This window comes from Dipodomys merriami, unplaced genomic scaffold (assembly GCF_024711535.1).
Source record: "Dipodomys merriami isolate MVZ:Mamm:240054 unplaced genomic scaffold, mDipMer1.0.p SCAF_18, whole genome shotgun sequence".
In the NCBI taxonomy this organism is placed as follows: domain Eukaryota; kingdom Metazoa; phylum Chordata; class Mammalia; order Rodentia; family Heteromyidae; genus Dipodomys; species Dipodomys merriami.
Window position 1 is genome coordinate 9,764,656 of NW_027203159.1, and position 144,179 is coordinate 9,908,834.

Here is a 144,179-nt window from a genome sequence, read left to right on the forward strand (position 1 = left end):
TTTTGCTTATGTGGTGCTGAGGAATCAAAGGCTGGAGGCAGCCTTACAGGCTCCAGAAATAAAAGCGGCTGCCCTGTTTGGCAGGCTTCAGATCTCCTTCTATCTCAGGGTTGGGCTTCGGTCTTGCTCTTGAGTGATAGGGATTCTCCGGTAAAGATCAACCTGATTCCACTTTGGTGACCTGGAAAGGGTGAAGAAGGAAGAGGCAAAGTTCAGAGGGAGGCTGGTGCAGTCTGTGACTGTCAGTGAGACCCCTGGTATCTCTGCTCTGACTTCAAAACCCCAACTTACATTTAGACTCAGTTATCCTTAACTCTCCTTGACATTCCATGTGGTGAAAGGCAAGACTGGGGCACACTGTCCAGTGAGGGAGATTCTTCCCTGACCAAGTATCTAGTGATTATAACTGAGACATAAACTACGTAGGAAAGGAGATGACTCTGCAGCACACCTCATCCCCACGCTGAAGGTGGGAGGCCTGGACTATTTTCTAAGAGCTAACACTTGGCTTAACCTTGAAGGAAGTGGTCACAGAGAATGCACAGAGAATTCAATGTTTCTGAATTTGGACAAGTTTGCTTTGTGACCTAAAATGTCTATTTTGGAAAATGTTCCATGTGGTGCTGAGTAAAACATGTATTCTGATGATGCTGGGTGAAATTTTCAGTAGATATCTGTTAAATGTAGTTGTTTTATGCACTTGTTTAGATCTGCGGTTTGTGTGTTGAATTTTTGCTGAGTTATTCTATCTAATGGGGATAGTGGTGTGTTAAAGTCCACAGCAATTAATGTCTTTGGATCTATGTGAGATTTGAGGGAAAGTAGTGTTTGTTTCTAGGATAAATTTGGATGCTCTGTTGTTAGGCGAATAGATATGTATAATTGTATTATCCTCCTGGAGGAGAGATCCCTTAATTAGTATATAGTGATCTTCTTTATCTATTCTAACTAATTTTAATTTGAAGTCTAGTTTATCTGATATTAGGTTTGCAACTCCTTCCTGTTTATAGGTGCCATTCCCTTGGTGGATGTTGTTCCAGCCTTTAACTTTCAAAATGTGCATATGTGTTTGTGTTTTTGTATGTGTGTGTGTGTGTGTGTGTGTGTGTGTGTGTGTGTGTGTGTGTGTGTGTGTGTGTGTTTTATGGGCAAGGTGTGACTCCTGAAGGCAGCAGATAGAAGGCTTTTGCATTTTAATCCAACTCGACAGTCTACATCGCTTAATTGGAGAGATAAGTCCGTTAATGTTGAGAGATAGGACTGAGAGTTATTTGGGAGTTCCTGCCATTTTATCCACCTTCTTTGGAGCTGTGCAACTGGGTTCTTCCTATGGTTGTTGGATTCTCAGTTTGGGTGGGGTTTCTTGGCTTTTTTTTATGGTCTCGTTTGTTTTCTGTGTGTAGGACATCTTTAAGTATCTTTTGTAGGTCTGGTTTGGTGGATATACATTGTTTCAGTTTTTCTTTGCTATGGAAGGTTTTTATTTGACCTTCAGATATGAAGGAGATTTTAGCTGGCTACAGTATTCTTGGTTGATAATTGTTCGACATTAGGGCATGGCATATATCATGCCAGGATCTTCTTGCTTTAATTGTTCTGCTGAGAAATCTGAGGTGTTTCTAATTGATTTTCCTTTATAGGTGATTGATTTTTCTCCTTGATAGCTTCAAGGATCTTTTCCTTGGTCTACATTGATCCTGGCCAGATTATAATGTGGCCGTGTGATGTCCTATTCTGGTCTGGTCTACTTGGGATTCTAAAAGCTTCTTGTGTCTGAATAGGTCTATCTTTTTGCATGTTTGGGAAGTTCTCTGCTAAGATCCTGTTAAACATAATTCCTAGACTATTAACTTCAGTCTGTAGGTGCTCTAATACACCCATTATCCTCAGATGGAGCCATCTGATATGTCTTCCAGATGTTGAATGGATCTATCATATTTCTTGGATTTGTCTTAGATAGTTGTTTACTCTTTCTCTTATAATATCTAGGCTGTCTTCAATCACCGTGATTTAAACTTCTGCATGGCCTAACCTACTGTCAAGACTTTCTAATTTGTTTATTATTTCTTTTTCTTCTAGTTGGCCGGCTTTAATGGCTTCAAATTCTTTTGGAGCTTTGTTTTAGATCTTGTATGAACTTCTCTACTTCCTTAATTTGGAGTTCCATGTTTATTCTCAAATCACTTAGTTTAATGGTTATGGTTTCCTTGAACTCCCATTCCTTCAGTTGGTCTCCTTTCACTATTCCCTTTCTTTCAGCAATTTATGGATTCCTTGAATGCCTCTATTCATCTTTGTCTATTCTCATCCCATTCTTGCAAATCCTTTATTACTCTTTGATTAGCTTCCTCATGTTCATCCAATTCCTGTATTTTTTTGAGTGTTCTTAGGCTGTTTATGCCATTCCTGAGTTTTTTTGTCTGTTCTCAGCCTGCTCAATCAATTCCTGTCTATATCTTTGACTGTTCTCAGCCTTCTCATGCAATTCCTTTATTTATCTTTGAGTATTCTCAACCTGCTCATGCAATTAATGTATTAATCTTTGATTACTTTTCTCAAGCTCTTGATATTCTTTATATTAATCTTTGGTTTGCTGCTCTCTCTCCCTATCCCAGTCACACTGAGTCCTTTGCAGGTTTTCAGTCTTTTTTTTTTCCACCATGTTTACCAGTAGTATTTGTAGAGCTTTTTGGGAACTCTCCTCTGCATTATTCATTATCTGTTCTGTCCCTTGATTATCATGAGATATCTGGACTTGCCATTTTTCTTGTGTTTTTCAGGCTTTTTCTGGCCATTTAGTATGAAAGTAACACAAGTTTTGTGGTAGAACACTATTTTAAGGCAAGCATAAAGCAAAGTCCCGTAGTTGCACAGTCAAAAGTCTGCCGATACAATCTAGTTCTACAGATGCAATCTATTCAACACCAAACAACAATAGATTAATGGGCTACAAACAGCAAAAAGGAATTTGGCAAACCAGAAATTATTAGGTTTAGGGAGAAATGTGGTGATAAATAGCATTAGAGGGAATTGGGAAAGTAAAAGGAGAGTGAAATTAACCAAGTCCTAATCTCAAAGAAGGAAATGGTTTGGGCAGAATGGTAAGAGAGAGACAAGAGAAAAAAAGAGAGACAAGAAAAAAGGGAAGAACAAAAATTTAAATTTAAATAATGAAACACTTAAAAATTATGCAAGTTTAAAGAAGTAATATTGAGAGAAGAACGTGGAAAGGGTGAGAGGAGGGGAAATATGAAAAACTAAAAAATAAAAATATTTAAAGTATTATATAGGTATAAAGAGATAATTCTCGGATTAAGGAATTTAAACCTAAGAGTTTATTTTTTTACTTGAGTAATAAATTTCTGGATTAAGTGTGTACACAATGGGTGATAAGATCTAATATTTGATGACGGTATATCTGAGGATGAGCAGACGTGCAATTAAGTCACACAAAAAAGAAGGAAAGAGAAGAAAAAGTAAAAAAAATGAAGAATGAGAAAGAAAGAAGAAAAGAGGACCAAAAGTTCAGTAGAGATAAAAAATAGCACCCACATGCGAGTTTTTTGATTTTTACTTTTGGAGGGGAGGGTGGATGGGAAGATCCTCTATCTCCCTTTTGTTTGTAACCAGTCTCTTGGTGGAGTCTCTGGTCTGCTTGTGGTGTTTGGTTTTCCTGTGGCTTGATTGGTTCCTTAAGTCAGTTTGTTTGGGCAGGCAGAAAAATGCTCTGTTTTACCCAGGATTTTGTGATTCTCCTCCCAGGCTAGTTCAGTGGGAGGAGAAATGCTTTGAGTTTCACAAAGGAGGGAGAGGGCTGTTTCCTCTAGTTTGGAGATGCTGTGATGAAGCTAGGTTCTAGGTAGAACTGAAGCCTTTCAGCAAACAGTAGCTTTTCCCTGTGGAGCTAGCTTCTGAGACAATCTCAGAGCCAATCCTGGAGCAATTCTTAGGGTTTAATATTTACTGAACTTCAATTAATTGTCTAGGCTGCTACAGGGAGGGGCAGTCTCTGGCTCTGTTTACCCAGTGAAGAAAGCCATTCCTCCGGGGTCTGAGCTTTCTCTGCCTCTGCTGGGTGACTTTCCCCTGGATGGAGCTGAGCCTGGCAGATCAGGTCAGATTCTACTAACCTGCTGAATGACTCTTTTGTTTTCTACCTTGGCCTGAGTTGGAGATAGCTCCTCATCTGGGCTTTTTTCAGAAACAAATATGGAGATCTCAAGAAGTGGGTGGGGAGGAGGAATGGTCTTCCCCCCTCTGCTCCATGAGAAGTAGTGAGGATGTCAGGGTCTACTCACACTGGAGTGTGGGTAACTGGATCATCTCTGGTCTGCGATCTCCAGGAAGAAGATATTGGCTCCTTGTCAGTTCTTGCTCTTGTTGAGTAGAATCTCCTCACCAGCTGCATCTGGTGCCTTTGTCCCAGACACTTCATGTTATAAGTACGGTGGCTACATTCTCTGCCGCTGCCTTTGCCACTGCTGCCCCAGTCACTGCTGCTGGCAAGTGCTCAGAACTTTCTCCTTGGCTGGATTTTCCCTCTTTGGCCAAACTCGCTGTACTGTGATGGCACACTTGATGTAACTCTCTGGCCTAGGACTGTTCAATGGAACACTAAAAGTGCTTTGTATGCGAGAACTCGTTTAGCTTTCAGCTTCTCCTCCGCCATCTACCCAGAATTCTTCTTGTTTCATACTTTCCTATTTTCCTTCCTTCCTTTCTTTCTTCCCTTCCTTTCCTTCCTTCACTGTTTATCTCTTCCACATTTTCTTCCTTCATTCCTCCTTCCTTCCTTCGTTCCTCTTTCCTTCAATCATACCTTCCCTCTTCCTCCCTTCCTCCCTCCCTCACTACCTCCATCCCTCTCTACCTTCCTTCTTTCCTTCCTTCCTTCCTTCCTTCCTTCCTTCCTTCTTTCCTTCCTGTCGTCCTTCTTGCCTTCCTTCCTTCTCCTTCCTTGTCTCTACACTCCTTTCATTCCCTTTCTTCTTTCTTGTCTTCCATCCTTCTCACTACCTTCTTTTCTTCTTTCTTGCTTCCTCCATCTTCATTCCCTCCATCCTCCCCCTAACACTTCCATCTTCCTTCATCTTCCCTTCCTCCCCTCCTTCCTTCTTCCGACCTTCCCTTCTTAGAGCTTTCCCTATTTCCCTCATTTCCTCTTTTCTTTCTTCCTACTTTCCTTCCTTCTTCTCCCTTCCTTACTTCTGTCCTTTCTCATCCTCCCTTCCTTCTTTGTCCTTTATATTTCCCTTTGTATTTTTTCCTTCTTTCCTTCTTTTCCTTCCTTTTTGCACCCTCCTCCTTCCTGGCCCATTCTCTCCTTCATTTGTCTTCCATCTTTGCCTCAACCTTCCCTTTCTTCCTACCTTCTCTCCCTCCTTGCTCTTCCTTTTCTTTCTCGCATCCTTTCTCCCCAGCCTCCTTGCTCCCTTCCTACCTTCCCTCCCATTTCCACCTTCCTTCCTCCTTCCCTGTCCTTCATCTTTTTTTTCCTTCATCTTCCTGACCCCCTTTGCTATGGCTTTTCTTCTCTGCTTCTCATTCCTTCTGTTACTTTCTTCTTCCTGACTGGGTTTTTAATCCCCTCTCCCTGAGGCTTCATTTCTGCTAGGCAAGAGACAACCTGTCTGGGCCTGGATGGGCCATGCAAAGGAACATACAAGAATAAATCTGCCCTGCAGCCATTGGACTACTCTATGCACTCACATTCCACAAGTGAGGAACTTGTACATTTCATGCAAGAAGGAAATCGTTAGGAAAACTGTTCCAAACACACAAACCAACAAAAAACATGTTGATGCTTTCCCACATAGACAGCCGGAGGACAGACTCATGGAGAAGGGTGGGAAAGTAGAGGAGGAGAACAACGAGGAAAAAGCAACAAAAAGGAAGAGATTCTTCTACTTCAAAACGCTTATTACAAGAATGTATGGTCTTTCTTGAGAAAGAACAAAAAGGTAAACCAAAAGAACAACAGAACAAATCTTGTGGTGTATTTTTGTTTGATCTTCCCACAGCAGAGCAGTCTGGCGTCTCAACATGAGGAACGAGGTTCATGAGGTTCACATGGACAAGGTCTGATGTCAATTTGAATACCCCAACAACAACATGGAGGAAAAAGAAATTGGAATGTTAGCGAACAACTTGTGTAAAGCTGGGATTGGTTCTAGAAACTTCTCTCGGCCCTGTGTGTGTGCACAAATATGGACTTCTATGCAGTGTATGGGTCATATTTTGGCCCTCCCTCTTTTTTTTGTGCACACCTGCCTCTGTACGTGTCCTCCTACTTATCCCCTACGTGGCTGGAAATCCTGAAAATTCACTCTTCTGCCTTTACATAGAAAGCATATCAATTTATACAGCCTCCACACACACACACACACACACACACACACACACACACACACACACACACACACACACACACACACATTACACCTTCCCTATTCTTTTGCCTATCCCTCCACTTTCAAATAAATGGAAATACTAACATGTAAAGTGGAAACAAACAAACCAACAAAATGCAAGAAACATGAAACCAGGTGGAATTTCTTCTCTTGGAGAAAAAGTAGATTCATGATTCAAAAAACAAAGTAAAAATAAAAATCCTTCCCCAACGTGAAAGAAACACATAAAAGCAGCCTTGTCTGGAGTGGTTGAGCATGAACCTTAAGCACAGAGTAGCTCATGAAAATTGTCGAGTGTCCAAATTCAAGGCCTGGGAGTCCTTTTCAAGGCCTAGCCACTGAATTCAAGGTCCTGAACTGGTTTCAAGCCCCAAGCTCCTTGTTCAAGGCCAAGACTGTGAGTTCAATTCCCAGGCCCCACCGTCATGGCCCAGGGCATGTATTCAAGGCACAGAAATTAGTGAACGGCAGTGTCACCATGTTCAAGGCATAGACAATTAGTTCAAAGACCCAGGTTGGAGTTAAAAGTACAAGGCTGTGAGTTCAAGAACCAGAATCAAATTCAAGGCCCAGTCTGTGAATTCAAGTCCCAGGCCTTGCATGCAAAGCAAACACTCCAGTTGAAGTCACAGGCTCCTAGTTCAATCCCAGGTCAGAAGCTGAAGTGTGAGGTTGTGAATTCAAGGCCCAGGCTTGAGCTTAAGGCTTAAGGCTTGAGCTGACTTCAACAGCTGGCTGTTGATCCTAAATGCCTAGAATGAGAGATCTGGTCCTAAGCACTAGTTCTAGGAACAGGCTGGCTGTGAATTCTAATCACAGACCCTGAAATCAAGTGCAGACATTGAGTTCAAATCCCAGGTTGTGGGTTCAAGACTTAGGCCCAGAATTTCAAGCCCACGATATAAGTTCAAATTCCAGCTCCAGAGTTCAAGTCCCATCACTTGAATTAAAGATCCAGGCTATTAGTTCCAACCCATCCCAATTTTTATTCCCAGGCCATAAGTTGAAGTTCAAATCTTCATGCTGGGGTGTGGCAGGAAGGGGCAGGGTAAATAAAATTAGGAAATCATATGTTCATGGATGCTAGGGGATAGGTGTTATATAAGAGTAGGAAAAAAAGAAGGAAATATAAGGGGCTGGGAAGGTGGCTCAGTGGTAGAGCGCTTGCCTTGAATGCCTGAGGCCCTGGGTTCGATTCCTCAGCACCATATAAGCAAAAAGAAAAAAGCCAGAAGTGGCAAAGTGGCTCAAGTGGTAGAGCGCTAGCCTTGAGCTGAAGAGCTGAGGAACAACACGCAGGCCCAGTGTTCAGGCCCCACGACCGGACCCCCCTCCAAAAAAAGGAAGGAAATATGAAAGGAGAGAAAGGCAAAAGGAAGGAAGGAGGGAAGGAAGGCAAGAAGGAAGGAAGGAAGGAAGGAAGGAAGGAAGGAAGGAAGGAAGGAAGGAAGGAAGGAAGGAAAGAAGGAAGGAAGGGAGGCAGGAAAGAAGAAGGAAATGAAGGAAGGGACGGAATGATGGAGGAAGGCACTGGATAAGGAAAGAAGGTAGATCGGGATGGAAGGAATGAAAAAGAATGGGAAGAAGGGCAGAAGGGAAAATGGAAGGATGGGAACAATAAGGAATGAAAGAGGAAAGTAGGAGGAGGAACAAGAGGAGGAGGAACAGGAAGAGGAGGAAGAAGAAGAGCAGGACAATGTGTGGAAGAGGAAAGATGTGTGGGGACCTATTATGAGGAGGAGAGGGATCTCTTCCTGGATTTCATATATTAGTGTTGAATCAATTCCAAAACATTTATTCAAGTTCAAAGATTGCATCAAATCTTGTTGCAAATGTTTGGTATTATACAATAGGGCTGTCTAAATATGCATTCCACAGAAAATCTTATTTTCAAAACCACTATCTCTGCTGATAATCTTCTTAATTCAAATATCTAATCTCTATGCTAACTATACTGTTCTAACTTTCTCTCACAAGGTAGATCTATAGCAAATATTCTTGCAGAACCAATTCAATTAGCAACCAGATTGTGTTCACTGTATCATTTATTAATGTGAAATACTGTCTGAAAACAACTTATATTTTCAGAAAGAAAGGTAAGTATAACATAGGTTTTAATGAACAATGAAAGACGCTATGTGAAAAATATGTATTAGTGATTGAACTCATGTGTGAAATTGTTAAAACTGATAGGATCTTGGGTAGCTTGTGCCTTTTTCACATCAGTAGTTTTACAAAGCACTGCTATTAGATTTCTCAGCATTATTGTTCACAAGAAGATTGTAAATTTTCTTAACTCAAATAAGTACAAAATGAACAATGATTGTAAAATGAAAATTACATTGATCTGAAGGAAAATGATACTGGATGTGTATTTTTTCTGTGGCACTTTGAAAGAGATAGAAAGATACAGAGCCGTCTGTGATTCCCTATCTTCTTCCTAGCTCATGCATTTTGTTCGTAGCCAATTTTTTTAATATTCAATAATTAATCTCAGTCTCTTCGTCATGCTTTACTTACTATGGGAGTAGATATCCCAAACTATTGGCTCCGATGATTATAAAAAAGATTAGCTGAAATAAGAATTTAAACTTTTATTATAGATTGTCAAATTCAGTATCACATAATACAATCAATCAAGGTTTGTTTCCCTTTAGTCAACTGGTTTTGAGCAAGTGTTCAGATCTCCAATTTTAATCCTCCCCAAAGAACAGTAGACAGATGATATAAAAATGCATGAAAATGTATTGGAATGTATGATATTACAATCTTCAGCCAAATTATAAGATGGTTGTAATTGAGCAGGTAATAATTTTATATCACTAAACTTCAGCAGTATCTACAGAATGTATTTCTTGAAATAATTTTAATCCCTTCTTAGTGGGATTTTTATGGTAAGTTTTAAAATCTTGTTTATTTCCTTTGCCTTCAGAATAATTTAGATTGAACACTTCCATATGATCAACACAAAACTGGTGATGTATTTGGTATAATTAGCTTATGTCTATGGTAATTTTATCAGAGTAGTAGAAAAGGTCAAAATTATATATATTTCTATGGATAGGTAGTAGATAGCTCGAAAGATAGATATATAGAGATAGAGATAGTATATTATTATATAAACTGATACTAGAGTTTATATAATCTTTTCCAAGTTTTCCAATTTTCTAATAAATGTGACAATACCATGCTTTCTGATCAAGGAATAGAATTCCATTGTGTGTGAGTCTGTGTGTGTGTCTGTTTGTGTGTGTGTGGTTTCAAAACTAAAATACCCAAAGACAAAAAAACCTAATAACAACATGATAACACTTTTATTATAGTGTAATTTCCATCCAAAATAAGGTATACTTTATCAACTTTAATATAAGCAGTAATTCATTCAAGATAAAAGTAAATGAAAGGAAGTAAAATAAAAAGAATTAGAGCTAAACTTGTGACTTGTACTTCCTTAGTGAAATTCACAGACACTTTTGTTGTATAGCTTGTTTTTTTGGGGGGAAGGGGTAGTGATGTGTATGTGTGCAAGTGTCTTGCACATGGTTGTAATAGACTGTGGAATATTTTCTAAAATTAATATATTTCACCACATAATATAATTATATATATTGCTAGGTTCAATAGAGTTTTTGACAAATCAAATTCTTAAAATATTCGGCATGTGGTCTCCCTCTTTGTAGCTCTTTCTTCTTTAGTCAGTACCAGTAACTTCTACAATCTAAAGCCTTCTTAGTACAGCAATCAATTTACTCGGTGATCATCTGTGATAGAATGGTCCTCTCAAATCTCTGGTAGTAGTGTATTCATGTCTGAAACTTGTGTTGAAAGTTCCTGTACCATTGTCAGTGTGAATCCCTGTGTGTGGGGCATATATATGCATGTGAAATTTTTGTAGAATAATAAATTTTGCAATGATTTACTTGGTACTAAAATATAATATATAAATGGAAGAACACTATTAACTGCTAACAATACCATATTTATGTTTTTTTCTGTTCAAAAGACCTTAATATACATTCTGTAATCTCTATATAACTGTATTCATAGAGTATTCAAGCGTATTCATAGAGATTGCTATAGATACCAGAATTATAAAAAATTGCACTTGTCTAATTAGCCTAAAATTCTTTTCTGCTCTTTATGTCTTGTATATAAAAAAAAAAAGAGCTAACTGCAAAAACGGGATTCAAAGTATTAATAGGCATTGTCATTATCATGTTTCAAAGTTAGTTGAATATGATATGTGTAACCCTAGTCATTCCATCATTTCTATCATTTAGGTCTACCTTTCCTTTTTTATTTAAATTTTATTGTCATAGGGATCTAGAGCAGGTGTATAATTACACAAGCAGTGAGTACAATCCTTATTGAAATTGTTGCCCACTTCCTCATTTTTTTCTCTTTCCTAATCTCACTCAACTCCAATAATTTACAGACCATATCCAACATATTTTCTTTTGAGTGCTGTTGTTACGTATGATCCCCGGTTGTCATTTGTGATATCATTTTAGTGTAAAAGTAGTCATTGCATAATTTCTAGGGTTGAGGTCTAACTTTTCAAATATTGTGTCAAGGTGAACACACAGCCTTCCCAATTTTTAATGGAAGTTTTGTTAATACATCATATTGATAAACATGAGTGTACTATGAGGAAATACAGACATTCAAAAATTATGTCAGACTGTGATAAAGAAATAAAAGAGAGGAGTTCTGGGAAAATGGCGGAGGAGAAGCTGGAATCTGAACAAGCTCTCGCATAGAAAGCAGTTTTAGAGTTCCAGTGAACAGTCCTAAGCCAGAGAATCACACCAAGTGTGCCATCACAGGACAGAGACTTAGACAAGAGAGGGGAAGCCAAGGAAACACATCAGCTGCCGCTGCGGCGTCAGGGTCGCGGCGGCGACCACCGACGCGGGGTCATACCTGAGACACAGAGAGTCCGGGACGAAGGAGCCAGACGCAGCGGACGAGCGGATTCTACTCAACACCAACAAGAACCGACAAGGAGCGGACATCTTCATACTGCTGTTTGCAGACCAGAGACGACCCAGGATCCAAGACTCGGCGTGAGTACAAGCCCGACGTCCTCACTCCTTGTCAGGGAGCAGAGGAGGGAAGGCCACCCCTCTCCCCCCAGCACCGGTGACCTCCATCTTGGATACTGACAAAGCTCGGAGGAGCTGCTAGCTCCAGCTCAGGCCTTGGAATAAAACGAGTCATTTAGCAGGTCACAAGAACTTAACGGCGAAGTGACCTGCCAGACTCAGCTCCATCCAGGGAAAAGTCACCCAGCTCAGGCGCCAGCCATTGGAGTGCCTTGTCTCACTGGGTAACCAGAGCCAGAGGCTGCCCCTCCCTCTAGCAGCCACCACAATCAAGTAAAAAACAGAAACCCTGAGAATGGCTCCAGGCTGGGCGCTGTGATCTTTATCACAAAATAGCCCCAGGGAAAAGCTACTGTTTGTTGAAAGGCCTCAACTCTACCCAGAACCTAGCCTCATCACCGCATCCCCCTCTTTTGTGACTCTCAAAGCAGATCACCCTCCCAGAAAACTAAACTGGGAGGGGGATCTCAAAATCTTGGGTAAAGCAGAGCATTTTTCTGCCTCTTCCAACCAGCCGACTTAAGAAACCAATCAAGCCACAGGACCTCAAGCTGACCAGAGACTCCAACAAGAGACTGGTTACAGACAAAAGGGAGATACAGGATTCTTCCCACTCGTCCCCCCCCCAAAAATAAAATCAAAAGACTTTTTCTTTCTTTCTTTTTTTTTCTTCTTCTTCTTTTCTTTTTTTGCTTGTTTTTTGTTTTTTCTTACCTTATATATATATTTTTTCCCTTCTAAAACTTTTATTAATCTTTAATTTTTGCCTCTTCTGAAAAAATAATTGTTTTCCAGTAACTTTTTTTTTTCTCATCTTATAATTTTTATTTTAGGAATATGTCAATGAGCGTTTTCCTTTCTTTTCTTGTCTTCTTTCTCTTTTTCATTCTTTCTTAATTATCTTTTTGTTTTTTGTCTAGCTCTACTGAACTTCTGATCTTTTCTTCTCCCTTTCCCATCCTTAAAGTTTTTCACATCCCCTCTATGTCCCTCCCCTTCTCTGAACATATTCACATTCCTCTCTAAATAGACGGTCTTTTAACCTCTATAATAACATTAATTTTTACGTTTCTATTTTTTTTCTGGTCTCAATTCATTCCCCTTTCCGTCTCTTCTTTTTCTCTCTCTCTCTCTACTTGCATCCTACCCAACCCATTTCCTGCATTGTGATTAGGACATAGTTAACTCACCCTGTGCCTCCCCACACCAATCTATTCCTATTTTTTACCCACATCTCTCCCTAATCCTAATAATTTCTGGTTTTCCAAATTCTTTTCTGCGGTTTGAAGTCCTTTAACATATAGTTGTTTGATGTTGAATAGATGTATCTGTTGAACTAGATTGTATCTGTAGACTATTGACTGTACAAACGCAAACTTTGGTTGATGGTTGCCTTAAGATAGTGTTCTAGCACAAAACTGGTGCAATCTTCATCTCAAATGGGCCGAGTAAGCTGGAAAAACACAAGAAAAATGGCAAATTCGGTATCTCAATTCCCAATCTTGATAATCAGGGATTAGAACAGATAAAGAATAATCCAAAGGAGAGTTCCCAAATAGCTCTACAAACACTAATACCAAACATGATAAATGAGAAGTTTGACAATGTACAAAAGACTCTGTATGAGCGTGATAGGGAGAGAGAGGAGGCATCCCAGAAGTTTATACAGGAATATCAGGAGCGTGAGGAAGCTACTCAAAAACTGATACAGGATTTGCATGAAAAACTTGAGAATTCTCAAAGAGAAAGGGAGGAATGGCGTGAGCAGGCAGAGAACACTCAAAGAGAACTGCAGGAATCCCACGAACGGGAAGAAAGAGAACTGCAGGAATCCCACAGACGGGAGGAAGCTAATCAAAAATAATTCAGGAATTGAGAGACCAGGTAGAGAATACACAAAGATCACTAAAGGCATTCATGGAATCCATTAACAAAGAGCTGAAGGCAGTCAGGGAGACCACAAAGGGAATGCTGAATGGAACCCAAAGAAGGAATGGGAGTCCAAAGAAACCATAACCAATCAACTAAGTGATTTGAGAACAAACACTGAACACCAAATTAAGGAAGTAAAGAAATTCATACAAGACCTAAAACAGAGCTTCAACAAAGAACTTGAATCCATCAAAGCTGACCAATTAGAAGGAAAAGAGATAAAAAACAAAGTAGAGAGTCTTGACAGCAGGTTAGACCATGCAGAAGATCGAATCTCAGGGATTGAAGACAGCCTAGATATTATAGAGAAAGAACATACAACCATCCAAGACAAGTCCAAGAAATATGATAGGTCTATCCAACACCTGAAAGACACCATCAGAAGGCCCAATCTAAGGATAATGGGTGTAGAGGAGCACCTAGAAACAGAAGTTAAAGGTCTAGGAAATTTGTTTAACAGGATCCTAGCAGACAACTTCCCACACATACAAAAAGATAGGCCTATTCAGATACAAGAAGCTTTTAGAACCCCAAATAGACCACACCAGAATAGGACATCCCACAGTCACATTATAATCCACACAGGATCAACCAAGACCAAGGAAAAGATGGTTAAAGCTGTCAAGGAGAAAAGGGTAATCACCTATAAAGGGTAACCAATTAGAATTACCTCAGATTTCTAAGCAGAGACAATCAAAGCAAGAAGAGCCTGGAATGACGTATGCCATGCCCTAAAAACAAACAACTATCAACCAAGAATACTGTAGCCAGCTAAACTCTCCTTCATAACTGAAGGCCAAATAAAAACCTTCCATAGCAAAGAAAAATTGAAACAATACATCTCCACCAAACCAGCCCTACAAAAGATTCTTAAAGATGTCCTACACATAGAAAACCAACAAGACCGCAACGAAGGCCAAGAAACTGCACCCAAACTGAGAATCCAAGAACCTTAGGAAGAACCCAGTTTTCGCAGCCCCAAAGAAGGTGGATAACATGGCAGGAACTCCCAAATACCTCTCAGTTTTATCTCTTAACGTTAACGGACGGAACTCTCCAATTAAGCGACATAGACTGTCTAGTTGGATTAAAAAACAAGACCCTTCTATCTGCTGCCTGCAGGAGTCACATCTTGCCCGTAAAAACAAACACATATTCAATGTTAAAGGCTGGAATAAAATCTACCATGCAAACGGCCCTCATAAACAGGCGGGAGTTGCAATCCTAATATCAGATAAAATAGACTTCAAATTAAAATTCGTGAGAAGAGATAAAGAAGGTCGCTCCATACAAATTAAAGGATCTCTCCTTAAGGAGGATATTACAATTCTAAATATCTATTCCCCAAACAATGGAGCACCCAAATTTATCCAAGAAACACTACTTTCCCTCAAATCCCATCTAGATCCAAAGACATTAATTGTTGGGGATTTTAACACACCACTCTCCCCACTAGATAGATCAACTCGGCAAAAACTCAACAGAGAAACGACAGATCTAAACAGCTGCATAGATCAACTAGACTTAACAGACATTTACTGAACATTTCACCCAGCAGCATCAGAATACACGTTCTTCTCACCAGCACATGGAACGTTTTCTAAAATAGACCCAATTTTAGGCCACAAAGCAAACTTGTCTAAATTCAAAAACATTGAAGTTATACCTTGCATTCTCTCTGACCACAAGGCAATAAAATTAGAACTCAACACCAAAAGCCACCAAAGAAAGTCCCGTATCATATGGAGGCTGAACAACACACTGCTGAATCATGAGTGGGTCATGGAAGAGATTATAACCGAAATTCAAATGTTCATGCTATTCAACAAAAATGAACACACAAATTACCAGCTCCTCTGGGACACAGCAAATGCAGTACTCAGAGGCAAGTTTATAGCTCTGAGCTCCTACATCAACAAATTGGAGAGATCGGAAACTAACAATTTAATGACACATCTAAACCTCCTTGAAAAAGAGCAGCAAGATGAACCCCAATCCATTAGATGGAAAGAAATAATCAAAATTAAATCAGAATTAAATGAATTAGAATCGAAAAAAAATTATAGAAAGAATCAACAAAACAAAGAGTTGGTTCTTCGAAAAACTTAACAAAATTGACAGACCCTTAGCAAACCTTATCAGAAAAAGGAGAGAACACACCCAAATTAATAAACTCAGAGATGAGAATGGAAATATCACCACGGAAACAACCAAGATTCAGAACATTATACGGGAATACTTATCAAAACTTTATGCTAATAAGTTTGAGAACTTGACAGAAATGGACCTTTTCCTAGCAAATATTGACATGCCAAAACTAAACCAAGATGAGTTAAACCCTCTTAACAGCTCCATATCAAGCATTGAAATAGAAACAGCAATAAGAGACCTCCCAGCTAAGAAAAGTCCAGGACCCGATGGTTTTACAGCGAAATTCTACAAGGCCTTCAAAGGAGACCTCATACCAATACTCCTCCAACTCTTCAATGAAATTGAAAGAGAAAGCTCACTACCGAACACATTCTATGAAGCCATCATAACCCTCATCCCAAAACCAGGCAGGGACTCATCAAAGAAAGAGAACTATAGACCCATTTCTTTGATGAACATTGATGCAAAACTTCTCAACAAAATTTTGGCCAATCGACTTCAACAATTCATCCAAAAAATCATACACCATGATCAAACAGGATTCATTTCAGGGATGCAAAGCTGGTTCAATATACGCAAATCAATTAATATTATTCATCACATCAACAGGAGCAAGAATAAGAACCACATGGTTATCTCAATAGATGCAGAAAAAGCATTTGACAAGATCCAACACCCCTTTATGATGAAGGTTCTGGAAAAATTAGGAATCCATGGAACATTCCGCAATACAATAAAGGCTGTATATGACAAACCTACAGCCAGCATTATACTCAATGGTGAAAAACTAAAGCCATTTCCTCTTAACTCAGGAACAAGACAAGGATGCCCACTCTCACCACTTCTCTTCAATCTAGTATGAGAATGCCTAGCTACAGCAATAAGACAAGATGCAGACATAAAGGGGATCCAAATAGAGAAAGAAGAAATAAAACTCTCCATCTTTGCAGATGATATGATCTTGTATTTAAAGAATCCCATAGACTCCACTCCCAAATTACTCAAGCTGATTCAAAAGTTTGGCAAAGTAGCAGGTTATAAAATTAACCCCCAAAAATCAATGGCTTTTCTATATGCCAACAATGAGAAAAGTGTGGCTGAAATTAGGAAAGCAACTCCATTTGTAATAGCCCCACAAAATATAAAATACCTAGGAATTAACTTAACCAAAGAAGTGAAGGACCTCCATGATGAAAACTTTAAAATCTTGAAAAAGGAAATCAACACAGAACTTAAAAAATGGCAATCTGGATTGGCAAGATTAACATCGTGAAAATGGCAATACTTCCCAAGGCTATCTACAAATTCAACGCGATACCTATCAAAATTCCAACCTCATTCTTCAAGGAAATAGAAGAGGCAATCCAAAAATTCATATGGAACATTAAAAGACCCCGAATAGCAAAAACGCTCCTCAACGGAAAGAACACTGCTGGAGGAATATCAATACCAAATTTCAAACTCTACTATAAAGCCATAGTAATCAAAACAGCTTGGTATTGGCATAAGAACAGACATCAGGACCAATGGAATATAATTGAAAACACAGAAATGAACCTACAGACCTATAGCCATCTAATCTTCAATAAGGAAGCTAAAACAATAGAATGGAAGAAAGACAGCCTCTTCAGTAAATGGTGCTGGCAAAATTGGTTAACTACATGTAGAAAACTAAAGCTAGATCCTTATATATCACCCTGCACCAGAATCAACTCCAAATGGATCAAAGACCTTGAACTCAAAGCAGACACTCTGCAAACATTACAGGATGGAATAGGAGAAACCCTAGGTCTCCTTGGCTCAGGACAAAATTTTCTGAATAGAGACCCGGAAGCACAACAAATCAAAGAAAGGTTGGACAAATGGGATTGCATAAGATTGCAGAGCTTCTGCAGGGCAAATCACATAGCTAGCAAGATCAATAGAAAGCCCACCGACTGGGAGAAGATCTTTACGAGCCATACAACGGACAAGGGTCTCATATCTAAAATATACATGGAACTCAAAAAATTAAACCACCCAACAACAAATCCTCAAAGAAACAACTGCCCAATAAATAAGTGGGTGAAATACTTAAAGAGAAGCTTCTCTGAAGAAGAAAGAAGGATGGCCAATAGACACATGAAGAAATGTTCAACATCACTAGCCATAAAAGAAATGCAAATCAAAACAACATTGAGATATCACCTCACTCCAGTTAGAACAGCAAAATTCAAGAACTCTAACAACAACAGATGCTGGAGGGGATGTGGACAGAAAGGAACCTTACTTCATTGTTGGTGGGAATGTAAACTTGTCCAACCACTTTGGAAAGCAGTATGGAGGTTCCTCAAAAGACTTCACATAGATCTCCCCTATGATCCAGCAATCCCACTTTTGGGCATTTACCCAAATGTTTACAAACAAGACCACACTAAAGCTACCAGCACAACTATGTTTATTGCAGCATTATTTACCATAGCTAAGATATGGAACCAACCCAGATGCCCCTCAGTAGATGAATGGATCAAGAAAATGTGGTATATATACACAATGGAATTCTATGCCTCCATCAGAAAGAATGACATTTCCCCATTTGTTAGGAAATGGAAAGGTTTGGAAAAAATTATATTAAGTGCAGTAAGCCAGGCCCAAAGAAGCATAGGTCCCATGGTTTCCCTTATTTGCAATATCTAGTATAGGTATGAGTCAAGCGGAAAAGGTCAGATAATGTGATGTTAGGAAAATGAACCCTCAAATATGTATTTTAATGTTTTCGTTTCTTTCATGCATGTGTTTCTAACGCATTTATAAGATTATTTCTTTGTTGCTTTGAATGTCCCTCCCCTACAGTGTAACCCCCGCTTTCACTATATTTGATGTCAGTATAACAAACAAATCGTTTAAGGATTCAGGTGGACCTGTTGCAACAATGAGAAGTACAAAATGTCATGTCAAAACCAGCTTTACAATGTCGGTGTGGTGGGGGGAGGGGGGTATAATTGGTTGGGGGGAGGGGGGAGGCTGGGAAGGGAGGTGAATTGTAAACAAAGGAGGAGGCTTCAATGCTTGGTAAGAAATGTATGTATTATCCTGCCCATGTAATTTTAGCCCCTCTGTACAGTATGTTCTCAAATAAAATAAAATAAAATTAAAAAAATATATAAAAAAAGAAATAAAAGAGAACTCTACTAACTTTAGAAGTATCTTTATGTTTTTATGTAATTTTAGTACTCCTTTGCTCATTTTCTAATCTCCTTCTTATCACTCTGTGACAGGATGTATATTCTTTCATGAGAAGCCTAAGATGAGTTCATTGAAGAATTATATCAACAGTTGAAAATTTTCAAGTGCTATGTTAAAAAATATTCAACATAATTACAAAGTGTCATATATAACACTGCCCCAATATTTAGAGAATCACTGTTTCCATGAAGATTTGTGAAATATCCAAATATTTGTAAAGTAATAATCATAGTATGTATTGATCATGGGGCAAGATATAGAAAGATATAGAATCAGATATTTCATTAAAATAAATATCACCTGTTTACGTGAATATTGCAGCAATTGAATAGCGCAATAGTAGTTTGTATATACTAACTCCAGTTAAAAATCATTTTTATCTTGTATCTTCAGAACTGTAGTCAAGGGGAACATCCAAATGTGTGCAACCTCTTAGTGTTAGAGAAATTAGTGTTTACTCTAATTGCATGATACAAAGAGAGTAGTTTAGGTAGGTGTCAGATAAAAAATAATTATTCTAAATAATAGTGCAAGGTCCCATACTACATATAAATATGAATGTTTGGATTAACCATTTTACAGTAATGGGAACATCGATGCTTCCCTAGGTAATGTAAGAAACATATTGTTTATGCAACCGAGCTGGCAGAACTTGAAACAATTTCACATTGTCAAGCCAAATACTTCAGAAACATGCATAAAAGAGAATTACGTGAAGAAAATGACAAAACATAGAAAGGGTTAATATACATACATTAACACAGAAACAAGTTAGTGATTTTAAAAAATTTGATAAAAAAGGAAAGTATTAATTTGGCAAGTATATTTTTACACAATCTCTCAACACATCTATCTAGAGTATTGTTATTCTTCCCTCCTAAAAGAATTATAATTTAAGCTGCCAATTATATTTTTTATGAGATAAAAATATTTGAATATTGTTGGAATCACATGAAAGGGTCGTGTCTATGTTTACAACTGGGAAATTATAGAAATTATATATTTTCATATAGAAATATATAAATATATTTTAAATGTAAATAAATATATAGATATATAAATTTACATATCTATCAATTATATATATATTTATATATAATTATATGGATATGTCTATATCCCCAAGCAAACTGCCGAGAAAATGGAGAGTATTTTATGTGCACTCATATAGTGTTGTTCTTATTAAGACAGAAGACATAACACGACAACCAAAGATAGAATATTTGAGTATAATGTCTATTTACTGCAGGAAATATAGATTCTATGGAATGTGATGTCAATAGTGTGTGTGTTCTCCCTGTCACTTACATTGTAGGACATCCTGTTAGTCATTACCCCCTCCCATGCAATATATTAATTAAATGAATAATTAAAACAATTTAAAAATAGTACTGATTTTCCAGTATTTCATTTACACTAAATTATTTTGAGAGTTGTTTCTCAAACGGTATTTATTCATGAAATATGTTTCCTTTTTTAGATTGTCAATGACAGCATGTTTATTGATAATTAAATGTTTTCACAAAATAAGTGATTATTAATCCTTAGTCAGTATCAACCCTGAATGATTTTTTCTTCATCACTGTTCCTCATGTGCTACTTTTTTATTTGCCATTTTTTTCACACAACTCTCAGAAAATGTGCTTGCCTCCTGTATTTCTATCCCCATAGTTGTTACAAGCTTGGTAGGACTGATTATTGTAGAAGCAGTTTAAATGCTTTCCTATTTTCTTCAAATCAATGGCATTGCTATGTCTCCATTGGTCCATGTGGAGAAACTCTGTTGACATGAAGAAAATAGAAATACTCTCTCAGGGCATAGTAACTATATGTGAGTACTAATTTTTTTTTGAAATCCTGTTTGAGATATGAAGATTTCCCAATATTAAGCCAATATAAATTTTTACTGTAAAATATAATAATGTTTGCTCAATTACTCCAGTGGTATTAATTGGTGCATAGCATATGAAGGATAAGGAGCCAATTTCACAGATATAGTCTAATGATTTTTACAAACAAATTTCTAATAAAATATTTTTCAAATTGTGTATTTTTAGTGAATTTCATTAAGCACTTCTACATTGTAGTTCACAGTCCAAATTATACCTGAAGATTCTCAGGAAATGTACTGAAAATGTATAGTTAAAGGAAAGTTCATATGTTTGGATAATATAATTTTTCCAATGCATGATTTGATAATTATCTTCTGCTAGGAATTATTTCTAAAGAGCTTCCCAGCAAAGATTAATATTTAAATTTGGGTGGTTGACAGAAAATCAGCTTACATATACAGGCATTATTGATATAATTCCATGATAGAATCAATACTACCCTTCAGTGAGTAGTGGCTTGGTATTTCAATCAAGTGTAGAAAATTGGATTTGAAAATGACCTTGTAGGAAGACAACAGCTGATATTCAGAAAAGCTATGTATATAAGTAATGTGTAGATCCAAGATTAAAATGAATAACATAATCAGGTATACATGGTACGATTGATAATTGATATGAGCACATTAAATTTTGTGTTAAAGATAAGTAGACTCACTAATGGAATCAGGGATCCCTTCCCTCAAATACATATTTTATTTTTAGTGATCATATCCAGTGTCTCCTATATGTGTGATGCCAAATATTGTTGTACTCACATAGTCATTTTTCCCTTTAATGATCTCAGGTCCTTCTTCAGCAAGCCAGTCTATATCAGGTGAAATAGCCGCTTCTGGCCCAGAGAGAGAAGGAGAGATTTGATTGTTGAGTGTAATAATTTTCATCAGAAAATTCACTGGAATTTGGCTAGGCTTCAATAGAAGGATGCTGCTAGTGTTTTCTTCCAACTTATTGCAACTAGAATCATAGTGTTTATACCTACATAAAAATGCCTTATATTACTCTTATTTACATAGTTTGTTCTAGGGAATTGATTTTTCTCTTCCCTAACAATATTCCCAGCAAAACAATAACAACAACAACAACAACAGCAACAAACTGAATTGTTATATTTCAGACCCTGAAATAGGGTGAATGGTGCAAAGTATACTTTTCTAGTTAATGAAATTTATCCAGTAAGGAATTATGTATGGAACCAACCTAGATAGCCCTCAGTAGATGAATGGATCAAGAAAATGTGGTAAATATACACAATGGAATTCTATGACTCTATCAGAAAGAACGACATTGCCCCATTTGTTAGGAAATGGAAATACTTGTATTAACTGAAAATTTATATTAACTGAAGTAAGCCCGGCCCAAAGAAACACAAGTCCTATGGTTTTCATTATTTGCAATTCCTAGTATATGTCTGAGAAAATCAGAAACGGTCAGGTAAGTGAAATGAACCCCACGAAAAGGACTCAAATAGTTTTACTTTCTTCCTCTTGTTTCTAACATATTTATAAGATATTTCTTTGTTGCATTGTATGTCTCTTTCCCACGGTATAATCACTGTTTTCTCTGTATTTTATGTTGGCATAATTTGTGGAAGGGTAGGAAAAAAATAATCCATTGAAATAGGGACACAGTTGAACCCATTTTTACAATGAGATGTACAAGACGTTATGTCGAAAAACGGACTTTAAAACTGGTGCGGGTGTGTGTGTGTGTGTGTGTGGAGTGGATTGGGGTTTGGGGAAGTTGGGAACGGTTGGTAAGGGGCAACAAGGGAGGAGGCAAAAATGTATGATAAGAAATGTATTCATTACCTTGCCCATGTAATTGTTACCCTTCTGTACATTATTTTCACATAATACAAAAGCAAAAAATACATAAACATCTTAATAAACATATCTTTAGTTAGGAAATATTTTACATATTTTGACATATAAAAAAGTATGTAAAATCTGTGTCATAATATATGTCATCCAGTATAAGATATCATACCTGTTCATGTGAAACTCTTCTCAGATATTTAAGTCTGTCTTAAGAGAGTGACTCCACGATAATTCAACTATCTTAACTTCCTACGGAAGATCATTGGCTGTTTAAATTATAATTCTTCTAGGAAGGAAGAATAAAATTATTCTACAGATTTGTGTTAAGAGAACTTGTGAACATGTGGAAACCAAACTGATACTTTCCGTTTTGTCTCAAATATTGTTTAAATCAATGTTTAATTCTTTGTGATAAACTCTCTTAATATTTGTTTTTTTGTTTTTGTTTTTGTTTTTGTTTTTGTTTTTGGTTGGCCGTGGAGCTTGAACTCTGGGCCTGGGCGCTGTCCCTCAGCTCTTCATCTCAAGGCCAGCGCTCTACCACTTGAGCTATAGCGCCACTTCCGGTTTTCTGGTGGTTTATTGGAGATAGGAGTCTCATGGTCTCTCCTACCCGGGCTGGCTTTGAACCGCGATCCTCAGATCTGAGCCTCCTGAGTAGCTAGGATTACAGGCGTGAGCCACCAGCGCCCGGCAACTCTCTTAATATTTGTATATGTCTATATTTTTAAGTATTTGATTGGACATCAGGCACTCTTTTTCCAACTTATGACTCCTTGATTTCAAAAACAAACTTTTGCTTACATTAATTACAGAAGCATCAATGTTCTCCTTATTGTAATAGAAATAACCTAAGCATACATATGTGAAGTATGGTACCTTCAAAAATATTTAAAATAAATCATATTTTTGCCTAACTGCTCCCTTAATTACTATCTTCCTTCATACATTTAGGATGACCACTATGTCCTCAAACATCTGAAGTTTTTTGCGAATATTGGTGTCCCCTTTCAAAAATCAGTCTTCAGAAACTCCTCAGAATGACAAGTAAAGTTGCAATATTCCCATTGATAGGTGACATTCATATATTTATGAAAATATAGCTAATTTTACACCAGTGTACATCTTTCCTATTATAATTAGTATTGTGACTGCGACTACAAATATTTGCATTTTCACACATCCTAAAGAAAAAAAAGTGAATCTGTGATTAATCATAGGGAGCCTTATGCATGGCATATGTTTTGTAAATATATTGAATATTATTGTATTATATCACTTCAAAATTTTGGGTATGTTGTATAATTTTTGAGTCAATTCATGTCACTCTTCTCATCAAAAAAAAATCTATATCTGTCCACACTTTTATTTACAAGAGTTTATGAAATGTTTAAAAGAATAGGCATAAAATAGTGAATAAAGACTTCCAAATTTAGTAATGTTCTATTTTGTTTTTATATCAGGTCCTGACATAATTTTCCAAAGTCTGTGATTACTGATACTGCACTTGGGCATATGAATGAGATGTATTTGAAAAGTGCTATGAACTTTTGAGGAGGCTTTTGTGTTCACCATAGCACTAACTTTGAAAAGTACACCTAAACAATATAACTCCTGCAAAACGTAGTGTTACAACAATATGGAAATAGCATATGTAAAAGCAATACTCAAAAGACAATATGTTGGGTATGATCCTTACAACTTGGGAGGTGGGATATTGGGGATGGAAATAGAGATAAAAATGTGGAAGGTGTAACAGATATCACAAGAATGTCACTCCGTCCCTTACTGATTTAATAATACCCGCTCTCTTCCTCTCCTTGATAATAACAATTAAAATTCAACCAAAAGTAGACCTAACTCATAAGACTGATGGGAAGCCTAGTATTACATATCACATACACAACTCACTTTGAAAGCAATGAGAATGTCAGTATCTATGAATAATTCTTTTAATTCTAAATAGCTACTTATTTGATAAACAAGGCTAAGAAAGTGCAAAAGAATTTTAGGCAATTTATCCGAGTACTATTTTTAAAATTCACTTTTCTATATCAATCCCTATGAATATCCTTGCTAGGTATCAAAATAAAATAGAGGGACAACAGGGATCTGCAATAGAAGGAAAACAATAAAATATAAACAATATTTACCTAATACAATAAACAAAAAAACAATAAATATATAAAAAAATAAACCCCTTGTAGAAATATATTTGGGTTAGTTTTGCTTACCATCATATTTTATAGTTTTATATATATATATACATATATGTGAATTTATATATGGACAGATGTGTATAAATATGAACATGTATACGTATATATGTATATATGTGTATGTATATATATGTATATATATATATGTATATACGTATATATGTATATATATACATATATACAGAGAGAAAGAGATAGCTTTTGAGCTTTTCTGTTCATCTCAAGAGGATATCCTAAACACATACAAATTTATGCAAATATACGTTCACTATTCTCTTGATGGTTTAGAAGTGATGGTCCAAATATGCCTGAACAAAAGAGTCACAAAGAGGGTTCTGACACTTACTACACAAATCAACTAATAAGACTTAAATTTTGCCTTAAAATTCATTCAATATATACCTCAGGAATAAGTACCTCACATAAAATTATTGCCTGCCCAATTACAACTATGGGTAAGTTAGGTGAAGATTACAAGATCTGTCATTTTATGTATTTTTATGTAGTTTGATATCCTTTGTTTCCTGTACTTTGGTGATGATTAAAATTGAAGATGTAAACCTTTGTTCCAATCTGTTTGGTTCAAAACTAGTTCATTAAATGGACATGAAAATGTTTGATTGATTCATTGTAGTATGATATAAGGAATCCAACAATGTAATACTAGTCACGACTTCAAAATTAAAGATCTATATTTATAGACCAAATTCTCTTTCAAATATAATTTATCATGTTAAATTTTAGGTGAAAATTATCCTGGCCAGATGCTTTCAGATTTCCAGTACCCTCATAATAAAATGATGAGGAAGATATTGAAATTGTTTTGAATATTAACAAAATGAGCCAACAAAAATGCTTGAAATATCAGAAGAAAATAAGTCGAGCAAGGTCCTCTATCCTTCTACCTCTTTGTCAGAGTGATGGGAAGCACAAATATCCAATATCATTTTATTTAAGATCAATGAAATGCTGGGTTTTCAGAAATACATCTTCAGGAGAATTGTAGCATACTGATTCTGTCCATTTTTCTTACTTGAGTCAAAGTTAAGTTGCAATCTTCTATTATACAATTAGGATAAATGCTAAAATCTCTAGTTCCTGCACATTTTGAAAGTGCTGATGTGCCATAAGCAAATGCTATCCATGGTCTTACCGATTTCTGAAATCCGTTTTACAAATGAGTGCAATCATTACATGCTACTTGTGTTGCACATAAAGTCTTTCATTGTTCATGTAAACTAGTGTTATACAGATTTTTCTTCCTAAAAGTACAACTTATATTTAAACATTATTACACATGAATAAATAATACACTAAAAACAAAATCCTGTTGCTAACTGGACTGGTTCTTTAGGTATATTTCATGAAGATCTACATTGTGAAAGAAAGTTGGTAAATTGAAATATAGGTTATATATGTGAGTTCAGATGATCACCAGATATTGTCGTTTTGAAACAGGTTGTTTCTGGTGATGTACATATTCAGGCAGTGTTATTCTTCTTATTGAATAATAGAAAATACTGGATGTACACTTTGCAGAAACCTTTGAAAATGAGTACAAATTCTTGTGACTGATTCAATCCTAATACTTAATGAATTCCTGAAAAATGAGTTTGCAAGTGAACCTGAACATTTTCTATTCATATTGGATTGTGTAGTGAAGGCCCTTGGTTCCATTCCTCAGCACCATATAAGCAGAAAAAAAATAGCTGGAAGTTGTGCTGTGGCTCAATTGGGAGAGTGCTAGCCTTGAGCTGAAGAGCTGAGGGACAGAGCCCAGGCCCAGAGTTCAGGCCCCAAGACCAGACCCAACCCTTCCCATCCCCCAAACAAAAAATAAAAAGAATTTCACGGACTTTCCTGCCTGGGCTGGCTTTCAATGGGATCTCAGCCTCCTGGGTTGCTAGGATCACATGCATGAGCCACCGGTGCCTGGCCAGAGAGATTTTTAAACCACATAATTTTGCAACGATTTCTCAAGACAAAAGATTCTAAAGCATTTCACTGTTTTTTTTAGTAACATCTTATCTGTAGAAAAATGCTGTGACTTCTTCCCAATGCCAGTGGCAGGGAGAAAACGTATAGTTGCAGGTGTCCATAAAATATAAGGCAACTTTTATTAGTTTTGGGAGACAATGTTCACTTTATGAAAATACCATAATTTTGTACAGAGAATGTGACATTTATCAGATAAGAATACAGGCATCATTCGAGAATTTCTCTGTATATTGCTAAAATATTCACAGAAGATTATTCTGTATCTCTGGACTGTAATTCAAGGCTGCTTCACAAAACCATATCAGACGAATCTTAGTTTGTTTTCAACATGTGTATCACCAGCGGCTCATATTTATGCACCCCACCACCAAAATTTTATAGTTGATTTGGAATTTCTGGTCCACCATATTGCTATTGCTTAATGGAATAGTTTTTGAAGTATATATTACAAAGATTTCTCTTGCAAAAAATTCTTATTAGTGGTTAGGACTGAATCCTATGCAATCAATAGAGTTGAAGTATTTTACTATAGAAGGCAGAGTTTCACATGTGAAATTTTTTCTCACATTATGAAATGTGTTAAAATGTGAGGGTTTCTGATTTGGGACATAGTTCTTCACCAGGATTTCTCCTGGTTTGCAATTACAAATGAGTATTGAAATTTGTAGAGAAATATTGGCACAAAAATTATTTCAACATTAATTTGTTAATGTTGGCTTAGATCTTGTTGACTTAGAGAAAGCTGTATCTTTTCTATGTTTTTAGGACCGTAAAGAGACGATAACCATTTCCACGTCTGTACAAGTACTACAAACCTATCACCATAAATACCTATGTGCTAATTCATGAAAATTGAGAATACTCATATTTAATTGAATCCTATTGTCAACATAATGTTCAGAACGATTACATTTACATATGTAATCTGTGAGTGAACACTTTTTGGCCCATACTTTTCTTCCTCCATCCCCTCCCAACAGTTGTAAAGTTTATTTTCCAACATGTAGTTTTGTGGGGTTGTTCTTCTTGGTTCGCTTGTCTTTTTCTCAGGTGCTTAAATCTCATTAATTTACATGTAATAAAAAGGATACCAAAATGCAATGCCACTAAAAAGAAATACCTTCACAGAGTACATTACAAACACATAGAAAGAGAAACCTGTTGATTTTTTAATCTCAGATTTGTTTAATAAGCCTATTCTTCTATTGTCATATGTATATTAATATGGAGCTATTTGGATCTACTTCTAGGACTAAAATGGACATATAACAACTCTTAGAAATAAGAGAAACCATGGATCTTATTTTTGTTTGGGTCTGTCCTACTTAACTTCAAAAGATTGTTTCCAAGACTTTCCATTCCTTACAATTGGGACAATTTCATTTCATTTTTTTTACCTCCTTAGTTATTAGTCTTTTACCTCCTTAGTTATTGATTTCTTTTGACACTATTGTTTATAGAATTTTCTCATGGTTTAGATTCAGCCTGTTCATTATTGGTATAAAAAATGTGGGTTTTTTTGTTTGTTTTGTTTTGTTTTATTTTATTGTGAGAATACCGTACAGAGGAGTTACAATTACATGGGCCAGATTACAAGTAACTTTCTTATCAAGTATTATTGCCTCCTCGTTGTTTCCTTTTCCCATTCCTTCCCATACTCCTCCCCTTTCTCCACCCGATCCTCTGCCCACCCCCACCGAAGATGTTAAGTTCCTTTTTGAACATAACGACTTGTACATCTCATTGTTGCAATGGGTCCACCTGTATATCTAATTAAACGATGTGTTTTTATCCCTTGCCCTCCAGAAATTATACCTGCATCAAAAACATTGTGTATATACTCCACATTTTCTTGATGCATTAATCTCTCAAGCATCTGGGGTGGTACCTTTTTTCCCCTAACGTAAATAATGTTACAATAAACATAAATTTTCCATTCTGATTGCATGCGGTAAAATCTCAACGTTGAATTGATTTGCCTTGATTTTATTGAGAGAGATGTTCAGCATTTCTTCATATGTCCTTTGGTCATTCTCATATACTCCTCAGTGAAATCTCCCTTTAAATATTTAGCCTTCTTTTCATGGGGTGGCTTTATTGTTTGGAATGTTGAGGGGGGATTTAAATTTTTGAATTTTCAATATACTTCAGGTATAAAAACCTTTGCTGTTTCTTGGCCAGTTTCATGGCTATCCCAGTCTTGGCATTCTATTTATCTTCTTAACTATATCATGTGCCAAGAAGAACCTGCCCTGCAGGTTGAAGCAATGCCATTTTCCAACTTTTCTTTTACTTGATTTTTTATATGTGTATAATAAGAAAGTTTCAACCTGTTCTAACGAGCCCAAGTACTTCTATTCTTTCCATTCAGAGCATTTTCTTTAACCTTGAGGTCTTTGATTCATTTGAAATAGATTATGACACAGCATATTACTTAAAGATGTAACTGTAATTTTTATAATAGTTAACCAATTTTGCCTGCATTGTGTGTTGAATATTGCTTGTTTATTTTCCTGCATTTTTCACGCTTAGTTTGAACTTACCCAATGAAAACATATATTTTCCTTGACGTGACACTTAAAATATAAGTATCATTGTTTCCCTTATTATAATATTTTATAAATGTTTCATCCTGGAAGATGATTGCAATAGTTTAATAGCTAGGTACATAAGAATATACAAGATTATGATAAGCAAAATGAACCCCAATATGGAAAAAGTGGCTGTTGATGTTTTTCTTGAAATAACATGAACAATTTTTTTTCTTGCTTTTCAAATTTATTTTTCCTGTTTCTTCCTTGTAGTTATGCTATTTGATTTTGGTAGTCTGTGGCTGCATTGGCATGTCTCCTGTAGGTCAATGTTGAGAAAATATGTTGACATGAAAAAATAGAAATACTGTCACAGGACATAATACATTTGAATAAGTAATAAAATCATTTGAAGTCCTGTTTGAGATATGAAGATTTCTCAATAGGTATTCAAATGGACCTTAAATTTAAATTTTAGTAATGTTTGTAGAATTCATCCTCTGCTATTAATTGGTGCATAGACTATGAAGGATAAGCATCCATATTCATAGAAATATGCAGATGATATTAACAAAAATTTAATAAATTTACATTTTAAAATATATAGTTTGTTTAGTAAATATTGTACAGCATTTCTATATTGTGGATCATAGTTTAAATTATGCTGGAAAATTCTCGGGAAGTGACTAAAAATGTATGGTCAAAAAAGTTCATGTGACTGGATGGTAATTTTCAAAGGTATACTTTGATATTTATCTGCATGGTATTAATAACTGTTAGCAAATTAATGCTAAAAAGCTTCCCATCATAGATGTAGGTTTAAATTTGGAGTTGATAGAAAATTGGCCAGAAATTTAGACAGTTTTGCTATAATTATTTGATACAAGCAATACTGCCATTGGAATGTAGTGTCCTGGCATTTCAATCAATCCTAGATAATATGACATGAGAATCAACCTGTATGAAGACAACAGCTGATATTCAGAACAGCTCTGAAAATGAGTAATGTTGAGAAGGGAGAATAAAAGGAAGAATGAAAACAGTTAAGTGGGGTGATTGATAACTGATGGGGCACATTAAGGGGTTTGCTACTTATCTAAAGTTAAATAGCCTGGCCAAAGACAACAAGAACTCTTCCATCACATGCACATTTCATTTGCAGTGATCAATTCCAATGTCTCCTCTGTTTGGGACCCAAATTACTGCTCTACTCACATAATTTATTTTCCAGTTCATTATCTCGTATCTTACATCACCAAGCTAGCCTATTCTGGCCCAAAGACTGAAGGAAAGATATCTATTTCTGAGTGCTATGATATGCCTATAAAATTCACTGAAATTCTGCTAGGTTTCTTAATCTCTAATGCATCTGAACTATGATCATACTGTTTATACCTACATAGAAGGGCTTTCCCATTGCTCTTGTTTTAATAGTCTTTTTGTTCTAGAGAAATATTTATTCTCTTCCTTAAGTGTATTCCCAGAAAAACTATAACTGGATTGTTATATTTCAGGCGCTGAAACAGGATGATTGATGTGAAGTATACTCTTCTCCTTAGTGAAATTTATCCAGCAAGGAATAAATTAATTGTGTGCAAATATAAATGTTAATAAAGCTATCTTAGAAAATATCTTATGCCATGTAACATATAAAAATTATGGAAAATCTGTGCCTTAAAATATGGCTTGGAGCCGGGTGCTGTTTCATGAATTTAATCTTATCTACATAGGAGCCTGAGATCGGTGTATCAAAGTTCAAAACCAGCCCTGGAAGGACAGTCCATTAGACTCTCATCTCCAATGTACCACTTGAAAACCACAAGGGGCACTGTTGCTGGAGCAATAGAGCATTTATCTTCAGCTGAAGAGATAGGCACAGACCGGAGTTCAAAAAAAAAATATGACATGGAGCTAAATGATATAACAAATGTTGATGTAAAACTGTTCTCAAAAATTTAACGAAATATGTAAACCCTCTGTACGGTATTCTTACAATTAAAAAAGAAAAAGAAAAAATGTGAAGGGAAAATATTGTCAAGTTCTAATGGAAAGCTAAACCCCTGGGATTTTCCCAAAGGTACTGCTGAATAAGAGCAAGAACATTGAACATAATGTAGGTGTCAAATAAAAACATGAAGTGGCAGTTACTCCTTATGACTTTGCTGGCCTACAATGTGTGACCGATATTTTGTGGATTTTTCCGTTATAACACATGACAGAAGAAAACAATTCACAGTCACATTTTTAATTGAAGTCCTTGTGAAATGCTTACTAATGTATAATCGCCCTTAGCAAAAAAGGTCATTAAGAAATTCTTTTTCTGGAACTTGTCTCTTCTGATACATGACAGACAGGCTTTTGTATAGTTCATTGTGCTTGATCTCAGGGCCTTTGTAATTTCTCTAAGATCTTTTTGTACACGTCCAACACTATTACTTTGAACCAATGTGATTCTTCCTATGTGCTGGTGGTTCATTTGAAATGAGATTCTGATATGCTTGCCTTACTATGCTGGCTGTGACCCATCAATCATATTCTCAGTCTCCTGAGTAGATATGGAGGTGCGAACCATTAGGTTTCAGCTACAAAATTTTACACAAGAATAATTTAATGAAGATTCTTAAATGAAGGAAAAGGAAATTTTGGGAATATTAAACTTAAAAGTTCTTTTTTGAACCTTCTTTAAATTGTAGCAATCTTTCTGATACCACATGTGCAGTGACTCTGAACTGCACAAGATAAGAAATATGAATACCTTCTTGTTTTCAAAACAGTAACATGAATATCAATGAGTTTTGCATTTATAGGGGTTTGTCTTAAACACTGTGTCTTACTATAACGTTAACTGCTGTGTGCCATGATGAAGGTCATAATGTACTTTGTGATTTGTGATGCTGTCAGAAATTTTTGGGTGGCTCTAATTGCTAACATCCCGTGTCCTATACTCTGACCTTTAATATGTTTTTTAATATTAGCTTGGGTTTGGATTTTGTCATCTTCTTTAGATGAAACTATACATTATCAAAACGTCTTTCTTCACATGTACATCTTTTGCTATTTACTTCCTGTTAGGAATTACAATACAGCAAAAGGACTATATTGTTGTTTTCACCTTCTTTGGTTTGATTAAATTTTTAGAGTGCTTCATTTGTCTATTGGTTGTTCAAAGTTAGTTGGTTAATTGGCCTATAATTTGCTATTAGTTTACTACACTCTGGACATTAAATATACTTGGTATGGCCAAACACCAGTGGCTCTCAAATCTTTGATCCTAGTTACTTTTCTTGTGAAAGTTCTTCACAGAAAGATTACAGTTACATGAGTAAGGTAATGAGTACATTTTCTACCAAGCGTTGTTGCCTCCTCCTTTTTATTCTTCCTATCATCCCTTCCATCCCACCTCCCTAACTACTGCCCCCTACAAAGTTGTACAGTTTGTAACCACTGTTTTCACTCTATTTTCTGCTAGTGTCCTGCATCTTATATATACACTTTTCTAATATGGAGAGGGGAAGGGAAATATAAAATGCTTAAATAGGGATACAAGTTTATCCATTGTAACAATGAGATGTACAAGACACTTTGTTGCAAAGGATGCTGAGAGGTAATAAACATGTTTTGAAGTTCACTAGGCAAAAGGCCAAGAGAATGTTATCTCCAATGAAATATGAAAAGCTGGAAGTGGAACTGTGGTTCATTTGGTAGACTGGTTGCCTTGAGTGTAAAAACTCAACAACAGCATTCAGGCCCAGATTTTAATCTCCCAGACTGGCAAAATAAATATAAATAAATAAATAAGTAAATAAATAAAGAGAAGTTACAAATGTAGTTGTTTGTAGAGACATGAGCAAAATTAATACACCCAGTAGAATAGCATGTACCTTGTAGTTTTAAAATGTATTTTCTTAATATTGGATAAAATTTCCTATAGTTTTCTGAAAGATCTATTTGTTTTTATATATCAGTATAATTCTGCTATTTGTTGTTGATATTAAATTTCTTGATTATACCCATTTTAACGGGGGTGAGGTGGAATCTCAGTGTTGTGAATTGTATTTCTTTCATGGCTAGAGAGATTGAGCATTTCTTCCTGTGTTTATTGGCCATTCTTATTTAATCTTCAAAGAAGTATCTCTATAAGTTTTTAGAAGCTCACTTGTTTATCATGCAGTCGTTTATTTGAGAATTTGTTCTTGGGGGATTTACTTTTTGGAGTTCCAAGTATATGTTTAGATATAAAACTCTTGTCCATTGTATGGCTACTAAAGATCTCCCAGTCCTTGGGCTTTCTATTGATCTTGCTAGCTATGTCCTTTGCCATACAGAATCTCTGAAGCTTCATGCAATCTCATTTGTACAAACTCTCTTTAATTTGTTGTGTTTCTGGGTCTCTATTAAGAACATTGTGCTTGTTTCAAGGAGCCCTAGAGTGTCTGCTTTGACTCTGAGGTCTTTGATCCATTTGGAGTTGATTCTGTTGCAGGGTGATATATCAGGATCTAGATTTAATTTTGTATAGATGTTTAATCAACTTTGCCAGCACCATTTACAGAAGAGGCTATCTTTCTTCCATTATTATTTTTTATTTTTTTGCTCCCTTATCGAAGATTAGCTGGCTTTTGGTCTTCATGTTCATTTCTGGTCCTCAAATGGTCCTGATATCTGTTCTTGAGCAAGTATCGAGCTGTTTTTATTATATGGCTTTATATTAGAGTTTGAAATTTGGTATTGATATGCCTCCAGCTTTGTTCTTTCTGTTAATGATAATTTTTGCTATTTGTAGTCTTTTATTGTTCCATATGAATTTTTGGATTGCCTCCTCTATTTCATTGAAGAATGAGGTTGGAATATTGATAGGTATCACATTGAATATGTAGATAGCCTGCGGAAGTATTGCCATTTTCACAATGTTGATCCTTCCTATGCAGGAGCATGGGAGGTTTTCCAATTCCTAAATGTTGCATTGATTTCCTTTTTGGGATTTTATTTTATTTTACTTTTTAATCTTAGAGGGCCTTCATTTATTTAGTGAACTCTTAGTCATTTTAATTTGTGTGTGGTTATTAGAAAAGGAGTTGCTTTAGTGATTTTAGGAGCACTCTTTCATTGTAGGCATACAGGAAATCCATTGATTTTGAGTGTTAATTTTATAGCCTTCTTTTGCCAAAATTTCAGATCAACTCAAGAATTTGGTAGTGGAGTCCTGAGATGCTTTTAAAACAAGATCATGTCATCTGTAAGAGGGAGAGTTTTACTTTCTTTTTCCCGATTTGGATTCTTGTTCATGTTTGAATGTTGCCTTATTACTATACCTAGTCATTATAATGCAAATTGAAGAGAAATGGGGAGTGGACATCCTTGTTTCATTCCTGAGTTTAGAGGAAATTGCTTCAACTTTTCACCATTAATTATAATGGTGGCTCTAGGTTTGTCATATACACACTTTATTATTATGAGGAATGTTCCAAAGATTCCTAATTTTTTCCAGAGCCTTAATCATAAAAGGGTGTTGGATCTTATCAAATGCTATTTGCTGCATCTCTTGAGATAATCATGCGGTTCTTTTCCTTGATCTTCATAAAATGATGTATTATATTATTTAATTTGGGCATATTCAACCAAGTTTTCATTCCTGGAATGAATCTTGTTTGATTGTGATGTATAATTGATACTTTCTAGGATATGTCTATATCTTCTCAGGTTCTCAAAAATGTTTGAGAAGTACTCCCTTATATGTTCTGAATCTTGATTTTTCTGGGGTGATGTTTCCATTCTCATCTCTGAGTTTGTTTACTTGGGTGTGTTCTCTTCTTTTCTGGATAAGATTTGCTAAGCATCTTTTAATTTGTTATTTTTTCACAGAATCAACTCTTTTGTTGATTTTTTCTATAGTTTTTTTAGACTATAATTCATTCGATAATGGTTCTATTTTAATTATTTCTTTCTGTCCAATGGAATGGGGTTTAGCTTGCTGTTCTTTTTGAAGGAGCTTCAGATATCTGGATATATTGTTTTTTCAGATCTCTCCAATTTTTTTCATGTAGGACCGCAGAAATATAAACTTGTCTCTGAGTACTGCCTTTGTTGTGTCCCAGAGGAGCTGGTAATTTTTGTGTTCATTATTGCTGAATATCATAACCATTTCAATTTCCTTTCTAAACTCTTCCATGACCCAATGGTGGTTCAACAGTGAGTGATTCAGCCTCATGTGTTACAGGATTTTCTTTGCAGGTATTTTGTGCTGAGTTCTAATTTTATTCCCTTGAGGTCTGAGAGTATGCAGGGCATAATTTCAATATTTCTGAATTTGGACGTTTGCTTTGTGACATAAAATATGGTTTATTTTGGAAAATGTTCCATGTGCTGCTGAGAAGAACATGTATTCTGATGCTGCTCGGTGAAATATTTGGTACAAGTCTGTTGAATCTAGTTGATCTATGCAGTTTTTTAGATCTGTTGTTTTTCTCTTGAATTTGTCAGGTTGATGGATCTAGTGTTGATAATGGTGTGTTAAAGTTCCTAATAATTTTTTTGATTTATAAGATTTCAGGGACAGTAGTCTTACTTGGATCTATTTGGTTGCTCCGTTGTTTGGTGAATAATTAGAGTGATAATGTCCTGTTGAAGGAGAGATCCCTAAATTAGTAAGTAGTGACCTTCTTTATCTCTTCTCACTATTTTTTAATTTGAAGTCTATCTGATATTAGGATTGGAACTTCCAGCTGTTTATGGGGTCTGTTTGCTTGGTAGGTTTTATATTAGCCATTCACTTTCAAAATATGTTTGTTCTTATGGGCAAAGTGTGAGTCTTGAAAGCAGAAAATGGAAGGATTTTGCTTTTTAATCCTACTAGATGCTCTAGGTCGCTTATTTGGAGACATAAGACTATTAATATTGAGGGGAAGAATGAAAGGGGTTTGGTAGTCACAAAAAAAGGAGTAAAATGTTAAAAGTGATTATTTACAAAGCAAAAAATAAAACCAAAATTATGCACACAGACTCCTAAAGTAAAATTTGTGAAAGAAAAAAAATAGAAAACAATTTTTTAAATAACTTAACCAATTATATGGAAAAAAGTGTTCTTTGAATTTGTTTTTGTATTTGTTTTTGTTTTTTTGCATGTTGGGGGAGAAGATCTTGTATCTCTCTTTGGTCTTTAACCAGTGTCTTGGTGGAGTATCTGGTTTGCTTGTGGTGTTTGGATTTCCTATCAGTTCGTTTGAGCAGGTAGACAGCTCTGACTTACCCAGGACTTTGTGATACTTATTCCAGGCTAGTTCAAAGGAAGCGAGATGTTTTGAATATCACAAAGTAAGGAGATGGTGGTTTCTTCTAACTTGGAGTAGCTGTGATGAGGCGAAGTTGTGAATAAGGTTGAAGACTCTCAGCAATCAGTAGCTTTTCCTGAGAGACTAGCTCCAGAGACACACATATGGCCTAGCCTGGAGACATTCTTAGGAATTGTGTGAACTGATTTTAATTTGTTTTTCTTTTACCCCTCCTGCTGCTGAGCCTGTGGCTATAGGCTGCAGTGTGCAGAGACAGCCTCTACCATTATTTACCATAGGAAGAAAGTCACTTCTCTGTGAGTGGAGCTTACCCTGCTTGGGAAGGGCAACTTTTCCCTAAGTAGAGCAAATTAGGTTCCTGTGATCTGTTGAATGGCCCCTATTATTTTCTTCAAAGGCCTGAATCAGACCAGGCCTTTATCACTATCAAAGATGGAGTTCTTTGTTTGTTGGGGAGGGTTACCTTCCCACAGCTGCTCCTTTAGAAGGAGTAAGGATGTATTGTTTTTACACACTCCAGTCACTTGGTTCCTGAGCCACCCATGGTCTTTGATCATCAGAATGAAGTTTTCTTCTCCTTCCCAGTTCTTGCTGGCAGTGAGTAGAATCTGCTTGCACTCCAGGTCTGTGGCCTTTGTCCCGGGCTCTCTCTGTTGATATGGTGGCCACAGCACTGTTCCTGCTGCTGCTGTAGCATGGACACTCAAAAGTGCTCAGATCTGTTTCCACAACCAAGTTGTCTGAATTTCTCTCTTTGCCAAACTCTCTATACAGTGATGGCCCACCACCCTAATGATTTTGAGATGATTCTGCTTGCTATCTGGGATAACCAAATATCATACTTAATAGGCTTCCTTTTGTTGCTGGGATGACAGGCACAGGTCTTCAATTCCAGTTTCCCTTGGGCAAGATAGTTTTTCATGCACATTTGTGTCTGGGCTGGCATTGTACTTTTATTCTTTCATTCTAAAACTGCCAAGAAACTTGTATTATACTTGCCAGTCAGTGGTATTCAAGAATAATTTGGGAGTAACAAGGTCTTCATTACATAGTCAAGTTTCATCTTGAACTTTTTAAGTAGCCCAAATTTTCTTAAACTCAATATTCTCCTGCCTATTTATCAAGTGCTTGTATTATAGGAGCCACTATCCCTGGGTTTTTAATTTTCTTTTGTTTTTGTTTTTGTTGTTGTTGTTACCTTCACATAACATATATGTGAGCCATAGCATCTGGATCATGCTTTGGTTTCTCTTCCTTCTTTCCTTCCTTCTATCTTTTATTCTTCTTTTCTCCCTACCTTCCTTCCTTCCTTCCTTGCTACCTTCCTTCCTTCCTTCTTTCCTTCCTTCCTTCTTTCCTTCCTTCCATCCTTCTTTTTGATATATTCCTCCACTCTGTCTTTGAACATGCAAGCCGATGTTTCAGCTACTGTCAAGTTAACCTTCCAGATACACACACACACAAACACACACACACACACACACACACACACACACACACACACACACCACTCAAAAAATCTGATGTACAAACATATTTACTGAAAAGTATGATTAGCAATGTACAAATCCCTATTCCACACACACACACACACACACACACACACACACACACACACACACACACACACATATATTTGTATTTTCTTTTTTATGTATGTCATAAAAATACTGCACACAGGAATTAGAGTTCCATGAATAAGGCAATGAGTACATCTCCTAATGAACATTGTTACGTCCTGTGTTTTTTTTTTTCCTCTACCATCCCATCCTTCCACACCTGATCTGTAGAATGGCTTCTATTGTCTTCTTCAAAGGGTGAGTTTTTAAGGGCAAGCCGCTCTTTCCATGACGTTGTCAGGATCAAACATAGAGCTCTTCTCTACTGGTTTGCGAGGGGTTACTTTGCCACCACTGTTGGTGAAAAGGAGTGAGGATGTCTTGGGCACAATCACATCTTTCCCTTGGTATCCGGAATGTACTGTGGTGAGTAGGGTGAAGATTTCCCCTATTTATTGTTTTAATCTGGTGCTGAGTGGAATCCACTTCCAGAATTTCTGTCCCATTTGTTCCTGGCTCTTTCTGTTGATATCGTGGCCATGGTAGCAGCTGCCACCACTTTAACAGACACTGGCAAGTGCTGAAATTGGAATTTGTCCTCTCTGGCCAAACTCTCAGTACTATGAAGGAACATTTGGTGTGAATTTTTATAATTGGTATTTTCATTAGAACACTAAGACTGGTTTCTATGTAAGAGTTTGTTTAGCTCCCACCTGACCTTCCACCATCTTCCACTGGAAATCTAATTTCATTTTTTTCCTCAGCTTTCAACCCAAAAGTTATTTGACAGAATTTTTTTTTTTTGCGATTTTAAGTCATGTCATCTTGACATCAATAAACATTAGGGACACTCTTTACCTTTTTTGGTGCATCAATGGAATTCCAGCCTTGATGCAGGAGAAAAGAGTGAAAATACTTTAAATGTGTTTGATTTAGCATTTAGGAAATAGTACAGTCTAATATCCAACAACATATATTTCTCAACTCTTACATCCTGCTTATATTTGCAGTACATTTATTCACCTTTGAGAACTTAAAATAACAAATAACTCTCAATGCAACAATTGTTATATATGATAAAGCTACCTTTACCACATACAGAGTAATCACACATTTGGGTGCAATGATCAATTTTGTGTTGATTGTGTGGAAGGGACAATCTGAATAGGGCTTAACACAAGAGACTCGAACAGGATTTTTGAAAGTTACTATATGAGTTATACTACAAGGATTAAAACTTGCCTCAAGAAATACTTTCAATAGATCCTGCGTAGACATGGTTACTTCACATAAAATTACTATGTGCACAAATACAACCAACAAGCAATTTTCTGGAAGATTGTAAGATCATTCATTTTTTACCTATTTTCATGTTTTTTGATATCATTTCTTTCTTGAATTTTGGATGAATAATATTGAAGACATGAAATTGCATTCAAATATATTTGGTTCAAAGTGATTAAAAGGACACAAACATTGTTTGACTGATTGATTGTAGTTTGAGATAGTGAATTATACAATATGAAAAGAGGCATGAATTTGAATCTAAGCACCTATAGTAATAATTCAAATTCTTCCTTCAAACAGTTTTGTTGTGCTTAATTTCAGGTCAGAGTTTTCTGAGCCAATATTTTGAGATTTCCACTTCCTTAGTAATGAAATGATGAAGAAGGAATGAAAATTTCTTATTGAATAATAACAAATATGCCAACATACAAATACATGAAATATGAAGAAAGAGAGTCAAGGAATGCTCTCTAACTTTCTAATTCTTTCACACAGCGATGGGAATCAAAAGTATTTGACATTGTTTTGTTGAAGAAAAAGGAAAAGACAGATTTTCAAATATGCTTCTTTATGATAATTTTAGAATTATTGTTTTGCACATTCTTTCTATTTTGAGTCAAAGATAAATTACAATCTTTTAATACAACATTAGGATAAATGCTAAGACTCTATTAGCTACCATTTTAAATTACGCATGGGGCATTAACATATCCTTCCCAAGGTCATACTAATTTAATCAATTGACTTTAAAAATTAGTGTTATAATTCATTGAAACTTGTTTTCTCCTCAAAGTCTTTTATTGTTATGTATATCTTTCTTTCTGAAACTATAGTTCTTTTTAGCCGGTATGGCACATGAATAAATAATGCACTGTGTTCCTTCTACCTGCTAATTGTACTATTATTTCAAGTATATTATATGAAGATTTATTTTTTGTAAACAAGTAGGAGAACTGTATTTTGTATATAAATTAGACATCTGAATTCAGAAAGTGATCACCAGATATGGTGGTTTTGATATTAGATTATTTCTGTTTATGTGCATATTAGACAGCAGTATTTTTGCTTCTGAGTTCTATAATATATTGGGTGCAATTTTTGCAGAAATATTTGAAAATGATTATGATTTTTTGATTAAATCAACACTAATAATTACATGAAATCTTAGACAAGAAGAGACTAGGGATAAACATAAGTGATTTCTATGCATTCTGGATTATGTAAAGAGTATAGAAGCCACAAGGAATCAATGTAAGGAGAAACTTATCGTATAGTATATTTAATTGGAAATATGTGACAATATAAAGAGATAGAATATTTCTGCCATTTCAGACAATGACCAACACCAATAAATTAACATAGCCATGGTCTGGGAAAGTGGCTCAGTGACAGAGTGCTTGTCTTGCATGCATGAGGCTCTGGGTTCCATTCCTCAGCACCACATAAGCAGAAAAGGCCAGAAGTGGTGCTGTGGCTCAAGTGGTACAGCACTAACTTTGACCTGAAGAACTGACATCGCCCGGGTCCAGAGTTCAGGCCCCACACCAGCAAAAAAAAAAAAGGAACATAGCCTTAAAAAATTTCCATAAGTGTTCATGCCTGGAAAATTGAAGCCTTTATGTGGTGAGTAGAGCAAGTATGAATGACTATATTTTATGACTCGGTGCTAGGCTGTTCTCCATGCACGAAACAAATGGACGAGAAATTGAAATTTGAGGATACTTGTTGAGAAACATCTGAACTCCTAGATTTTTGAGCAAGGATAATTTTCTGTCACCAATTAGTTCATGGATATCTACTTCAGAAAACTGCGAGTGGTGAGAATCCATTTTGGGACAGAGATTCAAATAGTTCCCTATCATTCTGACACTAGTACTACCACAAAAGAAAGTATCATCAACTAATTTTCCATCACTAACCCTGTGTGCCCATTTTGGCAGAATGTTCTTAGTACAAATTACAAATATTCATAAATACTTCAATGTCACTTTCTAGAATACAACTTCAGTGATTTTTTCCAATTTCTTCATGAGTCACACTGTAATATCAAGTTCTATTTCCCCTATACATACATTGTGTACTATTTGTAATTGTCACTTTCATTAGGCAACAAGTATGAAGAAAAGCAGTCAAAGTATTCTCCATGTGGACAACTTGCTTAATTCCTTCAAACCTAGTTTCTAAACTTATCTCTATTATTTGCATTGAAAACTGTTGTTCACAAAAATTAATTTGTGTGAAGTAGCCAATGGAAACAATGAAAAAAGAGAAAATATCCTGGCTTATCAGTAAAAATGAGAATGAGGATCAGATTACATGCTGGGTCTGTAACAGGGAGAATTCCATCTAGAGAAAAAATGTACTCAATTTATTACTATTAAAATGAGATGTAGTTCATTTAAGTATAGGAAGAAGTCAGATATTGTCTTATATTTTGACTCAATTGAGGAAAGCAAAAGTTGGACTGGAAGTCCTAATTTCCTGATTCTTACATGAGCTGTATTTGATATATCAAAGAGAGGATGATCACACCCACAATAGACACATACAAAACCTGGTCATTTCTTCTAAGAAGGCTTATGATGGGAACCGTTTCTATCTACTTCACAAAGAGTTCCTAAAGTACTTTTGTGTGTCTGATCCATTTCTTGAGACATCAAGCCTCCCATAGCATCCTCTCTTTTTTTCAGTACCTAAGTGGACATGTTCCTGGTATCACTGAGATGTTGTATGATTTTCCATTTGTAAGTAAATCAGGGCCTTCTAATACTTCTTTTCCATGTTGGTTAGGATAAAATTGTCTCAAATGACGTTCTCTAGTTCTATAAAATTATATATATTCTATTATATAATTATATAATAGAATAATAGGTTATATATAATTCTATATATATTATATTATATGTACAATATATGTTATATATATTGTATTGTGCATTATATTATATTATACATATCATATATTATGTATCATATATTATGTATTATAGTATACATATTATATGTTCTGTATATATATTATACATAATATATATACAATTATATATCAGATATGTAATTATATAATTATATATAATTAATATTATCTATAAATATATACAATTATAAACCCAGACATTCACAGATGTTTGTCTCTATAATCTATATTTATATTTCATATTATAATGTAACAATATTTGTATAAATAATAGTATATTTTTTATGAAGGAAAAAATGTTCTGAGAACTTTCTTTCTTGCTGTTTTTATTTGACATATGCAACTAGTTGCTTTGAAAAATCCTAGTCCATTTATTGCTAATTTCTCTGAATATAAATCTATGATGCTAATTGAAAAGATAATTACAAAGATCAAGTTTACCTACACGGAAGGCAAAGTAATGTTTTACAGAAAGTATATAAGTTCTAAAGTATCTTGATTTACAACTATCCTTTAATAAACTTATTTATACTTGACATTCTCATCTATGAAAACAAACACTGCCATTCTGAGGCAAACTCTCCAACCCCAATATCAACATTGTGGCAGATGGAGAAAGAGGATATACAGGAAAATTTTATGTAGCAGCAGCCTACTTACATAACCTGGTTGTATTTGCATTAGTAAATTTACACTAGTAAGATTTATTTTTGAGATGTGCTTGTATCATTATTCAAGGCATCATTCATTACCATGGAATTTTTCTAATGCCCAAATTATTCAGCCTGTTTCTTTCCCCAAAATAGCATTTTCAACTTTTTCTTAGTTTTCAAGAAATTATAAATAGTAAAGTAATATAGAAAATAATAATAATTAAAGATTAATTTAGAGAATGTGAAGGTGACTCAGCAGTACAGTGCATGCCTTATATGCATGACGCCCTGAGTTGGATTCCTTAGCACCACATAAGCAGGAAAAGACGGAGAAGTTGTGCTGTGGCTCAAGAGGTAGAGCAGTAGCCTTGAGCTGAAGATCTGAGGAACAGCACCCAGGCCCAGGGTTCAGGCACCATGACCACCAAAATAAAAGACTGATTTATTACATAGACCAGAGAAAGTGTGCTGATGTCTAGGAAGAATAACATGAATTATTGCATCTGCTTAGAATCTAGGAAAAATACTTACGTCTAGGCAGAAGAATTTACAAAGAATCAGTATTAGATGTCTATAGCAATACTATGGGAAATGTATTCAAAGTATTCCTTCCCTGAATATTCAAACTTATCTAATGGATTGAATTGTGGGCCAAAAAGGTTAGTATGAGAAAGTCGAAAATTGTCCTACAGTTTCATTCTGACCATGAGCATTTGCCTTGTCATATGCAGAAGTGGGGCTGAGTGACTTCAGGTAAAAAGAAGTAAGGATTATTGACTACTTTACAAAAATGGTGCCCCCAAACCCTGAGAGGACATTACATAGCAATAGCTGTTCCTCTAAAAAATGTATAGGTGGGATATCTTTCAACGTAGGGAAAGAAGTGATCATTTGTTTGGTGAATCCAGATAAGTGTAGGAGACAGTCTCTTTTCATCTTTTCCTTCTTCTAACTTTTATATATGCAGATTTTCTATTTGGCTCTTGGATATGAATAGGGCCTTTCTCTCCTAATTTTTTTTTTGTTTTGTTTGTTTGTTTGTTTTTGCTTTGTATCACTGACATCCCAGGGAGTAGTTCCTAAAGTGTTCTCCAAGTTGGACTATTGTTCAATGGATAAAATAATTAAAACACTTAATTCCACATTCTTTTCATTCTGGTGAACTTGGAATTCTCATCCCTTTGATGTGTGCCAAAGCAATCATATGTTTAAAGTATTCTTTTCTCTCGGCCAACCAGTGGAGTTTCTTTTGGATCACAGGCAGAATACAAGAAATATCTTGTCAGATCACATCCCCCAAAATTTTATTTGCCAGAATCATTCAGGGGACACAACATGAGTTCAAAGCATTTGTCCTTTTTGTTTTACATATATCTGACATTAATAAATATATTGTGAAACTAACTCACTCATAGAAATGCATTTTAATTTCTACTGCCAAATTACCTGATCTCATATTATTAGAATGTAGATATTTGTCCTTGAATATAGAAATAAACACATGTTTTTGTATCTTCTTTGGAATTCACCATGTCAACTTCTACGTACAGATGGTGAATTCATAGTAAGGAATTGTCAATCATTATATCCACATGTACATATACTTCCCTATGGAGAACAAATCACACTTCATATTTCCCTGTAGTTGCTTTCCTGTGAATATTTCCTTTTCTTTTTCTCTTATATTTGTAGAGCCTAATAAATGTATATAACAAAACTGCAATGAATTTGATCGGTAATACAAATTTCACATCAACTTCTCTATTCCCTAGAAATGGCCCTGAAACCTTCAATGAGTTTTTTCAACGAAAAAATCTGAAATATATTTCGTACTCTGTAAGATTCTCTTACATCTCAACGATTTCCTTGTTTAATATTATCTTCAGAAGTAGTACGCTGTGACTTCTTTCCTAAACTCCTGGTGGGGAAAAACCAGGTTTTAGTATGCAGACACAAAATAACATCCAAAAGAAAGTATTTGGAAAACATGAACTTTGTGAAGTTATCATATATTTTTGCCTAGATTCTGATATTTATAGGGCATATATTTATATGCATCATTTGATTAGTTCCTAACATATTTCTATAAATTTGAAAGAAGAGTAGAACGCAACTCTCAAGTGTAACACAAGATATTTTCAAGAAACAATATTTGATGACTCCATCTTCATTAACACTTGTGTGAAATTTCCTCCCCCCACACCATGTAATGGCCCCACATACTTGTAGTTGATTTGGGACTGTAGTCCACAATACTCTTTGAAGCATATTTTAAAATATTCCAATATGTCAACATTATTGGTAAGATTCCTATACAATGAATAGATTTGAATTATTTGGGTACTGATAAAGAAGTTAAAAATGTGAGCCATATTTATTATTAGTGTTAAAATAGCAGAGTTTCTGATAATGGACATATTAGAGCTGCAGCTTCTTCTTAGTTTGTAATTTCAAATAGTTTTTTGATTTACTGAAGGATTGAATTTAATTATTTTATTATGAAAATACCATACAGCGGGTTTACAATTACTTGATCAAGGTAAAGAGTACGTTTCTTATCAAACATCGTTGCCTCCTCCTTTGTTTCCCCTTCCCATCCCTTCCCATCTTCCTTCACCATTCTCCACCTTCCCCTTACCTCTCGCCTCTCCCATAACCCTCCCCCCTCCAAGCCAAATTAATGAAGTTCATTTTTCGACATAAAGTCTTCTACATCTCGTTTTTGCAATGGGTCCATCTGTACCCCTCCTTAAACAATTGCTTATCCCCTTCTACTCCACAAATTATACCTACATAAAATACAGTGAAAACAGGGGTTATTCCATGGGGGGGGGGACCCGCAAAGCAATAAAGAAATCATTATATCTATATCTTTATATATATATATAGATAGATAGATAGATATAGATAGATATAGATATATATATCAGAAACAATCACGAGAAAGAAAAAAAATGAATCCTTACCTTGGGTTTCATTTCACTTAACATCAACTTATCTGACCATTAATGCTTGTCTCAGAAATATACTACTTATTGAATATAAGGGAAACCATGGAAACTATGTCTCTTTGGTTTAATTCACTTAATATTTTTTAATTGTGAAAATACTGTACAGAGAGGTTACAATTCTTTGTTTGGGAACTTGTATATCCAGGGAAACCTTCTTCTTTTCTATTCATGTAGGTTTGTAAAGAGAATAGGACTATCTCCACATGTGTGTATATTGACCTCAAGTTAATCAACATATTTATTCGTGTATAAACATAAAAACCAGGATAAGTATAAGTACGAATAATCACATTTTATTTTAATTTTATTTCAACGTGATGTACAGAACAATTACAGTTATGTATATAAGACTGTGAGTTGATTTTTGTCAGGTTATACTATCCCTCATTTTTCTTACACATTATTATTCCTGAAATGGCTGCACGGATGTCAATTTTATTTCTTACATGTTGTCTTGAGATGAAAGTTGGGGTATTGTTTCACCCTATGTCCTCTGGCTTAAATTTTTATTGTTCCCCTTGTCTGCCCTAATTCAGAATAACATGTATACAACCCAAAGGCTAACAAAATCAAATAGAGTGACATAAAAGGAGAACCCATACGGAAAATAAATAGCAAGAAGGCAACAAAAAGCTGCTCATAGTATTTTAAGACAAACACCAAAATTGATAAACCTCTTCTTTTCGTATCTAGGAGATCATTTTGCTTACCCTAATCTTCTGTGTTCCTATTTCCATAGCTATTAAGCTATTACAATCCTTTTTCATGTTGAAAAGGTCATATGCCAATTATTACAATGAGGTTGACCATGGTACCTACATCTTAAGTGTTGACACTTAAAATAACATAGTACAAGCCAGGCGCCAGCGGCTAACATATGTAATCCTAACTATTCTGGGGTGTGAGATCTGAGGATCGTGGTCCAAAACTAGCCACAGCAGGAAAGTCCATGAATTTTTATCACCAATAAACCATAAGAAAACAGGAAGTGGTAGAGCACTAGTCTTGAGATGAAGAGTTGAGGGACAGTGCTCAGACCCAGAGTACAAGCCCCACGAACCAACGAATAATAATAATAATAATAATAATAATAATAATAATAATAATAATAATATCATAGTAAATCAAATATGCTATGTGAAGCTCCTTCTTGTATTTTTCATTTTTTTCCTATGTCTTCTTATCCTGTGTATTACATGTACATGAATCTAAATTAGGGCAGGAAAGGGAAGGAAAAAACATAATTTGCGACAAAGGACTAAGGTTTAACCACTGCAACAGCAATCCTCTCCAACAACATGTTGGAATAAACTTTTATACCTTGTGGGATGGGATGGAGATTTGAAGCAGAAGAAATAATGTGTGAAAAATGAGGAATGTGTAGACACATATGATGAGAAATATAATCACTGCCATACATATAAAACTCTATGTCACCTTGACAAGCAGATTCAATTAATAAGAAAAGTATTTATAAATACAATCTTCACAATTGACATTTATTTGATTGGGTTTGCTCTACATATCCAGACTTGTGGATATAGTTCTTTTCTCTTTATATCACTACATCAATGCAAAACACATAGGTTTCACTAAGTCTCCAGATTCCATCCCAACATTTACATATCAATATTGAAATCATTTTTTCTTCAAAAATTTCTGTAGAAATCCTCATAATTATTGAAATTACAAAGTAGGAGGAATCTTGGTGCCCAAATATGTCCATAATCAGAAATCTTCAGCTTTCCATACCTATCATAAATATGAGCAGGATTCTCACATGTGAACCTTGCTATTCGGTAGTCAAATTCTTCAACTCTATTCATAAACTAGGAATACAAAAATTTATGTATTTTTTGTCAAGGGGTATCTTGTAAAATATGCTGCAAAAGCTATTTCATTTAGTAGTAGGAACGTTGTGGACAAAGAATGCCCAATTAATTATTGGATGATGGCTTGGATCATAAATATGCAGGACAAATTACCCACCACTTGAAAACACATTACATTTATGGGATGTGGTTTCATGAAAGATTCGTGAATTCTAGTCGAAAGTTATAGCTTAATCTTTGGGCATTTCTGAAATATAACAATGCATTCTCAAATGATTCATGTGTTCTTGCCTCATAAATGTCAAATTCTCTGTTCAAAACTAATATATCTTCATATAGTGTACATTCACCCCCTCTAAACTAATAAATTTTGGCTGATATTTTAGGTATACATGCACGAATCTCTCTTTGCAGTGCCACAGGAATTGTGAAGAAATCATAGAATCCTTCTGCAGAGTAGAGAACACATGAGAAATATTGAGATATATTAGAATCTTCTACCTTGAAAATTATCTTGCAAAATTATTTGGTTGAATAAAGCCATAAAATGTGCTACTTATTCTGTTTGGAACACAGAATTGGGAAATTTGTATGTGGGTTCTATTATCATTATACTTTTCTCATTGTTTTATTTTGGTCCACAGCCATAATTAGTGAAGTGGAACATATTATTCCTAGGCAAAAATAATTACTTTGATGGGTCCACTTACACTTAGAAGCTAGGAAGTAGTCCTTTCCGGACCATGCTAATTAATGGGCTCTCAGTATTATCAGAAGAGAGAGAATTTCATACTCCAGCTTGGAGTCTCAATAACCTGAAAGATTTCTTTCTACTATAGGAAATAAGTATCTGCTGTCAGTAAGTCATTCATAGAAGATTTTTGAGAAATATATCATACTGTAAGAATCTAGTTGTATGTAGGAAAAGGTTATTGATCTCTCACTTTCTGCTTTTTTATTTTTTATTATGGAAATACCGTATAGAGGAGTTACAATTACAAGGAGAAGATAACGAGTACATTTCTTATCGAGCATTATTCCTTCCTCCTTTGTTTCCCCTTCCTAACCCTTCCTATATCCCCCACACACATATCCCCTCTTCCCCTCCCCCATGCTTCCCGCCTGGCTAAATCATACTTTTGATTTTTTTTTTTGTTTTTTTTTTAATTGTGAAAATACTGAACAGAGGGGTTACAATTACATGGGCAAGATAATGAGTACTTTTTTAATCAAGCATTATAGCCTCCTCCTTTGTTTCCCCTTCCTATTCCTTCCAAATTTCCCCCCGCACTCCCACTCAATCCTCCCCCCCCCAACACAGTTGGAAAGTTTGTTTTCGACATAACCACTTCTTTGTAATATGTGTTGGGGAACAGTTGAAGGACATTTTTAAATGGATAGATTTTGAACTCTGTAATTTAGCAATGCTCTCTGTATTATATCATCAAAAGATGGCTTCTCATTATAAGGTAGTATTTTGAAGCACTTCTGCCTATCACAATGTTTGTGGGTGTTCAAAGCTACAGAGAAATCTTGTAAATGAAATGGTTTAAATGGTTTCCTTCTTGCTCTTTTTCTTCTTAGCTTGCCTGTAATGGGGTTTGGTCTGGTTTTGGAGGCTGTTCTTTTGCTCTTCATGTCAAGGCCTGAGCTCTGCCGGGTGAGCCAGAGTACCACTGTTGGTTTTCTGGTGATTATTTGAGATAAGCATCCCACGGGATTTCTGATTTCCTATTCTCATGCATACTGTACTCAAAACGAATAAAAAGTTCATAGGAAATTAGTGCCAATCAAACCTAGATTTGGGGTAGGCACAGGCAAATAAATGTAAGTAGGGTTTTTTATTTTTATGTGAGTCAAAAATGGTAATAATTCAATCAAGGCTTTAGTTCTACTGAACAACAGCACAGATCTCAGGAAGACTATTTCTTTTTTGCTTTGTATGTACCTTGCCCACGTTATAACATGATTTCACTGTATTTGATAATGGTATAATATGTGGAGGGGAAGGAAAAAATCGTTTAAATAGGTATACAGGTCGACCCATTGCAACAATGAGTTGTACAAGTCGTTATGTTAAAAACCAGCTTTCCAACTTTGGTGTGGGGGAGGAGAATGGGGTTGCGGGGTGAGGGAAGCATGGGAAGGGATGGGAAGGGGAAAAAAAGGAGGAGGCTACAATGCTTGATAAGAAATGTACTCATCATCTTGCCCGTGTAATTGTAACACCTATGTACAGTATTTTCACAATAAAAATAAAAATAAATAAATAAAAGAAAAAAGGAAAAAAACATAGGTAATGCTGTGAGATTTTCTCTTTAGAAATTTGTTTCTTCAGGGAGCCATTCACCTGCCATAAGGTTGAGTGGTGATCAACACACAGTAATCTCTGTTCCAAGTCTTTCCATTTCCTAGCAAATGGTAAAATTTTATTTTTTCCAAGCACAAAGAAACATAGGTCTTTTGGTTTCCCACACTTTCAATAACTAGTATATGTCTAGGACAAGCAGAAAAGATCAAATGTATGTACATATGGCCAGATAAAATATTGTTAAGAGAAATGAACCCCAAGATAGGGACACAAATTGTTTTTTCCTTCCTTGCTATTGTTTCTAACATATTTACAAGACAACATGTAATTATATTTTTGGCTTTGTATATTCCTCCTCCTCAGTATAAGTACCCTGTTTTCACTGTATTTGACATCTCCAAACACAAGTACTCAGGAGGCTGAGAGGTTTGGATGGTGGGTCAAAGTCAACAGGGGAAGAAAAGTATATGAGAATTTCATCTTCCACAAGAAGTACAAAATCATCACAGTGCTACAGAGTGTGGCCTTGAACAAAAACACCATAGAGATATATGAAGGGCCCTGAATTCAAGCCAAATGGCATACAGAATGTCTTATTTGATATGTGCCAGAAGATTCTAGTTTCAAAACAGGTGAAACTGAAAGGATGACATTACATCCATCGGCTGTTTCTTATTAGTAACAATTTCAGAGAATTTCAAATAATTTGAAGCACCATTGTGAATTGTTTCCTTTGGTCTTATGTTATCAAGAGAAGCTGTACAAAATATGGGTAACATATTCTAGGCCTGGGAAGATATAAAGACTGCCAGATCATATCAATGTTTTGAATTACTGTCATATAAAAACCTATATTGAGTACTTCCCTGTTTCTTGCTTGGTTTAAATATGCTTGATTAGTTGTATCTTTAAGAAAATCCTGGGTGAAAGGAGTGAGAGTGAGGTTAACAATATATCAGTAATTAACATCATTTTCCCTAATGAATAAGTCCTTTATTATTTGTTAAGAGTTTTATTTCATTTACTTCCATGTCATATTCTATGACACACCTTTTACATAATGTTTTATACATTACACAATATAAAATCTTTTCACACTAAACTCTCCTTTGTTAAGATATTCATATTTGCAATCCAGTATTACCCTCGTTGCTGGAAAATATCATTAAAGGGAAAAGTATACTGTGTTCAAGTCTGCCTGTTTTAGTGGGTGAAGTATAACAATCTAGTTATCATATGTGAATATTTTTAGGGTACATTATAAATACTTCTCTAGAACAAACAGAACATTGAAACAAGAGTGATGTAAAAGCATTTCTATGTAAGGAATGAACAGTAGGATTGTAGTTCCAGTGAATTAGAAGTTCAGAAGACACCAGCAGCACACTTCTACAAAAATGTAGCACAATTTCCGTGAGTTTTATGATGGAAAACACAGCACTCCAAATTGGAAACCTCCCTTCTGTGCCAGAAGGAAGCATTTCACTTGACATGTTTCCTTGTTGAGAAAGTACTCGAGATCATGAACAGGAAACTGATTAGATCATAGTACAGTATTTCTGGTCACATATAGAAGAGGCAGTGGAAGTGAAAACTGCCAATGAAATGTCTATTTGATGGAAGGGCTTCCTTATGTTTTTGGAGAGTCTTCTTATTTTCATTAGACATTTTAATGTACCCACATCAGTTATCGTATGTTATGTATCCATTTCTGTTATTCATTTTACCCTCAAGTCTACGTATCACGTGTTGTATTCATAGAAGTACATTCTCACATCCTAGTTTCAAGGTTTCATTGAAATTCCAGAACACTATACTCGGAAGGGAACAATTGTTTCTATCATGACATTGTAGCAACCATGCCTATGTTCTTACTCCAATTTTCTCTCAACTTCCAAAATGTACAGGTTAATCCTTGAGAAGCTATTTAGCAAGATTTCCTAGCAGTTATTTGTAGCAATATTTTGAAAAAAATTATATTAACCCAATAGTTAAAATCATAGTATCAAGTAGGTGAATTTACTATGAGTATCTTTTCAGTAGCTTCTGAGAATTTTTAGTCATATTTTTGAATATTGATCTACAATGTGGAAATGGTCTACGAAACTGAGCACATAAAATATACATTTTGAAATAAATTTTATATTTAAAAGTTAGTTTTAAAGTTCATCTGAACATTTCTGGGAATTTGGCTGTGTTTCCTTCATTTGCTCCAATTGATCGACTGAATTAATTCCACAAAAAATAGTAACATTTAAGGTCAAACTATATAGAAGCAACTCTGGGAAATCTTTTTTTCTAAAACAGGACTTAAATTTAGTAGTTATACATAGGTACTATGTCCTGAGATAAAATTTCTATTTTCTACATATCAACATTGTTTCTAAACATGGACCTTGATTTGTGAAAAACACGAATAGATTTAATCATCTTCAGTAATAATCAGTGCTACCATTCAGGAAGCATCTCTGTAGATAGAAATCCATAAGGCAAAAAAAAGTTACTCAGAGTTATATTGGATACAAAACGGAAAATGAGAAATTAGCAACAGAAACCAGTATGAAAGAAAACAAATCATCACCTTTGGTGATCAGGAAGGGTTTCAATCGCCTAATTGGTGGAAAACTGCTTAAACATCAATAAGCAAATATTCATTGATTGTTCTGATTAAGGGATTATATTTCACGAATAAAAAATTTGAGAATCAAATCCCACAATAGTCTTATGTTCATTAACTATCCAAAAATTAGTGATATTTTTTCTTTACCCGTAACATATTTTGTATTATTTATTCACTTCAATTTTGCATGGAATAAAGTGGTAATTGATTGGAAGTCTTCCACTGTAAATCTGCTCAGAGAGTATACAGACTATTCAGAAGACATTCCACAGGACCTAGTTTTCATGGTGTTAGTATTAATTTGCCTCACATATTTTTTCTTCAGTTGGATGTGTTATGTGTTTCTGGTCTGACAAGAACAACACAGTATTAGTGCATATAAATTCTCGAGCAAGTAGCCTTCAGATGAAGAGAAATTTACTTATGAAACTTTATCCAAACTTCTACCAGTTGGTCAACATTACTCAGCACTAAACACATATACTAATTTTTGAAAAGAAATCATTAGTATTCTCTTGATGGCTTAGAAGTAACACTCCAAAAATGATATGTACAAGATGTTACGGTGAAAAATGAACTTTACAACTTTGGTGGAGAGGAGGGGCGGTAGAGAAGGGATGGTAGGGGAAACAAAGATAAGAAATGTAGTCATTACCTTGCTCACGTAATTGTAACCCCTCTGTATGGTATTTTCACAAATATATATATACATATATATATACATGTATATATATCCCTTCTCTACCGCCCCTCCTCTCCACCAAAGTTGTAAAGTTCATTTTTCACCGTAACATCTTGTGCATATCATTTTTGCCATGGGTCAATCTGTATCCCTATTTAAATAATTGTTTTCTTTTCCCTTTCGCCTTCACAAATTATACCAACATAAAAACAGTGAAAACAGGTGTTATATCCTGGGGAGGAGGGACATACAAAGTAACCAAAAAATCTTATAAATATGTTATAAACAATAGTAAGAAAAAAATGTTATAATTTTGCCCGGGGGGGGATGGGTTGTGGGAGATAGGAGGAGATAGGAATGGATGGGAAGCAGAAACAAAGTAGTAGACAACAATGCTTGTTAAGAAATGTATTCATTATCTTGCCCATGTAATTGTAACCCCTCTATATGGTATTTTCACAATTCAAAAAAAGAAAGAAAATCCTTACAAGGACTTAAATGTTTTTTTAAAGAAAAAATTCTTATAAGGACTCAAATGTTTATTGTTAACTTTGAATTTTTGTATGCCAGATTCACATGTAAGAAAGCAAGTAAATCACGGGATTTTCTTCATTGAATTTTAAAAATGCTGGTAAACCGTGAGCCCTTCAGGGATGAATACCCTCAGAATATAATACAGAGTAACAATTTCAGTTGACTTAACCAATAATTGTTTAACTAGAATGAATATTTTCATAATGTAAATATAGTAAGAAATATCTAAAGGAAGTGAGAGTACATCAGATGATGATTTCCACATTAATACTCTTTGTACTATTTTGTGTCTTCATTCTCTTAATTGGGATACCTAAGGCATTGTATAGATCTTAAAGGGAAAAACAGCAAAGATTTTTGTTTTCCCCAATATATTCCTTTTTCCACCAATGTATTTTTTTCATTTTCAGAGGAATCTGGTTAACCTCCGAGGTTTTTGCAGTGTCTCTATGATAACAATCACAAAATCAGGTCCTGCAGATTCCCAAACCATCTGCTGAAATGGAAAAAGTTGGATCCACATAGAGTCTTAAGTTCATGGATAAATTAGGGTATCTTTCTTATGGTAAATGTTGGAAAAGTATGGGAATGACGTGAGAGAGTGTGTGGAAGAAATGTCATGGAGAGACCTTTATTTCTTCTGAAATCTCAGCAGAATGTAATGGAAACTATGACAGTGGAAGTTCAGCTTGAGTATTTCTACAACAGAGCATAGGCAAGATGTTTTTGTAGCACAATTATGTTTGCCATATTTCACTAACTTTGGAGGTGGTTTTCTTTTACTCACCATTGCCTAATGGTGAAAATGTAAATTACTAACTTTTTTGTCCTAGGGCTTAAACTTAGGGCACTTCAACTCAAGGGGAGTGCTGTACCCCTTGAGCCACAGCACTACTCCCAGTTTTCTAGTGTTTTATTGGAGATAAGATTCTCACTGACTTTCCAGGGCAGGCTGGCTTTGAACCGTTATCCTCAGAGCTCAGCCTCCTGTGTAGATAGGATTACAGGCAGGAGCCATCGGCGCCTGCCATTACTAACATTGTTAAAAGTAAAATTTTAATATGTCAAGACTATTATCATATAACCTGAATTAATCATGAATCCTTTAGATTCAGGCCATGTTTTTAAAAGGATATCATGAAGAGATTCATTTCTGTGTCTATATCTAGAGTATTAATTACAAAATTCTCTTAGTTTGATCCAAAACTCCACTATATATATATATATATAATATATATAATATATATATATAATATATATATGTAGACAGGTATAGATAGATGGTAGATGGATAGTTAGAGATAGAGATAATATATTACTATATAAAGTGGTACTATGCTTTCCAAATCTTTCAATTTTGTAACAACTGGGGCAATGTCATTCTTTCTGATGGATGAATAGAATTCCTTTGTGTGTGTATGTATGTGTTTGCATGTATGTGTGTGTGATTGTTTATGACATTTTCTTGATCCATTCATCTACTGAGGGGCATCTTGATTGGTTCTTTATCTTAGCTAGAGTAAATAATAATGCTATAAACATAATTGTGCTAGTAAATTTAGTATAGTCTTTTGATCGTTTTGGCTAAATGCCCAAAAGTTGGATTTCTAGATCATAGGGTTGCTGTAGAGTTTTTAGAGGAAACACCATTCTCCTTTCCAAAGTGGTTGAACAAGTTTACACTCCCACCAAAAATGTAATAGGGTTACCTGTGGACCCATCACCTCCAGCATCCGTTGTTATAAGTTTTCTTGATTATAGCCATTCTTATTGATGAGGTGGAATCTCAATGTTGTTTTGGTTTGCATTTATTTTATGGACAGAGAAGTTGTGCATATATTCATGTATCTATTGACCATTCTCATCTCCTGTTAAGAAAAGTTTCTCTTTAATCTGTTAGCCCACTTATTTATTGTTTCTTTGAGGATTTGTAGTTGAGCCAGGCCCAAAGAAAAATAGGTCGAATGGTTTACCTTCTTTGCAATAACAAGTGTAAGTTGAGTACAAGCAGAAAAGGTTAAAAGCTATCTACATATGGTTATACAAGTTGATATTAAGTGAAATGAACCCAAGATAGGGACAACTTGATTTTTCCTTCTTGCTGTTGTTTTCAATGTATCTAAAATATACTATGTGATTTTTTTTGTTTTTCTTGTATGTTCTTCGCAAAGGGTATAAGTCTTGTTTTTACTATATTTGTTGGTGGTGTCCTGCATCTTGTATATTCAACATTCTAATTTGGGGAACGAAATGAAATAGCAAAATGCTGGAACAAGAATACAGGATGACTCAATATAATGATGGAATGTTCAAGACATTATGTAGCAAATGATTTTTACCACTTGGGCTGGGGGGAAGGGGAGATGTGGTGGTATGGAGGGAAGAGATGGTAGGAGAAAAACAAAGAAAGAGATAAAAATGCCTAATAGGAAATGTACTCATTATCTTACTCAAGAAACTGTAACCACTATGGACACAGTGTTTACTATAAAAATCATAAAACATACATAAAACAGTGATGCTGTGTGAAATGAAACTCAAGATAACTTCAGAAGAGTTTTTCCTTTGTTGTTTTTGATTTTAATATACTACTTGTTTCTATTTGATGTTCTTCCTCCTATCGCATATTCCTGTTTTTGTATTTTATTTTGATACCATTTTGTATATCAATTTCTGTAATTTGGGGAGGGCAAGGAGAGTTACAAATTCCTGAATTAAGAACACAGGATGACCCATTGGAGTAATGATACTCACAAGACATTATGTGGAAATGAACATTGCAGCTTTGGGTTGGAGGAGGAAGAGTCGTGGAGATGAAGGAGGGAAATGACATTAGGGTAAAAAAAGAGAGGTTAACAATGCTTAACAAGAAATATAATCATTACTGACATAAATATAAATTCTCTGTACAGCATCGTTTGAAGAAAATATTTTAAAAACTACGAGGCTAAAATATACCATCAGAAAACAGAAACGATGTGATTATGCCATCCAAATTCCCCATTGCTCTGTGTGAGATAGAGGTAGATTCATCACATATGATTGTTATTGCATTATGAGATTTTGCTGCTCTTTGTAAATCTCAAAAGAAAATAATGTTCCCTGAAGGATACTGAAAATATGAGCAGGATGTAAAGTTGATAGAGACAATACAATTTTTCTGTTATTACTAAATACTAAGTAAAACAAACTATGTTAAAGAGTGATCATCTTGTTCTCTATTCTCAAGGATAGAATTACATTGATTTATTCAGAAAGAGGAAAGCAAGTAAACTGACATCATATATAATATTAACGTCACGTTTATTGATATTCAGAAAGATGTAATCCCCTGAAAAACTCTTTTCAAGTACATTCAGATTTCAAAAGAGGAAAAAAATGCAATAAAATAGGCTTTCACTGTGGTTTTGAAACGAAAGTGCTCTAAGGCAAAAGAAAAATAAAAGATAAAACAAAAAATAATAACACAACACTTTATTACAGTGTAATGTCCATCCAAAAGAAAGTATAGTTTATCAACTTTAATATAAACAGCAATTCATTCAAGTTAAATGAAAGTGAAAGGAAGTAAATTAGACTGAATTTGAGGTAAAATTGGGAATCGTACTTCCTAAGCAATCTTCTCAGGCAATTTGTATACTTTTTTTTCGGGAGTGGGGTGGTGTGTGTTGGTGAAAGTGCAACTTACCCATAGTGGTATCAAGCGTAGAATATTTTCTAAAATTTATATTTCTCCACATAATATAATTATATGTATTGCTAGGTTCCAAAGAGATTTTTACAAATCACATTCTTAAAATATTCGACATGTGTTCTCTCCCTTTGTAGGTCTTTCTTCTTCAGTATCAGTAACTACTGCATTCTAAAGCCCTCATACTACATTAATCAATTTACTCAATGGTCATCTGATATAATGATCCTCACAAAACTCTGCTCGTAGTGTCTTTATGTCTAAAATTTGTGTTGAAAGTTCCCGTACCATTGTCAGTGTGAACCCCGTTTGTGGGGCATACAAATCCATATGGATTTTTTGTAGAAATTTTGTATTTATTTATTTGGAACTAAAAAGTAATACAGAAATAGAAAACACTATTAACTCCTAACCACACCATATTTATGTAATTTCTGTGCAAACAAGCTTAAAATACAATCTCTAATCTGGATGTAACTGACAAGTGTATTCATAGAGATTGCTTCAGATACCATAATTGTAAAAATTGCACTGGTCTAACTAGCCTAAATTTTTTTTCTGTTCTTTCTGGCACATATATCAGAAAAAGGAGCTAATTGCAAAAAATGAATTAATCATAGATATTGTCATTATCACGTGTTTCAAAATGAGTTGAATATGCGATATGAAACTCTAGTCATTCCATCAGTTTGATCATTTAGGTCTACCTTTCCTTTGTTATTTACATTTCACTGTCATAGAGACCTAGAGCAGGGGTATAATTACAAAAGTGGTGAGTACAATCCTTATTGAAATTGTTGACCTCTTCTTCATTTTTGTCTCTCTTTCTCAATCCCCATTCACCCCCAATGTTTTACAGATCATACACAACATATTGTCTTGTGAGTGTTCCTGTTACATAGGATCCCCAGTTGTGACTTGTCATACCATTTTATTCTAACACTAGTCGTTGCATAAATTCTATGGTTTAGGTCTAACTTTTCAAACCTTGTTACATGGTGAACACACAAGCCTCCCCAAAGTTTTATAAAACTTTTGGAAATACATCGCATTGATAAACATGAGTCTACTCTCAGGAATTACAGGCATTCAAAACTCATATCAGATTGTGATTAAGAAATAAAATAGAACTTTCCTAACAAAATATTGATCAATACTCTCTCTAGGATATAATTCAATAATATACATTAAGATGAGCAATAAAATGATAAATTGTTAATGAAAAAAATTCCTGCGAATGTATTTCTTAAATACAAGGAGAATACTCTATGTTAACTCTCCAATAATTAGGTTTATACTTGGCAAGAAAAATGAAATATTGCAGTATGATATTTTTAAGCAATGTTATATGGTTGAAAATTTTTCCACCCAGCTAGTGTCATTTATATTCTGTGAGAATTGAAGCCATGGTTTGTACATTTTTTCTTTCTTTTCTGCTCACATTAGAGAATTTCACGACTTCTAATAGTATCCAAAGTATATAAGATTTTAGTCCCATTTAGTTTTTGTTACTGTCTGTTGGCAATTTTCATAGAGAACAGTCTACTGATTGTCTATCACCACCCACAATTTTGTGTGTGGAACATATAATGTTGAAACTCATTTTATATTTCTTGCCGCAAGAAATGTTACCAACAGCCGAGCGCTGGTGGCTCAAGCCTGTAATCCTAGCTACTCAGGAGGCTGAGATCTGAGGATCGAGGTTCAAAGCCAGCCCGGGTAGGAGAGACCATGAGACTCCTATCTCCCATAAACCACCAGAAAACTGGAAGTGGCGCTGTAGCTCAAGTGGTAGAGCGCTCGCCTTGAGCTGAAGAGCTGAGGGACAGTGCCCAGGCCCAGAGTTCAAGCCCCACGGCCAACAAAAAAAAAAAAAAAAAAGAAAGAAATGTTACCAACACACTGAACAATTTCCTCTGATTTTATTATTAGACAAAAAATGGAAAAGAAGAAAATAGTCTTAGACAGCAGAAGCAATGAATAATCAGAAGAAAGATAAAACTTCTATTTGAAGAATTGTGAAAAATACAGAAAATTCCATCAAGGTTTTTGTCTCCTAATACTAACATAGTTGTCATGAAATTTAAGATCATGAACTGAAAATAAGCATTCTTGCGCTATCATAATAACAAAGACAGATCTCATGAGACAGTCTAAAAGATGTCAATTATTTGTAAAAAAAAAAAAAAAAAAAAAACAACTAATAGGGATAGCTCCTTCTTACAAATAGAATCCTGTTTTCTTTAATGAATGCAGTTTTCTTTATTAAATACCAAAATTTCCCGGTCTAAACATATTTGTGTAGTTTGTTTCTTGGTGTTTGTAGATTATTCTATCAGGAACAAATATCCTATTATTTCCAAATTTCAATGACTTTTTCATGGTACTGTCTCAAAATTGCTTCTTTCTTCCTATATACAGCAGCTGGAGAATGTTTCTCATCCTATAAGTTTAGAAAACTGCATAATCAAACTAGTTTAAATGCAGTAATCACTGATAATCATATTATACTTTTGAAAACATGAACATATTCATATTTTTTCTCTTGTGTTTTAAAATCGCTGTACATTTGTATCAGGAAGATTGGTACTATTGAAAACAGAGTTCAAAGAACAGATTTAAGTATCAATGTATCCAAAGTTTCCTTTTTGTTTATTTAAAAAACTTCATTAACATACTGTGAAACATTTCCTAGTTGTAGGCTAGAGACTCACATCGCCAAACCTAGGTACTTGGGAGGCTAATTTTGGATAGTTGGTAAAAGCCACCAGGGGAAGGACATTAGAATTTTATCTCTAATTAACCACAAGAGTACCAGAATCGTCACAGTGACACAAAATAGTAGAAGGTGGACTTGAACAAAAAATCTTAGAGGTATATATCAAGGGCCCTGTATTCAAGCCAAATGACCTACCTATAGAACATCCTATCTGGTATGTACAAGAAGATGCCAGTTGCGAAAAGGTAATACTGAAAGGATGACATTATATCCTTCGGCTAATACTCATCACTAAACATTTCACAGAGAATTTCTGACAATTTTATATATCATTGTGAGTTGTTTCCTTCTGTCATAAGTTTTTGTTGTAAGGTAAATCATCCCAGAAGCCATATTTTGAAATACAGAACATTGGAGCCTTTTTTATACAGCTAACAGGGTGAAAACCATCAGTTGTTACAAAGGCATGCAGTATGCAAATACACATAACACAGCTAGGAAACATTTGAAAGAAAAAAGAAATAACAAAAACAACACCAATAAGCCAATACAGCTCCATTAGAGAGCTGAACTGGTATGCCATGATGACTAGATGAGGCAGGATACAGGATACAGGACAGGATTACTGACACACACATAGCATGACATCCAGTGGCTAGACTGTATAAGGAATAACCCTCAGTTCATAACCATTTTTCTTTGATTTACTATATTATAAAAACCTATATTGAGTACATCACTGTGTTTTGCTCTTTAAAATGCACTTACTCAGTAGTAGCTTTGAGAATATCCTTGCAGGGGAAGGAGGGGTTTAGGGATATATCAGAAATTAATATCATTTTCCCTTACCATTGAGTCTTTTATTATGTGATGAGTTTTTTATTATTGTAATATTTATTGTAAAAGTACTGTACAGAGGGTTTACAATTAGGAGAGCAAGTAAATTATTACATTTCCTATTGAGCATTGTTGCCTCCTCCTTTTGTTTTCTTCTACAATCCCTTCCCAGCCACCTCCAAATCTACCCCGTCCACTGCTGAAGTTGGAAAGTTTCTTTTCAGCATAATGTTTTGTACATTTTATTGTTACAATGGGTCAAACTGTATCCTTATTAAAACATTTTGTTTTTCCTATCCCTTCCCTGAATTAGAGAAATGTATATACAAGATGCAGATCACCGATATTAAATACATTGGGGGATGAACATACAAAGAAACAAAAACATCACAGAGTACATTATAAATAAGTTAGAAAAATAACAAGAAAGAAAAAAAGGTAATTGTGTCCCCATCTTTGGGTTCATTTGGATTAACATCAACTTATATGGTCATATGTACATATCTTTTCACATTTTCTTCTTGTTCTACACATTTACTAGTTATTGCAAATAAGGGAAACCATAGGACCTAAGTTTCTTTGGGCCTTCTCTTAATACATTTTTTTTACAAGTTTTCTAATACCTAACAAATGGGGACAATGTCATTCTTTTGGATGGAGGCATAGCAGATAGATAGATAGATAGATAGATAGATAGATAGATAGATAGATAGATAGATACATACATACATACATACATACATACATACATACATACATACATACATACATGCATACATATATATACATATATATATATCACATTTTCTTGATTCATTCATCTACTGAAGAGCACCTGGGTTGGTTCCATATCTTATTCTGGTAAATAATGCTGCAATAAACATAGTTGTCCTGGAAGCCTTAACATAACCTTGTTTGTAATAGTTTTTGTAAATGCCCAAAAGTGGGATTGCTGAGTGATAGGGGAGCTTATGGGGAATCTTTTGAGGACCCTCTATACTGCTTTGCAACATGGTTGAACAAGATTACACTCTCACCAACAATGCAGTAGGGTTCCCTTCTGGCCACAATCCCCTGCAGCATCTTTTGTTCTTAGAATTCTTGATAATAGCCATTCTAACTGGGGTGAGGTAGAATCTCAATGTTGTTTAATTTGCTTTTCTTTTATGACTAGAGAGGTTGAGCATTTCTTCATGTGTCTGCTGACCATTCACATTTCCACTTCAGAGAAGTTTCCTTTAAGCCTCTAGACCATTTATCTATTGGGCAGTTGTTTCTTTGAGCATTTGTTGTTGGAGGGTTTAATGTTTTGATTTCTTAGTATATTTTAGATATGAGACACTTGTCCATTGTATGGCTAGTGAAGATCTTCCAAATCATCGGGCTTTCTATTGATCTTGCTAGCTATGTTCTTGGTCATGGAGAAGTTTGCAGTTTCATGCAAATCCATTTGTCCAACCTTTCTTTGATTTGTTTTGTTTCTGGGTCTCTATTAAGAAAATAGAAATTTTCAGCCTTTGCCAAGGAAATGTAGGGTTTCCCCTAACCCTTCCTGTAATGTTTTCAGTGTGTCTGCTTTTACTCCCGAGGTTTTTTATCCATTTTGGGTTGTTTCTGCTGCAGCGTGATATATAAGGATCTAGCTTTACTTTTCGACGGGTGTTTAACCAATTTTGGCAGCAAAATGTTCTGAAGAAATCTCTCTTTTTTAAACTCCCTTATCGAAGATTAGGTGGCTACTGGTCTGTGGGTTTTTTCTGGGTTTTCAGTTCTATTACATTAGTCCTCAGGTCTGTTCTTGTGCCAGTAACTAAGCTGTTTTGATTACTATGTCTGTGTAGTAGGGATTGAAATTTGGCATTGACATTCCTTCAGCACTGTTCTTTCTGTTAAGGATCAGTTTTGCTATTCGGGGTCTTTTATTGTTCCATATGAATTTTTGGATTGCTTCTTCTAAGAGTTTTATATCCACAGGTCTGATATAATTTACCTCCATGTCATATTCTAAAATATTCTAAATATTCTAATACACATATTACATGCTCTTTGTATCCCTTAAACAATATGAAATATTTCCACACTAAAGTACATTTTTAAAGATATTTATATTTGCAATTACTTCACAGCTTGCTGGAAAAATGTCATTAATGGAAAAGTAAAATGTGCTCCAGTTAGCCTGTTTCATTGGGTGAAGTATAACAACATAGTTATCATGTTTTACTGTGAGTATTTTTGGGGAAGAGGATAACTACTTCTCTAGAACACACAAACCATTGAAACAAGAGTGATATAAAAACATTTCTATATAGGAATAAATATTAGGATAGTAATTAGACGTTAAGAAGTCAAGAGCACCACATATCTACTGAAACGTAGTTCAATTCCAGTGAATTCTATGGTATAAATTGTAGGACTCAGAAATGAAACTTCCCTTCTGTTTTTGTGAAAGGAGGGAACATTTCACTTTATATAAGTTTCCTTGGTGATGAAGTACCCGAGATCATGAACTGGAAACTGTTTATCAGAAATACAATAATTGGGTTCGCACACCAAAGAGGCACTGGAAGTGACCAATGGAAATGAAATGTCTATTTGATGGAAGGTGTTCCTGCTGCTTTTGGTGAGTCTTATTTTCAGAAGACAACATAATGCACCCACACCAGTTATCATACCTTATATATCCACATAAGTTATTCATTTTACTCTTATTCAGAGCTTTTCTGATTATGACCTGTGGTCTCTGTAGAAGTTTTTTCTCACATCTATTTTCTAGGTTTCATTGAAATGCCAGGACACTATACTCTAAAGTGAAATATTAATTCTATCATGGAATTTAGCAAAATATTTAAATTTCTTTAATGATTTTCTAACTCCCAAAAATTATAGGTTAATCTTTTAGAGGAAGCTCTTTAGCAACATTTCATAGCAATAATAGCAAACAAATACCAAAGTGTATTTTGGAAAAATCATATTATCTAGTGGGTGAATTTCCTATGACTATAGTTTCAGTAGTTTCCTGAGATGTTTAGGCACAATTTTCAATTGTGATCCACAACGTGGAAATACTATTTTATAGAAAATGAATTTTATAGAAAATTCAGTAAACATAATATATATTGCAATAAATGTGTATTAACAAAGTTGTAAAACTCTTCTGAACTTTTTTGTGAACTTGGCTGTTTTTTCCTTCATATTCATCAAAAAATAGCACTGGATTAACTCCACAAAAAATTGTAACTTTTAAGGTCAAAATGTATATAGAAGTAATTTGGGGAAATATTCTTATCTAAAATAGGACTACAAATAAAGTTAGTAGTTATATATAGGTACGATGTCTTTATATAGGATTTCTATTTTCTTCCTGTCTACATTGTTTCAACATCAACATAGAGGGAACATAGCAATACCTTCTTTTGTGAAGACAAACAGGAACATATTTAAGCATCTTCTGCAAAAATCAACCACACAGGAAGGATTTCTGCAGATAGAAATCCATAAACCAAACTATTTAATTAGAATCATATGCGAAATGAAGTGAAAATGAAAAATTACCATACAGAATCCAGTAAGGAAGAAAAATAGCAATCACTTTTGGTAATCCTGAAGGATTTACAATCACTTAATTGTTGAAAACAGCTAAATCATCAAAAACCAGTCATTAACAATCCTTAATAAGGAAATAGCTTTCACCATTTCAGAAACAAATCCCAAAATAATCTTAACAAACGATAAGTAAATAAGTGACATTTTTGTTTATATGTAACATTTTTTGAATTATTTACTTAATTTTTGCTTGGAATAAAGTGATGATTATTTGAAAGTCTTTCAATATAAATCTCCTCAGAGACTATACAGACTGTTTAGATGACATTCCATAGGATCTGGATTTCATGTAGTTAATATTAATTTTATTCACATAGTTTTTCTTCAAGTGGATGTGTTATATACTTTTCATCTGACAAGAACAATACCGTATTAGTGATAAATTACTCAGCTAACTTTCCTTTCAGATGAAGATACATTTATTTAGGAAACTTTATCCAAACTTCTACCAGTTGGTCAACATTAGTCACATCTACAGTTTCTGAATGAGAAATACATTACATTTTCTATCTGAATTTTCTAGAGAAAGAATCCCCAAAATCCATTTGCTTGGCAAATGATATTTCCTAATTATTATTTAGGCAGCAACATTTAACCTCATAGAAAGATAATTGGCTGTTTAAATAATAATTCTTCTTGGAAGGAAGAATAAAAATAGTCTAGAGATTTGTGTTGAGGGGACCTGCGAAAATATGGGAGCCAAACTGATACTTTCCATTTTGTCTCAAATATTGGGATTGTTAAATCATTATTTAATTCTTTTTGATGAACGCTGTTAATAAGATTATGCTTAACCCTTTCCATGTTCATATATATTTATTTGTGCGATTCTTTCTTATGCATGCCTTTGAAGTATTTGGACATGGTGCAATCTTTTTCAACCTATACCACCTCGGTTTCAAAAATAAACATTTTCATACATTAATTAGTAATGCATTGATGTTCCCATAATTGTAACAGGAAAAACCCAAACATACATATGTAAAGTATAGCACCTTGCAATAATATTTATAATAAATTATATTTGTACATAACTCTTGCCTGCACTACTGTCTTCTTCTAATACACTAAAATAACCACTGTGTTTTCTACTTTGTGCAGGGGTTGCAAATATTGATATTTCCTTTCAAAAGTCAGTCTTCAGAAACTCCTCGTATTGGCCTGTTTATTTGCTATATTCACAAGGACAGGGCACATTCATATATTTATGAAAATATAGCTAATTTTATATCATTGAATATCTTCCTTATTATTATTTCTTATTATGACTGTGACTATCTTACAAACATTTGTATTTTTTACACATCCCAAAGGAACAAAAAAGGTTTTCCCTGATTAAACATAGAGGCGGCGATATGCATGACATATCTCTTGTAAGTATATTGAACATTTTTCTATTATATCACTTCAAAATTTTGCATATGTTTTATAACTCTTCAGTCTTCTCATCAAATGAATATATACCACTTCACACTTTGATATGAAAAAGTTTAAGACATTTGTAAAGGAGTAGAGTAGTCATATAAAATATTGAATAAAGTTCTTCCAAATTTAGTAATGTTCTATTGTATTTTGATATCACATCCTCACATAATTTTTCAAAGTCTGTAATTCCTGAGAGTACAGTTGGGCTTATGAATGAAATGTATTAGAAAATTGTATTAAACCTTTACAGAAGCTTGTTTGTTCACCATAAAGCTAACTTAGAAAAGGTAGTCATAAACCATAGATCTTATGCAATCACTAGTGCTACAACAATATGGTAACAGCATATGCAACAACAATACAGAAAAGGCAATATAATGAATATGATTTTTACAACTTGGGTGGTGGGATGTTGGCGATGGAAAGAGAGAGAACAATGAGGAAAGAGGTAACATATATCGCAAGAATTTTACTCAGTTCCTTTCTGATTTAATGATGCCCCCTCTGGATCTCACCTTGAGAAAAGAAATTGAAATTTAACAAACAGTAGACCTAAATCATAGATCTGATGGAAAGTATAGTGTTACTTATCACATACAGAACTCACTTTGAACGTGATGAGAATGACAGTATCTACTAATAATTCTTTCAATTTTAATTTTACAATTAGCTAACTTTTTGATATATAAGACAAAAAGAACATAAAAGAATTTTCGACAAATGTGCCAACTGCTATTTTAAAAATTCTGTTTTCTACACCAGTTCCTCTGGATATCCTTGTTAAGGATTATAATCAAATACAGTGACAACAGGGATCTACAATAGGAGGAATAAAATAAAACAGAAAAAATGTCACATAGTACATTATAAGAACACCAAATATAAAAAAAATCCTTATATGAATATTTTTGGGTTAATTTCACTTACCGTCATATTTTATAGCTATATATATGTATATTCATGCATATATGTATATATGCACATATGTGTATACATTCTTATACATATGTATATCTATATGTTTTTACGCTTTTCTGACAAGGTTGCCTTAAACATATACTAATTATTAAAAATAAATGGTAAGTATTTTCTTGATGGTGTAGAAGTGACAATGTAAGTAAGTCTGAATTCAAGAGACACAAACAGGATTTTGAAACTTACTTCACCAGTCCACTAAGAAGAGTTAAAACCGACCTTGAGAAATACATTTAGTATGTGATGCTCAGACATAATTACTTCACATAAATTTATTACCTGTCTAGATACAACCATCAGGTATGTTGCATGAAGATTGCAAGAGCATATTTTTAGGCATTTGTTTATCTTTTGTTCATTGTACTTTGGTGACGCTTACAATTGAAGACAATTCATCTTTGCTCAAATTAGTTTGGTTCAAAACTAATTGACTAAATGGACATGCAAAGTGTTTGATTCATTGTAGTATGAGATAATAAATTCGACACCATAATAAAAGACACAAATTCAAAATTAAGGATCTATATTGATAGTTCAAATTCTCTTTCAATTATCATTTGTTATTCTTAATTTTAGGTGAAAGTCATCATGGCCAATCGTTTGACATTTCCACTACCCTAGTAATAAAATGATGAAGAAGAGATGGAAATTGCTTATTGAATATTAACAAAATAAGCCAACAAAAAAATTATGAAATATACAGAAGGAAATAAGTGAAGGAAGATTCTTCATCTTTGTCCCTCTTCGAAAGAGAGATGAAAAGGACAAATATCCAATAACATTTTGCATGAGATCAACGCAATGTTGAGGTTTCAAAAATACTTCTTCAAGAGAATTTTAGAATAATGATTATGACCATTTTTTCTTACTTTGAGTAAAAGTTAAATTACAAGTTTCTATTATACAATTAGGTAAATGTTAAGATCTATACTTCCTGCACATTTTGAAAGTACTGATATGCCATAAGCAAATCCTATCCAAGATTTTACCAATTTTAGAAATTAGAAATCAATTTTACAAATAAGTACAATCATTTAGTACTAATTGTGTTGTACATAAAATCTTTCATTTTTCATATAAAGTTGTGTAATACAAATTTTTCTTTCTAAAATTACAACATAGTTTTAGATTATATCAAACAAGAATAAATAATACACTAAAAATATTCCTGCTGATAATTGGATTGGTTCTTTAGGCACCTTTTATGAAGATGTACATTGTGAAAGAAAGTTGGAAAATTGTATTTAGTATATAGGTTACATATATGAGTTCATAAAATGATCACCAGACATGGTAGTTTTGAAAACACATTGTTTCCGGTGATATGCATATTCAGAGAGCATTATTTTTTCCTATTGCATTATATAAAATACTGGATGCAATCTTTGAAGAAACCTTTGAAATGACTACAATTCTTGTGACTGATTCATTCCTAATGTTTAATGAAATACTGTAGAGTCTACAGGTAAACTGTTATATTTTCTATTAATATTTGAGTGTGTAGAGACTATAGATGTCTTAGGAATCAACATGAGAAACCTCTTACAAGGCATATTAAAATGGAAAAATGAGAGAATATAAAGAGATTGTTTCTGCCCTTCTACACAGTGACCAACATAAACTATGAACAGATTTTTTCATATATTTCCACATTTTTCATAAGTGTTGACACCAGGAAATGGAAGCCTGTTTTTGGTGGATAGAGCAATTATCAATGACTGAATTTTCACATTCTGTGCTAGAGTTTTGTCCAGACATAAAACACCTGTTTAAGGAACTGAAAGCCAGTATAGTCCTTGAGAAATAGATGCATTCTTAATTTTAGAGGGTCAAAATATTCCCTATTGACCCCGTTTATGGATGTTCACCTCAGAAAAATGTGATTCCTCAGTATTCATTTTGTGACAGTTATTCAGATTGTTGCCTGTCATTGTGTCTCTAGTATTTCCACAAAGGAAAATTTTTATTAAATAACTTTGCCTGTTAGTCTGTGTGCACCATTAGACTGAATGTTCTTCATACAAATTCCAAATGTTCATAAATACATCATGTCACTGACAAGAATGCAACTTCAGTGATTGTTTTCTGTTTCTTAATGAATCACACTTTGATATCAATATATATTTTCCCAACATACACCATGTGCCCTAATTACTCTAATTGTTGCTATCAGTAAGCAACTTCTATGAAGAAAACCAGTGGAATTCTACCCCATCTGTATAATGTGCTGAATTCTTTCAAACATTTTTTCTAAATTTATCTCTTTTACTTGTCTGGAAAATAATGTTAACAAAAGTAACTTGTATGTAGAAGCCTACTGGAACACTAAGGAAGAGAAAGAAAACACCACTGGCTTAGGAGGAAGAATAAGAATGAGGATCAGATTGCAGGCTGGTCAATAACAGGGAAAATTCCATGTAGTATTCAAATATACTGAAATTTAGTTCAGTTGAAATGAATTTCAGATCATTTAACCATAAGAGGAGGAGTTGGATATTGGCTCGATTGACCGAAGCACATGTTAGACTGAAATTTCTGAGATCCTGATTCTTACCTGAGCTCAGAAGAATGATGAACACATCCAAAATAGAGAGTTAGAATATCTGGTCATTGCTTCTGAGAATTTTTCTGATGGGAATCATTTCTATGTATTTCAGAGAGGTTTCCTGCTCTGCTTTGGTGTGTCTGATTAACTTCAGGAAATATAAAGCACTCCTATTCCATTCCTTCTTTTATCAGGACCTAAGCATCCATGTTATTTGGATTGCTAAGAAATGTTACCAGAATCTTCTTTAAAGACTAAACATGCTTCTAATTTTTCTATCCCATGTTGGTCTTGTTAAAATCATCTCAAAACATATGCATAACAGTATTGAAATGCGTCAGTTCCTCAGGATTCATAAAACAGTAATTCCAAACAGGTAGATTTGGAAACCCATACTATCATATCCTCACTTTTATAACACCAAATACTTTTATTACCATTTCTTTGTTCATAAACACTACATATTTAATGAAGGAACTTGCCACTGAATAATACATAATTCCAATACCATATTTAATTCTCCATACTCCCAAAGTTCCCTCAGTAAAAGACTTGGTAAAAAAGTTTGGTATAAATTGCTTTGTATTTATGAAAAATAATGAGAGGCAATGTACCTAATACTAGAACAATGATGTATACTAACTAGACACTACCTTCTATATGACAGTAGATATTTTACTCTCACTTTTAAAATCTTGAATAATTATGTGATATTTTTATTAATAGTTAATTGACTTTCATGTGTTCTACATAAACATGTCAACAGAGGCTTTACTTAAAAATTATGCAATTATTATTTATGTTCCAGGATATTTGTAAATAATTTATACAATTTTCATTAAATGTAACATCAATGCCTATATGTATATACATAAACCCACACATTCACTGATATGTCTCTATATATTCCATGTTTATTTTTCACATTATATAATAACATTAATATTTATTTAATAAAAATATATGATATATATAGAGGAAATCCTTCTGGGAAACTTTGTTTCCTGCTCTTTTTATTTAACATTTGCTAGTACTTGCTTGGCAAAATCTTAGCCCGTTTTGCCCTTACTTGGAATCAATATGAATATAAGATGTGAATGAAAAGATATATACAAAGATAAAGCATATCAACAAGTCAGGCAAAGGAATATATGTATTAGAAATTGAATATCTTCTAAAAATGTTTTGTTTTGAAATTAACCTCTAGTGAATAGAAACATAAAATTTGACAGTCTTATAAAAGATTAAACAGTCATTCTCAAAGTCTATCCTTTGAGGAATGTTGTTAACTTTGTGTCAGAATGGTGACTGAGAATGTACTTGAGAGTTTTATTTAGAAATATCATACAAGCAAACCCCGAATCAATGTCGAGTAGAAAATTCACATTAAAATATTTATATTTGTGATGTGTTGCATCATTATTCAGTATGCACCATTCATGAGCACAAATAATTTCTGAAAACCCAAATAATGCAGCATGTTCTTGCCAAAAAATTTTTTCTCATTTTTTTCTAGCTATCACTACGAAATAAAGAAACTAAAGAAGTGAAGCAAATATGTAAAGATTGACTTATTGCAGCTGTGTGGACCATAGAAAGAATGCTGGTATCTTAGCAGAACAACTTAGAAAGAAGGAGTAGTTGATATCTTAATGAAAATGTATTAAAAAAAATAAAATACCTAGAAATTAACTAAAAAGGTGAGGGACCTCCATGATGAAAAATCTATAAAACTGAAAAAGGAAATTAAATCACGACTAAGGAATGGGAAAAAAAAAAAAACTCCCATCCTCCTGGATTGAGAGTATTAAAATCATGAAAATGGCAATACTGCCAAATTCTACCTACAAATTTAATACTATACCTATCAATATCCCAACCTCATTCTTCAATGAACTATAAGTAACCAAAAATTCGTATGGAACAATAAAAGAACCCAAATAGCCAAAAGAACTCTTAGTAGAAAGAACAGTGCTGGGGGCTGGGAAGGTGGCTCAGTGGTAGAGTGCTTGCCTTGCATGCATGAGGCCCTGGGTTCGATTCCTCAGCACCACATAAGCAAAAAGAAAAAAGCCGGAAGTGTCGCTGTGGCTCAAGTGGTAGAGCGCTAGCCTTGAGCTGAAGAGCTGAGGGACAGCGCCCAGGCTCAAAGTTCAGGCCTCACAACCGGACCTAAAAAAAAATTAAAAAAAAAAAAAAGAAAGAAAGAACAGTGCTGGACCAATAACAATACCAAACTTCAAACTCTACTACAAAGACATCGTAATCAAAATAACTTGGTATTGGCACAAGAACATAATTGAGGGCCAATGGAACACAACTGAAGACAAAGAAATGAACCTGCAGACCTATAGCCACCTAATCTTCCATTAGGAAGCCAAAAAAAATACAATGGAAGAAAAACAGCCTCTTCAGTAAATGGTGCTGGCAAAAGTGGTTAAACACTTCTAGAAAACTACTGCTAGATCTTTAACTATCACTCTGCATCAGAATCAATTCCAAATTGATCAAAGACCCCGAAGTCAAAGAAGACACTCTGAAAACAATATAGGAAGGAATAGGAGATACTCTAGGGCTACTTAGCACAGGCCAAAATTTTCTTTTCTTTCATACAACTGTGATTTTTCACACAAGCAACTTTATTGAAGTAAAATTTACAACATATATTTAAAGTATACAACTTGACAAGTTTTGATTGTATAAACCCATGAGAGGTCTGGTAGGATTTGCAGTGAATCCATTGACTCCTAGCTTTTCTATTAGGATTTTTTATTGGTAAATTTTCTTTTCTTTTCTTTTTGCAGTAAGTTTTCTATTGTGAAAAATACTGTACAGAGGGGTTATAGTTACATGAGCAAGGTGATGAGTACATTTCTTACCAAGCATTGATTGACTCAGAAACACAACAAATCAATGAAAGTTTGGACAAGTGGGATTGCATGAAACTGCAGAGCTTCAGCATAGCAAAGGACATGACAAACGAGATCTACAAAAAGCCAACCAACTGAGAGAAGATATTCACTAGCAATAAAACGGAGAAGGCTTTCTTATCTAATAGCTATTTCGAACTCAAAAAAAATAATTTCCCCAACAAAAAATCCTCAAAGAAACATCCGTTGATTAATTAGTGGGCTAAAGACTTAAAGAGATACTTCTTTGTAGAGGAAATAAGAATGGCCTATAGACACATAAGAATTGGTCAAAGCTGGGCGCACGTGGCTCACACACATAATCATAGCTACTCAGGGTGTGGATCGCGGTTCAAAGCAGCCAGGGCAGCAAACTCTGTGAGACTCTTATCTCCAATAAATCACTAGAAAACTAGAAGCGGCACTGTGGCTCAAGCTTAGAGCACTTGCCTTGAGCTGAACAGCGCAGGGACAGCACCCAGGCCCAGAGGTCAAGCCCTAGTACTAACAACAACAACAACAAAGAATTGGTCAAGTTCTCTAGCCATAAGAGAATTGCAACCCTTGATGTCACTGTATTTGATTCAATTGTCCTGCAACGTGTGTGTGTGTGTGTGTGTGTTTGTGTGTGTGTTCATATGCATATGTTTTTTATCCTAATTCCAGGAGGGGAAGGGAAATAATAAATGCTAAAGTAAGTATATAGGATGACCTTTGTAACAACTAGATGGACAAGACACTAAGTTCAAAACGAACTTTAACATTTGTGGAGGAGGGGAAGGGATGAGTTAGGGAGGATAGGGAGTGAAGGGGTAGTATGGAAAAACAAAGGAGTTGGTAAAAAATCGATGCTAATGAAGTTTTTACCTTGCTTATATAACTGTAACCCTTCTGCAAAGTGTCTTTTAATAAAAAGTATGTATTTAAACTAAATAAACAAAAAAACAGAAAAACCAACATTGGGATTCCACCTTACCCCAGTTAGAATGGCAGTAATAAAGAAATGTAATATAACAGATGCTGGAGGGGATATGGCAAAAAGGGAAAACTGCTGCATTGTTGGTGGGAGGGTAAACATGTTCAAGCACTTTCCAAAGCAGTATGGAGGTTCCTCAAAAACTACACATAGAGCTCCTCTAAGACACAGCAATCCCACTGTTAGGCATTTACCGAAATGATCACAAATAACACCATACTAAAGCTTCCATCCCAAGTATGTTTATTACAGCATTATTTTATTCACCATAATTAAGATATGGAACCAACCCAGATACACCTCAGTACATGAATCGATCAAGAAAATTACATATATATATGTATATATATATATGCACATATATATGTATATGTATACATATATACATGTATATGTATACATATATATTATTTATATATATATATATATTTATATATATGTGAATTCTATGCTTCCATCAGAAAAAATGGCATGATCCCATTTGTTAGGAAATGGAAAAACTTAGAAAAAATTATATTAAGTGAAGTAAGCTAGGCTGGGAAGGTGGCTCAGTGGTAGAGCGCTTGCCTTGCATGCCTGAGGCCCTGAGTTCGATTCCTCCGTACCACATAAGCAAAAAGAAAAAAGCCAGAAGTGGCACTGTGGCTCAAGTGGTAGAGCACTAGCCTTGAGCTGAAGAGCTGAGGGACAGCACCCAGGCCCAGAGTTCAGGCCCCATGACAAGACCCCCCCCCAAAAAAAAATAAAAAGAAACATGTGTCTCATGGATTCCCTTATCTACAATAGCTAGTATATGTCTAGGATAAGCACAAGACTTCTAAATCTTTGTACATATAACTACATAAGGTGATGGTAAGTAAAATGAACCCCAAGAAATAGAAAAAAGATTTTTACTTCCTTGCTCTTCTATTTAATGTACTTATAATATACTATGTAATTTTTGTTGTTGTTGTTACCTTGTATGTTCTTCCCCCATGGTATAACCCCAGTTGTCACTGTATTTGATTTCAATTTCCTGCATTTTTTGAATAATTTTCTCTTTATTAAATAAATATAGTCCACAACAACATTGTACACCAAACCAGACATTGAATAATTGCCTTCTTTAGAAATGCTCTAAGGGTAATTAGCCTTGAGTCATTCATCTTGATTTTTTAATTCACTCAGTAATTCTTTCCACCACCAATTGATGAGAGTTCTACCTAGCATAGTCATTCCACTGGGGGAAAAATAACATTAACACAGATGGTAATTATATATATTTCTTGGGAAAGATATCAAATAATTTAAAACTGAAACTTTTCACACAACCGTATAGATATGAATATTGAGTGTCATATCTATAAAGTTTCTGGGATTTTTTGCACTTTTTTATTGTAAAAATGCTGTACAGAGAGGTTCCAGTTACATGAGCAAGGTAATGAGTACATTTCCTATTGAGCATTGTTGCCTCTTCCTTTGTTTCTGTTCTAATATCTATATAATTTCAGAGGAATTTAGTGTAAGTATTGCTCTGATGTTTATAGACACGGTGCTAATATTTAAGCCACATACGATGAACATTTAATATAACTTGCCTATTAGACATAATCATCTCGTAAGCATTACTTTCTCAAAACCTCAAGTCCAGATACAAATAAAACTAGCTGCGAGTACTGATTTTCATAAATCAGATCCAGGGGGAAATGTTCCTATGCCAACAGATGAAGAAGCACAGAAGCACCCAGAGCAAAGCCATGGAGATATTCATTCATTCAGGACTCATCAGCAAGGATTCAGCCATTAGAGCAGTGTGATGATTTCAGATTCTTATGCCATGATGTGATTGTGTTTGGCATCGAGGAGCAACTCTACTGGCATTCTGAAGGCAAGCGTAGATTCAAAATAATCAAGAATCTAGGCTTGTTCACATTGAACTAGAAGTCCTAGCTCTAAGTAGATGCTGGGAGGGACTGCCACTCTGCAGGCAGACATGTTTACAGCTTGTATGCCTGTAGGGGAACTCAACTCTGCAGAAGACACCATGCCATCCCTCCAGCTCCACTACACCCCCCGGTCTCCAGTGAATGCCCAGCCCCAGAATGCTGTGCCCTGTATCCCATGAGGGCAAACCCTCTGCCCCTGACTTCCATCTGAGTTTAGAAAATAGAACATCCCATGTGACTCGAGCCTGGGAGGAATGGCATGCAGTCATGTCTTTTTAGGGATAAATAAAATGTAAAATTCTTCATTTTTAAAGTCTTGGGGTAGCTCTAAATCAGTTAGAATCAAAAGTCCCTTCCAAAGTGACTCCTCCATCCACCAGGCATCTAGCAGCCAAAGCGAAATTACAATTTTAATGTCCTGCATCATATATATAAATATATATATATATATACAAGATATATATGTATATATATATACAAGCTGTATATATATATATATATATATATATATATATATATATATATATATTCTATTTTGGGAAGTGGAACAGAGATAACAAAATGCTCGATGACCCATTTGACAACAAGATGTATAATATAATATGTTGAAAACAAACCTTACAACATTGGGTGAGAGAGGGAGTAATTGGTGAGGTGGGGAGGAAAGGGATGGTAAGGGAAAATCAAAGAGCGGTGACAATGCTCAATAGGAAATGGACTCATTATCTTGCTCATGTAGAGTAACTATGCAAAACTCTCTCTCACACACGCACACAGACACACATGTACACACATAAGTAAAGGGGGGAATGAATACACACTATTAAACTACTGAGTGCTCACCCATTTCCTTTCCACAGAATTATGATCCAACAATGAGTAGTAAGAGAAAATGAGATATTGTTTCCAAGGTTCAGGCTGGCAGTAACCATTTCTGTTTTCATATAGGGAAGTAGGACTGACTTTCCTGTGTTCCTTAAAAAGAATTGAGGATTACCGACTACATCACAGTAATCATGGCCCTATCCAGAGTAGACTCTACACAGAAGTATTGATTGCTTTCAAAACTTACAAGTGGGATATCTTCCATCATGGGGAGGGAGGAATACTGAACTAGTTTGGTGAATCCAGATAACTTTAGGCAACAGGTTAGTTACTTGCCCTAATATCCTTCTTCCACATCTTACATATGTATGCTCTCTATTTGGCTCTTGAATGTCAATGGGACATTTTTCTCTTAATGGTTTGTTTTCTTTCAACACATGACATCCCAAGATATATTTATTAATATTTTCTCCAAGTTGGCACTATTGTTCAATAGATGAAATAATTAAAAATACTTTATTTCCCCACACTCAGAAAATAGCAATTTCCATTCTGGCAAGCTTAAATTTTACTTTTACTCCCATCACTTTTATGTGTGTCCAATGTTTAAATGTCTTCTGGCTCTGCTTTATAGCCAAATAAAAACTGTTCTACTGAAATTTACTACTTATTGCACAACAGTTCCAATCTCAAACTTCAGGATTCACAATGATTCCTTTGTTTTATGGTACATATCTTCTCTAAGAATCAGTTATTTGAATGACTCTTCCTACTGATCTTATAACCCTATTAGGAATCAAGGTAGAAGTAGAATGACAAATGGCAAATCCTCCTTTAGATGAGGGTACATTTCCATAAGTGGGTGATATTTTTAATGGGTTTATGGAATTGGTTTATTCGGACATCCATAATTTAGAAAACCTTTTCCAAATTGCTAAAAAGTTGTCATTACTTGTTGTTCTTTATGGGTTGTGTATGATGAAGAAAAAAAAGCCTGAAAATTATGGAAGCTGTAATTTTAGTTGCTTGCTGAATGTAAACCAAATCTCTGAAATACAGTAATCAATGTATTTCAGATCATACGTGTCTAGCTAAAAAAATATTTTGAGATGAACATATTCTACCTCTTAGCTCTTCATTTTATTAAAGGCATCACACTTAAGATACCTAATTCTTTTTTTTCTTTTTTTTTTTGTCGGTCGTGGGGCTTGAACTCTGAAACATATTCTACCTCTTAGCTCTTCATTTTATTAAAGGCATCACACTTAAGATACCTAATTCTTTTTTTTCTTTTTTTTTTTGTCGGTCGTGGGGCTTGAACTCTGAGCCTGGCCGCTGTCCCTCAGCTCTTCAGCTCAAGGCGTGCGCTCTACCACTTGAGCTACAGCGCCACTTCCGGTTTTCTGGTGGTTTTATTGGAGATAGGAGTCTCACGGTCTTTGCTGCCCGGGCTGCCTTTGAACCGCGATCCTCAGATCTCAGCCTCCTGAGTAGCTAGGATTACAGGTGTGAGCCACCAGCAGCCGGCAAGGTACCTAATTCTGAAGTATGTAATCATGATTTTTCTTCAAGAATTTTGCTCCCCAAAGAACTTGTTGACTGACATTTACAATCCTGTCACAATGGAAGAAGGTACACATGTTTCTTTTGCTGTTGTTGTAGTGTTTTAGTTTTTTTATTGTGACAAAATCCTACAGTGGGGTTACAATTACATGAGCAAGGTAATGGATATAATCCTTATCAAGCATCCTTGCCGCATCATTTGTTTCCCCTTCCCATCTCTTCCCATCCCCTCACCATGCCCGTCCCCCCCCTCCAACCTCCATCAACACACCCCCGCCCCACCAAAGTTACAAAGTTCGTTTTTTGACATAATCTCTTGTAAATCTCATTGTAACAATGGGCCCACCTGTATTCCTATTTAAACAATTTGTGTTTTCCCTTCCCCTCCACAAATTATACCAACATCAAATACAGTGAGAACAGGGATTATACCATGGGGGAGGGACATACAAAGCAACAAAGGAATCATCTTATAAATACGTTAGAAACAATCTCAAGAAAAAAAAATCATTTGAGTCCTTATCTTGGGTTTCATTTCACCCAACATCAACTTATCTGAGCATTTCTGTTTGTCTCAGAGATGTACTAGTTATTGCAAGTAAGGGACATCATGGAACCTATGTTTCTTTCAGCCTGGCTTACTTCACTTAACATATTTTTTTCCAAGTCTTTCCATTTCCTAACAAATGGGACAATGTCATTCTTTCTGATGAAACCATATAATTCCACATTTTTTATCCACTCCTCTACTGAGAGGCATGTGGGTTGGTTGGATCTCTTACCTATGGCAAATAATGCTGCAATAAACATAGTTGTGCTGGTAGCTCTAGTATGGTCTTGTTTGTGATCATTTGGTAAATGCCAAAAAGTAGGATTGCTGAGTCATAGGGGAGCTCTATGTGGATTCTTTTGAGGAACCCCCATACTACTTTCCAAAGTGGTTTAACAAGTTTATACTACCACCAACAATGCAGTAGGGTTCCCTTCAGACCCCATCTCCTTCAACATTTGTTGTTTTCAGAATTGTTGATTATAGCCATTCTAACTTTGCTGAGGTTGTATCTCAATGTTGTTTTGAGTTGCATTTCTTTTATGACTAGTGAGATTGAGCAATTTTTCATGTGTCTATTGTCCATCAATCTTTGCTCTTCAGAGAAGTTTCTCTTTAAGTCTTTAGAATACTTATTTATTGAGCTATTGTTTCTTTGAGGATTTGTTGTTGGGGGATTTAATTTTTTGAGTTCCATGTATATTTTAGATATGAGACCCTCATCCATTGTATGGCTGTGAAGCTATTCTCCCAATCCGTGGACTTTCTATTGATCTTGCTAGCTATGTCCTTTGCCATGCAGAAGCTCTGCAATTTCATGTACTCTGATTTGTCCAAACTTCCTTTGCTTTGTTTTGTTTTTAAGTCTCTATTAAGAAAAATTTCGTCTATGCTAAAGAGACATACCTAGTGTTTCATTTCTCCTATAATATTTTTAGGATGTCTGCTTTGACTCTGAGGTCTTTGATCCATTTGGACTTGATATATAAGAATTTATTTACATTGTTGAGTTCAACTTATTTTCTTCATTTATTGATTCACAGAAATTATATTCACAGTAGCAGACAGTAATGGTTACATAGCATTACTCCTGATGGACTCTAAAAATGTAAACATGTGGGTACATCAGGTCATTTCCACAGTAATATTCTATGTCATATTTTAATCTTCATTTTCCTAATAGGGATTCCTAAAGGAAATAACAGTAAAGATTTGTACTTTTTTATAACCAATATTTTTTTTTCATTTTCAGAGGAATTTGTTGATCGTAAGATTTTATTGCAATGTCCCTATAACAAAAATCATAAAACTAGGTCCTGCTGGTTCTCATACCATCTGGTGAAATGTAGAAAGGTAATGTTTCAGTGGAAAATGGTGGTACTACATAAACTATTCAGTTCATGGTTAAATTTTGGTTCCTTTTTAAAGATAAATGTTGGAAAAGTATATCAATTACATGAGAGAGTGTGTGGAAAGAAATATCATGGACAGACTTTCGTATTTCAGCAGATTATAATGACTATGACAGAGGAAGTTCAACTTGTGTATTTTTTTGGGGGTTACGGTCGTGAGCCTGAACTCTTGGCCTGGGTGCTGTCCCTCAGCTCTTCACCTCAAGGTTATCACTCTAACACTTGAGCCACAGAGCCTTTTCCAGCTTTGTTATTCTGCTTATATGGTGCTGAGGAATCGAACCCAGGGCCTCATACATGCAATGCAAGCGCTGTACCACTGAGCCACCTTCCTATTCCAACTTGTGTATTTCTAGAGAAGAGCATAGGCAAGATGTTTTGTATTGGACAATTACTTTAAACTGTGTTTGCCAGAGTTCATTAACTTTGAATGTGGAAATCCTGGAAAAGATCCTTCTCCTTCTATTCCTCCTCAACTTCCCACTCTTTTCCTGCTCCACATCCTCTTCCTACTCTTCCTCTTGCCGTTCCTCCTCCTTTTCCCCCTCCTCCTACTTTCCTCCTTATTTCCTTACTTTTTCCCATTCTTCCCCTTTCCTTTCTACCCTTGCATTCTTCCTCTTTTCCTTTCCTCCCTCCCTCTCTACCTTCCTCACTCCTGCCCTGCCTCCTTCTCTCCCTCTTTCCTTCCTTCCTTCCTTGCTTACTTCCATTTTCCATTCCTCCCTTTCTATACTTTGTTCTTTTTTCCTACCTCTATCTCTAGCATCAGTCCACATATAATTTTCTTCTTTCCTTTCCCCTTCCCCTCCCTGAACTATCCAAGCATGAAGATCTGAATTTAATCTAATGACCTTAGACTTGGAATTGTGGCTGGGATTGGAACTAACAAACTGGGCCTTTAACTCAAAGGCCAGGACTTGTACTGTCAAGTTGGGATTTGAACTCCTATCCTGGGCTCTAAATTCTAGGCCTGAATCTTGAAATCACAATTTTGGCTTTGAACTCAGGCCCTGCACTTCATTTTTCAGCCTGGAAATGGCATTCAAGGCCTTTCATAGAACTAATGCTTATGCCTGAACTCTGATCCTAGGCATTTAGCTCATAGCCAGGCATTGAAGTAAGGTGTGAGCCTTAAACTCACAGCCTGGGACTTGAATTCATGTCCTGACACAAACTTGTGACCTGGGAGTGAAATAGGAGTCTAGGACCTGATCTGGTTTCTTCTTGGGCTGTTTTGATTATTATGGCTTTATAGTAGAGTTTGAAATTTGGTGTTGATATTCCTCTAGCACTGTTCCTTCTGTTAATGATCGTTTTTTACTATCTGGGGTCTTTTATTGTTCCATATGAATTTTTAGATTGCCTCTCCTATTTCCTTGAAGAATGAAGTTGGAATATTGATAGGTATTCTATTGAATTTGTAGATAGCCTTGGGAAGTTGCTATTTTCACAATGTTGATAATTCCAATCCAGGAACATGGGAGGTTTTTCCACTTTCTAAGTTCTCTTTTGATTTTCTTTTTCAGCTATTTAAATTTTTCATCATAGTGGTCCTTCATTTATTTGGTTAAGTTAATATTTATGTATTTTATTTTGGGGGGGGCTAGTACGAATGGAGTTGTTTTCCTGATTTCAGGCACATTTTTCTCATTGTTGGCATACAGAAAAGCTATTGATTTTTGAGGGATAATTTAATACCCTGCTTCTTTGCCGAAGTTTTGAATCAGTTTGAATAATTTGGGAGTAGAGTCTGTGGGATTCTTTAAATACAAATAAGGTATAAAGTATGAATTCATCGTGGATATGGTACAGATTGGAAAATGAAAATAAGATGTGTAATTACAAAAGTTATGCTATTTCTTGAATGTTTATGAGATTGCTTAAAGAATTGTTAAGGCTAGAATGAACTTGTACGTCTATGTCACAAAATAGGTTGTAATTTTGATTTTATGGAAGGTCAAATTATCAAGTCTCTCTGGCATGGTAAAGTGGAAAATACACGGAAAAATGATTTTGCTTTGGAAAAATGCTTTGCTTTGAATATTTCATAAGGTTTTATTCAATTCAGAATCATGTAATTTATCTTTCTTGTCAATATGAGACCTTATCCTTTTTATGTGAGAAAATAGATTCTAGATATATTGATATTGACAAGTATTTTCTTCCTGATCAGCCCAGGAGAAAAGAAAATAAAGCTTATTCCACATAAGACAAAGTTGTATGTGAGCCTCTCATCACAGTAGGGCCTCATATATTCTTCCTGTGAAAAGGGAATAAGCATGCTAAGAATTTGTATTCAATTGTCTCCTGTATGTCAAACATATTACAGAATTATGTGAAAGATGAATTGGCAGTTCACATAGAAGAAATTGCTAATTGAGGAGGAGTAATGGAAATAGATAAATTCATCTTTGCATCTGATTTCAGTTTTCTATTTCATGAAGATTATAGAGAGGACTAAAACTTATCCTGATTACAAACTGAACAGATCAGTATTTGATCAAAAGAATACATTTATAGTTGTGCCTACCCATTTTCTCTTCCTCTCCTCTGTCATGCAGAGGGAAAGGAATATGTCATGAGAAATGACTTTTGGGTAGAAAACCACACTTGACCCAGGTCAGGTGATAATTTTGTCAATTCTGGGATCTCAGGTATTTGACACATAAGGATCTAATTACAAATTAATAACGTCAAGGAGTTTTTTAAGATCCATTTTTGGAATTAATCCTCTCACAATTGAACACTGGAGCATTATGTTTATGGAAAATCATGTTTACTCATAGACCTATAGGGTGCATGTATGTTGTGAACATACCAGCACCCAAATCATCAGCACACTCTGGATAACAGAAAAAGGAAGCCTGGTACATGTAGCTTAGGAACCTTTAGGAGGCTGAGATCTGAGGATCAGGTTTCAAGGAAGCTCAACAGGAATATTCGTCACACACTCATCACCAATTATCCACCTGAAAACTGGAAGTGGTATAGCATTAGAGCTCTGAAGAGTTCAGGGGCTGTGCCCAAGCACAAAAGTCAAGCCTAATGACCAACAACAACAAGAACCAAAGACAGGAATGTAATGAAATATTCATAAACAATGCCTCATATTCAGTGGCATTTCCAAAATCTCTGATTTTTTCCTTCCACATAAGAGCAGATAGATTTCATTCACTCCCTACTTGTACTATCATGTATTGTATCTCTGAATTTCAGAGAGTAATGTTTGATGGGACAGTGATTTTTCCTTACTTCATTGCTTATTAGAACACTTAATGTGACTCAATGGGATTATTAATTCTGTACCCTAATGCTAATATGTCTTACTTATGGAATCATAATTTTTCTGGCTTCTAAAAATTGAATGACACTACAGAACCTGTAAATTCATGAGAGAATCGGTGACAATGTAGGAGACCATGTTACTTGCCGATTTGTCTCTTAAAGATTTATCCAATCCTATATTTATCCTTATATGTGTGTGAGAGCTGATTTGTGTGTGTGTGATCAGATATTTCTGTTACCTGTCCATTTCTGGATACAAATTTTGATTCTGTGTGTTTACAAACTGAAATGGCTTACAATTTTGTCTTACTCTGTTTCGACAGCCATAAATTGAAACAGGTCATACTACTATGATTTTTGGGATTGAAAAGTGAGGATATTTATCCTGCCTTCAATTCTTGATTATACTCAAACATGATAAAAAAAAATTAATCATAACTCGTTGGTAATGAGTATTTAATCCATGATTGGGCCATTGATATCTAAGTCTCTTACCCTGGGCTGGATCCCAGCGATATATTACAAATTTTGATGTAATAAGTACAACTCCAGATAGTGAGACAATCCATTGAGGCACAGACAGTGAAAGGTGAAAAAAAAAAGAAATTCATTTACACTATTTACACCAGAAAGGGGTCTTGAGACTCTCTTGTCCTGGACTAGATAACCAGAACCCAAGAGCAGCCTCAACAAACAAATTTCAAAGCCTCCAATAGGCAGTCCTGACCCCCCAACCTTTATTAGTTGGTCTGCAAACCTTCAAACCTCACACCTCCAATGCCCCAAAGCCCCAAAGCTCCAAAGAAGAAAGCTTTTCCCCTTTCTTCCCTTTGTCCTTCACTGCAGGCCTCTCCACTTTCTAAAGGCCTTCTCTCTGCTCCTGGAGGCACCTCTCCACAGGCATATCTAGAGGAAGGCCCCTAATAGTCTTAGAGGAGGCCTCAATGAACTTCAAAGGAGTCCCCAAAATTTCCTCCTCAAGAAGTCCCAAATGATCTACTAAGGGTTGCCCTGTCCTCCACAGTCTTGCACTGATCAGGCTAGATATCCCCTCCTGACATCTCTCCATTCCTACTCTTCCACTTCCTCCGGGCTAACTCCTTACGAACCTCCTAACCGTTTTCTCCTAATTCCCTGTTACCTCTCCTCAGGCCTCTGTTTTTTCTCTTACTCCCTCGCCCCCTCAGGACTCCCTGTGTCCTCTGGACTGTTTTCTTCCTGACCGCTCCTGGTCTCCTCCAGACTCCCCTCTCCTCAGGACGCCGAGGCTCCTCTGGACTGCTCTCTCCTCAGGAGTTTCCCGTTTTATACCTTACTCCATCAACTCCTCCTCATGGCTCCTTTTGCCTCTGGTTTTTCCCCTATTCTCCCTCAGTTCACTGAGCCATCAGCTTATATAGAGAGATAGGCTGCATCCCTCCCCTACTAACAGTTTCAAGCCAACATTCATGCTCCTCCCTCATGCTGCCTCCTCTCCCCCATCAGCAACTTATCACGTGGAGCTTGATAACCCACCCCCTCTAATAGCATACTCCGACCCGTTTTGCCAGCATGTCGCGCCCCCTTTCTAGGGCTTGGCATGCTCCTCCAGTGGTGCCCCATGTGGTGGTAAATTCAGCTTCTCAAAGCCCTGCTCTGTACAATAACCTGGTCTATGGAGCAGAGCAGCTTGCTTCTTTATGCCCTACCCCCTTCAGCAGGCCAGGCCATGGGGCCATGCTGACTATTGGGCCACGCAGATTATCCAGGCCCCACGGGTATTAGAGTGTGCCCCTGACATACAATTCTCACAACCATACATATTTAATAAGGTAATTTTAAGGTAGAAATATTACCCTAAGTTAGTGTTCATTCCAAATTCCAATATGTCAGTGTCCATAGTGAGAGGTGACGTGCATGTGTTTCTTAAATGTTAATTATTTTTTCTGGACTGTATAATATATTTACCTGATACCACTTCATCATGTGATTGTCACTTCACATTAGCATTGGTTTTGTCCACACATAATGGAAAAGCTGTTTATGTTTTTTTTAGCCATTCAATATTTCTTGTAATTGTAACTGAAGGTATTTGCATGGTATCCCTTCATATTTTACTTGCCTACAATAAAGCACGTATCCTTTGCTACTTATATCTCATGAATAATCACTCCTTTTGCTTTGTTTTTATGCATCCGTTCACAAATACTGAACTGGAGATAAAAATATATTGAATTTTCATTGCAATAACATTATATAGTAAATCCACTATGGATTTTCTTTTCTATACAAACACGTGAATTATTTGTTCCTATTTTCCTGGATGCATGATACATCCATGAATATATTACAAGAAATATAATTCAGAACCTGTGCCAAGACATAGCTGAGCCTGAATAGGTGACATTAGAGTAAGATTCGAAAAACTGGACAAAAACCATTCAAGTAATAGATTGACTAGGGTTACACAGCAAATGTTCAATGAAAGTTCGAATGTGTTGAGACGGAGTGTTTCCAAGCATAATTTGTGAGAAGGTTTGTATAAAGGGTCAAATTTTAATGGAAATGGAAGTGAAAGCAAACAAGAAATGTTTTGAAAATAACTGATGATGTGCTCTCATTAGGTTTTTAGATATCGCTCAGACTGCTAGTGAAGTTCTTGTTTGTATTCAGTATAGAGAAATATATATTGGGGTCTTTTACACACAAAATAATATAATATTGTTTCTCTTATTTCCTTGCAGAAATCATTCTATGAACAAACCATGATCTCCAATCATTTCTCATTGTTTCGTCTACGTCTTTTTTTTTTTAATTTATTTTTTGTGAACACACTGTACAGAGGGGTTACGATTATATGGGCAGGTTAATGCGTACATTTCTTATCAAGCATTGCAGCCTCCTCCTTTGTTTACCCTTCACATCCCTTCCCAACCTCCCCTCAACCCCCCACCCAAACCTCCCCGCATGCCCCCCCCCCGCTCGTTTTCGACATGACAACTGGTACTTCTCATTGTTGCAACAGGTCCACCTGTAGCCTTAAACGACTTGATTTTCCCCATCTCCTCTACAAGTTATACTGACATCAAATATAGTGAAAGCAGGGGTTATACTGTGGGGGAGAGACATACAAAGCTACAAAGAGATAATCTTATGAATGCATTAGAAACAAATGCATAATAGGAAAAAACATTAAAATACATATCTAAGGATTCATTTTCCTAACATCACATTATATGACCTTTTCCGCTTGACTTATACATATACTAGATATTGCAAATAAGGGAAACCATGGCACCTATGTTTCTTTGGGCCTGGCTTACTTCACTTAATATAATTTTTCCATTTGCTAACAAATGGGACAATGTCATTCCAGGACCAATGGAATAGAATTGAAAACCCAGAAATGAACCTACAGACCTATAGCCATCTAATCTTCGATAAGGGAGCTAAAACAATAGAATGGAACAAAGACAGCCTCTTCAGTAAATGGTGCTGGCAAAATTGGTTAACTACTTTTAGAAAACTAAAGCTAGATCCTTATATATCACCCTGAACCAGAATCAACTCCAAATGGATCAAAGACCTCGGAGTCAAAGAAGACACTCTGAAAACTTTACAGGATGGAATAGGAGAAACCCTAGGTCTCTTTGGCTCAGGCCGAAATTTTCTGAATAGAGACCAGGAAGCACAACAAATCAAAGAAAGGTTGGACAAATGGGATTGCATGAAGTTGCAGAGCTTCTGCATGGCAAAGGACATAGCTAGCAAGATCAATAGAAAGCCCACGGATTGGGAGAAGATCTTCACTAGCCATACGACAGACAAGGGTCTCATATCTAAAATATACTAGGAACTCAAAAAATTAAATCCCCCAACAACAAATCCTCAAAGAAACAACTGCCCAATAAATAAGTGGGTTAAAGACTTGAATAGAAACTTCTCTGAAGAAGAAAGAAGGTTGGCCAATAGACACATGAAGAAATGCTCAACCGCCCTAGCCATACAAAAAAATGCAAATCAAAACAACATAGAAATACCACCTCACCCCAGTTAGAATGGCTATAATGAAGAACTCTAACAACAACAGATGCTGGAGGGGATGTGGACAGAAGGGAACCTTACTGCATTGTTGGTGGGAATGTAAACTTGTTCAACCACTTTGGAAAGCCGTATGGAGGTTCCTCAAAAGACTTCACATAGAGCTCCCCTATGACCCAGCAATCCCACTTTTGGGCATTTACCCAAATGTTTACAAACAAGACCACACTAAAGCTACCCGCACAAGTATGTTTTTTGCAGCATTATTTACCTTAGCTAAGATATGGAACCAGCCCAGATGCCCCTTAGTAGATGAATGGATCAAGAAAATGTGATATATATACACAATGGAATTCTATGTTTCGTCTACATCTTAAATTTATAAATATATTGTGATACTCACTTAACCAAATGAATTCATTTTGATTTCTACTACCTATTCACTACCTATTCATCCTTACTTTGAGTCCAGAAGCAAACCCTGGTGTTTACGTTCTCATTGGGACTCACCATGTCACTTTCCACATAGACATGGTAAGGTTGGAGTATAGAAACTTCAATCACCAAATTGAAATCTACAATTGTTTCCCAATAAAGAACAAATCATACTTCATTTTCCACTCTTTAAGATTGCCTGTGAATATCATCTTCCATTTCATATATTGTTATAATTGCAGAGCTTAATAAATACATAAAAAATGTAATGAAATTAGACCTCATGCAAATCTTACAAAATTATCTAATTCATACAGAATGGCCATTAAAATATCAATGGGATTTTCAACCAACAATCTGAAGTATATTTGTTACTACAGAATATCATCATCCCTCTCAATGATTTCCATGTGTAATCTCATCTAAAGAAGGATTCTAGGAGTTCTTTCCAAAACGGCTGGAAGAAAAAAACCAGATTAATGTATGTGTACACAATTTAACATTCAAAATGTATTCTTTTGAGGAGGAAATTACAATTTGTGAAGATAGCATGATTTTGTGCTGAAAATGTGATATTTCTCAATATATTTCCAAGAAAAGTGTACTGTAGCTCTCCAGTGTAATAAAAATACACTTTCATGGAACCTTATTTGATGACTATATTCATATTCAACTTGTGTGTTAAAGTATCCCCTCACATATTTATACTTTATATTGCACTGTCCATAACATTCCTGATGCAAAATGGAATAATTGTTGAAGCATATTTTAAGAAGATTTACCTCATCAAAAATTTTTGGTAGGACTCCCATGCAATACCTTATTTGAATCTTTTGGGTACAGATGAGGAAGTTAAAGATGTGAAAATGTGGTTCCCATGATTGGTGATGAAATGGGAGAGTTTCTGATTATGGGAATATTTGAAAACCTACTGTTTAATTTTAAGTGTTTCATGGTTTTCCTTCAGAAATAGTGAGCAGGAATGAATTCAACATTAATTAGTGAAGGTCAGCAGGGAACCTGTAGACTCAGGGAAAACTGTGCCTTTTCTAGTCCTGTAGGGATGTGAAGAGAACAGATCTATCAACACATGTTTGTATATAGACTACAAGCCAATCAACATATGTATCCATGTTTAAACTTATTAAAATTAAATGTATCAATACTCTACTTTTTAGTTAAAATTATTGTCAATGTGATGTACAGAGTGAATATAATTATGTATGTAAGGCAGTGAATCGTTTTCTTCTGATAGGTTACCTTGTCCCTCATTTTAATTACCCTTTGTTCTGCTTAAAATCTCCCCCATCCCTGTTCTAAATGCCATTTCCAACATGTTTTCTTGTGAGGAATTTTGTGGCATTCGTTCACCCATTGTCCTATATCTCAAAAATGTTTGATTCCTCTTCTTTGCCCTCTGGGGATTAAAGTTTGTTATCCCACAGGCTACAAAAATCAAATATAGAGACAAAAAGCGAGAAACCCTAAGACAAATAAAGGAAAAAAGGCAAGAAAAAGAAACATTTTTTCATGATATTTTTTAAAAAATACTAACTGATAAAACTTATTTTTCTTGGAGTTCCTTTTGCTTACCCTAATATTCTTGTTCATATATACATAGCAATTAAGCTCTTATAATCCTCTTCTAGGAAGAAACTGGACATATACCAATTAAGACAAAAAAAGAAAGTAGGATGCTGTCAGCGTCTCAGACATTGGGGTCCCAGGTTAAGGTTCACGGAATTACCAGAACACAGGTGATGCAGAGTGCAAATAGCAATTGTCACTGCATGCTGTGCTTTATTGTTAGTGGGTATTTAAAGACAAGCAAGCATTATCTTTGCCAAGATTTAGTCAGGAGACATTCACACAAAGAATTTCAATAGATACATGTTTACTTAACCTGTGAGACAATGTCTTTGTACATTATTATCTAAACTACTTTAGAGCAAGTTCAAACCACTTTCCCAATCTCAGGAAAATGCTTGACTAGATGTTCATCTATGCTTAAGCAAGCAGAGCTCTTCCTCAGCTCCCAGGAGTCTGTGACATGTGTTTTGAGATAGGGAGAAAGAACATGTACGCTCTCTAGCCCGACATGCCAAGAGCTTTCCATATACACATAAGTCCTCAGATAATCCTGAGGCTGGAGCCTGCATCATTCTGCCCCTTCAACGTAGACCCTTAGTCTTCCCAGGGCACCTATATTTTTAAATGTCATTTCTAAAGAAAAATATATGACTCTTCATTAGGTAAGTGTAAAGAGAAGCAGGATAAACTCAGTAAAACAAAAAAGCAATATTCAATAATCAGTTTTGCAATACTAATTTAATGCCTATAAAAACTTAACGTTAGGTTATACATCACCCTATCTCTAAACAATTTCCAAATTAATCAAATCCTAGAGGTAAAGGAAAATATTCGGAATGGAAGCAATAGAGAAATACTAGGACTCTTAGAACATTTTGAAACTTTCTTATTACAGATACACAAATCCATCAAGTCAAAGAAATGTTAGACAAACTGTATTGCTTGAACCATCACAGATGTATGTAAAGAGCTAAGTAGGTAAATAGAAAGCCAAAAGACTGGGAAAAGATCTTCACCATCAAAGGTTTGGAAAAAATTATATTAAGTGAAGTAAGCCAGGCCCAAAGAAGCATAGGTCCCATGGTTTCCCTTATTTGCAGTATCTAGTATAGGTATGAGTCAAGCGGAAAAGTTCAGATAATGTGATGTTAGGAAAATGAACCCTTAAATATGTATTTTAATGTTTTCGTTTCTTTCATGCATGTGTTTCTAACGCATTTATAAGATTATTTCTTTGTTGCTTTGTATGTCCCTCCCCCACAGTGTAACCCCCGCTTTCACTATATTTGATGTCAGTATAACATGTGGAGGAGATGGGACAAACAAGTCGTTTAAGGATTCAGGTGGACCTGTTGCAACAATGAGAAGTACAAAATGTCATGTCAAAACCAGCTTTACAATGTCGGTGTGGGGGGGAGGGGGTATAATTGGGTGGGGGGAGGGGGGTAAAATTGGGTGGGGGGAGGGGGGAGGCGGGGAAGGGAAGTGAAGTGTAAACAAAGGAGGAGGCTGCAATGCTTGGTAAGAAATGTATGCATTATCCTGCCCATGTAATTGTAGCCCCTCTGTACAGTATGTTCTCAAATAAAATAAAATACAATTTAAAAAAAAAAAAAAGATCTTCACCATCCAAGAAAGTGAAAAGGGTCGTAGAGCGGAAATATAATCAAAATTCAAGACAAATCCCCTCCCCCCAAAATAATCCTGAACTAGAACCCACTCTATGAAAAGAAGTCTATTTAATGAGAGACTTCACTGATTGCTAATTGAGAATGGCCAAAGGACATATGAGGAAATGCCCAATACCTTTGACTATAAATCAAAGCAAATTAAGTCAATATTGATATTCCACGGCATTCCATTAAGATGGCATACTCATATTCATTCCATAGGGAAAACTAGTAACCACCCTCAGAGGTCTGAGAGTAGATTAATGGATCAGAAAATGTGGAATTAAACACAATGGAATTCTATTTTCCATTAGAAAGTATAAAATTGTCCCATTTGAAAGGAAACGGGAAAACTTAAAGATATAACATGGTTTAAAGGTGGACAGACACAAACAAACATAGACTCCATGATTTTTCTTATTTCTTAAAAACTGGTATATGTCCATTTTAGTCCTAGAAGAGGATTGCAATAGCTTAATAGTAATATACATATGACCATAGAATATTAGGCTAAATAAATTAAACTCAAATACAAAATCTGTTGGTTTCTCTTTTTTTATTTTTAATGTACTATGAGAAACTATTTTATTTGCGTTTTTTCTTTATTTTCCTATATTTTGTACACTGTCTCTGTATTTGATTTTGGTACACACTGTAATAAATGTAAGTTAATGAGAATTAGACACAGGAAGTGAAACATATAAATCTGAGACAAAGAACAATGGACAAATCAAACAAGAACAATCCCAACAAAACAACACATTGGGAATAAACATTACATCTGGTGGGAGGGGATGGAGATATTAGGCTGAAAACAATGAGGGGAAAAATGAAGAGTGGATAAGAACATATGATGAGACAAGTACTCATTAATTGCTTATATAATTTTAATCCCTCTGTACATCACCTTGACAAGATTCCATTAAAATTATTCTCAATTCTCATAGAGTTAAATTTAGATACTTAAATAGATGGATTTGTATTACATATACAAATGGAAATAGACATGCAGAAATAGTTCTGATCTCTTGACGTTCCTGAAATCATAGCAAAAAAAACTGGTTTCCCTAAGTTACCAAGTTCCAAGCCAAAATTGACAAACTAATGTTGAAATCATTTTTGTTCAATATTTCTGTAGGAATCCAAATACTCATTTGAAATTGCAAACCAGGAGAGATCCTGAGGCTCAAATATGCCCCAAATCAGACACCTTCACATTTTCATACCTATCAAAAATATGAAGAAAATTCTCACATATGAAACGTCCTGTTCTGTAGTCAAATACTTCAACTTTTTTTTGTTATGTAGGAATCCTTACTGCTAATAAATATTTTTTTTGGCAAGAAAGATCATCCTAAAATATACTTTAAAGGCTATTCCATTTAGCAGTAGGAATGTTGTGGATCAGGAATGCCAAATTAACTATAAAATGATGTTGGTGGATATGCATAAATATTAGGGGCAATTTACACACAAGTTGAAAACAAACATTCATTTGCTATAGTTTCGTGAACTGGTCTTGAATTATAATCCAAACTTACAGTTAATTTTCCTAGAATATTTTATAGCAGAAAATTTCTCAAATGATGCACTATTTTTGTCTGATAAATCTCAGAATCCATGTATAAAATATGATATCTTCAAAAAGTGTACATTGTCCCCCCAAACTAATAAATGTTGGGTGATAGTGTACATACCCCTAAGAATCTATTTTTCCCTGCCACAGGCAATTTTAAAAAGTCATAGATTTCTTCTACAGATTAGATAACCATAGTGTTGAATCAATCTGAAGAATTATATTCATGTTCAAAGTTTGCTTCCAAAATTGTAGCCAATTATTGATATTATTCAATAGGTAAAATACTGCTGTCTAAATATATACATCATCAGAAACAACCTGTTTGCAAAACCACCATGTCTGCTGATCATCTTCTGAATTCACATATCTAACCTATACCCTAACTACACTGTTTCAACTTTCTTTCACAAGGTAGATTTTCTGAAAATATGCTTGAAGCACCAGTCCAAATAGCAACAGGACTGTATTCAGTGTTTTATTTATTGATGTCCAATACTGTTGGGAAACAAACTATATTTTCAGAAAGAAAGATAGGCATAACACCGGTTTGTATGAACAATGAAAGATTCTATGTGGAAAATCAGTAATAATTAGTGATTGAACTCATATGTAAAATTGTTAAAACTGATATGACCTTGGGTAGCTTGTGCTACTGCACTTCAGTACTTTCACAATTCATGGATAATACAGTTCTTAGCATTTGTCCAAATGGTAAACAAGGAAATTGTAATTTTTGACTCAAGTAAGAAAAAATGAACAAAAGTATTTTTTAAAGTTCTCATGAAGAAACGTTTTTGAAAAAAACAACATTGCATTGATCTGAAAGAAAATGATATCAAATATTTATTTTTCCTGTCATTATCTGGAAGAGATGGAAAAATACACAGCCTTCTATTATCCACTTTCTTCTTCACAATTCCTGCATTTTGTTTGTTGGCATATTTTGTTAATATTCAATAGGCAATTTCATTCTCTTCTTCATGCTGTTATTGGGATGGTAGTGGAAAGCTCAAAGTATTACCCCTGATGATTATCACATTAAAATAAGCATAACTAAGTGTAGTTGAAATGAGAAATTAAATTGTAATATAGATTGTTAGATCTGAATTTGTGCCAGTTATGACAGTGTTGTATTCATTATCTCATAATACAATTAATCAATCAATCAATGTGTCCCTTTAGTCTCCTGGTTTTGAACAAATGTTCAGATCTCCTATTTTTTTTTTTTTTTGTCGGTCGTGGGGCTTGAACTCTGGGCCTGAGCGCTGTCCCTCAGCTCTTCAGCTCAAGGCGAGCGCTCTACCACTTGAGCTACAGTGCCACTTCCGATTTTCTGGTGGTTTATTGGAGATAGGAGTCTTACGGTCTCTCCTGCCCGGGCTGGCTTTGAACCGCGATCCTCAGATCTCAGCCTCCTGAATAGCTAGGATTACAGGCGTGAGCCACCAGCGCCCGGCCAGATCTCCTATTTTATTCATCCCAAAAGGACAGGAAGTAAATGATATCAAAATAGATGAAAATAAGTAGAAATATATGATTTTGCAATTTTCCATCAAATTATATGACAGTTGTAATTCAGCAGATAATAAATTTTCCCACTAAGCATGAGCAGTACATACTGAATATATTACTCAAGATAATTTTTATCTCTTATTAGTGTGACTGATAAAGGGGAAGGGAAAAAACAAATCTTTAAATAGGGATAGAGGTGGACCCATTGTAACAACGAGGGTGGGGAAGTGAAAAAAAACATATCGTTTAAATAGGGATACAGGTGGACCCATTGCAACAACGAGATGTACAAGTTGTTCTGTCGAAAAACAAACTTTACAACTTTGGTGGGGGGGTGGATCGGGTAGGGGAGGTCGGGGGATATGGCAAGGAATGGGAAGGGGAAACAGAGGAAGAGTCAACAATGATTGATAAAATCTGTTCTCATTATCTTGCCCATGTAATTGTAAATTCTCTGTACTGTATTTTCACAATAAAAAATAGAAAAAAAATCTGTTTCTGTCCCTTATGTTCAGACTTATATCAATTGTCCATTCCAACCCATCAACACAAAACTGATCATTTATTTGCTGTAATTAGCATATATTTACGATAATTTTATCTGAGTAGAAAAGCTCCAAAGCTCTATACATTGTTATAGATAGATAGATAAATAGAAAGAAAGAAAGAAAGAAGAAAGAAATAACATATTACTATATAAAATGAAAATACACGAAATGAAACAAGATGGGTTCAGAACAGTTTATCCTTATACTTCTAGATTTTAATATAGCATATGCTTTTTTTTGTTTGTACTTTATGTTCTTCCTCCTATGGTATATTTCTTTTTTTTATTGTGAAAATACCCACAGAGGGGTTACAATACATGGGCAAGAGAATGAGTACATTTCTTATCAAGCATTGTTGCCTTCTCCATTTTCTCCCCTTCTCATCCCTTCCCATCTCCCACCACCCGCCCCCACTCCTCCACCCGCCCCCCCCCCGCCCCCCCCGCCAAAGTTGTAAACTTTGTTTTTTGACCTAACGACTTGTACATCTCATTATTGCAATGTGTCCACCTCTATCCTTATTGAAACGATTTGTTTTTGTCCTTCCCTCCACAAATTTTACCAACACCAAATACAGTGAAAGCAGGGGTTATACCGTGGGGGAGGGACATACTAAACAACAAAGAAATCATGTTATAAATACAATCGCATAAAAATCATTTAAATACTTATCTTGGGGTTCATTTCCCCTAACATCAACTTATCTTGACACTCTATTTCATTTTGTTTCCATTTTGTATATTGATTTTTGTAATTTGGAGGGGGCAGAAGAATAAAAACATTCTGATATAAGAACACAGGATGACCCATTGGAATAATGATACTCACAAGATATTATGTGGGAAATAAACCTTGCAGCTTTGGGGTGGAGAAAGAGTAGTGAAGATGGAGGAAGGAAAGAATATTAGGAAAAAATAAAGGAGGGATAACAGTGCTTGACAAGAAAGACACTCATTACTGACACAAATGTAATTTATCTTTATGGCATCTTTTGAAAAAATGATTTAAAAAAAAATGAAGCAAAAAAAGGACCAACAGAAAACAAAAAGAAACTCATTGTGGTATCCAAATGTCTCTATTAATCTGTACTAGGTAGAGATTATTGCATTATTGCATTGTGAGATTTTTTTCTTTTTAAGAAAATTAGCATTCCCTGAACGATACTGAAAATATGAGCAGGATGTAAGTATGATATAGACAATATACTTTTTGACATTAAACTGAATTACTTACTAAGTGCTAAGTCGACCAAACTGTGTTAAAGAATGATGATTTTTTTCCGTTCTCAACGATGGAATTTGATTTATGCAGAAAAGTGAAAAGCAATTAAGCTGAAAACAAATATAATGTTAACTTCACATTTATTGATATTCAGAATCACTTAATACCCTGAAAACTTCTTGTCAAATACATTCTGATTTGAAATTCAAGAAACAAATGTCATGAATGAGAAGTTTACACTGTGGTTTCGAAACAAAAGTACCCTAAGGCAAAAAGAAAAAAAATAAAAACAAAAATAACAGCAACAACAACACACTTTTATTATAGTGTAATTCCATCCAAAAGAAGGTATAGATTATCAACTTTAATATAAGCAGTAATTCATTGCAATGAGAAGAAAATGATGAGAAGAAAATGAAAGGAAATAAGTTAGAGATAGTATTGAAATTAGGATTCGTAGCTACCAGCAAAACTATGTTTATTGCAGTAATATACCAAAGCTAAGATATGGATCTCTTGCCCCTTAGTAGATGAATTGATCAAGATAATGTGGTATATATACACAATGGAATTCTATGCTTCCATCGAAAGAATGACATTGCCCCATTTGTTAGGAAATGGAAAGATTTGGAAAAAATTATATTAAGTGAAGTAAGCCAGGCCCAAAGAAACATAGATCCATTGTTTCCCTTATTTGGGATAATTAGTATATGTTTAGGACCAGCAGAAATGTTCAAAAGTGATGCACATAGGACCATAAAAAACTGACTCTAAAATTTAGTGGAGAGGGTATGAGTATAGTTGAGGATGTGGGAAGGAAGGAATGGTAGGGGAAAAACAAAGGAGGAGGCAACAATGCTTCATGCCTCCATCAGAAAGAACGATATTTCCCCATTGGTTAGGAAATGGAAAGACTTGGACAAAAGCATATTACGTGAAGTAAGCCAGGCAGAAAGAAACATAGGTCCCATGGTTTTCCTATTTGCCATAACTAGTATATGTCTAAGACAGGCAGAAAAGCTCAGATAAGAGGATGTTAAGTGAAATGAACCCTACGATAGGGACACAAGTGATTTTTTTCTTCCTTGCTATCGTATCTAACATATTTATAAGATAGCATGGACTTTATTTGTTGTTGTTTTGTATGTCCCTCCCCCATGGTATACCTCCTGTTTTCACTATATTTGATGTTGGTATAATTTGGGGAGGGGAAGAGAAATAACAAAATGTTTAAATAGGGATTCAGATGGACCCACATTAACAATGACACGTACAAAATGCTATTTTGAAAAGTGAACTTCACAATGTACGTGGAGGTGGGGATAGGAATGAGGGGGTGTAGTTGAGGAAGTGGGAGGGACCAGATGTTAGGGAAAAATGAAGGAGGGGGTACAAATCCTGGATAAGAAATGTACTCATTTCTTTGCTCATGTAATTATAACCCCTTTGTACAGTATTTTCACAATAAAAAATAATTTAAAAGACACTGTCAAAAAACAAACTTTACAATTTAGGCTGGGCTGGGGGAGCGTATTTGTGATGGAAGGAAAAGATGGCAGGAGAAAATTAAAGGAGGACACAACAATGCTTGACAAGAAATGTACTCATTACCTTGCTCATGTAACTGTAAACCCTCTGTACAGTATTTTCACAATACAAAACTAATTTTAAAATGAAGATGATGTTTAATGATGTGAACCCCAAAATATGGACACAAGTGGATTTTTTCTTGCTTGGTACAGTTTTTAACGTATTTGTAATATTCTATGTGGTTTTTTTTTCCCATTTGGTATGTTCCTCCCCCAAAGTATAACCCCTGTTTTCACTGTATTTGATTCCAGTGCCCTGCATCGTGAACATACCTTTTTCTAATTTGGGGAGAGAAAGGGAAAAAAAAACCTGTATTTCCTTTTGCAGAGGTCTAGACTTCTACATTTTTAGCCATTGCACCTCTGCTCTTTTTTCTCATTTGATAGTGGAGTTAAGAATATTTATGACTCTGCTGCCAAGCCTGGCATTAGAAAATAATACAGTGATCTCAGACTCTCGAGTTGATACTATTTCTTTCATGAGGAACCAGTGCCAGGTTCCATAACTTTCCTATCAAATTTTAGAAACCTACATATATGCTCAATTTTGTCCCATGTTTACTAATATACGTTATTTATATACGATTTACAAAGGTATAGATAGGGTGATTGAAAATCTATTTGAAAATATCTATAACGGAGGGTCATTACATGTTTCTTCTTTACAAAATACAATAGCATAATCTGTGCTTCCCCTACAGCTCTTGAACTTATTGTAGCAGGGTTACATGAAGAAAAAAACTATTTTCAACCCAAAGTCCTGTCAAACTTCAAATATTGTAAAAGTTTTTATGAAACTGAGAGCAATTTTGTAATCAATACCTTAAATATAGAAAAGAAGCACAATGCCACTCCCATGTTTCAGTTCATGGCATGAAAAGTAAATTATCTAAACTGAATTCTAGGTCATATTGTTATACAGTGGGTGTGTTAACAAAAAGTAATGTTTAAGAACACCATTAATTTATATTTTGGCCATGAGGCAATGAGGAGGAAAAGGAAACCACTTCTAATGTTTGTGAAATATGGCACACACCAATTGACATAATTGCCCACACAAAACATCTAGCCTTTGTTCTGTTTGAGCAGAGATCTAGGAATACATCTCTAGAAATACAAGTTGGACATCGTCTTCCTTTCCATTACACGCTGCAGAGATTTCAGAAAACAAAGTCTATGACCTTTCTGCCCACAGTCTCTCTCACAACTTTCACATACATTTCCCACAATTTATCTTAAAAACTATAATCAAATCTAACCATGAACTAAAGAAATTATGTAATATCAAGTGGTTCCAATGAAACTACTTTTCTACATTTCACAAGATGATATGGGAATCTGAATGACCCGAATTTACGATTTTTATCATAGAGACACTGCAATAACCTCTCAGGATCCACAGATTCCTCTGAAAGAGAAAAATACCTTGGGAAAAATCAATGTATTGGGGAACATGCAAATCTTCAGTGTTATTTCACTTATGCACTATGCCTTAACAGATGAATCCCTATTTGGAGAATATGGATTCAAAAAATATGACAAAGAGTGTTACTTTGGAATTTTATTTCTGATGTACTCTCAGTTCCTATTAGGTAGTTCTTGCTTTTTAGTATTATGAAAAATATTCATTCTAGTTTAAATTATTGAGTTAAATGGAACTGTTAGCTTGCTTTATCTTCTGAGAGCATACACTAATTTAGGGACCCTAATATAACTGCTTTTTTAGATTTCAATCTAAAATGTGCCCATAATTTACACTCTTTTTCACCTTTCAATTCAGCACATCAAAGTTATAATTATCAAAATCCCTAAAGTTTCAGGAAAAAAAACCCTACTATATTATTCTCTCAGCTCCTGTCAATATGCTTTCTGTGATTCCAAAAAAGACAGAAAAAAGTGTGAACTAGACCATAATTCCAGAAACGTGACTCACTTTTAAAAATATACTGAGGGGGCTGGGAAGGTGGCTCACTGATAGAGCACTTGCCTTGCATGCATGAGGCCCTGGGTTCAATTCCTCAGCACCACGTAAGCAAGAAGAAAAAAGCCGGAAGTGGCTCTGTGGCTCAAGTGGTAGAGTGCTTGCCTTGAGCTGAAGAGCTGAGGGACAGTACCGAAGCCCAGAGTTCAGGCCCCACGACCGGACCCAAAACAAAACAAAACAAAACAAAAAAATATATATTGAGGAATTTCTGCAAATTCTTCATATCTAAAATAGGTCTGAAAATAAATTTAGTAGTTATACTCATGTACTATATCTTGAGATAATGCAATTTTCTTCACCTCAACATAGGATCTTTCAAAGTTATAAACTTAGGCAGCACCATTTAATTACTCCATGATAACTGAAAGCTTTAAACCTCATATTGAATATGATTTACTATTCCGGAAGGGAAGAATTACAATATTCTAGAGATTTGTCTTGGGAGAACATTTGCAAAAATAGAAGTCAAACAAATACTTAACGTTTTGTCTCCAAATATTGTTTAAGTCATTGTTTTGCCTCTTAGTGATGAACTGTGTTAATATATGCATTCTTAAGCCTTTCTATGTTCAGGCCAATTTAATTGTTTCTCATATACCAGGGTCTGAAATATTTGTTTTGATATGGTGCAGTCTTCTTTGACCTTATACATCCACACTTGAAAAAAAAACAAAAAGTTTCTTATATTAATTAGGGAATCATCGATGGTCCCATTATTTTAATGGAATTAACACAAACACAGATAAGTGCAATATGACACATGTAATACTATTTAAAATAAATTATTTTTACCCAATGCCATCCATCACCATAGCCTTCTTGTCGACTAATTTGGATAACCAATAAGTACTCTATCATCTGCAGGAACAGCAAATATTGATGTCCCCCAACATTAGAGTTCTCAAGATACAAATATGATAAAAACAATTTTTAACAGGAGTCAGTCTTTAGAATCTTTTAGGATTGATGTGTAGGATTGAACTATTCAAACAGACAGCAATCATTCATGCAGTTATGAAAATATAGCTAATCATTCCACATGTTGCAAACATTTGCATTTTTCTCACTACCTAATGGAATCAAAACTATTCTGTGTTTGAACATAGGATAAGTTTTATTAGTGACACTTCTTTTTTAATTGCACTGAAGATTATATATTACATCACTATGATATTTTACATATGTGGCTATAATTTTTGGGTCAATTCATGTTAGACTTCACAGCAGAACAAGGCACATCACATAAGACTATGAGATGCAAGAGTTTAGGAAAATAGTAACAAAGAAAATAACGTGAAATGAATTTATATGAAATCATGAATAAACTACTTCAAAAGTTAGTAAATTTTATTGTATTTTTATATCACATCCTGTCATTATTATTGAATATTTGTAATTCTCGATACTACATTTGGGTTAATAAATGAGATGTATTTCCAAAAGTATTGCAAAAATTAGTGGAGACTGTCCATTCACCCTAACATTAAATTGGAAAAAGTAGACTGAAACTATAGAACTTGTGCAATGATTCATATAACAAGAAAATGGTAAGAAATAACAACGTATGAACATATGTATTAGAATACTAACAAGAAAGTATGTTGGATATGACCTGCAAAACTTGGGGATGAGATTATTGATGAGAAAGAGAGAGACAAATAAGAAAAGGGGTAACATTTTCAACAAGAATTGTACTCATTATCTTTCTTATCGCATCAATAAAATTAAAATTATAAAACAAAAGATAGACCTAAATCATAAAAATGATGGGATGACTACATAACACATATTCAACTCCCTTTGATATAGATGAGAAAGATAATATCTATTAGTAATTCTTTCAATTTTACTGGTGGAATTGGCTCCTTGTTGGACATACAAGACAGAGAACAAAAGAATTTTAGGCTAATTAGCCAAGCCTATGTTTAATATTCTGGTATCTAGATCAATCGATCCTGATTATCCTTGTCAGTTATTTCCAGGTTACAGGATGCATGTTAAGGTCTTTTGCTTAGGAAATATATAAATGTGATTTTGACGCATTCCTTTGCATAAACCCCTCCAGTCCAAAAGGTACACATGATTTTGAAACATTTCTCATTTCCAAAACTTAGTTTCAGTAAATAAATAGGTGATGATTAAGATCAGAAGAGTTCTAATTTTCCCATTTTCAGGGAGGCAGACAATGGTTCTTCATAATTGCTTCAAAGCAAAAATCAAGTTTCTTTGGTTTCTCAAAAAGTTAATTCATTTTTCATGGGAATTGTAATGTAAGGGTAAGCAATCTGCAATAAAATTACTGTAATATATGTATGCTTTGCTGTATAGTAAAAATCATCCTAGTGTCCTCACTAGATTAGCTTTATCAGTAAATATATGTTTCACTTTACATTTAACTTTTTAATACCAAATAGGTCATTACAAAATTTGATATCAAGTAGAACTTTCACACAGATTTATATGCTCTATTCACAGGATGCACAATGACAACTCAGCGAGCACTTTCAAGAAAAATTTTAGACATGAATGCATTGCTGTCCAAAGTTGTGAGAGAATCATTCTGTCAGAGGTGATCACTGAGTAAAGTGACTGCAGTAGTTTGAAAGTTTTATTTTCTAGTAGTTACTCTTATTGAAGGACCTACATAAAGAGGGAACACGTGCTGAACATTTTAAGAGCATGTTTCTTAAAAACTCTATTGTAACTAGCAATACAAAAAATATACTACACTGAGAAATGGTGAAATTCATCCGTTTTATAAAATATTCCGCAGCCTGTTTTGTTCTGTTTTGGTGCTTCTGGTGTCTGAATTTAGAACCTCACAATTACATAACAAGTTCTCTACCACATTCCCTGAATATATATATGCTCAGTCATGTCTTCAGCCTCATAGATCTCAATCTATGCTTTCCTATTTATTTTTGAGAGAATTCTGCTTGGTATTCAGGCACATGCATAGAGACCACAATTTCATATTTTATAGCCTCCTTTTTATTGCTGCCACAGGTCATCCCTTACAGTTTCCCTTGGTCAACAGAGTCTTTCATATACTTTTCTGTCTGAGCTGGCATTAAACTTTGATTCTTCCATTCTATACCTTCAAAGATATTGGGTTATAGGTACCAGTCCGTGGTACTCAGGTTCAATTTGGGGTAACAAGATCTTCATTTCATAGGCCAGGTTAATCTTGAACTTTTTGAGTAGCCCAGATAAACTTAAATCAAATATTGTCATGTTGATTTTCCAAGTGCTGGGATTATAGGGAATCACCACTATGCATTTTTAAAATATTTGTTCTTGTTGTTTTAATTTCACACAACATATATGTGTGAGCCATCATCATCTGGATCTGTATCTTCTTGCTTCACTTCTTCCTTTCTACCATAATTCCTTCCTTAACTCCTTCCCCAATTCCTTCCTTAATTCCTTGCTTCATTCTTTCCTTCCTTCTAACTTTCCTTTCTTCCTTCCTTTCCTACTTTCTTTTGATATCCTGCAGTCTGTCTCTGAACTTGCAAGCCTCCTGCCACAGTCTGTTTCAGCTAATGGAAAGTTAACCTTCCATACACATACAACCCTCCAAAAATCTGATTTCCAAATGTAGTTGCTGAGAAGTATGATTAGCCAAGTACAAATCCCTCTTCAATTATATTTTTATATATTATTTTATTGTAAAAAGTCTGTACAGAGGGGTTACAGTTGCATGAGTAAGGTAATTAGTATATTTCCTATTCAGCGTTACCTCCTCCGTTTTTCCTCTACCATCCCTTCCTTCCCCACTTTCAAAACTCTTTCCTTACCCCTGCAAAGTTGTTAAGTCCCTTTTCAAAACAGTGTATTTGTAATTGTTACAATGGATCAACAGGTATTCTTATTGAAGCATTTTGTTATTTCTCTTCCCCTCCCCAAATTAGAAAAATATATAGAGAAGATGCAGGGCACTAAAATCAAATTCACTGAAAATCGGGTTTATACAGTGGGAGAAGAATATACAATAGAAACAAAAAAATCACACAATATATTATAAATCCATTATAAACGATAGCAAGAAAGAAAAAAGCACTTGTGTCCTTCTGTTGGAGTCCATTTCTTTACATCATCCTATATGGTCATATGTACTTAAATTTTGAAATTTTTTGCTAGTCCTAGACATATACAAATTATTACAGACACAGGACACCATGGTACCTATGTTTTTTGTTCCTGACTTACATCATTTATTATAAATTTTTTCAAAGACTTTCCATTTTCTAACAAATGAAACGATGTCATGCTCACTAATGGATGCAGAATTACATTTTGTGTTTATACATGTATACATATGTACATATATGGATATATATGTGTACATGTACATATATGTACATATGCATATGTACATGTATATGTACATATATGTGTGATATGCAAGTGTACATATATATCACATGTACATATATTCTTGATCAATTCTTCTACTGAGTGGCATCTGGGTTGGTCCCATATCTTAGCTCTGGTTAATAATGCTGCGATAATATAGGTGTGCTGGTAGCTTTAGTATATCCTTGTTTGTGCTCATTTGGCTACATGCACAAAAGTGGTATTGAGGGGTCAAAGAGGAGGTCTATGTGCAATCTCCTCCATAGTACTTTCCAAAGTGGTTGTACAAGCTTACTCACAACAATAAAGCAGAGTAAGGTTCCTACAGAACCTATTATTATATTTCTTGATTATAGAATCTGCTGTGATAAAATTTCTTGATTATAGGTGGAATCTTAAGGTTGTCTTGATTTTTGTTTCTTCTATAGCTGTAGAAGTTTAGCATTTATTCCTTTGTCTAGTTTTCATTTTTATTTGTTTCAGAAATGTTTCTATTTCAGTCTTTAGTCTACTTATTTATCAGGCAGTTGTATCTTTGTGGATCTTTTGTTGGAGTATTAATTTTTTGAATTTTGGTTCATTTATTTATGTATTTATTTATTGGTCGGTCATAGGGCTTTAACTATCTGCTTGGGCGCTGTACCTGGCTCTTCAGCTCAAGGTGGGTATTGTACTCCTGGAGCCACAGGGCAACTGCTGCTTTATCTACTGGTTTATGCAGATAAGAATCTTACAGACTTTGTTGCCCAGGCTTGCTGTGAAAAATGATCCTCAAATCACAGCCTCCTGAGTAGCTAGGGTTACAGGCTGAATCACCAGCACCTGTCCACTAAGTACCTTTTAGGTATGAGAACCCTATGAGTTGTATAGCTATGAAGATCTTCTCCCAGTTCATGGGCTTTCTATTGATCTTCTTATTATGTCCTTTGCCATGCAGAAGCTCTGTAGTTTCTGTCCAACCTTTCTTTGATTGTTTGAGCTTCAGAGTTTTTATTAAGAAAATTTCAGCCTGTGCCAAAGAGCCCTAGAGCTGCTCCTATTTCTTCTTGTAATGTTTTCAGCTTACCAGCTTTGACTTCGACATCCTTGATCCTTTTGGAGTTGATTCTATTGCAGGGTTATATATAGGCATGTAGCTTTATTTATCTTTAGCTGTGCCAGCACCATGGAAATTTAGTTTGCTATAGGACTGTGACTTGTCTTCAGGTCTATTGCTTTGGTCCTCAGTTTAGCCTTTGTTCCTGTACCAAGCTGTTTTCATTACTATGGCATTGTTGTGAAGTTTGAAGTTTGGTATTGTAATTTCCCCGCACTGTTTTTTTTTCTTCTTTTTTTATTGTAAAACTACCGTACAGAAGGGTTACAATTACATGGGCAAGGTAAGGAGTACATTTCTTATCAAGAATCTTTGCCTCCTCCTTTGTTTCTTCTTTTTATCCCTTCCCATCCTCTCCTTCCCCACTTCCACCCCCCACCTACCTTTATCTCCTCCCCAGGCAAAGTAGTAAACTTCGTTTTATGATATAATGTCCTGTACATCTCATTATTGCAATGGGTACACCTGTATCCCTAGTTAAACAATTTTTTCCCTTCCCCTCCACAAAGTAGACCATCATCAAATACAGTGAATACAGGGGTTATAGGGTGAGGGAAGGACATGCAAAGCAACAAAGACATCATCTTGTAAATATGTTAGAAATAATCACAAGAGGGCTGGGAAGGTGGCTCAGTGGTAGAGTGCTTGCCTTGAATGCCTGAGGCCCTGGGTTCGATTCCCCAGCACCACATAAGCAAAAAGAAAAAAGCCGGAAGTGGTGCTATGGCTCAAGTGGTAGAGCACTAGCCTTGAGCTGAAGAGCTGAGGGACAGTGCCCAGGCCCAGAGTTCAGGCCCCACAACCGGACCCAAAAAAAAAAAAAAAGAAATAATCACAAGAAAGAAAAATCATTTGTATCCTTATCCTGTGGTTCATTTTGTCTAACATCAACTTATCTAACCGTTTCTGCTTGTCTCAGACATATACTAGTTATGGCAAATAAGAGAAACTATGGAATCTATGTTTCTTTGGGCCTGGCTTACTTCACTTAACATAACTTTTTTTTCCAATCTTTCCATTTCCTAACAAATGGGGCAATGTCATTCTTTCTGATAGAGCCATAGAATGTGTGTATATACCACATTTTCTCGACCCATTCATCTACTGAGGGGCATCTGGTTTGGTTCCATAGCTTAGCTATGGTAAATAATGGTGCAATAAACATAGTTGTGCTGGTAGCCTTAGTATGATCTTGCTTGTGATCATTTGGATAAATGCCCAAAAGTGGGATTACTGGGTCCTAGGGGAGCTCTATGTGGAGTATTTTGAGGAACCTCAATACTACTTTCCAAAGTGGTTGAACAAGTTTACACTCCCACCAACAATGCAGTAAGGTTCCCTTCTGTCCACATCCCTTCCAGCGTCTCTTGTTACTAGAGTTCTTGATTATAACCATTCTAACTGTGGTGAGGTGGTATCCCAATGTTGTTTTTTCTAATTAGTGTTTTTGCTATTCTGAGTCTTTTATTGTTCCATGTGAATTTTTGGGTTTCTTCTATTTCATTGAAGAATGAAGTAAAGTTGGATCATTGACCAGTATCACATTTAACCTGTAGATAGCCTTTGAGAGTATGCCCTCTTTCATATTAATTTCCCAATCCTGGAGCATGGGAGGTTTTTTTACACTTCCTTATTTCTGCTATAATTTCCTTTTTCAGGTTTTTAAGTTTTCATCATTGAGGCTCTTCACTTCTTCATTTAACTACACTCTTGGGTACTTTATTTTTTTGTGGGGCTATTTCAAAAGGAGATTTTCCCCCAGATTTCAGCCCACTCTTCTCATTGTTGGCATATAGAAAAGCATTGATTTTGATGGTTAATTTTGTATCCTGCTGCTTTGCCAACGTTTCTGATCAGCTCAAGTAATTTGGGAGTTGATACCATAACATTCTTTAAATATAAAATCATGTCCTCTGCAAAGGAGAGCTTTACCTCTTTTTAATGCCTCTATGGATCTCCTTTATATTTGCATCTTTGCCTTGTAATAGTGAATTAAAGAGAAGTGGAAAGAGTGAACATCCTTATCTTGTTCTTACATGTATAGAAAATTTCTTTATCTTTTATTTATGAAGTATAATGCTTGCTGTAGGTTTATCATACACAGGCGTTATTATTTTGAGCAATGTTTAATGAATTCTTAGTTTTTCCAGAACTTTCATCATAAAGAATTGTTGGACAATGTGAAATGCTTTTTCTGCATCCATTGACATGATCATGTGGTTCTTATCCTTCTCTTGTTCTTATCCTTCTCTTGTCATGTAGTATATTAATTGATTTGTATATATTGAACCAGCTTTGGATTGCTGAAATGAATCCTGTTAATAGAGGTGTATCATTCTTTGATGAATTGTTAAAGTTAATTGGCCCAAATTTTGTTGAGGTGTTTGTCATCGATATTCATCAAAGCAATGGTTCTATATTTCTCTTTCTTTGATTAGTCCATGTCTGGTTTGGGGATGAGGGTTATGATGGCTTCATAGAATTTGGTACTGAACTTTCACTTTCAATTTCATTGAAGAGTTGGAGTATTCCTGAGAGTTCTATTTTATGGTCTTGTAGAATTCAGCTGTAAATTCATCCGGTCCATGCTCTCCTTGGGTGGGAGGACTCTTATTGCTGATTCTACTTGAATGCTTGTTATGGGTTGATTACATTGGTTTAAAACATCTTGTTTAGTTTGGGCAGGTCGATATTTGCTACAAATATGTTCATTTCTTCCAGATTCTCAAAGTTATTAGCATAAAATTATAAAAAGTATTTCTTTATAATGTTTTGAATCTTGGTTGTTTTTGTGTTGATGTTTCCATTTTCATCTCTAAATTGTTTATTTGGGTGTGTTCTCATCTATTTTGGATAAGATTTTGTTAAAGGTCTATCAATTTTGTTATTTTTTTTAAATTTTGTTAATTTTTTTTCAAGGACTCAACTCTTTGTTTTGTTAATTCTTTCTAGGGTATTTTTGAACTCAAATTCATTTAATTCTAATTTATTTTAATTATTTATTTGCATCTAGTGCTTTGGGGTTTAACTTGTTGCTCTTTTTCAAAAAGCTTCAGGTGCCTTGTTAAATTGTTGGTTTTTCTTTCCAATTAGTTCATTTAGGACCTCAGATCCATGAAGTTACTTCTGACTATTGCCTTTGCTGTGTCCCAGAGGACCTTGTGATTTTGTTTATTTTTGTTAAATATCCTGAATATTTGAATTTCCTTTCTAATCTCTTCCATGACCCACTGGTGGTTCAACAGTGTGTTGTTCAGCCTCCATATGTTACAGGGTTTTCTTTTGAGACATTTGGTGTTGAATTCTAATTTTATTTCCTTGTGGTCTGAGAGAATATGGGCAATAACTTCAACGTTTCTGAATTTGGACACTTTTTGTGACCTAAAATGTGGGCTATTCTTGAGCATATTCCATGTGCTGCTGAGTGAAATATGTGGCAAATGTCTATTAAGTCTAGTTGATCTATGCAGTTGTGTAGATACGAGCTTTCTCAGTTGAGTTTTGCTGGGATGATCTATCCAGTGGGGAATGAGATGTGTTAAATTCCCCAACAATTAATGTGTTTGGATCTACGCTTGATTTTAGGGAATGTGGTGTTTCTCAGAAAAATTTGGCTACTCTGTTGTTTGGTAAATAGATATTAAGAATTATAATAACCTCCTGAAGGATAGTTCAACTAATTAGCATGTAGTGATCTTCTTTATATCTTCTTATTAATTTTAATTTGAAATCTATTTTATCTGCTATTATGATTGCCACTCTAACCTGTTTTGGGGGGCCTGAGTTTGCTTCATGGATTTTAATGAAGCATTTTACTTTCAGAATTTTTCCTTTTGTGGGAATGGAGTGTCTCTTGAAGGCAGCAGCGAGAAGCATCTTGCTTTTTGATCTAACAAGACAATTTATGTCACTTATTTGGAGAGTTCAGTCCACTATTCTTGAGAGTTAGGACTGAAAGGTTTTTGGTACTTTCTGCCATTTTATGAACTGTCTTAGGAGCTATGCCAGCTGGGTTCTTCTTATGATTCTTATTCTAAGATTCTCTTTTTCAGAGCTATTTCTTTGTCTTTATCATGTTCTTGTTGGGTTTCTAGATGTAAGATATTTTAAGTAACTTTTGTAGGGCTGCATTGGTGGAGATATATTATTTGAACATTTCTTTGCTGTGGAAGACAGTTTATTTGAACTTTTGTTAGGAGAGTTTAGCTAGAGACATTTTCCTGGTTGATAGTTGTTTGTAGGATATTGCATATATCATTCAAGCCTCTTCTTGCTTTAATTAACTCTGGTTAGAAATCTGGAAACATTGATTGTTATCCCTTTATGGTTAATTGATCTTTTCTGTGTTAACAGCTTTAAGGATCCTTTCCTGTGTCTCATTTGATCCTGTGTGAATTACAATGTGATAGTGGGATGTCCTGCTCTGGACCCGTCTATTTGTGGTTCAAAAAGCTTCTTGTATCATAATGGGTCTATCTTTTTGCAAATGTGGGAAGTCACTGTTTGGGTCCTGTTAAATAAACTTCCTATCCCTTTAAATGCTGTTTATCGTCCTTCCTGTATACCCATTAGCCATAAATTAGGTCTTCTGATGGTGTCTTCTCAATATGAAATAAATCTATCTCTTTTTTGGATTTGTCTTCAATACTTGACTGTTCTTTGTAATGTCTTGGCTGTTTTCAATTCCAGAAATTTGATCTTCTTCATGGGCTAACCTACTGTCAAAGCTTTTTTCTTTTCTTTCTTTCTTTCTTTTTTTTTCTTTACTTCTATATGTTGAGATTTCAGCACACCAAATTATTTGCTGGAGTTTTGTTTAAGATCTTTTATTGACTCCTTTACTCCTTGATTTGGATTTAAGTGTTCATTCTCCAATCCCTTATTTCAGTTTTTATAGCTTCATTGGACTCCCTTTCCTTCTGTTGGGCTTCATTCAGCATTCCCTTTGTGTCCTGTATGGATTTCCCCAGCTTTCTCTTTGTTGATTCCACAGATGCCTCTAGTAATCTTAATTTATTCTCGTCCTGCCCATGCAATCCCGGTATTAATCTTTGATTAGATTTTTCATGCTTATGAAATTCTTTTATTAGTATGTAATTAGCCTCCTCATGTTCACATAATTCCTGTAAATCTTTGGCTAACCTGATTATGCTCGCACCCTTTGCTAGCTTTGAATATTTTCATTCAGCATATTTACCAGTAGTGTTTGTAGAAAAAATTGGGAACTCTGATCCAGATTACTCATTACTTCTCTGTTGCAGATTGTCATGAGGGGAATTAAGATTGCTGTGCTTGACATTTTTCTTGTGTTTCTCTGACTCGTTCTTCGTCTTTGGGATAAAGGAAAGTCAATTCGGTGGTAGTGCACTTATTTAAGGCAAGGATCAAACATAACCCTGTAGTTTCACACATTTTTTGAAACACATAAAATGAGTACAACTACAATCTAGTTCAACAGATACTATCTAGTTCAACAACAAACAACTATGGATCAATGATCTAAGAAAGTTAAAGAAGAAGTCAGCAGTCCAGAAACTAATAGGTGTAGGGAGATTTGTGGTGAGAAAATAAGATTAGAGGTATGTGGAAAGAGAAAGGAGTAATGGATTCAGAGAGCAGAGACTATAAAAGGAAAGGAGAGAGTGAAAAAAGGAAACGAAAAATACAAATTTTTTAAAATTTGTTTTAATTTTACTTTTTATTTTTTCTGAACATAGTGTACAGAGGGGTTAAAATTACGTGAGCAAGATAATGAGTACAGTTTTTATCAAGCATTGCAGCATCATCCTTTGTTTATCCTTCACATCCCTTCCCAGCCTCTCCCCCAAACCTCCCGCCCCCCGCACCAAAGTTGTAAAGTTTGTTTTCGACGTAACAACTTGTACTTCTCATTGTTGCAATGGGTCCAACTATATCCTTAAACGACTTGTTTTTCCCCATCTCCTCCACAAATTATACCAACATCAAATATAGTGAAAGCAGGAGTTATACTGTGGGGGAGGGACATACAAAGCAACAGAGAAATAATCTTAAAAATGCGTTAGAAACAAATGCATGATAAAACATTAAAATACATATCTAAGAGTTCATATTCCTAACATCATATTATCTGACCGTTTCTGCTTAACTCATACATACACTAGATATTGCAAATAAGGGAAACCATGGGACGTATGTTTCTTTGGGCTTGGCTAACTTAATATACTTTTTTCCAAGTCTTTCCATTTCCTAACACATGAGCCTATGTCATTCTTTCTGATGGAGGCAACGAATTCCATTATGTATATATATACATTTTCTTGATCCATTCATCTACTGAGGGGCATCTGGGTTGGTTCCAGATCTTAGCTATGGTAAATAATGCTGCAATAAACAGAGTTGTGCTGTAAGTTTAGTGAGGTCTTGTTTGTAAACATTTGGGTAAATGCCCAAAAGTGGGATTGCTGGGTCATAAGGGAGCTCTATATGAAATCTTTTGACTTCAACCCCTTTCCAAAGTGGTTGAACAAGTTTACACTCCCACCAACAATGCAGTAAGGTTCCCTTCTGTCCACATCCCCTCCAGCATCTGTTGTTGTTCGAGTTCTTGATTTTTGCTATTCTAACTGGAGTGAGGTGGTATCTCAATGTTGTTTTGATTTGAATTTCGTTTATGGATAGGGAGGTTGAGCATTACTTCATGTGTCTGTTGGCCATTTTTCTTTCTTCTTCAAAGAAGTTTCTCTTTAAGTCTTTAGCCCACTTATTTATTGGGCAGTTGTTTCTTTGAGGATTTGGTGTTTAATTTTTTGAGTTCCAAGTATATTTTAGATATGAGACCCTTTTCTGTTGTATGGTTAGTGAAGATCTTCTCCCATACGGTGGGGTTTCAGTTGATCTTGCTAGCTATGTCCTTTGCCATGAAGAAGATCTGCAACTTCATGAAATCCCATTTGTGCAAACTTTCTTTGATTTGTTGTGTTTCCGGGTCTCTATTAAGAAAATTTCGGCCTGTGCCTAGGAGACCTAGGGTTTCTCCTATTCCATTCTGTCATGTTTTCAGAGTGTCTGCTTTGACTCCGAGGTCTTTGATCCATTTGGAGTTGATGGTGCTGGGTGATATATAAGGATCTAGCTTTAGTTTTCTACAAGTAGTTAACCAATTTTGCCAACACCATTTACAGAAGAGGCTGTTTTTCTTCCATTCTATTTTTTTTAGCTCCCTTATCGAACACTAGACTGGGTTTTGAATTTTATTCCATTGTTCTTGACGTCTGTTCTTATGCCAGTACCAAGTTGTTTTGATTATTATGGCTTTATAGTAGAGTTTGAAATTTGGTATTAATATTCCTCCAACAGTGTTTTTGCCGTTGAGGAGTGTTTTTGCTTTTTGGGTTCTTTTATTATTCCATAAGAATTTTTGGATTGCCTCTTCTATTTCCTTGAAGAACGAGGTTGGAATTTTGATAGGTATCATGATGAATTTGTAGATAGCCTTGGGAAGTATTGCCATTTTCATGATGTTAATATTTCCAATCCAGAAGCCTGGGAGTTCTTGCCATTTTTTAAGTTCTGTTTTGTTTTCCTTTTTCAAGATTTTAAAGTTTTCATCATAGATGTCCTTCACTTATTTGGTTAAGTTAATTCCTAGGTATTTCATTTTTTGAGGGGCTATTACAAATGGAGTTCCTTTCCTAATTTCAGCCACACTTTTCTCATTGTTGGCATACAGAAAAGCCATTGATTTTGGGAGGTTAATTTTATACCCTGCTACTTTGCCAAAGTTTTGAATCAGCTTGAGTAATTTGGGAGTAGAGTCTATGGGATTCTTTAAAAACAAAATCATATCATCTGCAAAGAGGGAGAGTTTTGTTTCTTCATTCCCTATTTGGATCCCCTTTATGTTTGCATATTGTCTTATTGCTGTAGCTAGGCATTCTAATACTAGATTGAAGAGAAGTGGAGAGAATGGACACCCTTGTCTTGTTCCTCAGTTAAGAGGGATTGGCTTTAGTTTTTCACCATTAAGTATAATGCTGCCTGTATGTTTGTCGTATACAGCCTGTATTGTATTGAGGAAAGTTCCATAGATTCCTAATTTTTCCAAAACCTTCATCATAAAGGGGTGTTGGACCTTGTCGAATGGTTTTTCTGCATCTATTGAGATAACCATGTGGTCCTTATCCTTGCTACTGTTGATGTGATGAATAATATTAATTAATTTGCGTATATTGAACCAGCTTTGAATCCCTGAAATGAATAATATTTGATCATGGTGTATGATTTTTTAGATGAATTGTTGAAGTTGATTGGCAAAATTTTTTTGAGAAGTTTTGCATCAATGTTCATCAATGAAATGGGTCTATAGTTCTCTTTCTTTGATGAGTCCCTGCCTGGTTTTGGGATGAGGGTTATGATGGCTTCATAGAATGTGTTCGGTAGTGAACTTTCTCTTTCAATTTCATTGAAGAGTTGGAGGAGTATTGGTATGAGGTCTCCTTTGATGGCCTTGTAGAATTCCGCTGTAAAACCATCGGGTCCTGGACTTTTCTTAGCTGGGAGGTCTCTTATTGCTGTTTCTATTTCAGTGCTTGATATGGGCCTGTTAAGATGGTTTAACTCATCTTGGTTTAGTTTTGGCATGTCCATCTATGCTAGGAAAAGGTCAATTTCTGTCAAGTTCTCAAATTTATTTGTGTTAAGTTTTGAGAAGTATTCTGTTATAATGTTCTGAATCTTGGTTGTTTCCGTGGTGATGCTTCCATTCTCATCTCTGAGTTTATTTATTTGGGTGTGTTCTCTTCTTTTTTTTTTTTATAAGATTTGCTAAGGGTCTGTCAATTTTGTTAATTTTTTCGAAGAACCAACTCTTTGTTTTGTTGATTATTTCTATAGATTTTTTTTGGATTATAATTCATTTAATTCTGATTTAATTTAGTTATATCTTTCCGTCTACTGGATTGGGGTTTATCTTGCTGCTCTTTTTCAGGGAGGTTTAGATGTGTCATTAAATTGTTAGTTTCAGATCTCTCCAACTGGTGGATGTAGGATCTCAGAGCTAAGAACATGCCCTTGAGTCTTGCCTTTGTTGTGTCCCAGAGGAGCTGGTAATTTGTGTGTTCTTTTTTGTTGAATAGCATGAACATTTGAATTTCCTTTCTAATCTCCTCCATGACCCACTCGTGATTCAGCAGTGTGCTATTCTGCCTCCATGTGTTACCGGACTTTCTTTGGTGGCTTTTGCTGTGGAGTTCTAATTTTATTCTCTTATATTCAGAGAGAATGCAAGATATAACTTCAAAGTTTCTGAATATTGACAAGTTTGCTTTGTGGTCTAAAATGTGGTCTATTTTAGAAAATGTTCCATGTGCTGCTGAGAAAAACGTGTATTCTGATGCTGCTGGGTGAAACGTTCGGTAGATGTCTGTTAAATCTAGTTGATCTATGAAGCTGTTTAGATCTGCAGTTTCTCTCTTGAGTTTTTGCCGAGTTGATCTATCTAGTGGGTAGAGTGGTGTGTTAAAATCCCCAACAATTAATGTCTTTGGATCTATGTGGGATGTGAGGGAAAGTAGTGTTTCTTTGATAATTTTGGGTGCTCCATTGTTTGGCGAATAGATATTTAGAATTGTAATATCCTCCTGAAGGAGAGATCCCGTATTTACTATGTAGCGACCTTGTTTATCTCTTCTCATTAATTTTAATTTGAAGTCTATTTTATCTGATATTAGGATTGCAACTCATGCCTGTTTATGTGTGCCGTTTGCTTGGGAGATTTTGCTCCAGCCTTTCACATTGAAAATGTGTGTGTGGTTTTTTTTTTTTTTTTTTTTTTTTTTTTTTTTTTTTTTTTTTTTTTTACGGGCAAGATGTGGCTCTTGAAGGTAGAAGATATAAGGATCTTTTTTTAAATCTAACTAGAGAGTTTATGTTGCTTAATTTGAGAGTTAAGTCCGTTAATGTTGATAAAAAGGACTGAGAGGTATTTGGGGGTTCCTGTCATGTTATCCACTATCTTGGAGGCTGCAAAAACTGGGTTCTTCCTATGGTTCTTGGATTCTCAGTTTGGGTGCAGTTTCTTGGCCTTTATTGTGGTTTTGTTGGTTTTCTATGTGTAGGACATCTTTAAGAATCTTTTGTAGGGCTGGTTTGGTGGTGATGTATTGTTTCAATTTTTCTTTGCTATGGAAGGTTTTTATTTGGCCTTCAGTTATGAAGGAGAATTTAGCTGGGTACAGTATTCTTGGTTGACAGTTTTTTGATGTTAGGGCATGGCATACATCATTCCAGGCTCTTCTTGCTTTGATCGTCTCTGCTGAGTAATCTGAGGTGATTATAATTGGTTTCCCTTTACAGGTGATTAATCTTTCATCCTTGACAGCTTTAAGGATCTTTTCCTTATTCTGAGTTGATCCTGTGTGGATTATAATGTGATGCTGGGATGTGCTATTCTGGTCTGGACTTTTTGGAGTTCTAAAAGCTTCTTGTATGTGAATAGGCCTATCTTTTTGCATGTTTGGAAAGTTGTCTGCTAGGATCCTGTTAAACAAATTACCTAGAACATTAACTTCTGTTTCTAGGTGCTCCTCTACATCCATTATCCTTAGATTAGGCCTTCAGATAGTGTCTTCCAAGTGGTAGATAGATCTATCATATTTCTTGGACTAGTTTTGGATGGTTGTATGTTCTTTCTGTATAATATCTAGGCTGTTTTCAATCTCTGAGTTTCGATCTTATGCATGGTCTAACCTGCTGTCAAGACTCTCTACTTTTTTTTTTTTATCTCTTTTCCTTCTAATTGGTCAGCTTTGATGGCTTTAAATTCTTAGTTGAAGCTCTGTTTTAGATCCTGTATGGATTTCTTTACTTCCTTAATTTGGTGTTCTGTGTTTATTCTCAAATCATTTAGTTGATTGTTTATGGTTTCTTTGGACTCCCATTCCTTCTGTTGGGTTCCATTCATCATTTTTTTGTGGTCTCCCTGACTTCCTTTAGCTCTTTTTTAATGGATCCCATGAATGCCTTTAGTGATCTTTGTGTATTCTCATCCTGCTCTCTCAATTCCTGTATTACTCTTTGCTTAGCTTCCTCCCACTCCTGTTCATGCCATTCCTGTAGTTCTCTTTGAGTGTTCTCAGCCTGTTCACGCCATTCCTGCCTTTTTTCTCTGAGTATTCTCAAGCTGCTCATGCAAATCCTGTATCAGGTTTGAGTAGCTTCCTCATGCTTATGGTATTCTTGTATAAACCTTTGGAATGCCTCCTCTCTCTATCACGCTCAGACAGAGTCCTCTGTATGTTTTCAATGTTTTCATTGATCATGTTTGCCAGCAGCGTTTGTAGAGCTATTTGGCAACTCTCCTCTTGATTATTCATTTTCTGTTCTTTCCCCTGATTATCATGAATGGGAGTTGAGATACCCGGGTTTGCAATTTTTCTTGTGTTTTTCCGGCTTACTCTGCCCTTTTGGGAAGAAAATAGCACCAGTTTTGTGTTAGAACACTATCTTAAGGCAAGCATCAACCAAAGTCTGAATTTGCACAGTCAATAGTCTGCAGACACAATCTAGTTCAACAGATACATCTATTCAGTATCAAAGAACTATATATTAATGGGCTATGAACCGCAAAGAAGAATTTGGAAAACCGAAATTATTAGGGTTAGGGAGAGATGTGGGTAAAAAATATGAATAGGGTGATGTGATAAGGCTCAGGGACAGTTAACTAAGTCCTAATCTCGAAACAGGAAATAGGTTGCATAGGATGAAAGTAGAGAGAGAAAAAAAGAAGAAAGCGAAAGGGAAAAGAAAAGAGAGCAGAAAAAAAAGTTACAGGAAAACAATTTTTTTCAAAAAAGATAAAAATTAAAGTTTAAAAAGTTTTACAAAAGAAAAAAAATTTTATAAAAGGTACTAAAAAAAAAAGAAAATGAAGAAGGAAAAAATTCTTTGATTTTTTTTTTGGAGGGGTGGGAAAAATCCTGTATCTCCCTTGTGTACTTAACCAGCCTCTTGTTGGAGTCTCTGGTCTGCTTGTGGTCCTGTGGCTTGGTTGTTTTCTTAAGTCAGTTTGTTCGAACAGGCAGGAAAATGTTCTGCTTTACCAGGATTTTGCAATCCTCCTTCCAGGCTAGTTAAATGGGAGGCAGATCTGCTTTGAGTATTACAAAAGAGGGAGATGCTGTGATGAGGCTAGGTTCTGGGTAGAGTTGAGGCCTTTCAACAAACAGTAGCTTTTCCTGGGGGCTATTTGTGTGAAACTCACAGAGCTCAGCCTGGAGCCATTCCCAGGGTTTCTGTTTACTGAATTTCAATTGATTGTTGAGGTTGCTAAAGGGAGGGGCAGCCTCTGGCTCTGATTACCCAGTGAAGAAAGCCACTCCTAGGGTTGGCGCCCAGCTGGGTGACTTTTGCTTGGGTGGAGCTGAGTCTGGCAGGGCACACCTTTAAGTTCTTGTGACCTGCTAAATGACTCTAGTTTTATTCCAAGGCTTGAGTTTGAGCTAGCAGTTCCGCGGAGCTTTGTCAGTATCCAAGATGGAGATCTCCGGTACTGGGGGGAGAGGATGGCCTTCCCTCCTCTGCTCCCTGTGAAGGAGTGAGGACATCCGGCTTCTTCTCACACTGAGTCTTGATTCCTGGGTCGTCTCTGGTCTGCGAACTGCAGGATATAGATGTCTGCTCCTTGTCGGTTCTTGCTGGTATTGAGTAGAATCTGCTCTCCCACTGTGTCTGGCTCCTTGGTCCCAGACTCTCTGTGATTCAGGTATGGTGTCTGCGGCAGCCACCACCACTGCTGCCGCCAAGGTAGTGGCGGCTGCTGGCAAGAGCTCAGAGCAGTCTCCTTGCCTGCATTTTCCCTCTCTGGCCTAACTCTGTGACCTGTCTTGGTACACTTGGTGTGATTCTCTGGCTTAGGACTGTTCACTGGAAGTCTAAAACTGCTTTCTATGTGAGATCTTGATTAGCCTCCAGCTTCTCCTCCACCATCTTCTGGGAATTCCTCTCGAAAAATACAAAATTTTAAAATGAAACAGATAAAAATTATATAAGTATTAAGAAGTAATAGTACAATTGAGTTAAATCAGAGAGTGTGAATTGAGTGATTGTTATCTGAATTAAGTGTGCACATAATGAAGAATAAGGCCTAACAATAGAACATACAGATATATATATATATATATATCTTCAGATGAATGCATAAGCAATGAAGTCATGTAAAAAAAAGACCAAAAGAGAAAAGCATAAAAATAATGTAAAAAATACACACACCTAAAGTAAAAATTAATGAGAAGAAAAACAGAAAAAAAAAGTTTAAAAAAATTTTTAAAAGTACGTAGAAAAGAGTTCCTCGAATTTTTTTTAGTGGGGAGAGGAATAACATGTGTCTCCCCTGTGTCTGTAACCAGTCTTGGTGGAGTCACTGGTCCTGTGCTGTTTGAATGTCCTGTGGCTTGACTGTTTTCTTAAATCACTTTGAACAGGCTCAAAGAAGCTCTGCCTTCCCAGAGACATTATGGCTCTCGTTGGATCATAGTTCAGTGGGAGGTAAATCTAGTTTGATTATCACAAAAGAGAGAGATATCTGTTTCCTCTATCTTGGACTTGCTGTGGTGGATCTAGGTTGTGGGTAGGGTTGAGACCTTTCAACAATTAGTAGCTATTCCCTGAGGTTCTATCTCCTGAGATACTCAGACAGCCCAGTTTGAAGCCAATCTCAGGCTTTTGGTTTACTGAGTTTCAATTGTCTTTCTTTTACCCCTTTTGCCACTTGATCTGCTGTGTATGCTGCAGGGCAAATTGGCAAACTCTGGCTCTGTAAACCCAGTAAAGAGAGTCACTCCTCCATGGGCTGAGCTCTCTCTGCCTGGAAAGGGCAATATTCCTCTGGGGCAAGCTAGGCCATGTATTTCAAGTTAGTTTGACTTGTTGAATACCTCCTATTGTCTTCCTCCCTAGGCTTAGTTAGGTGCTGGCTGCTCTGGCCAGGTCTTTGTCAATATTAAAGATGGAATTCTCCCCTGATGAGAGAAAGTCTACTTTTCCACCACTAGGAGCCAGGATGTCGTGGGGGTACACACCTTTCCCTTGGTTTTATGGCTGTTCTCATTATGGTTGTCTGTGGTCAGTAGGATGAATATTGCTTCTCCTTGTTTATTATTGCTGGTGGTGAGAGAATCCACTCCCAGACCGCTTCTGGTGCCTTTTTATTGGGCTCTCTCTATTGATGTGTTGTCCATGGCAATGGCTACCACCACAACCACAGTGGCAAGTGCTCAAATCTGGTTATGAACACTTGGGTATTTCATCTCTGGCCAAACTCTCTGTACTATCACTTGTTGTGTTTCTCTAGACTTGGACTTTTCACTAGAACCCTGATACTGGTTTCTTTGTGAGAGCTTGTTTAGCCCCCAGCTGATCCTCCACCATCTTCCTCTAGACCTCTAATTTCATGATGTTTGTCCTCACCAGAAATGTATTTTACAAGAATATTTTTTTCTGGCACTATTAAGTCATTGTAAATATCAGTTAACATGAGATAAACATTAAAACTTTATTTCAGTTTAATTTTTCATTTTTCTCCATGCATCAATCAATTCCAGCCTTCACATAAGAAAAAATGATAATTAACACAGTGTGTTTGATTTAGCATATAGGAACTACCACAGGCTAATATCCAAATTCATACTCTTATATTGACTTTTACATCCTGCTTAAATTTTCAGTATATATATATAGTCATTTGATTACTTAAAGGGCACATATAACTTGCAATGCAAAAATTGTTATATGTGATAAAGCTACCTTTAGCACAGACAGAGTAATCAGACATTTGTTTTCAATGGTCAGTTTTGTGTTGATCATTTATTTGAAAGAATCAATTGCATAAGACTTAACAGAGGAGACAGGAACAGGATTTTGAAATTTATTACATGAGTTTCACTTGAAGGGTTAAAACTTGCCTCAAGAAACATATTCAGTAGATACTGCTGAGGCATAGTTACCGCACATAAAATTACTGAATGGCCAAATAAAACCAACATGAAATTTTCTTGTAGATTGTAAGATCATTCATTTGGACATATTTTCATGCATTTTTATGTCATTTCTTTTCTGTATCTTGGTTGAACAATAGTGAAGACATGGAATTTCATTCAAATATGTTTCTTCAATGCCAATTGGCTAAAAGGACACAAATACTGTTTGAATGATTGATAGTAGTTTGAGATAATGAATTCAACAAAGTAAATACAGAAATGATTTTGAATTGAAGCACCTCTATTAATAGTTCAAATACTTCTTTCAAATATTCTGTTATGCTTAATTTCAGGTGAGAGTTATCACTTTGAAATTTCCAATACCATCGTAATGAATGGATGAAGAAGGAATGAAAAATGTTTATTGAATATTAACAAAATATAACAATAAACAAAATACAAGAAATACGAAGAAAAAAGGCCCTGATGGAAGGCTCTCGTACTATTTCTTTCATACAGCAAAGGGAACCGTAATTATTTGACATCGGTTTAAGGTCAGTGTAATGATAGGTTTCTAAAAATGCTTCTTCATGATAATATTGGATTTATGTTTTTGATTATTCTTTCTGTCTTATTTCAAAGATAAATTTCAATCTTCTAATATGTAATTAGAACAAATGCTAAGAACTCTATTACATGCAAATTTTCAAAATACTGATGTGCATAAGCATTTCCCATTTAGCAATCGATTTTACAAATGAGGGAAATCATTAATTAATAGTTGTTTTTCCCATAAAGTCTTTCAAAGTTCATACAAACCAATGTCATGCATGTCTTTTTTTCTGAAAATGCAATTCATTTTTAGCCTGTATTGCACATGAAGAAATAATACACTGTAAACTTTCTGGCTATTATTTGTACTGGGTTTATATATAATTTATGAAGATTTAACTTGTGAAAGAAAGTTGGAAACTATATAATTATAATAAAAGTTAGACCTGTGAATTCAGAAGTGATCACAAGACATGGTCATTTTGAAATAAGACTGTTTATGATGATGTGCATATTAAGACAGTGGTATTTTTCCTGTCGAATTATATAAAATATTGGGTGAAGTTTTGCAGAAACATTTGAATATGAGTATAATTATTGAGATTAAATCAACAGTAATATTTACATGAAATCCTGGACATGAAGAGGCAAGGGGTAAACCTACATTTGCTGGATTATGTACAGGTTACAGAAGCCTCAAGGAATCAATGTAAGGAAAAACAAATCACATGACATATTAAAATGGCAATATGTGTCAATATAAAGAGATAGATTATTTCTGCACTTCCAGACAGTGACCAACACAAATAAATGAACATATAGTTTATTTTCGCTTTCTAGATTTTTTCATAAGTATCATGCCTAGAAAATGAAAGCTTGTACGTGGTGAGTAGAGCAATTATGGATAACTACATTTTCTGACTGTGCTAGGCTGTGTCCAGGCACAAACTAATGGAAAAGACAAGTGAGTATAATTGCTGAGAAATATATGTACTACTACATTTTTGAGAGACCATGAATTTTCTATCGCCAATCAGTTTATGGATATTTACTTCATAAATATGTGATTGGTGAGAATAAATTTTGAGATAGAGATTCAGCTAGGTCTCTGTCATTCTGACTACCATTTCCATGAAAGCAAAGGTTCATTAAATCATTTATCCTGTAACTAAACCTGTGTGCACAATTTGCCCAAATATTTTTAGTACAAATTGCAAATGTTTGTAAATCTTTGAAGGTTACTGTATAGAGTAAAACTTCAGTGATTTTTTTTCCTATTTCTTCACGAGTCACACTGTCATATTAAGTTCTAATTTTCCAATACATACAATGTACACTATTTGTAATAGTCACTATTTTTAGGCAACTATGAAGAAAAGCAGTCAAAGTATTCTTCATCTGAACAATGTTTTTAATTCTTTCAAACCTGCTCTCTATATTTATGTCTATTAGTTGCATTAAAAAATATTGTTAACCAAAGTAATTTGTGTGTCATAGCCTACTGGAAAACAATGCAAGAAATAGACATCAGTACGAATGAGAATAAGGATGGAATTGTATGCTGTTCAGCAACAGAGAGACTCCCATCTAGAGATCAAATGTACTGAATTTTGATACTATTGAAATGAAATACATTTCATTTAAATATAGGATATTGTCCTCTAGTTTGACTCAATTCAGAGAAGGAAAATTAGGGATGAAAGTCCTAAGATCATGATTGTTAAAAGAGCTGAATTTATTATATCAATGAAATGATGATCAATCCGACAGAAGATACTTACAAACCTGATCGTTTCTTCTAAGAAACCTTCTGATGGCCATCATTTCTATCTACTTCAGAGAGAGTTCCTACTCTGCTTTGGTGTGTCTTATTAACATCCTGAGACATCAAGCACTTGCATAGCATCCTCTTTTTATCAGTACCTAAGTGTCTAAGTTCTTTGAATCACTGAGATGTCAGTTTTTCCATTTATAGACAAATCATAACCTTCTAATACTTCACTCCCATGTTGGTCTTGTTAAAATTGTCCCCAAACATGTCCTCTTATTCTACCCAGAGCTTCAACCCCTCTGTAATTCCAATAAGGAAAATTTGACAACACATATTATCCTATCCTTATTAATGTGATATCAGCACTGTACTTCATTCATATGCACTAGAAATTTCAACAAAGAAACTTGCCACTGACTATTACACAAATCCAATATCAATACTGAAGTTTGAATACCCCCAAAGATGCTTCTATAGGTTTCTATAAATTACCCTAATCTGTGAATTAGAGACAGACTTCAATATATTTCAATTCAAGTGTGTCTAGATACAAAAAGATTTAGAGATTAGTATGTTCTATATGGTTGCTATTTCATTTCACTAAAGAAATTACAACATTTAAGATGTCTTATTTTGAAATATTTAATCATCATTTTTCCAAGAAAGTTTTTCTCCAAACAGGAATGTTGACACAGTGAAAGGAGGTGCACATGTTTACACCTTCGTTTTGATAAATTATTTCAATTGGTCTATTTTAATTTATTTCATATTAACAAGAGTACAAAGAACAATATAGATAGGATTTCTCTTGATGGAGTATGAAATTTTAGACATGCTGATAGCATTGATTTTTTTGTTGTAGTGGTGATGGTGGTACTTGTTCTTGGGTCCTGAAATCTGGGACTGGGGGCATTCCCTCTCCTCGTCACCACCTGGCAAGTGCTGTACCACTTGAGCCCCAGCAACATTTCCAACTTTTTTATATATAGTGTGTTGAGGAATCGAATTCAGAGCCTGATGCAAGCTAGTTAATCACTCTTCTACTGAGCTTCTTGCCCAGCCCCTGAGTGTAGATACACTAGAGTGAAATGTAAGAAAGCAAAGATCATGAACCTTCAATGGATGTATCATTTCAGAAGCTAACAGAGGCTAACAGTTCCAATGGCTCCAAATAAGAAATGATTTAACTAGAATGAATATTTTTCATAATAGTAAAGAGTAATTACTATCTAATGGGAAGTGATAGTATTTTAGAAGGTAATTTCCACAGTAATACTCTCATATTTTGTGTCTTCCTTCTCCTGAGGGGTTCCTAAGGTAATATATAGGTCATAAAGTAAGAAGAGTGACAATTTATATATTTCCCAGTATATATTCTCCAGTATATTGCTTGATCCAAAGGTGAATCCTGAGAGGTTACTGCAGTGTCCCTATGATAAAAAATCACAAGATCATATAGTGCAGGTTGCCATACATATGGTGAAAAACTGACGTAGTGTTTCCTTGGAAAATGTTGGCACTACAAAACTTCTATTATTCATGGATATATTTGTGTATCATTCTTAAGGAAAATATTTGGAAATATATTTAAATGATGTGAGAGAGTGTGTGGCCAGAAATGTCTTGGACAGATTTTTGTATTTCTTTTTTTTTTTTTTTTTTTTTTTGTCAATCGTGGGGCTTGAACTCTGGGCTTGGGCACTGTCCGTGCGCTATTTTCAGCTTAAGGTGAGCCTTAAGCTCCACTTCTGGTTTTCTAATGGTTTATTGGAGATAAGAGTCTCACAGACTTTGCTGTCCAGGCTGGTTTTGAACCGCGATCCTCAGATCTCTGTCTGCTGAGTAGCTAGTATTACAGGCATGAGCCACCAGTGGCCGGCTTTTTGTATTTCTTCTGGAATCTCAACAGCATGTAATGGAAACTATGACAGTGGAATTCCAACTTGTGTATTTCGAGATCTCTATTCCAAGCTAAGAATAGGCAAGATGTCCTGTGTGGGCAATTATGTCACACTGTGTGTACTATATTTCACAAAGACTAGAGGTGGTTTCCTTTTACTCACTATTGTCTAATGGCCAAAATGTAATTTAATTGTATTCTTAAACAATAAATTAATATATTAAGACATCCACTGTTTTATTATATGACCTGGAATTCAGTTTGAATCTTTTAACTTTCATGCTGTGGTAATAAACTAATAACATGAAGATACAATATGTCCTTTTGTATTTAGGATATTGATTACAAAATTGTTCTTAGTTTGATGGAAAACTTCACAATATTTGAAGGTTGACATAATTGTGCGTAGAAAATTGTTTCTCTTAATTTAAACCTGTGTAAGTTTTCGTGCTGTAGGAGAGATAGTTCTTCTATTTTATTTTGTGAAGAAGACACAAAAGATGACCCACCATTTTAGATGATTCAAATATTCTTTCAATCATCTTTCTAAACATTCATCAATCAATATTTCAGTAAATGGAAGCCAAAATACATGTGAGTTTCTAAACTTTGATAAAAAAAAACTCTTATAGAGCCTAGTTCTCGTTCTTCATGCAAGAAATATTATCAATGCAGGAGTTTGAGATCTGTGTAACACTTTTTGACACTAGTTAGGGCTTAAGAATCATAGAGACTCTTATCTCCAGTATCCAATGAAAAAGGCAGAAAAGGTGGTATGGCCAAATTCTTAGAAGACTAGCCCACACCAAACAATGAACAAGCACTGAACACAAACCCATCTATGGCTCTTACATTGGTCAATTTTCTTGTGTTTTTTAAATCCATGTATAAAATTAGAGCCATTCTTATCTAATACCTCAACCAAGTATGTATTTCTCCCCTGTCAAAATCATTTGAACATCCTCTCCCAAGTTTTGTTGTGGCACAATCAAGTCCTTTGGCAACAACAGGTAAAGATAATTCTGTTTTCCAATCACTCACTATTATCTTCAGGAATGCAAGTAAAGAAATAGGATAAATGAACAACAAATGTTCTGTTCTACATAGCCATATACTTTACTCACTATAAAGGAAGTTTAGGATTGCTTTCTGACCTAGTAACACTGTGATTGGTGTGGATTCATTAGGACCAATAAGAAACGTCATCACCTAAAGTATATCAAATCAGAGTTATCTTATCTGAATGTTCTTCTTATTCTCTTATTCTCAATTTCAAACCTGGGAGGAGCAAATATCATTTTTATGTCAGATAAAGAAGTTTTATGCCTATTTCATCGTTTCAGGTTCACTCATCTCATAAATAGTGAAATGTGAATTGAAGTATCTTCACATGGTAGTTGATCAATTTATACACTTGCAATGGGTACCGTATCCTCATTCTCAAAGTAATTAATGAAATATTGCATATATAACTAGCCAGCTGAATTCTCTCACAGCATTTTTATAAAAAATATTTGATGAAGTCGGCGCTGTTGGCTCATGCCTGTACTCCTAGCTACTCAGGAGTCTGAAAACTGAGGATCACGCTTCAAAGCTAGCTTGGGTAGGAAAATCTGTGAGACTCTGATCTCCAATTCACCACTAGAAATGGGAAGCGGTGCAATGGCCCAAGTGATACAGTACTTGCCTTGAGCTAAAGAGCCCAGGGCCAGCACTGAATCCCAGAGTTCAAGCACCACCATGAACAAAAAAATGCGATTAAATCAATCCTTGAGAAGATCTACATTAATGAAATGTATTTAGAGCTAATATTTAACCAGCTATACATACATAGATTTCAAATTTCACATTTCTGAATAAAATATGAAATGTATTTAATATGATGAAGATAAGAAAATCAAAGAAGAAATAGAATTGAAAAAGTTTCTGAATCTCAATTAGAATACTTAGGAAATTGTTTAAAGGATTGTAATTGCTAGAATAAACTTGATCATATTGGGTCAGAAAACAGATTTTACTTTTGAGTTAATGGAATGCCAAAACAACAAGTCTCTCTTATTGACATAGCAAGCAAAAATGAACAGCAATTGGTCTTACTAGGAATTTCCTGTAAGCATTTATTTCCTTTGGAATCATGAAATTTGTGTTGCTTATTAATATTGACCCTCATCATTTTATGAGAAAGACAATGGATTCTAGATGAATTGATATGTTCAAATATTTTCTTTTCTGGTCAATGCTGATCAGCTTAATCAATTTCAGACTATGTTGTACTTATGTTAGTCTGTCACTGTGTTCAGGCTTCATGTACTTTATCGCAGAAAATGTAGTAGGTATAGTAGAGAAATTGAATTCATTTTCTATTTCATGTCAGAAGTATTCCAATAATATGTGGATGATTAATTGGCAGTTTATATAGTGAAGAATGTGTTTAATGAGGAGGACTAATAGGAATGGGAACTTCACCCTTCCAACCTATGTCTAATTTTCTATTTCATGAAGATTAGAGGGATAACTAAAACACATATTGCTTTCAAACTCTAAGGATACATACAATATAAAATCAACATTATGCTTATTCTTGTGGTTAGAGAGTTTCTCATCCTCCATGCATAAGAAAATGAATAGTTCATGGGAAATAATTTTTGAGTTTGGAAACCATGCTTAAACAAGGGCATGATGGTAATTCTAGTATCTCAGGTATTTGACATATGAGGATCTCCTTACAGATTCATAAAGTGAAAGATTTTTCTGAAATGCATTTCTAGAATGAATCCCCGCACAATCCAGTACTCTAGAGTATTATCCTGGAGAAAAGTCATAGATTTCTCGTAGAACTGCAGTGTGGATGAAAGTCCCAAACAAACACATAAAACTGTCAACAAACTAAGGAAATGGAGAAAAAAGCCTAATGCAGATGGCTTAGAAACCTGCAGTCCTATCAACTCACGAGGCAGAGATCTGAGAAGGCAGCCTGGCAGGAACTCTATAGGAGGCCCTCATCACCAATTAACAACCTCAAAACTTGAAGTGGCCCTGTTGCTCAAGTAGTAGAAGATTATCCTTGAGCTGAAGAACTCAGTGATTACACCAAGCTCAGACATTCAGACCAATGACCAAAATAGATACAAAACTAATGCAATGCTCATCAACAATGCCCCATACTCACTTTGGAAAAAGTGTCGGAATTATTTTCACCCACCTAAGAGCCTTTAAGTTGTTCTTCACTCCCTGTATGGAACAGCTTTCATTTTATCTTTGAAATCTACAGAGTAATGTGATAAGTGATATTTCCCCTAATTCCAACAGTTATTAGATTACTGAATGTGATCACATGGTAATACATTCCTTTTCCCTTATGCTAATATTTCTTACTCATGGAAGCATAATATTGTGAAATGATTAGATAACGTGGTAATTTAGGAGACCATACTATTATTTGTTGATTTGTCTATTATAGTAGGCTAAGATTTTGCATACCCTATTTTTATCATTATACATATGTGAGCAGATTTGTGTGAGTGATCATATATTTCTGTTATCTGTCCTTTTGTAGATGCAATAATTTTTTTCTGTGTTGTATGTGAACAACCTGAAATTATGTTACTTTATTTTCCTACTCTGTTTCAACACCCATAAAGTACATCAGGGCACATTACTATGTTTTTCAATTTAAAATTGAGGTGATTTTTTGCCTTCCTTAAATTCTTGATTTTATTCAATTTTGATAAATTTTAATCACAGGTTGTTCCGAATTTTATTTCTTAGACTTCTTCCTTGGTCATGAGGATTGAAACCATGATTGTGCCATTGTTATTCAAGCCTCTTACACTGGGCTCGATCCCAGCCATGTATTCGCAATGTTGGCATGCCTCTTAAATAGAATACTCAAAGTGATACATATTTAAGAAAGTATTATTAACGAACAAGTGCTAACCTAAGTTAATTGTAATCTTGTCAATGTTCATATTAAAGTCCAATACTTCAAAGTTTATACTGAAAATAACATGTATGTCTCTTGAATGTTAATTATACTTCCTGATTGCTGAATATATTGACTAGATACCACTTGAAAAGGTGATTGTCACTTCATTATGGCATTTGTTTTGTCCACACATAAGAATGGATAAGTAGTTTGTTTGTTAGAGTTTATGTTCACAACGGGCCATAGCACATTTCTCTTAATTGTACTTATCTCTACATCTTTTTTCCATGCATTACATTATGCATGTATCCTTCAGTAGGCTACCTCTAGTGACATAATCAATCATTATGCAATGTTGTTACGCATCCTTTCAGAAACTGAATTAGAGATCAAAATTATCATATTTTAAGTTCATAGAAGTAACACTATGTAGTAAATCAATTATAGTTTATGTTTTCTATATAACCACTTAAAAATATCTATTTTCCCGGATATATAATACATCCATAAATATTGTGCAAGACAATAAAGATTGAAGAACTGGGACATAATCCTTAAATTAATAGAGTGACTAGGATAATATTTAAAATATTCGATGAACTTAGAATGTGGTGAGACAGTATCCAAGCATAATTTCTACAAAGCTGAGTACCCAATTAACAAGGTTCAATGGAGGAGGAAGTCAAAGCAGGAATGACATTTCTTAAAAATATCTTGCAATAGCTATTGCTAATTTTTGATTATCTCTTGGACAACCAGTAAAAGTTCTTGTTGATGATAGGCAGCATTCAGAAATATAGGTCTGGATCTTTCCTACAAAAAATAATATTGTTTTCTCTTAGGACCCATTCAGGGGACACAACATGAGTTCAAAGCATTTGTAGAATTTTAATTATAGCTTACAGTAATAAATATATTGTGACATTGACTCAATCAAATGAATTCATTTTGATTTCTACTGCCAAATGACCCTGTCTAATTTGATTAGACTATACATTGTTTTCATTAAATGCAAAAATAAACTCATGTTTTATAGCCTTACTGGAATTCACCATGTCTACTTCCATATACACATAGTAAGTTTGGAGCGTGGAAATCTCAATCATCAAATTGAAATGTACATATTTTCCCTATAGAGAACAAATCACACTTCATATTTCATTGTACAAGTTTTCGTGTGAACATCACCTTACATTTCATTTCTTCTTATATTGTAAAGCCTAATATATATGTTAAAAATTGCAATGTTATTTCATCCCTAATACAAATTTTACATCAACTTATCTGTTCCATAAAGAATGGCTATGGAAATTTTGATGTTTTTTTTTCAACCAATAATTCTGAAATATATTTCTTACCATGGACGATTCTGATCCATCTCAATACTTTCCATGTATAATCTCATCTTCAGAAGGACACTGGGACTTCTTTGTTATGCCTCTGGCAGGGAAAAACCAGGTTTTTGTATGTAGACACAAAGTATTATTAAAACTATTTTATGGTTATTATTTTTTCTTTTTTTGAAAACATATCCTTTGTGAAGATAGCATAGTTTTCTCCTGAGAATCTGATATGTATAGGGTAAGTGGATATGCATCATTTGCTAACTTCCCAATATATATTCTACAATGTTGAAAGAGAGTGGGTTGTAACGGTCAAGCATAGCACAAGAAACGTTCAGGAAACCATATTTGATGACTCTATATTTATTTACAGTTGTGTGTAATTTGCCCCACATATAATTGTCCCCACATATTTATAATTGAATTGGGACTGTGGTCCACAGTAATCAATGCAAAATGGAATATCTTTTAAGCATATTTTAGGTAAATCCAACATATCAATCAATCCTTTGCAATCAATTGATTTGAATTATTTGGATACAAATGAGGAAGTTAAAGATGAGAGAATGATGCTCAGATTTATTAATAGTTTAAAATAGGAGAGTTTCTGATTATGGACATATCAGAGCAGCAAGTTCCTCCTAGTTTGTAATTTCAAATACTTTTGACTTTTCTGCAGGATTGAAATGTTCATTTGTGAAGGATGTTTGGGAACTTGTAGACTAAGGGAAATCTTTTCTATTCATGTAGGGATGTAGGGAGCTATCTGCACATATATGTATATGGGATACAAATCAATCTACATATGTATCCATGTGTAAACTTATTTTCAAGGTGATGTACCAAGTGATTATAATGTATCATACAGCTGAAATAAAATGAAAATTCAAAAAGTTAAATCCTTCCCCACACATTCCAAATGATATATCAATCTATGATAAAAAGGCTAAATATTTGAAGAGAGACTTCACTGATGTGGAATTGAGAAGGGCCAAAGAACCTATGAAGAAATGCTCAACACTTCTGACAATAAAATCAATGCATATCAAGTCAACATTGAGATTCCATTGCACCAAATTAGAATTCAAAGTAATGTTCATTGCAGCATTATTTACCATAGGAAAATATTTTACCGCCCCAGATCCCCGGGAGTTTATTAATGTGGAATAAATGTACAATGGAATTCTATGTTTCCACAGAAAAAATAACATCATTTAATTGGTAAGGAAATGAAAAGACTTGGACGAAATCATGTGAAATAAAGTGGGCCAGACACACCCAAACAAAGATAGGCTCTATGGTATCCTTGACTTATAAAACTTAGTATATGTCCTCTTTGGTCCTTGGGAAGGATTACTGTACCTCTGTATACATATAATCATAGAAGATTAGGCTAAGAAAAATGAACTTGAAGATATAGAAAAAATAAGTATCGTTGTTGCTTCTTTTTAAAATGTTCTATGTGAAGCTCTTTCTTATGTTTTTCCTTTATTTCCCCAGTGTTGTCACTCTATTTGATTTTCTTATCCAATGTATTACATGTACATTAATGTAAATTAGGGAAAGGAAAGGAATAACAAAATCGGAGACAAAGGACTAAGATTCAACCAATGTAACTGCAATCCTCACAAAACAACATCTTGGAATAAATTTATACCTTGTGTGAGGAGATGGAGATTTGAGTCAGAAGAAAAAATGTGAGGAAATGAGGAGTGGGTAAGAATATATGACCCAAAAAGTATTCACTCACAGCCCTACATATGCAACTAATCCCTGTATGCATCACTTTGACAATAAGATTCAATTAATTAGAAGACTATTCATAAATACACATAAATACACTCTTCACAACTGTTATGCTTACACATTGATACTTATATTGATGCGTTTGCAATATGTATACAGACATGTGGATATAGTTCTCTTTAATTTACATCCCTACATCAATTGAAAGACACAGGTTTCCCTTATTCTCCAGGTTCCAAGTCATCGTTTATAAATCAAAGTTGAAATCATTTTTCCAAATACTTCTGTAAAATTCTTGATAATTATTGAAATTACAAAGTAGGAGAAATCTTGGTGTCCAAATATGTCCATAATCAGAAGCCCTCAGCTTTCCACACCTAACATAAATAAGAGCAAGATTCTTACATGTTAAACGTCCTCTTCTGTGGTCAAATACTTCAACTATATTGATTAAAACCGAATCTAAACCTCTAATGTATTTTTGCAAGGTATATCTTCGTAAAATATCCTGCAAAAGCTATTTTATTTAGTAGTAGGAATGTTGTGGACAAGAAATGTCAAATCAATTATAAAATGACGGTAGGTGTCTTAATGTGGAACAAATTACACACAATGTGAAACAACGTTATATTCATTCAAAGTGTCATGAATTACAGTTGAAGGTTACAGCTTAATCTTCTTTGAACATTTCAGAAATAAAATAAAATGGGAAATACTTGAATGATGCATGTGTTCTTGCCTCACACATGTCAAATTTTCTGTACAAAAGTATGGTATCTTCTTAACGTGGACATTTACCGCCCAAACTAATAAATACTGGCTATTTTATGTAAACATGAAATGATCTGTTTTTGCCATGCCACAGGCAAAGAAGTCACAGAATCCTTCTGGAGATTAGATAACACATGAGAAATATTGAGGTACATTATAATCTTCTATCTTGAAAAATACATTGCAAAATTATTTGATTTGCAAAACCTGTAAAATTTTCCTACCTATTCTTCTGATTGGAACACAGAAGTTAATGGGAAATTTATATGAGGGATCAAATATCACTATTTTTTCTCATATGTTTATTATGTTCTACAGCAATAATTTGTAAAATGGAACATATTATTCCCAGGCAAATATATCTATTTTGATAGGTCCACTTACACTTAGAATGTAGCAATAGTCCTTTCCTAAGTTTTCTTTCTTCAACAAACAATCTAGGCATGCTACTTAATGGGCATCTGGTATTTTCAGAAGAGAGAGAATTTCATGCTCCATCTTGAAGTCTCAATATTCACAAAGATTTCTTTGTTTACTCTAGTAAGTATCTGCTGTCTCTAAGTCATTCATGGAAAACTCGATAGTATATAGCATACTGGTAAGAAACTAGATATATATAGGCAGAGGACGTCAACCTCACACATTCTCCTTCATATGGAAACAAAATTGTGGTATTTGGTATGATTTGTGATATGAATTTTTGAAGGAAAAATTTGAAACGATCTATTTTGAATGCTAATTTGACATAACTATATACTGCTGTTGAAAGATGGCTTCTCATCATAAGGCAGTGAGTATTTTGAAACACTTATGTCTAACATAAGCATGGTAGGATTTCATATTACAGAGAAATATTGTGAATGCTTTGTTCTTGTTATTTTTATCCGTAACATGCCTGTCATAGGGTTTGTACTCTGGGTTTGGAGCCTGTCTCTTTCCTCCTCAGGTCAAGACCTGAGCTGTGCCAGTTGAGCCACAGGGCCGCTTTCGGTTATTTGGTTTTGGTGGTTATTTGGAGATAAAGGATCCCACGGACTTTCCTAATCAGCTTGGTTTTGAATCACGATCCTCATATCTCAGCTTCCTCAGTACCTAGGATTACAGACAAGAGCCACCAGAACTTGTCTCTACTTCTTCTTTGAAAATATAAGACCAAGTAGTAAATTTGAAATCATGCTTAAGTATTTAAACAACATGGAAGGAATTTTGCATAATCTCCAAAGAGAAGATTTGCATGGAAATTTCCCTTCCAACTTTCCTGTTGCTTCTACCTGAAGAGCAAACCCAGATATCAGTTAGGAGGGGACATGAAAATTTACAGAAACACATAGAACAAATATAATGCAGGAAATTCTTCTTTTGAATTGAACTGGATTTGTTCATGGAAGTAATATTTTTTTAGAAGCCAGTGGTTTAAATTATAACAATTGCATTAAAAAAAAAACAGATTTACCTATAAAACTATGGTTTCATTTGCCTCTTGGTTATAAGTTTAGACACGGTTTCTACAGCCTATTTCCTATCTACACAGTAAAACATTTCTCAACTACTATTCCATTTTTGAAAACAATCATTTGTAAGCATTTACTTTTACTCATGGCTAGACAAAAATTACTATTTCACAACTTTTTACTATCTCCATATCCATCCTTCAAATCCTCCTTAAGAAACTCTGAAGTAATGCCTGCTGGTATGGTAAGATTTGGATAAATGACATGATATGAGTACATGTATTCAATAGGTAATCATGAATTTTGGAAGTCATTTGAGGAAGGGTTTTCTACTGCCCTATAATCGCCCTGATTGAGGCCTAATATATAATGTCCAAATGATTTCTTATTCATATGTACACTGGCCTCAAAAAGAATAAAAATTGCACAGGCAATGAGTGTACCAGTGAAACCTAGATGATGGGTAGACAAGGGCAAATAGATATAAGCAGTAGGATCTTTTTATATATGAGTTAAAAAGGGTAAGAATTCTACACAGATTTCAATTCTACTGAGCCACAGCACAGTTCTCAGGAAGTCTAAAAGGAAAAAGATAAAGCCTGCTTCGCTTTTGAAATTTGTTCTTTCTGGGAGTTATTCACATGACATAATGGTGAGTGGTGTTCAATAAACTGAGTAATCTTGACAAAGAGATCATGATTATATCAATATTAGAGCAACTGAAGCCCCATCCTGAAGGCACACTGGAAGCAAGGAAAAATCACAGTTTAAGTTGACATACCAGTTTGATGTTACCTCTTCTTTCTCCAGAGGGTAAAATTACTTGCTCTGCTTGATGAGACTAGTTTATATTGGTGCATATCCAATAGTTTCCGTTTATTTTCAATCTTGTAGCATGTATTAGTTTATGTTCATTTCTCTTTTGAATCTAAATAACATCCATTGTCCTCGGTGACTTGGCTTCTGACAAATTAATTGTCCTATAATCTTTACTGTATTTAGTATAACTCCAAGCAACTAAACTATTATCTTACACAAAACAGATAAAAGTTCACACAGTTACATGTTTGAAAAGGAAAAAATTCCAAAAAATATTTTCTAAACCTCAGGTATTTTTCAGATGCCTCCTGGGTACACATCCTGTGTTCAGTCTAAGTGTTTGTGAATACATGTCCAGTCTCTGATATAGATGGTTGTATTGAATTACGTGAGTTTATTGGCTACATATAATATGGAATTAGCCAGTTTAATTTTAGATTATGCTATGCAGACAAATGGATAATTTTCTTTAGTATATACACGATTATATTGCCTGGTTTTCTGACCTATGATTTGGAATTAGCCACATGTAATTCATTCATGATTAGAAGACTGACTCACTTTTTCTTTTCATGTACTTAAAACATAGGAAGATTTTATCTTATAGCTCCAATAAAAGAGATTAATTTTTGAGATCTAGAAAATGGACTTAAATTTGCATCTCATGTCTTTGTCTTTCCATTTGAATAGCCTCACATATTCTACTAATCTATAATAATGAGGGATAGAGAGGGGTTGAGAAAGAAGTGAGAGAATGATGAAATAATGATTAAGATTAATTGTATTCATGTGATATTCGTAGAACCGCAATTCCTTAACTTTTTAAACATAACAATAAAAGAAAAAAAGAAAACGGACCTAAACAAAGAACTGAGTTTGCAATTATGTGACAAGAATTATATTTAATAGAAAAAAAAGTAAACTTGAAAGCGTGATAAGACAGTATAAATGTGCTGGTAAATTTGCTGAATGAAAAATTGGACAACCTGCATAGGATTATAAGATAGTGTGATGAGGCTAACCAGAAGCTAATAGATGACTTCATGGCCTTCACAAATAAAAGGATAAAGGAACTCCAGCAGAGTGAGAAAGAATCTAATGAAAAATTAGAAACCCAGATAAAGAAGTGGAAAGAGAACCTGGAAATCAACTCTAGGAGTTAAGATAATCTAATCTAGACTTAAAAGAAAATCTTAATAAAGAGATGGCAACCATTAAGAAAGACCATCAAGAAGAAAAGGAGCTAAACAGCAAAATAAAAAGTCTTGAAAACAGAATAAAGAGGCTGAAAAAAGAATATCGGAGGCAGAAGACAGTTTAGTGTTGGAAGAATACCGGAGGGAGAAGACACTTTCAAGGGGCTGGGAAGGTGGCTCAGTGGAAGAGTGTTTGCCTCGCATACATGAGGCCCTGGGTTCAATTCTTCAGCACCACTTAAACAGGAAAACCCAAAAGTGGTGCCGGGGCTCAAATATGGGATATTGCTAATCTCGAGCTGAAGAGCTGAGGGACAGTGGGCCCAGATTTGAAGCCCCATGATCACCAACAAACAAAAAGGAGAAGAAGAAGGAGGAGGAGGAGGAGGAGGAGGAGGAGGAGGATGAGGAGGAGGAGGAGGAGGAGGAGGTGGAGGAGGAGGAGGAAGAGGAGGAGGAGGAGGTGGAGGAGGAAGAGGAGGAAGAGGAGGAGGAGGAGGAGGAGGAGGAGGAGGAGGAGGAGGAAGAGGAGGAGGAGGAGGAGGAAGAGGAGATAGTTTAGATACCTAGAGAGGGAAACCAATGGATTCGGATATATATTCACAAAATCCTAGAACATAACTTTCCAAATATAAAGAAGAACAGACCTATTCAGATACAAGAAGCTTTTACAACTCCTAATAGACCAGACCAGAACACGTCTTCCCACTGTCACATTATAATCTGTACCAGATCAATAGCTCTGAAGGAAAGAATTCTTAAAGATTCCAGGGAGAAGAGAAAAATTACATATAAATGTAACCCAATTAGAATTACCTCTGGCTTCTTAGCACACACCATAAACGCAAGGCTAACCTGGAAAGAGGTATGTCACGCCCTAAAGTCAAATAACTACAACCAAGAATAATCTACCCAGCTTAGCTTTCATTCATAGGAAAAGAACAAATAAAAACCTTCTTCAAGGTAATCTGAAGCAATATATTGCTACCAAACCAGCTCTTCAAAAATCCTCAAAAACGTACATATAGAAAACCAACAATAACAGAATATAGGAAATGAAGCAGCCCACAGAACCACAAAAAGAAAAGCCAAGGCAAAGATCCCCCCTCCCAAAAAATGAGTAAAAAATAAGGACAGATAAATATTTCTCAGTCCTACTCCTGAATATTAATGGACATAACTCTACAATTAAGCGACAGAGATTGTCCTGAAGCAAGTAGCTTCTATTTGTTCTCTTCAAGAGACACACTTTGCCCACAAAACGAAACATATTCTGAAAGTGAAAGGCTGGAATAAAATCTACCCAGAAAATACCCCCGCCAAAAAAGTGGGACTTGTAATCCTAATATCAAATAAAATAGACTTCCAATTAAAATCAATGAAAAGAGATAAAAGAGGTCACTATATACTAATTAAGTGATCGAATCTTCAGGAGGATATTACGATTCTAAATACCTACTCACAAAATAATGGACCACCAAAATTCATCTAAGAAACATTACATTCCTTCCAATCATAATCAAACATACATCTAAAATGAATAATTGTTGGTGACTTTAACATACCACTATCCCTGCTACATAGATCAACCCACCAAAAACTCAACAGGGAAACCTCAAATCTTAACATCTGCATAGATCAACAAGACTTAACATTTACGGAATATTTCCCCAGCAGCATCAAATTACACCTTCTATTCAACAATACATGGAACATTCTCCAAAAAAACCCACAATCTGTGCCACAAAGCAAATTTGTCCAAATTCAGAAACATTAAAATCAGACTACAAGAGGATAAAATTAGAATTCAACAAAAAAGTAACCAATGAAATCATGCAACATATGGAGGCTGACTGTTGAACCACCAGTGGGTCATGGAAGAGATCAGAAAGGAAATTCAAATGTTCATGATATTTAACAAAAATGAACATAATCAGCTCCTCTGGGACACAGCAAAGGCAGTATTCAGAGGTAAATTTATAGCTCCGAGTTCCTGTATTAACAAATCAGATAGATCTGAAACCCACAATTTAATGAGGCACCTAAAACTCCTTGAAAAATGTAATAAACTAAACCCAAATCCAGTAGACATAAAAAATAATTCAATTTAAATCACAATTAAATGAATTAGATTCCAAAAACAGTATAGAAAGAATTAACAATAAAAAGAGTTGGTTCTTTGAAAAAGTTAATAAAATTGAAAGGCCTTTAGCAAATCTTATCGGAAAAAAAAAGAGAACACAGCCAAATAAACAAAATCAGAGTTGAGAATGAAAACATCACTACAGAAAGAGCCAAGATGCAGAATATATAAGGGTATACTTCTCAAACCTTTATGCTAACAAGTTGACAATCTGATACATATGGATGAATTTCTTGCAAATATTGCCTTGCATAAACCAAACCAAGATGATTTAAAAGAAACACACCCATATCAAGCATCAAAATAGAAGCAGCAATAAAAGACCTCCCAACCCCCCCCCCCAAAAAAAAGCCAGGACTGGATGGATTCTACAAGAATCTGAATTCTTCAAAAAAACAAAAACAAAAACAAAACTGAATTCTACAAGGCCTTCAAAGCGGAACTCACACCAATATTACTCCAACTCTTCAATGAAATTGAAAGCAAAAATTCACTACCACACCTTTTTTATGAAGCCAGCGTAAACCTCATCACAAAACCAAGCAGGGATCAAAGGAAGAGAACTACAGACCCATTTCTTTGATGAAAATACATGCAAAACTTTTCAATGAAATTTTGGCCAATCGACTTCATTACCACATCAAAATCACAACCATATTTATCATACCATTTTATTCACCATAATTTGGAGATGTAACCAACCATGATGATCCTCAGTACATGAATGTATCAAAAATGTGTTATATATATTATACAATGCAATTCTATGCCTCCGTCAGAAGGAATGACATTGTTATATTTGTTAGGGAATGGAAACACTTGGAAAAAAATATATTAATTGAAGTTAGCCAGGACCAAAGAAACTTAGGTCACCTGTTTTTCCTTTTTACAATGACTAGCACTTGTCTAGGAGGCATAGAAGATCAAAGGCTACATACATAAGACCATAAGACATAATGTTAAGTGAAATGTACCACAACACAAGGGCACAAGTGGTATTTTCTTTCTTGTTATGGTTTTAATGTATTTATAATGCACTGAATTTATTTAGATACAACATGCTATCCTAAGAAAATTTTACTTTCTAATTGATACCAAATGTCAGCCTTAAAGATTAAATTTATCAAGTCATTGTATAATTGGGGCGATAACTATCTAATCATTTATTTCATACCTTAGGAAATTTAAGCATAACTTTTTAAAAAGTGCGCTTGAAATTTTTTATAGGCAAAAGTAACACAGGCTGTGGTTTTGTAAATAATTACATAAAGTTAAGGTATGTTTTCCAAGATTCTTGAAATGTTGCTCACCTTTAATGTGTGCATTATTTAATAACAATGTAGACATGAAAACATTAAGTTTATACTAATTTTCTTTTACTAAATTGATGTCAGAAGTTTTTTTTTTTCCATCAGTTTTTTAAATGCTTGTCTAAGGAAAGTCATTTCAGTTAAATCTTGTTAGTCCAAATAAATGAACATCAGAGAGAATTCAAGGACAGGATTTCAAGTCATCTTAAAATCAGATAGAGCCAAAAAAAAATCACATAATCATTAACCAATATTTCCCAAATTGGCTTCTTTATCCTTGGAGATGTTAAAAATGGCAAGTTAAGGAGTTTCTTGATATAATCATGTCAATTTGTGCCTACTATTCCCTGGAAGCATCGCAATCTATAGAGAAATCTCTATAGATTATATATATATATCATTTGATAGAACAATAAAAATAAGGATAAAAATTGCATAAGAGAATCTATGTTTTTTTCCCTACACAAATTATAGCAACATCAAATACAGTGAAAACATAGGTTTTAGCATGACGAGGGACATACTAAGCAACAAAGAATTCTTTTAAAAATATGTTCAAAACAATAGCAAGCAAGAAAAATAAACATTTGAGTCCTTATTTGGGGGTTCATTTCACCTAATATCAATTTATCTGACCGTTTCTGTTTAAGTCAGACATATGCTGGTTATTGCAAATAAAGGAAACTATGGAAATTATGTTTCATTGTGCCTGGATTACTTCACTTAATATAATTTTTTCCAAGTCTCTCCATTTCCTTACAAATGGGGCAATGTCATTTTTTTCTGATGGAAGCATAGAATTCCATTGTGCATATATACCACATTTTCTTGATTCATTCATCTACTGAGGGGCCTCTGGGTTGAATCCGTATCATTGCTATGGTAAATAATGCTGCCATAAACCTACATGTGCTGGTAAATCAGAATTAAGTGAATTAGAAACTAGAAAACGATAGAATCAACCGGACAACGAGTTGGTTCTTTGATAAAATTAACAAAATTTACAGATCCTTAGCATATCTTATCAGAAAAAGAAGAGAACACACCCATATAACTAAACTCAAAAAATGAGAATGGAAACATGACCAGAGAAACAACCAAAATTCAGAACATTATAAGGGAATAGATTTCAAACCTTTATGATAATAAGTTTGAGAACTTGACAGAAAATGGACCTTTTCCTAGCAAATATTGACATGCTGAAACTGAACCAAGATGAGTTAAAACAACATAACAGCCCTATAGGAAGCATCAAAATAGAAACAGAAATGAAAACCCTCCTATCCCAGAAAAGCTCAGGACTGGATGGATTTACATCTGAATTCAATAAGGCCTTCAAAGGAGAACTCACACAAATACTCGCACAACTCTTCAATGAATTGAAAGCAAACCTGGTTTAAGATTTGCAAATCAATTAATATAATTCATCACATCAACAAGAGGAAGGATAAGGACCACATGGTTATCTCAATAGATGCAGGAAAAGCATTTGACAAGATGCAACACCCTTTTGATGAAGGATCTGGACAAAATAGGAATCCCGGGAACATTCCTCAATGCAATAAGGGCTGTATATGACAAACCTATAGTCAACATTATACATAATGGTGAAAAACTAAAGCTATTTCCTCTTAACTCAGGAATAAGACAAGGATGTCCACTCTCTCCACTTCTCTTCAATTTCGTTCTAGAATGCCCAGCTACAGCCATAAGACAAGATGCAATCATAAAAGGGATCCAAATAGGTAAAGATGAAGTAAAACTTTCCCTCTTTGCAGATGACATGGTCTTGTATTTAAAGAATCCAATGGACTCCACTCCCAAACTACTCAAGCTGATTCAAATCTTTGACAAAGTAGCAGGGTACAAAATTAACCCTCAAAAATCAATGGCTTTTCTGCAAGCTGTCAATGAGAAAAGTGTGGCTGAAATCAGGAAAACAATTACATTCTTAATAGCCCCACAAAAAAATAAAATACCTAGGAAGTAACTTAACCATAGAAGTGAAGGACCTCTATGATGAAAACTTAAAAAACCTGAAAAGGGAAATCAAAACACAAACTTGGAAAGTGACATTTTTTTAAAGGAAATCTTTTGCTTATAAAGGGTATTTGAGTAGTTTGAAACAGGCACCAAATTGCCATACGCAGAGGTTGTAAAAGCTAGTCTGAAATTACTATATATAGCTTAGATACGTCTAACTAGGACAATGGAAGACACATTGGCCAATTTTTTTTATTGTGGCTACTAACAAATACTTAAATCAGAAAGACTGTAATTCAGGAACAGCTAGGACAGTAGAAGGTGAAATTGCTTGTATTTATTCTGGGATATTCTGCTCGAATATTTAGAAAACATACAAATTTAGTTATGTATTTTGGAGGGAGGGCATGAGTCAGCATGGGGGAAGGGTGAAAAAGACTGGAGAGGAGGCAGCAATGCTCAGTGGGGGGTGTACTCATTGACTTCTCCCTGTAGTTGGGGTCCCTCTGTACAGAATTTTTGCATTAAAAATGTTCAAATCATAAAAAATAATAAAAGTAATACTTTTTCAATTTTCATTCCTAATTAGCTCAGCATAATAAACACAAACTAATAAACACAAACGTTTTAGAATTCATTATTATTCATACCTATATTTTTATAGCACACTAACCTATGGGATATTGAAAATCTGGGCTTTTAATTTCATCATCATTATTGCAACTTTTCAAATCCAGTGGATTTCGATTACTGCTCAGTAAGGACAATTACATGTAGGCCTGGCAATGATGTACTATAGTCAATAATTTTCAGTTAAGGCCAAAGTTGTTTATTTCATGAGGCTAGTTAAAAGCTCATATTATGCAGGAGAAAGGTATTGACATCGGTATAAAAGAATGCAAAAGTACAGAATTCTTTGTTAGAATATACCTTGAAGATACACCTCCAAACTTAACATTTCACCATTTATTTACTGTAATACTCACCCTTTAAGCAAATTGAGCAGCATTATAATGTTGTTGATGAATTTTAATTTAGAAAAACATTTTTCATATGTATTGCATACCCTATTTCTAAACTTAAAATACATGTTGAGAGCTTTGGAGTAATCTACACTCTATCTCAAATTATTCCATAAAAGCCAAATTTGGAGATGTGGCTCCAGTAGGAAAATAATAGCCTTGAGAGCAAAAGGATCACACAGGGCATGAATTCAAGTTCCTGGGATTATATACACTCAACAAATGAGAGTTTCCTACTAAACCTAAGTGACAAATAATGCATGAGTTATACACATACAGAATAATACCTGGGTATACATGGATAGAATAATACTACCTACAGGCCTATAGCCAACTAATCTTCGATAAGGGAGCTAAAATAATAGAATGGAAGAAAGACAGCCTCCTCAGTAAATGGTGCTGGCAAAATTGGTTAACTATTTGTAGAAAACTAAAGCTAGATCCTTATATATCACCCTGCACCAGAATCAACTCCAAATGGATCAAAGACCTCGGAGTCAAACTAGACACTCTGAAAACATTCCAGGATGGAATTGGAGCAAGCTGAGGCCTCCTGGGCTCAGGCAGAAATTTTCTTAATAGAGACCTGGAAACACAACAAATCAAAGAAAGTTCGGACAAATGGGATTGCATGAAGTTGCAGAGCTTCTGCATGGCAAAGGACACAGATAGGAAGATCAATAGAAAGTCCACAGTATGGGAGAAGATCTTCACTAGCCATACAACAGACAATGGTCTCATATCTAAAATATACTTGGAACTCAAAAAATTAAATCCCCCAACAACAAATCCTCAAAGAAACAACTGCCCAATAAATAAGTGGGTTAAAGACTTGAATAGAAACTTCTCTGAAGAAGAAAGAAGGATGGCCAATAGACACATGAAGAAATGCTCAACCGCCCTAGCCATAAAAAATGCAAATCAAAACAACATAGAGATACCACCTCACCCCAGTTAGAATGGCTATAATGAAGAACTCTAACTTAAAATGGCTATAATGAAGAACTCTAACAACAACAGATGCTGGAGGGGATGTGAACAGAAGGGAACCTTACTTCATTGTTGGTGGGAGTGTAAAGTTGTTCAACCACTTTGGAAAGCAGTATGGAGGTTCCTGAAAGCCTTCACATAGAGCTCCCCTATGACCCAGCAATCCCACATTTGGGCATTGACCCAGACTACACTAAAGCTACCAGCACAACTATGTTTATTGCAGCATTATTTACCATAGATAAGAACTGGAACCAATCCAGATGCCCCTCAGTAGATGAATGGATCAAGAAAATGTGGTATATATACACAATGGAATTCTATGCCTCCATCAGAAAGAATGACATTGCCCCATTTGTTAGGAAATGGAAAGGCTTGGAAAAATTTATATTCAGTGAAGTAAGCCAAGCCCAAAGAAACATAGGTCCCATGGTTTCCCTTATTTGCAATATCTAGTATATGTCTGAGCCAAGCAGAAAAGGTCAGATAATGTGATATTAGGTATGAACCCTTAGATATATATGTTTTTATTCTTTCATGCATTAGTTTCTAACTCATTTATAAGATTATTTCTTTGTTGCTTTGTATGTCCCTCCCTCACAGTATAAACCCTGCTTTCACTATATTTGATGTCGGTATAATTTGTGGAGGAGATGGGAAAAACAAGTCATTTAAGGATACAGGTGGACCCATTGCAACAATGAGAAGTACAAGTTGTCGTGTCGAAAATGAACTTTACAACTTTGGTGCGGGGGGGAGTGGTGGGGGGGGCGGGGAGAGGGTGGGAAGGGATGTGAAGGGTAAACACAGGAGGAGGCTGCAATGTATGATAAGAAATGTACTCATTATCTTGCCCATGTAATTGTAACCCCTCTGTACAGTATGTTCACAAAAAATAAAAATAAAACATGAAAAAAAATAAAACTACATATCTATGCTTAATATGTCTGAGGTTTTATGACTCTCCTAGGAGGTTGGAAGAAACCTTTTGCAAATGTTTATTTATAATAGGGTTTATTTCCATACATATTTTACCTAATAATACCTAATTGCTTTTCTCTGCACATTTTCTTTATATTCATTCCAAGTTGTCTTGGTTACATCAATGGAATTCCGGCTTCCCAATAAGGAAGTACTGTAGATATTGTTCAGCCTTGAAATGCATTAAAATGCAATACAATTATATAACAACTTCATCATTGGCAAGTGTTTGTGAACTGAAACAATTGTTAACTGGTCCTCAGATATGCAGTTTTCAGTAACACCATGAGAATTCAGCTACAAAAATAAATGTCCAGGAAAAAAAATGAAAGGAAAATTAATTTCATAACAGAGATACCAAAGTAGAAGTGATTCTCTATGAGAAATTCATGTATGCACATGTATCTCATACACTGCATTCTACAATAAAGGGTCACATCGTGTTGACAAGAGTGCTTAATGTTGCTTGGAACTCATTAATCTCAGTTGAAAAACATATTT